We start from the raw sequence: 121,405 nt of genomic DNA on the forward strand, positions 1-121,405 counted from the left end.
TCCACGCACCTAATTAACCTTACTTCTGAAAGGATCATAAACAGCTAGAACTGGCAGCAGCCTTCAAGAATGCAAGCCTGAGCCATGTTACAAATGAGGAAACCAAGGCTGAGAGAGGAACCTTAATGTGCCCAAGGTCGCGGCTAATCCCATTTACTCCCAGGCCAGTACTGCTTTCCAGGCTCTGTCCTGAGAACCCTGGAGTATCTTCCCCCAACTTTTGGCTATTTGCAAAACTTCAAGACAAGAAGACTTGTGTTTCCCCAAGGGGAAAAAAAATTTTTTTTAATGTATAGGTGACATTGGGAGCCTTTTGAAAAGAGAGGGAACAAATATATTTTTTTAATGTTTATTTTTGAGAGAGAGAGAGAGGCAGAGTATGAGCAGAGGAGGGGCAGAGAGAGAGAGAGAGGGAGACAGAATCCGAAGCAGGCTCCAGGCTCTGAGCTGTCAGCATAGAGCCCGATGCGGGGCTCGAACTCACGAACCCTGAGGTCACAACCTGAACTGAAGTCGGATGCTTAACTGAGTGAGCCACCCAGGTGCCCCTATGTGTGTGTGTGTGTGTGTGTGTGTTTTTTCAATATTTATTTTTGAGAGAGACAGAGTGTGAGCAGGGGAGGGGCAGAGAGCTAGGGAGACACAGAATCCGAAGCAGGCTCCAGGCTCTGAGCTGTCAGCGCAGAGCCCAACGCGGGGCTGGAACCTACAAACTGCGAGATCATGACCTGAGCCGAAGTCAGACGCTTAACCCACTGAGCCATCCAGGCGCCCCTAAGTGTGTTTGTTTAAAACAAAAATTGTCCTAGTACTTTGTGATCAAATACATCCCATGTGATGAGGGCTAGTTTCAGAAATCTCAAAATACAGAAATTCAAACTCGCCTAACAGAAAAATGAGAGGATTGGGACATTGTCCTGATTATCCTTTACCTGTATCTCCCCCTTCAGAGCCCTTCTGCCTGCCCTCTGCCTCCCGGAGGTTCTGTGCCTCCAGGAGGCTGACCCCTTCACCTGCAACACCTAGACTCACTTACCCTCCAGGGAGAGGCACCATAAGGAGGAAAGGTCATCTTCCTGTTGCCCATGACCAGCACTTTCCAGCAAATGCTATGTCCTTTGTGACTACAGCTCCTGCCGGTGGACCCTCCTCTACCTCCAGCTCACGCTGGGTTCCAAGGAACACCATGTCTTCCCCAAGCCCCTCCAGGCCCCTGGGCGATACCAGCTTCCTGCTGTCCGTGTTCCCGTCACCCCCTGTTGGCTCCTCTGTTCCTGCCCACTATTCCTCGAACAGTCCCTTTCTCTAATCCTCTATGATTGAACTAATCTTCAAGTGGAATTTTGTTTCCTGTAGGGACCCTGACAGATTGAGAAATGAGTTTGCGTGAAAGCAAAACATTTACTGCCATTTGTGAGCACGTGGTGCATTTCCAAGTCATTCTACTTTTGAAATGTCCCCTTGGCCAGTCTTTCCACCCACTGTCACACTGCCTAAAGCAAGGTACGAGGTGAGGCTGTGGTCCGCGGGGCGCTCGGTGCATCTCTGAGCAAGGACCTTGGGGAGACCAGCCCGGCCCCTCCCCGGTCTCCTGATGCCACCAACCTCCTCCCCCCCTTCTGAGTGTAAGACCTCCCGAAGGACCGTGCAGGACTTTGGGGGACTCCGTGAAGCATCCTCATCAGGGACTGAGAGAGGGCAGGGGTGAGTGGCAATGAAGGTGTCCAGCAGAAGAGAGGGAGAGTGGGAAATGAGAGGGGCTGGCGGGCGGGCAAAGCCAAGCCAGCTGAGATGGGTCCCCGACATGTACCTCCAGCCCCCAGCACCTCCTCCACGCTGCCCCTTCTACGGTAACTGTCACCACAGGAGGGAGGGCTCCTGTTCCGAGGCCACCGCCTCCAGCCTGGGTCTGCCGTCAAAGAGGGCGGCTCAGAGGTTTCTCACGTTTCTTTTAAATGTCTTATTTATTCTGGGGGGTGCCTGGGCGGCTCAGTCGGTTGAGCATCCGACTTCCAACTCAGGTCATGATCTCGAGGTTCCTGGGTTCGAGCCCCGCGTCGGGCTCTGGGCCGACAGCTTGGAGCCGGCAGCCTGTTTCGGATTCTGTGTCTCCCTCTCGCTCTCCCCCTCCCCTGCTCGTGCTCTGTCCCTCTCTCGTCTCTCAAAAATCAACACATTTAAAAAGACAAAAAAATAAAAAATAAAGAAAGAGATGGCAGGCCTGTAACTCAGAGCCAGAGAGAGCCCTTTCTACCACTCCAGTAGGTCTTATTTTCCATTCCCATTGGTATCTTCTTACCCATTCAGAACCATTTCTAAATCGTGTATTCGTATCTGAGGATGGAAAGCGGGTGGGTGGGTCCTGGAGCCCGGGCGGCCAACGTGCCAAGCCTCTCTTGATTACTCGCAGCCAGCCTCACCCGGAGAACCAGGCAACGAAGACTTCCCTCATTAGCCACTGATGAGACGAGCTAGTCCGCTGGATGGACTGAGTCTGAACTATCAGGGCTGGGTGTGCAGACTTCATACTCCCGACACAGAATGCAAAGGCACAAGGCATCAGGGTTAATAAACAGCTTTATTTGCCTTCGACAGCATCCATTTCCTTACATTCTCCATTAATTTGCCATTAAAGTGCGGGACATTTTCTTAATCACGATAACTTTTATTAAAAGAAATCAGAACTCGTTTCAGGAATGTGGCGGTCATGAAGATAAACATCTCTCCTACGATACACAGAATGGAAGCCCCTCGCGTGGAGCTGGTGGGTTGGCCAATCTGCAAACAGATTGTAATTCCCTCTCACCATGAGCACCAAACTGGCTGGGACCGCCACCCATGGGGGGGGGGGGGGAGAGTGGGGGGGGAGAAGTGATGCTACAGAGGTCGAGAAACACCCACACGCCCTGCCCTGCCCTGCCCTGCCCGCCGGCTCCTCTCGGCCCTCACTGGGTGTCTGCTGTTTGAATAGATCCAATCTTAGGAGAAATGGAGGTCTGACCCTCCCTACTGCCTTCCACCCCACCCCACCCTTACTAACAAAAGCCCCAAAAGTCATTACAATGAAAAAGTGGGTTTCCATTGCCCCAACGCTAACAATGTTCAGTAAAAATGAGGATAATAAACACAGAAGCTTGCTTAGTAAACAGGAGCTCTCAGCGTTCAATGCAAAAAAAAAAAAAAAAAAAAAAACTGAAATCTTAAGGCAAATACTGTTGACTCTGCACATGGGCTGGACGAACTTGGAACTCTTTACCTATCTGTAAAGCGCCGGCCGTGAGCTTAAGGGCGGTTGGCTTTTCAGCGCTTGCTACTGGCAGAGGCCAGAACTTTGCATTATGCTGAGGCTGTCTTTCGGCGTGTTTCTCTTTGCAGTTTATATACAAACACACCCAAGGCTGATGTATTTTTATACATATATGTACACCCACACAGAGACCTGCTACTCCTTCTTGGAAACCACTAGCTCCACCTCGGGAAGCTGGATGCCAACCTTAGTCCCGCTGTCATTGCTAGAAGAAGAGGACAGTCGGGACTTCTTAGAGGCCAGGGACACGCCACTGCCCTGTAACTTGCCTGCCTCGTCATCGCTCCCAGTCACCTCATAATGGCCTTTGCTCTTTGACCCCAATCCACCGAAGGTACCAAATTTCAGCTTTCCGTGTTTCCCTTTGACTTTCCCGCCTTCCAGTGACACTTCCCCACCTTCAAACTCCAAAGTCCCCGTCGGGGTGGAAGGCGCAGACAGCTCCCTTTCGTCACTGAAGGAATTTGAGCGGTGGCGCGGCTTCTTGCTTTTAAACAAAGAGAATTTGCCTTTGGGCGACGATGTTTCCGCCTCTGCTTCTCCTTCCAGAGAACCGAGGCTGGCCTTGGAGCTCTTCAGGTCGCCTTTGGACCCTGAAATGGATGCTTCTGGTGAGCCAGTGACACCACCTTTCCCTTTAGGTTTGGAAAAATTGAACTTGGGCATTTTGATTTTGGACTTTTTAAGTTTTACATCGGACTCTTCCCACTCGCCCTCTCCGGCACCAGCCTGGACAGTGGCCTCCACTTTCGGGAAGTTAATATCCACCCCCACTTCTCTGCCAACCAGCTCCCGGCCAGAGAAGGTGAATTTGGGGATCTTCATTTTGGGGAATGTTACTTTTCCAGATCTGCTTTCCAAGTGGCCTGGAGACCCAGACGCACTCAGCCCAGGACCCTGGAGTCCTTCTACCTTTGGTCCTGAGAAATGAAGTCCCCCGGCAAGCTTAGGCACATCCACGTTGAGAGCGGAGGAGGCCTGGGGTCCTTTCCACTCACCCCCAGAACCTTTGACACTCACATGCCCTTCTCCCAGACTGACAGCCGGGGCGCTGACAGCCCCTGATGCATCCACACCTCCTTTGATTTTCGGGCCCTTCAAGCTGACACCGAAATCTGCCTCAGGAGATGCCATATTAAATGAAGGCCCCTTCACGCTAATGTCAGGAACAGCACCCTGGAAACCTATTCCCGAACCTTTCAGATCGCCTTTGATTTCGGGACCAGAAATGTGCCCCGTTGGCAGTTTCACATTCACACCTGACTGCTCCACATCACATCCAGAGGCCTTAACCCCAGGCATCTGGAGGTTTCCTTCGAGGCCCTGCACGCTGATGCCCGGAAGGCCTCCTCCAACAGCGGGGCCTTTCACCTCGCCAGCGGCCCCGAGGCTCCCTTTTATTTTTGGTCCTTCCAAGTTCAAGGCCATGTCTGGTGCTGAGATTTGAGGGCCAGAGATCTGAGGCCCTTTCAGGTTCAGGCCTCCGAGGTTCACATCCGCACCTGGCCCCTTTAGTTCTCCGGTCACTTGTGGCCCCTTGACGCTGACGTCCAAGTCGGACCCTGGTGTGGAGATGCCAAACTGGGGCAGCTTCATTTTGGGAAGTTTAATGCCACTTTCAGGTGCCTCCAAGCTGAGATCAGGGGCACCTACTGATACCTTAGGGCATTTGATGTCACCAGAGACAGCCACGTCTCCCTGCAGGCTTGGTCCCTTCAGGGTCACGTCTGGCGCGCCAAGGCCAAGGTTTAGCGCTGTGGCATCAATCCCCGGCATTTTCACACCATCTCCTTCCATCCTCACCTTTCCGCCGACACCTCTGAGGTCAAGCCCCGGGGCATGCACCTTCACGCTGGGAACAGAGGCATCCAGGTCTCCCTTCAAACTTGGTCCTTTCAAATTCAGGTCAAGGTCAGGTCCAGAGACTTTGGGCATAGAGAGGTTCACTGAAGGCAAGTCTACCCTTGGCCCCTTCAGAGACACATCAGTTCCTTCAAGATTAACATCCGGTGCACTCAAGCCTCCTTCAAGAGAAGGCAGCTGGGCGTGGACCTCAGCTCCTCCGCCTTCCATTTTCATACCAGGGACGCCGATCTTGGGCATTGAAAACTTGGGGAACTTGATTTTTGATTCTGGACCTTGCAGATCTATGTCTGGTCCTTCCAGTCCCGCACTGGAGACATCACCCTTTAACTTTGGTCCTTTCAAGTTAACGTTCACATCGGGGGTGGAGACCTGAGGGGCAGAAATGCCGAACGATGGTGCTTTGACTTTAGCATCTGGGCCTTCGATGTTGATGTCGGGTGCATCCAAGTTTGCCTGCACCCTGGGGCCTTTGAAGTCGCCCTCTATTTTGGGGCCGGAAACATCCACACCTGGCACCTTCAACTTCGGAGCCTTCAGCTTGAGGTCAGGACCTTCCACATTAATCCCTGAAGAAATATCCAGATCAGGTGCCTGGATTTCACCCTCTAGTTTGGGGCTAGGGAGGGGGGCCTCTGCTTTAAATTTAGGTGATTTAATGTCAAATTCTACATCGGGAAAGTACATCTTTCCAAACATAGGTTTCTTGGTTTTGGGGGATTTCACATCAACTTTCAGTGTGGCATCTGGCCCCACAACGTTGACATCTACGTCAGGAGTCTTGAGACTGGCGTCAACTTCACCCCCAGGAGCATTCAAATCAAATCCCTGTTTTTTGGCCTTCATTTTAGGACCACTCATGTGAATCTTAGGCATTTTAAACTTGCTTTTCTTGCCCTTGCCACCAACACTGATGTCAGGAGTCTCGACGTTCAGTTCTGCCTCGGGAACAGCCACATCCAAGGAAGCTGGCTTGAGGTCAGCTTTGGGACTTTTTGCCCCAAATCCAAACTTGGGTTTCTTAAATTTGGGAATTTTAATATCTGGCCCCTCAACATTGATATCTGGGCTCTCCATGTGTACATCCAAGCTTGGAGCTTCTAAATCAACTTTGGGCCCTTTGAGGTCCAGTTCACCACCTAACGTGGGACCAGAAACCCCAATTTTGGGTGTCTTGAGATGCAAATCAACATCAGGAACAGTTACTTTAGGGGCAGATATATCCAGCGATGGCATCTTTAAATTTGGGCCGCTAAGCTTGACATCAGGGCCTTCAATATCCACACCTGGACCTTTAAGGTCTACTTCTGGGCCTTTGAAAGTACCTTCAATCTTAGGGACAGACACATCAAAATCTCCTTTGACTTTGGGTCCTTTCAAATCCAAGTCAACATCAGGCATGGAGATTTTGGGAGCTTTGATATTTATCTCTGGCATCTTGAACTTAGGGCCCTTCAGTTTTGCATCTGGACCTTCAACATTCACATCTGGAACATCAATGTCCACCTTGGGTCCAGATATGTCAATGTCAGCCTTGGGCAGGTTCACATCCACTTCTGGGCCCTCGCCTTTGAAGCCTGGCATGCTGAACTTGGGCATTTTCACCTTGGGCATCTTCAGGTGCCAGTCTGGCCCATGCACATCCACATCTGGGACGTCAATGTCCACGTTGGGCCCTTTGATGTCAACTTCCGGGCCCTTGAGGTCACCTTCCACTTTAGGCAAAGACACATCCACATCACCCTTTACCTTGGGACCTTTCAGGTGTAAGTCAATATCAGGCATGGAGATCTTGGGAGCTTTGATGTTCATCTCTGGCATCTTGAACTTAGGGCCCTTCAGTTTTGCATCTGGACCTTCAATATGCACATCTGGAACTTCCACATCCACCTTGGGTCCAGAGACATCAATGTCAGCCTTGGGCAGGTTCACATCCACTTCTGGGCCCTCTCCTTTGAAGCCTGGCATGCTGAACTTGGGCATTTTCACCTTGGGCATCTTCAGGTGCCAGTCTGGCCCGTGAACATCCACATCTGGGACATCAATGTCCACTTTCGGGCCCTTGATGTCAACTTCCGGGCCCTTGAGGTCACCTTCCACTTTGGGCAGAGACACATCCACATCACCCTTTACCTTGGGACCCTTCAGGTTCAGGTCCACTTCAGGCATGGAGATCTTGGGGGCCTTGAGGTGCAGGTCAGGCATTTTAAACTTGGGGCCCTTCAGTTTCCCTTCTGGGCCATGAATGTCAACATCAGGAGTGTCTATGTCTAGATTAGGGCCTTTAACATCCACTTTGGGGCCTTTCAGATCTCCTTCCAGTTTAGGAATGGAAATGTCCAAATCTCCCTTTATCTTCAGTCCTTTCAAGTTCAAATCGATGTCACTCATGGAGATTTGTGGGGTTTTGAAATGGACATCAGGCATCTTAAATTTGGGACCTTTGAGTTTCCCTTCAGGACCTTCAATGTCCACCTCTGGCCCTTTTAGATCACCTTCCACCTTAGGTAATGAAAGATCCACATCCCCCTTTACCTTTGGGCCTTTCAAATTTAAGTCAAAGTCAGGCATGGAGAGCTTGGGGGCTTTAATATGCATATCTGGCATCTTAAATTTGGGCCCCTTCAATTTTCCTTCTGGGCCTTCAATGTTGACATCAGGAGTGTCAATGTCCAATTTGGGGCCCTTTAGGTCTATTTCAGGGCCCTTGAGGTCACCTTCCACTTTGGGCAGAGACACATCTACATCACCCTTCATTTTGGGGCCCTTCAGATTAAAGTCAAGGTCAGGCATGGAGATTTTGGGAGCTTTGATGTTCATCTCTGGCATCTTGAACTTAGGGCCCTTCAGTTTTGCATCTGGACCTTCAATATTCACATCTGGAACATCAATGTCCACCTTGGGTCCAGATATGTCAATGTCAGCCTTGGGCAGGTTCACATCCACTTCTGGGCCCTCGCCTTTGAAGCCTGGCATGCTGAACTTGGGCATTTTCACCTTGGGCATCTTCAGGTGCCAGTCTGGCCCATGCACATCCACATCTGGGACGTCAATGTCCACGTTGGGCCCTTTGATGTCAACTTCCGGGCCCTTGAGGTCACCTTCCACTTTAGGCAAAGACACATCCACATCACCCTTTACCTTGGGGCCTTTCAGGTGTAAGTCAATATCAGGCATGGAGATCTTGGGAGCTTTGATGTTCATCTCTGGCATCTTGAACTTAGGGCCCTTCAGTTTTGCATCTGGACCTTCAATATGCACATCTGGAACTTCCACATCCACCTTGGGTCCAGAGACATCAATGTCCGCCTTGGGCAGGTTCACATCCACTTCTGGGCCCTCTCCTTTGAAGCCTGGCATGCTGAACTTGGGCATTTTCACCTTGGGCATCTTCAGGTGCCAGTCTGGCCCGTGAACATCCACATCTGGGACGTCAATGTCCACTTTCGGGCCCTTGATGTCAACTTCCGGGCCCTTGAGGTCACCTTCCACTTTGGGCAGAGACACATCCACATCACCTTTTACTTTGGGACCCTTCAGGTTCAGGTCCACTTCAGGCATGGAGATCTTGGGGGCCTTGAGGTGCAGGTCAGGCATTTTAAACTTGGGGCCCTTCAGTTTCCCTTCTGGGCCCTCGAGGCTCACATCTGGGGCTTCAATGTCCACCTTGGGGCCAGAGACATCAATGTCAGCCTTGGGCAGGTTCACATCCACTTCTGGGCCTTCGCCTTTGAAGCCTGGCATGCTGAACTTGGGCATTTTCACCTTGGGCATCTTCAGGTGCCAGTCTGGCCCATGAACATCCACATCTGGAACATCAACGTCCACCTTGGGCCCTTTGATGTCAACTTCAGGGCCTTTTAGGTCACCTTCTACCTTAGGCAGGGAAACATCCACATCTCCCTTTACCTTGGGACCTTTCAGGTGCAAATCAAAGTCAGGCATGGAGATCTTGGGGGCTTTGATGTTCATCTCAGGCATCTTGAACTTAGGACCTTTCAACTTTCCCTCTGGTCCCTCAATGTTAACATCAGGGCCTTCAATGTCCACCTTGGGTGCTGATACATCAATGTCAGCCTTGGGCAGGTTCACATCCACTTCTGGGCCCTCGCCTTTGAAGCCTGGCATGCTGATCTTGGGCATTTTTATCTTGGGCATCTTCAGGTGCCAGTCTGGCCCATGAACATCCACATCTGGGACATCAACGTCCACCTTGGGCCCTTTGATGTCAACTTCAGGGCCTTTTAGGTCACCTTCCACCTTAGGCAGGGAAACATCCACATCTCCTTTGACCTTAGGACCTTTCAGGTGCAAATCAAAGTCAGGCATGGAGATCTTGGGGGCTTTGATGTTCATCTCAGGCATCTTGAACTTCGGACCTTTCAACTTTCCCTCTGGTCCCTCAATGTTAACATCAGGGCCTTCGATGTCCACCTTGGGTGCTGATACATCAATGTCGGCCTTGGGCAGGTTCACGTCCACATCTGGGCCCTCTCCTTTGAAGCCTGGCATGCTGATCTTGGGCATTTTTATCTTGGGCATCTTCAGGTGCCAGTCTGGTCCATGAACATCCACATCAGGGGCATCAATGTCCACCTTGGGACCTTTGAGGTCCACTTCAGGGCCTTTCAGATCCCCTTCAAGCTTGGGAAGGGAAACGTCCACATCACCCTTCACCTTGGGGCCCTTCAGGTTTAAATCAATGTCAGGCATGGAAATCTTTGGAGTCTTTAGGTGCATCTCTGGCATCTTGAATTTGGGCCCCTTCAATTTTCCCTCTGGGCCTTCAATGTTAATATCAGGAGTGTCAATGTCCAATTTGGGGCCCTTGATGTCCATCTCAGGGCCCTTTAAGTCACCTTCTACTTTTGGCAAAGACATATCCACATCACCTTTCATTTTGGGGCCCTTTAAGTTCAGATCAAAGTCAGGCATGGAGATTTTGGGAGCTTTGATGTTCATCTCTGGCATCTTGAACTTGGGGCCCTTCAGTTTTGCATCTGGACCTTCAATATTCACATCTGGGGCATCAATGTCCACTTTGGGGCCAGAAATATCAATGTCAGCCTTAGGGAGAGTAACATCCACGTCTGGGCCCTCACCTTTGAAACCTGGCATGCTAAACTTGGGCATTTTCACCTTGGGCATTTTCAGGTGCCAGTCTGGGCCATGCACATCCACGTCAGGGACATCAACGTCCACTTTAGGGCCTCTGATATCGACCTCTGGCCCTTTCAGATCCCCTTCAACTTTGGGCAGAGAAACATCAATATCACCTTTCACCTTGGGGCCCTTCAGGTTTAAATCAATGTCAGGCATGGAGATCTTGGGAGTTTTGATATTCATGTCTGGCATCTTGAGCTTGGGACCTTTTAAGCCTCCTTCTACACCTTCCACATTGATTTCTGGGCCCTCAATGTCCATTCTGGGACCCTCTATGTTGATATCTCCTTTGGGCAGATCCACAGCCATTTCTGGCCCTTCTGCTTTTAAGCCAGGCACACCAAACTTGGGCATTTTCATTTTGGGCATTTTCAAGTTCCAATCTGGACCATGCACATCCACATCGGGTGCATCAAGATGAACTTCTGGGGCCTTAATATCCACTTTGGGTCCTTTCAAGTCACCTTCTAAATTAGGAGCTGTAACATCCAAGTCTCCTTTGACTTTAGGGCCTTTCAGATTTAACTCCACATCAGGCATAGAAACTTTAGGAGATGAAATACTCAGGAAAGGCATTTTGAACTTGGATCCTTTCGCTTTTCCTTGGACCTCAACATCAGGAGCATTAATATCAACTTTTGGACCTGTCACATCAATATCCGGCTTTTTAACTTTGGCATCCACCTCAGGTGTCTGAACTTTGGAGCCCGAAAAATTAAATTTAGGAAGCTTAAAACGTGATTTCTTTGACTTGCCTTCAAGACTGAGCTTAGGACCAGAAATGTCTACTTCTGGACCCTTTACATCCAACTTGGGAGCTTTAATGTCACCTTCTAATTTGGGCCCAGAAACATCAACATCTCCCTTAAGCTTTGGGCCTTTCAAATTCAGGTCAATTTCAGGCATGGAGATCTTAGGCATGTTCACATGCATGTCTGGCATCTTCAGTTTGGGACCTTTTAATTTGCCTTCAGGGCCATGGATGTCAATATCTGGAGCATCTACATCTATCTTTGGGCCCTTGATGTCAAGAGTAGGTCCTTTCAAATCACCTTCTACGTTTGGAAGGGAAACATCCGCCTCTCCTTTCATTTTAGGGCCTTTGAGATTAATGTCCAAATCAGGCATGGAGATCTTGGGAGCTTTGATGTTCATCTCTGGCATCTTGAATTTGGGGCCCTTCAGTTTTGCATCTGGACCTTCAATATTGACATCTGGAACATCAATATCCACCTTGGGTCCAGAGACATCAATGTCCGCCTTGGGCAGGTTCACATCCACTTCTGGGCCCTCGCCTTTGAAGCCTGGCATGCTGATCTTGGGCATTTTTATCTTGGGCATCTTCAGGTGCCAGTCTGGGCCATGCACATCCACATCTGGGACATCAACGTCGACTTTAGGGCCTTTAATATCTACTTCAGGAACTTTAATCTCACCTTCCACTTTTGGTAAAGACACATCCACATCACCCTTCACTTTAGGGCCCTTCAGGTTAAGATCAATGTCAGGCATGGAGATCTTGGGGGCTTTGATGTTCATCTCAGGCATCTTGAACTTGGGACCTTTCAACTTTCCCTCTGGTCCCTCAATGTTAACATCAGGGCCTACAATGTCCACCTTGGGTCCAGCCACATCAACATCAGCCTTGGGCAGGTTCACATCCACTTCTGGGCCCTCGCCTTTGAAGCCTGGCATGCTGAACTTGGGCATTTTCACCTTGGGCATCTTCAGGTGCCAGTCTGGCCCATGAACATCCACATCTGGGACATCAACGTCCACCTTGGGCCCTTTGATGTCAACTTCAGGGCCTTTTAGGTCACCTTCCACCTTAGGCAGGGAAACATCCACATCTCCTTTGACCTTAGGACCTTTCAGGTGCAAATCAAAGTCAGGCATGGAGATCTTGGGGGCTTTGATGTTCATCTCAGGCATCTTGAACTTCGGACCTTTCAACTTTCCCTCTGGTCCCTCAATGTTAACATCAGGGCCTTCGATGTCCACCTTGGGTGCTGATACATCAATGTCGGCCTTGGGCAGGTTCACATCCACATCGGGGCCTTCTCCTTTGAAGCCTGGCATGCTGAACTTGGGCATTTTCACTTTGGGCATCTTCAGGTGCCAGTCTGGTCCATGTACATCCACATCTGGGACATCAACGTCCACCTTGGGGCCTTTGATGTCAACCTCAGGGGCCTTCAGGTCACCTTCCACCTTAGGCAGAGACACATCCACATCTCCCTTTACTTTGGGACCTTTCAGGTGCAAATCAAAGTCAGGCATGGAGATCTTGGGAGCTTTGATGTTCATCTCTGGCATCTTGAACTTGGAGCCCTTCAATTTTGCATCTGGACCTTCGATACTGACATCTGGAACATCAATGTCCACCTTGGGTCCAGAGACATCAATGTCAGCCTTGGGCAGGTTCACATCCACTTCTGGGCCCTCGCCTTTGAAGCCTGGCATGCTGAACTTGGGCATTTTCATCTTGGGCATCTTCAGGTGCCAGTCTGGGCCATGAACATCCACATCTGGGACATCAATGTCCACTTTAGGGCCTTTGAGGTCAACTTCAGGGCCTTTCAGGTCTCCCTCTAACTTAGGACCTGTGACATCCACATCTCCTTTTATTTTCGGACCTGACAGATTAAGGTCAATATCTGGCATAGATATCTTAGGAGTCTTAAAATGCATTTCAGGCATCTTAAACTTTGGACTTTTCCACTTTCCTTCAGGTCCTTCAATATTCACATCAGGGCATTCAACATCCACTTTGGGTCCTGAGACATCAATGTCAGCCTTGGGCAGGTTCACATCCACTTCTGGGCCCTCGCCTTTGAAGCCTGGCATGCTGATCTTGGGCATTTTTATCTTGGGCATCTTCAGGTGCCAGTCTGGCCCGTGAACATCCACATCTGGGACATCAACGTCCACCTTGGGCCCTTTGATGTCAACTTCAGGGCCTTTTAGGTCACCTTCCACCTTAGGCAGGGAAACATCCACATCTCCTTTGACCTTAGGACCTTTCAGGTGCAAATCAAAGTCAGGCATGGAGATCTTGGGGGCTTTGATGTTCATCTCAGGCATCTTGAACTTCGGACCTTTCAACTTTCCCTCTGGTCCCTCAATGTTAACATCAGGGCCTTCGATGTCCACCTTGGGTGCTGACACATCAATGTCGGCCTTGGGCAGGTTCACGTCCACATCTGGGCCCTCTCCTTTGAAGCCTGGCATGCTGAACTTGGGCATTTTCATCTTGGGCATCTTCAGGTGCCAGTCTGGGCTTTGAATATCCACATCTGGGGCATCAATGTCCACTTTGGGGCCCTTTAGGTCACCTTCCACCTTAGGCAGGGAAACATCCACATCTCCTTTGACCTTAGGACCTTTCAAGTGTAAATCTACGTCTGGCATCGAGATCTTGGGAGCTTTGATGTTCATTTCTGGCATTTTAAATTTAGGCCCTTTGATCTTTCCCTCTGGACTCTCAATGCTCATATCTGGGACTTCAATGTCAACCTTGGGTCCTGAGACATCAATGTCAGCCTTGGGAAGATTCACATCTACTTCTGGGCCCTCTGTTTTAAAACCAGGCATGCTGAACTTGGGCATTTTCATTTTGGGCATCTTCAGGTGCCAGTCTGGGCCATGAACATCAGGAGCATTTATGTCTACTTTGGGGCCCTTGATGTTCACATCCGGTACTTTAATTTTACCTTCTACCTCAGGCACAGACACATCAACATCCCCCTTGACTTTGGGTCCTTTCAAATTTAAGTCCACATCAGGCATAGAAATATTTGGGGCTTTGAAATGCATGTCAGGCATCTTGAACTTGGGACCTTTCAATTTGCCCTCTGGTCCTTCAATGTCAATATCTGGTCCACTGATGTCACCTTTGAGATCTGGCCCTTTGAGGTCACCTTCCAATTTCGGAACATCAACATCCACGTCTCCCTTTATCTTGGGACTTTTTAAGTGTAAATCGACGTCTGGCATGGAGATTTTGGGAGCTTTAAAGTGCATGTCTGGCATCTTAAATTTAGGACTTTTCCATTTTCCATCTGGACCTTCCACAGCTACGTCTGGCATGTCAACATCCAATTTGGGGCCCTTCACATCCAGTTCTGGACCCTTTAACTCTCCCTCCAGCTTTGGGGCCGAAACATCAAAGTCTCCTTTGACTTTAGGCCCTTTTAAGTTGAAATCAACATCAGGCATGGAGATCTTAGGGGCATGAAAGTGCATTTCAGGCATCTTGAACTTAGGGCCTTTCAGCTTCCCTTCTGGACCTTCAAGGCTCACATCCGGGGCTTCAATGTCCACCTTGGGTCCAGAGACATCAATGTCAGCCTTGGGCAGGTTCACATCCACTTCTGGGCCCTCGCCTTTGAAGCCAGGCATGCTGAACTTGGGCATTTTCATCTTGGGCATCTTCAGGTGCCACTCCGGGCCATGAACATCCACATCTGGGGCATCAATGTCCACTTTGGGGCCTTTGATGTCCACATCTGGCACTTTCATTTCACCTTCTATCTTGGGCACAGACACATCCACATCCCCTTTCACTTTGGGGCCTTTTAAGTGTAAATCCACATCAGGCATGGAGAGCTTGGGGGTCTTGAAGTGCATGTCTGGCATCTTAAACTTAGGGCCTTTCAACTTTGCATCAGGACATTCCAGGTCAACATCAGGCATCTCCACATCCACAGTGGGGCCTTTCAAATCTCCTTCCAATTTTGGCACAGATACATCCACATCGCCCTTCAGTTTTGGCCCCTTAAGATTCAAGTTCACATCAGGCATGGAGATCTTGGGAGCCTTGAAGTGCATCTCAGGCATCTTAAACTTGGGGCCCTTCAGCTTCCCTTCTGGGCCCTCAAGGCTCACATCTGGGGCTTCAATGTCCACCTTGGGGCCAGAGACGTCAATGTCAGCCTTAGGCAGGTTCACATCCACTTCTGGGCCCTCGCCTTTGAAGCCAGGCACGCTAAATTTGGGCATTTTCATCTTGGGCATTTTCAAGTTCCAGTCTGGGCCATGAACATCCACATCTGGGACATCAATGTCCACTTTGGGGCCTTTGATGTCCACATCTGGCACTTTCATTTCACCTTCTATCTTGGGCACAGATACATCCACATCCCCTTTCACTTTGGGACCTTTCAAGTGTAAGTCCACATCAGGCATGGAGAGCTTGGGAGCCTTGAAGTGCATCTCGGGCATCTTAAACTTAAGGCCTTTCAACTTTGCATCAGGACATTCCAGGTCAACATCGGGCATCTCCACATCCACACCAGGACCTTTGATATCAACTTGTGGACCTCTGAGATCACCTTCTAGTTCAGGCACGGAAGCATCTATTTCTCCTTTCACTTTGGGTCCCTTCAAATTCAAGTCCACATCTGGCATGGATATCTTAGGAGCTTTGATATTCAACTTAGGCATCTTAAATTTAGAGCCCTTTAATTTTCCTTCTGGTCCTTCAATATCCAAATCAGGAGCATCAATGTCCACTTTGGGGCCAGACACATTAATGTCAGCCTTGGGCAGGTTCACATCCACTTCTGGGCCCTCACCCTTGAAGCCAGGCATGCTGAACTTGGGCATTTTCACCTTGGGCATCTTCAGGTGCCAGTCTGGGCCATGAACATCCACATCTGGGACATCGACGTCCACTTTGGGGCCTTTGATGTCCACATCTGGCACTTTCATTTCACCTTCTATCTTGGGCACAGACACATCCACATCCCCTTTCACTTTGGGACCTTTCAAGTGTAAGTCCACATCAGGCATGGAGAGCTTGGGGGTCTTGAAGTGCATCTCAGGCATCTTAAACTTAGGGCCCTTCAGCTTTCCTTCTGGACCTTCAATGTCAATATCACCAACATCCACATCCATCTTCGGGGCCTTCATGTCAACTTCAGGACCTTTCAAGTCTCCTTCCACTTTGGGAAGGGAAACATCGACATCCGTTTTCAGTTTAGGGGCTTTCAGATTAAGTCCAACATCAGGCATAGAGATTTTGTGTGTCTGTATATTCATGCTTGGCATCTTAAACTTGGGACCCTTTAGTTTCCCCTCTGGACCTTCAATATTCACATCTGGAACATCAATGTCCACCTTGGGTCCAGAGACATCAATGTCAGCCTTGGGCAGGTTCACATCCACTTCTGGGCCCTCGCCTTTGAAGCCTGGCATGCTGAACTTGGGCATTTTCACCTTGGGCATCTTCAGGTGCCAGTCTGGGCCATGAACCCCCACATCTGGTGCATTAATGTCCACTTTGGGCCCTTTGATGTCAACATCAGGAGCTCTTATCTCTCCTTCTACCTTTGGAGTTGTAACATCATAATCTCCTTTCATTTTAGGACCTTTCAAATGCAAACCAACATCTGGCATGGATATCTTCTGAGGCTTTATATTCATTTCTGGCATCTTAAATTTAAGACCTTTTACTTTTGCATCTGGACCATCAATATTCACATCTGGAACTTCAACATCCACTTTGGGTCCTGAGACATCAATGTCAGCCTTGGGCAGGTTCACATCCACTTCTGGGCCCTCTCCTTTGAAACCTGGCATGCTGATCTTGGGCATTTTTATCTTGGGCATCTTCAGGTGCCAGTCTGGCCCATGAACATCCACATCTGGAGCACTGATGTCAACTTTGGGCCCTTTAATGTCAACATCTGGCACTTTTATTTCACCTTCTACATCAGGCACAGACACGTCCACATCTCCCTTCAGTTTTGGCCCCTTAAGATTCAAGTTCACATCAGGCATGGACATCTTGGGAGCCTTGAAGTGCATCTCAGGCATCTTAAACTTGGGGCCCTTCAGTTTCCCTTCTGGGCCCTCAAGGCTCACATCTGGGGCTTCAATGTCCACCTTGGGGCCAGAGACATCAATGTCAGCCTTGGGCAGGTTCACATCCACTTCTGGGCCCTCGCCTTTGAAGCCAGGCACGCTAAATTTGGGCATTTTCATCTTGGGCATTTTCAAGTTCCAGTCTGGGCCATGAACATCCACATCTGGGACATCAATGTCCACTTTGGGGCCTTTGATGTCCACATCTGGCACTTTCATTTCACCTTCTATCTTGGGCACAGACACATCCACATCCCCTTTCACTTTGGGACCTTTCAGGTGTAAGTCCACATCAGGCATGGAGAGCTTGGGAGCCTTGAAGTGCATCTCAGGCATCTTAAACTTAGGGCCTTTCAGCTTCCCTTCTGGACCTTCAAGGCTCACGTCCGGGGCTTCAATGTCCACCTTGGGTCCAGAGATGTCAATGTCAGCCTTGGGCAGGTTCACATCCACTTCTGGGCCCTCCCCTTTGAGGCTGGGCATGCTGAACTTGGGCATTTTCATCTTGGGCATTTTCAGGCTCCAGTCTGCACCCTGGACTTCCACATCTGGTGCTTTAATGTCTACCTTAGGTCCTTTGATGTCCACATCTGGAACTTTCATTTCACCTTCTATTTTTGGTGCAGACATATCTAGATTTCCTTTCATTTTGGGTCCTTTAAGATCCAAGTCAACATCTGGCAGAGTCATCTTAGGAGCTTTGAAGTGCATCTCAGGCATCTTAAACTTTGGACCTTTCAACTTTCCTTCTGGTCCTTCAAGGCTCAAGTCTGGAGCACTAATATCTATCTTGGGTGCCGAAATGTCCACATCAGCCTTTGGCAGGTTCACATCCACTTCTGGGCCCTCCCCTTTGAGGCTGGGCATGGTAAATTTGGGCATTTTCATCTTGGGCATCTTTAGGTTCCATTCAGGACTATGAACGTCAACATCGGGGGCACTGACGTCTACTTTTGGCCCTTTGAGTTCCCCTTCCAGCTTTGGCACTGTAACATCATATTCTCCTTTTACCCTGGGACCTTTCATATGCAAATCTACATCAGGCATAGAGATCTTTGGGGCCTTAATATTCATTTCAGGCATCTTAAACTTGGGACCCTTCAGCTTTCCTTCGGGTCCTTCAATATTCACATCTGGAACTTCAATGTCCACTGTGGGTCCTGAGATGTCAACGTCTGTCTTGGGCAGGTTCACGTCCACTTCTGGGCCCTCTGCTTTGAAGCCAGGCATGCTGAACTTGGGCATTTTCATTTTGGGCATCTTCAGGTGCCAGTCTGGGCCGTGAGCATCAACATCTGGAGCATCAATATCCACTTTGGCACTTTTAAGTTCAACATCAGGAACTTTGATCTCACCTTCAACTTTTGGCACTGTGACATCGTATTCTCCTTTTACCTTAGGGCCTTTCAGATGTAAGTCCACATCTGGCATGGAGATCTTCGGGGCTTTGATATTCATCTCGGGCATCTTGAACTTAGGTCCCTTCAATTTCCCGTCTGGTCCCTCAATGCTCACATCTGGACCACTAACATCCACCTTGTGCCCAGAAATGTCCACATCAGCCTTGGGAAGATTCACATCCACTTCTGGGCCCTCCGCTTTGAGCCCTGGAACACTGAATTTGGGCATTTTCATCTTGGGCATCTTCACATGCCAGTCTGGGCCATGAACATCCACATCCGGGGCATCAATGTCCATTTTGGGGCCTTTCAGTTCTCCTTCAAGTTTTGGGGATGTTACATCATATTCTCCTTTTGCCTTTGGGCCTTTAACATGTAAATCTACATCAGGCATGGAGATCTTTGGTGTCTTGACACTGACTTCAGGCAGCTTAATATCAGGGCCTTTAAGTTTGCCTCCCGGGCCCCCTACGTTGACATTTGGGGCCTCCACGTTGACCTTGGGCCCTGAAATACTGACATCTCCTTTGGGTAGTTTCACATCTACATCTGGGCCTTCCCCTCCAACTCCTGGAGCGTTGAACTTGGGCACTTTCAGGTTCCATTCTGGGCCATGCACTTCCACATCTGGGGCCCTGACGTCCACTTTGGGTCCTTTGATGTCAACTTGAGGGACTTTGACTTTCCCTTCTACTCTTGGGAGTACAACATCCACACCCCCTTTCACTTTAGGGGCAGTCACATTTAAGTCTACGTCTGCCATAGAGATCCCATAGGTGCCTGTTTTCCCAGAAGGACTACTAAGCTTGGGTCCTGTCAAAGTCCCCTCAAGGCTAGGTGTCTCTATGTCCACTTTGGCGCCTTTCACTGCCACTTGAGGGCCCTTAACATCACCGTGCACCCCAGGCGCAGAAACCTTAATATCTCCTTTCAGTTTAGGAGACCCAAGGCTCAGATCCACATCCTGCATGGAGATTTTAGGTTTTTGAATAATCATTTCAGGAGTCTTGACTTTCGTACCCTTCACCTTCCCTTCCAGCCCCCCGGCAGCAACTTCAGGCAGACTGACGTTCCCAGAGACCCCAGGAAGAGTCACTGCACCTGTCACATCAATGCCAGCTCCCTCTCCCTTAGAACCTAATACAGAGAATTTGGGAACTTTCATCTTGGGCATATTCAGTTTGCCCCCAGGCCCGTGAAGATCAACGTCAGGGGCTTGAACTTCCACATTGGAGCCAGTGATGGTGCCCTCAATCTTGGGCACAGAGACATCCACCCCGATGCTCCCCTGTGACTTGGCACCTTTCAGGCCTAGACCAGTCTCAAGTGATGGCCCAGTGATTTGGGGGCCTTTCAGCTTCCCCTCAAGCCCCTCAATACTGGCAGAAGGAGCACTGACATCGAGCTGAGGGGTCTGGATGCTCCCACCAATGGTCAGGCCTGGCTTGCCTCCCTTGTGCCCCGCAGAGAATTCAGGTGCAGAAACACTCAACTCTGCCACTGGCACCTGGCCCTCAGGCCCCGTTGGGACACCAAATTTTGGCACTTTCAGAGTGGGAATTTTAATTTTCCCATTACTGCCACTCGCAAGAGATGGGTCCTGCACCTCTACTGCCCCACCCCCAAGAGAAGACGAAATGTCCACTCCTGGAACTTGGGCCCCTCCTTTGCCACCCAAGTCCAAGCCCTTCGCACTGACGCTGACGCCTGGGCTTCCCACCTTTATCCCAGGCATGGTGACCTGGAGCTTTGAGGGGCCAGCACCTTGGAGCTCTGGTACCGAAGCGGAAACGGACCCCGCTCGGATGTCCGCGACGGAGCCTGTGGTCGGAGACACTGCCCCCGAGCCCGAGGGCAGTCTGATCACTGTCTTGCCAGGGTGGGTGTCCACATCCACAGTGGAGATTTCAGTCAGTTCGTGCCGTGGAATCTTGATCTTGAACTCAGGGCTGCTGATGTCGATGTCCTTGGCACCTTCACGGCCTGTCACGTCGACAGTGTAGGCCGTGACCCTTCTAGTCACTGTGATGGTGCGGCTCTGGGTCTCCCCGGGATCCCCTTCTACGCCATCCTCCGACTTCAGCCGAGGCTTGATCTTCGTGGTGTAGATGCGCCGGTACTCCTCATCATCCCCGCTCTGCAGAAAGACACGCCCGGCAGAGGTTGAAGCAGGGTCTGCCCGAGTCACAGACGCCCGGCCACAGCCCAGCCGACAACATGGCTGCCTGTTTCCCAAAGAAGCTGGGACCAGAACGGAGACCCACGGAGCCTCCTGGGGCAGAGCAAAGGGGGCTGAAGAAAGGGGCTGACGGCCACCTCACAGGAGGAAAACAAATTATTCGGGGAAACTCCGGGAAGCAAAAGCCACGGGGAGAGGAGCGGGGTAGACGGCTGCGTTGTGTGGATGGAGGACTTACAATCCATTCTAGATTCAGATGGGTCTGTCAAGGGCCGGGGATGCCTCCTGGGTGACCATCTCCGTGTGGACTTCACCCTTTAGGCTCCCGACTCTCGACTCACTCTGGCTTACTTAATCCTCTCGACTCACTGGCTTACTTAATCAGCAGGGGGAATTCTCTCAGGGACCTCTCAAGAAAGCGTTTGTTGAGACTCAGTGTGCTGGGGTTAACACTGTCACTTCGAGGACCCATTACGTGTTAAATAAAGAAGCCGGCAGAAGGAGCAAAGAAACGTCCCTCAGGCACTTTGCCGCCCAGCCTCTGACTCACAGACGAGTCCAGGCCTCTGGAAGTTGAAAACTGCTGCCTGTGAGGCACCTGTGAGGCTATTTCGAAGATTCTTACAGAACAGCTGACCTTCCTCCTGGCATCTGGGACCAGACAGCGTGAGTGGGTTCCCACGCTGTGGGGCTCTGAAGAGTCTGACGGGAGACTTTCGGGGCAACATCAGCCACACACCAGACACAAACAGGAACACACAGACTGGCTCATCAGAGAACGCACAAGAGAGAAAGTAGGGGAAGTCACCACAAGAGAGGTCTGGCAGGCAGGCACAAGGCTCAGGAAGTGGCCAGCAGGTCGGCATGGCCAGGGGGAACTCGGGGCGCAGAAAAGCCGCCGAGGCACTCACCAGAACCACCTCGGAGCTTCGGGAGCTGAAGACTTCGTGGGTCCAGGTCTGGCCAGGCTCAGGGGAGCGGTCGCCCTTGCGGTGAAGCTTCAGGCCCACGGTGTGGTGCCCCATGGTGTTCAGCAGCTGGGTCACCTCGCCTGATTGCAGGTTGTCAAAGTAGATGGTGGCACCCACAATCTGGTCCCCTGAGCAGGGAGGAGCGAGAAGCTGGTGAGACCCCCACCCAGGGTCTCAGGGAAACAGCACACAACCACCACGCCCTGGGCCCTCGAACTGACTTAATTTAACGCATGTCCGACCACCATAATACACGTTGCACAGATGAAGAAACTGAGGCTTAGGGAGGCCAACTGATTTGTCCGAAGTGAGAGAGCTCGTGAGCAGTGGGGTGAGGACCAGGGACTACGTCTCCACCGCCCTACGTCACCGCCTGCCCCAGTGGGGGCAGAGGAGGGCAGGGCTCGGGTACCGACCACCCTGATGCCACCGGGACGGTGCCCTTCCGTCCGCCACCCTCCTCCACCCCACTCCAGCACCCAGCCCGCACCCTGAGGTGACTCACCCTCCTTGACCACCCCAGTGCGGGCCGCAGGGGAGTTCTGCATCACCTCCTGCACAAAGACGCCGTCGTCCCTCTGGGCAATGGTCAGCCCATGGGAGCCGCTGCCCTGCCAGTTGGGCAGCAACAGCTCCCGGGTCGTCTCCTCCTCCTTCTCCATCTGGGGTGAGGTAAGGAAACGGGGCTCAGGACAAGTGGGGGCTCAGGGGGTATGAGGAGATGAGAAAGCCAAAGATCTCTGGTGCTGGGAGCTCCCAGGGAGTGAAGCAGCGTCTCCGAGGGGCCCGTGTCCACTGTGGAATGTTCCCAAGGCACCGCAGAGGATACGGAAAGTGCACACTGGTGGCAACCGACTTCGGAGGTAGCCAGCCCCTCATCCCTTCCACCCAGGGCCCTGCCTCCCATGCCACACAGGGTCCCTCCCCTCCCCTGCCCATCCCCTCCATCACACCCTCCCTCCCACGGACCTTTTGCAGGACTCAGTTCAGGAGCGGATGCCTTGCCAGGAGCCCGCCCCTCCTTCCTGTCTTCTCAGTCTCTCGTCGTCGGGAATCTCGGTCACAGGGCCTAGGGAAAAGCGGACAAGGACACTCGCCCTCAACAACTGGCTTGCTCGGCACCCCGACCGTAAGAGATGGTGGAGTGTTCTGCTCTCTGGGCCAGACCAAAACCTTAACCTTCCCCACTGTCATCATTCCATTCCTACGTGGCTCTCCAGCCTGGGATCACAGAGAGGGGGATTAGGGGAGGCCAGACTTAGCTATCAACCCTGGCTCTGCATCCCTGTGTGTGTGACCCTGGCCAAGTCACTCAACTTCCCTGAACATCCATTTCCTCATCTGTGAAAATGGAGACGATATAGGATCTCCCGGAGGGCTGGAGGAGAGAGAGCGCGTGTGTGAAAAGTTCTGGTGCACACGAGCTCCACGATACACACCGTCCTCGGTGGGTTCTTTAGAACAGCTCCAGGAGGGAAATGTTACCGTCCCCATTTTATAGACGGAGAGACTGAGATTGCGGGGGGGAGGGGGGAGGGCAGCGCGCCCGGAGTCCACAGCGAGAGCACCACTCTGCTCGGGCTCTGAGTCCGCAGCTCTCTCCCCCGACACCGCATCGGGTCTGCAGCGGTCACCCCTTCTCGGGGCCTCCAGCACTGGGGGCCAGTTGCGGCCCTGAAAACAGGAACAGTGGTGCCCTCCTTCCCCTGTGACAGTGACACTGGCTCACCCGGTCTAACCCAGTCCTTAGGACCAGGGGAACCCTCACCAGCTGGGAGTTCCAGGCACAGCAGCTGAGAAAAAAGAAGCCCCAAACCCCCCTGGAGCCAGCCCACGCCCGAGAGGCCTGAATACAGCTAAGCCACCTCGGGGACACGGTGAGTCAGGGCTCAACTGGTTGCCCACACCGGGCGCTGAGCCAGGGCCCCATAGATGCGGGCACTCAGGAGCAAAGATGCCCTCTGGCCACAGGATGAGCTGTCAGCTGCAGAGGTGCCCTGGGAAGACACGAGGCAGGCCTCTGGATACAGCCATGGCCCACAGCCACCCACACAGAATGGTGGTGGCAGCGTCACCCCGAAGCATGGTCTGTGAAACCAAGTTGGGGATGCTAAAAACCACTCAGAGCCTCACCCAAAGCCCCACCCTGAAGCTGTTTACATTCAGGAATTAGTCAACCAGCCGATAAATACACGCATACTGATAGCGTCTTGTAAGTGGAACACTGTACCAGACACGGCAGAGAAGACCAGCAAGGGACGGACAGCAGAGCCCCGCGCTCCACGCCGCATTAGATGGTTACCCAACTTCCCTCGCAGCTCCTCGTCACGTTCACTGAATGCGCTCCGTGTGCCAGATGGGGAGATTTAAAAGACTCAGTTCCTGTCCCGGATATAAATTATGAGCAAGGTGCTCTGGGTGTGACCCATTTAGCCTCAGAACGTTCCAGAAGGTTTATGAGCCTTCTCGGGGATTGGGGGATGAAATATAAAAGGAAAGAAAGGGGCAAAGCGAACCTCTAATTTGCCAGCTTTCTTTTTTTTTTAATATTTATTTTTGAGAGAGAGAGAGACAGAGACAGAGACAGAGCGTGAGTGGGGGAGGCGCAGAGAGAGAGGAAGAGACAGAATCGGAAGCAGGCTCCAGGCTCCGAGCTGTCAGCACAGAGCCCGACGCGGGGCTCAAACTCACGAACCGTGAGATCATGACCTGAGCCGAAGTCGGATGCCCGGCCGACTGAGCCACCCAGGCGCCCCTTTACCAGCTTTCTTGAAAGTGTTAAGAGTTTGCCTCTGAGGACGGGATTGTGTCTCTTGGAAACTCCTGGGCACTTAGCAGTTGTGGTGTCAGGCAGATCACAGCACGGGGGGGGGGGGGGGGTAGACAACCACAGAGACCCCAGTCCTCCACCCCCTGAACTCATACAGGCAGTATTTACGACACGGGTGCCGCCTAGGAGGCGAGCAGAGCCACTGACAGTGAGTGGCCTGTGGGCACAGGTGTGAGCTGGGGAATCACCATCCCTCCGGAGGAGCAGAAATGCCAAACAGAGGAGCCACCACAGGAAGTCACGCGGAACAGCGAAGCTGCGACTTAAAGGTGCCTTTGCCCAGCGGCCAGCCCCAGGAAGCCAGCCCTGCAGACAGGGAGCCAGGCAGGGCAGGGATGGGAAAGGCTTCCAGCCTGAGGGCTTCTCTGACCTCTGAAGCCACCAACCACCTTAGCACCCCGTTCTTCCTCCTCGAGCAGGGCCCCTTTTCTCTGCCCAGCATCCTGATCCTGAGCCAGCAGCCAGCGAAGGGGGGGGGGGGGGGGAACACCAGCCAGCTCACCCTCGCCCACAGCTCAGCCCCACCCTCCCTCCTTCCCCAGTGAGTCACTGGGGCCGAAACAGCTCCAGACATGCAAAGGGTCACGCCTAAAACCAGATAGACAAAGTGCTCCGTTGGCCAGACCCCTGGGTGACAGAGGGGCCGGGGCTCCAGTGGAGACAGGCCAGGTGTCCCCAGAAGCACAGCTCAGAGGCTCAGGAGGGACCGGCTAATGCACCTCAGGCCTGGCGGCTAATGAGGGGAGAGAGCCATCTCGAAGGTGAAGCCTCCACAGCCCGTGAGAACAGGAGCCGCTTGGACCCAGGGCTGTAGGCTGGCCCTGGCAGGGCACCCACTGACTACCCAGGCTCAGGGCTCTCCTTCTGGCACAGCCAGGACCAGCACCCTCCCCTCCCACCTGCCCTGGCCCATTCAGGTGGCTGGACATAGGGATGCTAGTGTGGGATTCGAGACCACGGTGGCAAGGGTCTGTTTTTTGCATTTGAGTCCCTGCTCCCAGTCTCTCCCACACCCCTGGAGCTTGTACCAAGCCCAGATAGATGGTCCCTTCTTTTCCCACACAAGTCAGGCAACGCCAGGCTTCCCCTGGGGCGCTGAGGGCCCTGCCCTGCGGTTACCCAAAGGAGGGTCTTTGGAACTTTGGGAAAGTCTGCACATTCAGCAGAGATTCCTAAGTCTTTGGAGCTGGAAGACATCTGAAAGCCATGCTATCAATATGGTAGCTGCCTTAATTTAAATTATATTTAAATTAATTTAAATTAAGGGGCGCCTGGGTGGCCCAGTCAGTTAAGTGTCCAACTCTCACGGTTTGTGAGATCGAGCATCAGACTCTGTGCTCACAGCTTGGGATTCTCTCTCTCTCTCTCTCTGCTCCTACCCCACACTCTCTCTCCCTCTCTCTCTCCCTCAAAAATAAAAAAATAAACGTTGAAAAAATTAATTTGGGTGCCCGGGTGGCTCCGTCGGTTAAGAGTGCGACTTCGGCTCGGGTCATGATCCCGAGGTTTGTGGGTTCGAGCCCCGCATTGGGCTCTGTGCTGACAGCTCGGAGCCTGGAGCCTGCTTTCAGATTCTATGTCTCCCTCTCTCTCTGTCCCTCCCCTGCTCGTGCTCTGTCTCTCTCTCTCTCTCTCTCAAAATAAATTAACATTAAAAACGTATTTTAACACTATATGCTAATTAATTTCGATGTAAATTTAAAAAGTAACATAAAAATATTTTAATAAAATAAAATAATTAAACTAAATTAAAATTTTAGCTCATTGCTTGCAATAGTCACATTTCAAGAGCTCAACAACCACACAAGGGTCACCACGTTAGACAGGGCAGATGTGGAACACTTCCGGCACCGCCGGAAGTCCTGTGGGACAGCACCGGCTGGTATTTACAGATGGGGAAGGCGAGGTCCAGAGAGGTGAGAACGGGAGAGTGTTGGGGCCCCAGGACCCCCCATCTGCCAGCTCCCTACCCCGAGGCCCACCTGACACTGGCTTACAGTATCCTTCGTGATGGGAGGGACTGGAGTGGAGACCCGCTAAGGCAGTGGACTGCTTGGAAGTCAGAGAGAGATAAGTCTGCTCCATCCGTAAGGCTGCGAGATCAAGGCTGCAGGGACACACACACCATGACGCGGGCCAGAAGCAGCGAGAGAAGAACGAGACTGTCCTGTCAATTCAAAACTGCAAAGAGGATGTGGAGCACCTCTGTGGATTGGGGACAAGACCCTGGCGGATCCAGGTAGCGGACTCCATGCCCAGGGCAGAGGGTCTCTGCAGGGGTGACATCCAGAGGAGCGTCCTTCCCCCACTGCCTTTAGGGAACAGAGCCTCTTCCTCCCAAGAGCCAGCATGAAGTCAGCCGTGGAGGCGGGGGGGGGGGGGGGGGGGGGGGGGGGGGGGGGGGGGGGGGGGGGGAGTCCAGCCTAATCGCTGCTACAGCCAAAAACAGCCTTGCCACCGGCGTCAATGTCAAGATGACAGGAACCATAAGACACACACTCCCCAAGATAGGTCCATGGGCCCCGATGCCTCCATGCACCAAACCTGAAGACAAGTTGCACACCGGAAGGAGCGCAAGTTTGAGTATCTGTCCCCCAAAGGATGGACACCGGCGGTGGCACTCCCGCCCACTGTGGGGAGGACGCTAAGAGCAGTGGACCTTCTAGCCAGCCCAGCGGCATGCGCATTAGCGATCAGATGCACCATACACACAAGGCAGGGAGAGCCATTCCCCAAGCTACGAAGAACAGAACGAAATGACTCACACCCAAGGTAGAGACCTCTACCAGAGGGAAAGTCCCAAACACTGAAAATAGGATGAGGGGGTAGGATATGCGACAAAAAAAGAGACACACCCGGTGGGGGGGGGGGGGGGATCTACGCTCCTAAACACTAAGCAGCCAAGAGGAAGAAAAAGCTCCGCGTAGAGCGAAAACCCCCAACAGAGCAGGGGAAAGAGAATTCTGCAGAGCTCCTGGGGTGTGCCAGGTTCCGTGCTGTGGTTCCACGCCTGGGGTCTCATTCGATCCCAGTCACGGCCCTGTGTGATTAATAATTAATTGTCCTGGTTTTAGAGACGCAGCAACAGGTCCCCAGAGGTAAGATGACTGCCCCAAGGATAAGCTAGAGTTGAGATGCAAGCCTGGGTTTCTAGAACTCTGTGACTCCAAAGCAAACGGTCTTTAGCGAGGCGGAGGGATGGAGGGCACAAAAAAATACACACACAGGATGAGAAACCACAGAGAAAGATGCACGACAGAGATACACAGAAAACAGAGACCTGGGCTGGAGGAGGAGGGCCAGAGAGACGCCCCCAGGAAGATGGAGAGGCCTCTATGCACATCTAGAGGGACATGAGGTGCGAGGGGCATTACCCCCAAGAGAGGGAGGGACTGAGATTACCGGAGGGGACCCAGAGACCCAGGGAGCAGCGGGAGATTCGCCCAGACAGCAGTGACACCTTTCAGGTGGCTTTCAAGGGCCAGAAGCATAGGAGGGAGGGCGAGAGGCCACCAGCCTCCTTTGCCCACACACCGGCCACCTCCTGGCCAACAGCTTGGGGACAGCAAACTCAGATGGGCAGAGACCCAGGCATCCTACAGCCCAGGATCTGAGGGGCCTTTGGGTTCCGGGGCTCGTTGAGGCCATGTCCCCACAAGTCAGCAATCCTGAGCTACACAGATCCAGCCCACCTGTAAACTCTCCCGGGCCCCAGCAAGCAAAGGCCAAGAGAATCGTCCCCTCTGGGGCTTGGGCAGCCTAAGACCCACTCTAGAGAAAGGCACCAGTAAGGCAAGGCAAATATTTCCACTCACTGGGAACAGACACCACAGGCAGACCCTCATCCCAGAGGCACAAGGACAAACAGGGGTGGCATCTCTCCCAGGGCCCAAGCCTCCAAATGAGCCTCCGTGTATGCAGTTGCCACGTATGGAGACACATTCCGAGGAAAACGAGGGCACGCACACAGCGCGTGTGCACACAGACGCTCATCAGCCCTGTTCTCCACCCTTCGCAGCCCTGAGCGGGGCCACAACCCCTGCCTTCACCCTCTCCCAGCAGACACCTGGCCTGGGAAGCCCCAGGCCCTGCCCATCACGGAGGGCACCTACACCTGTTACCCCGGTGCCCGGGAGTCTGTGTCTCCCTCTGCGTGTGTGCCCCTGCCCATCTCCTTGCTCCCTTGCTCTCTGGGCCACTAGCCCAGCCCACGACTCCCACCAAGGAGGAAGTTCCTCCAACCTCATCACTCGAGCCCTCTCCTCCCTGTCAGCCCCTCACCACCATGGGGAGTTTTCTGCACCTCCACGTCCAGGGCATCCCCACTCCTACCCCACCAGCCAGCTGCCCACTGGCTTCTCCCATGACACCTTTCTCCACTTCTCTCCCGGCCATCGGCCATCGGTGCGCTGCTTCCTCCCACCCACCCCCCCAACTCCCCATCGAGCTCCAAGTTCTCACGTTCAGCGGGGAGGGAGATTCCCTCTTCCTCCCCTGACCCAGAGGGACTCTCCTCCTTGTGACGGGCCTGGGGCCAGGAGCACATTATCCAGCCCAAGTGCCCGCACCTGGCCACACAGCCAGGGAAGAGAGAGCCTTTACCCAGGACTGCTGGGACGAAGACACCAACTCCAAGGGTGGCACCCTCCGCGGGGCAGGGGTGGTGAAGAACAGTCCGTCTCCCCCTGGGGGAAGGTTATAGCCGGGAGGGCGCAGAAACTCCCCGACCACAGGCGAGCTCTCCACCCAGCGGTCAGGCCACGCTAGTGCAGGGGCGCAGGGCCAGGCCGGTCGGTTGGCTCTGCAGCCAAAGAGCCGCCCCCCATCCCAGCCAGGACACAAGCCGGGATCAGCTCCAGGCACTTCCCCTTCCCCTAGAACCTCCGCTCTGGCCCCCAGGGACAGGGCAGGATGCCCCTCCCTGACCAGCCATGTGCAGTGCCTCGTCCGGCATCACTCAGCCTTACTCCCAGAGCTATCCTCACTCTCCCGAGGGCCTCTGGATGCAAACTCCAGGGCCCAGAACCTGTCCAGGATGGAGAAACTGACTCCAGTGCTTATCTGCAGCCCCTCCAGCCCCTATGAAACCTCCACTACCCGGGCAGAGTCCCACTGCTGTCCCCTGCCCTAAAAGTCCCACAGGCAAGCAAAGTGACACATCCAGGGCCACCATGCATAGCCAGAGGGCCATCTGCTCACAGTTAGTAACACACACCTCCCCACTATGACATTAGTGGTCACTGGGACTCAAGGCCACAGTGAAACCTCCATGCTTGGGACGCAAGACCTCCAGCTACAACAGCCCAGCAGTCCCACAGGCGGGAAGTGAGGCCAGGGTGAGGAAGAGGGGCTCTCTCAAAACTCCTGTGTGCATACTCATTCCTGCTAAGCCCCACTGTGGCCCATCCACGCAGCCCCCACGCCAGGCATGGAAGAAAGCGACCTTGCTCCGGAAGGCCTGGGAGCCCAGCAGGGATGGGCAGAGACCAGGGACATGCCAGCTCCCCAGGGGGCCTGGATGAAGCCCATGGGGGACAAAGAAACACCAAAAGGCCCTAGACATTGGCCCCCACCCGACTGAAACCAGCACATTCTAAACCCTCCCCAGCAGCCGCCTGCCTTCCTCTCCTCGCGTGCACAGGGCATGCACAGGCTTACCACCTCCAGGGAGAGAAACCTGGGGGCGCTGGGGCGGGGGGGGGGGGGGGGGGGGTGGTAGGGAGAGCCAGCAGTGGGAGGGTTCCCATGAAGAGTAGGATTAGCTCTCCTGGTATGCCTGTCTGTCCCCAGGCGGTTCCCAAGTTCTGAGGAAGGTTAGTGACCACACCCCAGAGCCCCACACACCCCTCCACCCCCACAGCTTTGCCCCAACCTCTCAAACCAGCTGCTCAGGCTCTGGGTAGCATGCTCCACCAGGGCCTGCCAGCCAATTCCGAGCTGAGCCAAGGAATCCAGCCTGGCAATGCCTGGGCACCTCCACCCAGGGCCTCCCTGTTCAGGTGATCCCGGAGACCCCCATACCATTCCCTGCCCTTGTCTGCTGCTGGCCTTCCCCCACCCCCTCCCGTCTCCACGAGTCTCCCATGGTTTACTCTCTCTTGTCCCACCCTGGGCCCTGAACCTGTAGCCTCAGGACCCTGAACCAAGTCCGGCTGGTACGAGTCCTCAGCTCTGTGGGGTTAGCTCTTCAAGGAACTGCCCAGACCAGGACCCTGAGCCATTGCTAAGGGTCTCCATGTCAGCAGCACTAAGCCCCGCACGACTTACGTGGCTCCCTATGTGTCCTTGTTCAACGACCAGTGTCTCTGCATATAATCTCCTAACGACAAGACTTTACAGAGGGGCTGAGAACACCCCCTGATGCCCATTTCGAACCCTGCAGACCCTGTGTCCTCTGCTAGCCCAGTTTTCAAGATCCCAAGTCCTCTCCTACCCCGCCCCACCCCCACCTCCTTCCAACCACAGCTCACAGCTCAGAGCAAGGAAGTGCCCCCTAAGCCTGGGGTGCCCTTCTGCTCCCCACTCTGCACACTCTGCCTACCAAGGGCTGGCCCAACCCATCAATCCCTTTGGGCCAAGTAGAAGGAAGCTTCCCCATTCAGCTTCGGAAAGGAAGTGAGGGCCACACCCAGCTCCAGGGATTTCCCTCCTGGGGGGCAGCGGAGAGAGGAAAATGAAAGCGGACCCTGCTCCCCCGGTTTTGGGGCAGCATAGGTGTGGAGGCCTGAAAATGCCTTCCAAGGCATCTTCAATCTCCTCCTCTTTCCCGCCGCCCCCCCCCTCCCGTGCCTTCACCTGTCACTACAGCCCCACACTGTCACTATGCCTCACAACATCAACCCAGCCCCTACCAGTGCTGGGCAGCGCAAGGAAGGGCAGGTGAACCCTGTCATCGGAGGCTGGATTCTAAAGAAGGAACTGTTTCAAAACCAATTATTGGGAGCCCAGCGCTGTGCTGCGGACACAGAGGTAAATATCTAGTCCTTCTTCCTCCAAAACGCCAGGTCATTCTCCAAGGACCCCACTGCCATGGGATGATCCCACCCTGCCTTTCCACAAATCCACTACACAGAGCAGGGCTCTCAGCGGCCACCGCGCAAACTCCCTCGGGGCACCTCACCACCACCCCTCTGCAGCCACACCCAGTGAAAGGCGAGAGCACACACACCACGCACACAATTCTCCGTGGCCACGTTGTGGGTGCAGGCGCCCAACTAGAGCCCTGAGTTGCCCCCTCTGCCCACTCGGCTCCCCTCCCACGCAAGGGGGGCACAGCCAGGCCTGCTCAGACCCCACGTGTCCCTCGCGGCCAGCTCCGCCCAGGGCTGCGCCCCCACATCCCCGGCCCTGGCACTGCAGGGGGCGCCCAGCCCAGCCAGGGGAGGGCCAGGCCCTCACACACTGCACACCCTCTCCCTGCCTGGGAAAGCCTTACATAACACCGCTCTCCGAACACACCCTAAGCGCTCAGCCTTTCCAACTCCGTGGCAGGACCTCGTCCCCCAACCCTCTCTCCAAGAGCGCACCGCTGGAGTGGAGGGTCCAGAGAGCGCAGCGACGCCCTCCTCCTTACGCGGGGCCCCGCTCCTGCCCCCATCTCCCACACACAGCCCCTTCCCCTCCTCCCCTTTGCCCCTCACCACTCCTCCCCGAGTTCTGGTTTGAATTAGTCAGCGGCTCCAACCACCACATTCCTCAGGCTGCTGGCGCCGAGCCAGGCGCTGGGGCGGGGGCCATCCCGCCCCGACGAGTTTGGGAGTGGGGTGGGGGAGAGCGCACCGCCCCCGAAGGGGAAGGGGCGGGCCCGAGGGCCGGGCCGCCTCCCCGCCCCCCCCCCTCCCCGCCCACCCCAGTGCTGGAATCTCCCTAATTACGCCCCCCACCCCCACTCCCACCCTTCCCGCCGGGGGGCGCGCTGCAAACGTCCAGGCAGCGCCGCCCCGGAGGAGGCAGGGAGTCTTCTGGAGCCGGGAACGCGGAGCGGCCAGACTAGGGCGGGGCAGCTGGAGGGGGGCTGAGAAAGGGAGAGGCCGGTGGTACAGAACTGGGTGGGGCCGGGAGGACTCCGGACGCGAAGTTAGAGGCGGAGGTGTGGGGAGCGGGGAGGGACAGCGGAGGGGGCGCGGGAGCGCGGGGGCTCCGGGAGGGGCCAAGGGGCCGCGGCGGCGACCTCGGAAACTTCTCCAGTAAACACGGAATAGGAGCTACAGCAGTGCGCTGAGCCACCGCCCCAAAGAGAAGGAGGGGATGGGACAGGGGCCCCCGGACCAGGAACAGGGCTCCCTGCCGGGCAGTAGAACTAACAATCAGCCCTCGAGAGAAATAAGGACTGGAGCAAAGCGCGCTTCGGGGCGATTTTCCAACTTTGCCCAACTTGCGCCCCACCTCCGGAGGCGCAGTTCGGCTCCCAGGGCGCGACGCGACGCGACGCGTCGCCTGCCCGCGCGACCCGGGGTTGTCTAGCTTGCTCCACGCCGTTTGAATCCTCGCAGCGCGCCTGGCCCAAGAGGAAGCGCCCCAAACCCTGCAGCCCACCTCCCCTCGCGCGTTCGCGGAGTCCTGTTCCCGCGGCGCCGCGGTGCGCCCCGTGCCCCTACCTGCGCGCTCAGCCCCAGGGCACAGCCATAGCCCGCGCGGGGCCCCAGGTCGCGGTGCTGCGGCTGCTGCAGGCGGCGAGCCCCGGTCGGGGCGGGTCCGGCAGGGCGGGCGGTGCAGTCCCCGCGGCGGAGCTGCTCCGAGTGGCCGGGCCCCCGCGCGCGGAGGCGGCTCTTGTAACTCCGGCTCCGGCGGGCGGGTCTGCCCCGAGCAGTGGGGAGAGGGCGGGGCCGGGCGGGGCCGGACTGGGGCTGGGACTGGCGAGCGGGGGCCGACCCTACAAGGACCCGGGAGCGGGCTGCCGGGGTGGGGGTGGGGGGGCCACTGGGGGTCGCAGGGACGTGGGGGCGCCGCACGTCCGAGGGGCTGCCTTACCCTGCCCCCATCTAGTGCCCCCGGCCCTGGCGCGTGCCTGGATCTACCCCCAACGTATGCAGTGTGTGGTCTCTTCGGCCAGAAACTCCTCGAAGCTCCCCAAGGCTCATCCTCCCAGCTAGAACCGCGAATCAGCTCATTTTGCGGGAGCGGCTGGGGGGCTTGAGTGATTCGGCCGCGACCTCCAGCCTGGCGCGGACCTTTTGAGTTTTCTCTCAGCCCAGGAACCTACACTTCAAATTCCAGGCCCCTGTCTCCTCCTCACTCAGTTCCTGAGCTCCAGGCAGCCGCGCCCATTTCTCGCCTCGCCCCTTTCGGAGGGCCCCCAGCCCCTCCCCCCACAAAGCCGGTCTGAAGACGCTGGCCCCACCCCTGGAGTTAGGGTGCCCACGTGGAGTCACCAGGGCCTCACGCACCACGGTGCTGCTCCGGCCTCTGCAGCGACATGGGAGTCAGGCCGGCAGCCTCCCCCCCCCCCCCCCCCAACGTCTGCAGACTCCTTGCAGGCCGGAGCGCCCGCCTTTCCTCTACCTACCATTTCTTATCCGAGTCCCTCCCCCACCTCCCCACTTGGAAGGACGCTGTTTCCAGATTTACTGCGATTTCCCACAGCCACTTCTAACTCCATGAGATTTTATTAACCGCTTAATGATGGGGTGCAGGGGGGCCTTCTGGCGCTACGCAGTCCCCTTCCACCTCCCATTCTCTTCTCCCCCGACGACTCCTCTTATCCTTCCTCCTAGGCGGCCACCCACTACCCGCATCGAGGAAGCTTTCCTTCCTTCCCGAATGCTGAGGAAGGGAGACCCCAGGCTGGGGGGTCCAGGAGAAGACCTGGCTCCAGGCAGGAGCTCCCTCCCTCCTCGCTGCAAGATCATGAGTGGGCTAGGGCTGAGACCTGCGGTCCTGTCCTCTGAAATGGCAAACATGTTTACAGGCTAAAAATACCCAGCAGCCAACTCTGCTGCCAGCCCTGGGGGCTGTGTCCCAGGTCCAGTTACCAGCACAGGGTACAGGCGGTGGGGGAGGGAAGACATAGCAAAGGAGCCATAGCCGTGCAGACTCATACAATGGACACGGAAAGGTGGAGACACATGTGTAGACATTCAGACAGGCATCGACATGCAAAGACAGACAAAGCAGAGACTTGGGCACTAGCATTCTATGTCTGTGTCTATGTCTACTGTCTCTAACTTGCTCCTGTGTGCAAGAATGTTCTCTCTCTCTCTCTCTCTCTCTCTCTCTCACTCACACACACACACATACACACACGTAGATAGGGACTCAAACCCATGGCAGAGGCAGTCCCACCACACACATCACAAACACAGCCATAGACCCAGGATTTCTAAAGAAGCACCCTCTCCATTTTGTTCTGTACACCTTCCCTAGAACCTGCCTTATTTAAATGTTTGTTTATTCTTGAGAGAGTGTGAGCGGGGGAGGGGCAGAGAGAGGGGGCAGAGGATCAGAATTCAGCTCTGCGCTGACAGCCCGGAGCCCTATGAATGGGGCTGTCGAACTCACAAACCCTGAGATCATGACCTGAGCCAGAGGGAGGCTCAACCGACTGAGCCACCCAGGCGCCCCCCCCCAACCTGCCTTATTAAAAAAGAAAAGGGGGGGTGCCTGCGTGGCTCAGTTGGTAAGCGTCGGACTTCAGCTCAGATCACGATGTCACGGTTTGTGAGTTTGAGCCCCGAATCCTGCATCGGGCTCTGTGCTGACAGCTCAGAGCCTGGAACCTGCTTTGGATTCTGTGTCTCCCTCTCTCTCTGCCCCATCCCTATTCATGCTCTGTCTCTCTGTGTCTTAAAAAATAAATAAAACATTAAAAAAATTTTTTTTAAGTTTATATATATATATGTACACACACACATACATATGTATATATGTATACAAACTTTTCAACTTTGGGATGCTTTTAAAACACAAAAACCAAGAGCTACTATATTTCCTTTACCAATGGCTTTTAATTCATATTTCATTTTCAGAAACATTTATTCGGCTTTTCAAAAATGGACCAAGAATACAGATAAAGTGGCCCGTAAAGCTCCAAGTCAGATAATCCTTGTTGACATTTTTTAAATAAAATCAATGCCTCCATCTGGTGAAGAATGTAAACAATACAGAAAGGTAGGACAATAAAAAGTAAACATCTCCTTCCTCCCCTACTCAGGCCCTCTCCCCAAAAGTAACCTAACAGTGTACCAAAGGATATCTAACTTTATGAAATGAATCATCTGATTCCTTGAAAGTGCAAGTTTTCCCAGGACATATTTTTTTTTTAAATCTGTAATGTTTATTTTTGAGAGAGAGAGACAGAGCGTGAGTGGGGGAGGGGCAGAGAGAGAGGGAGACACAGAATCAGAAACAGGCTCCAGGCTCTGAGCTGTCAGCACAGAGCCCATCGCCGGGCTCAACCTCACAGACTGTGAGATCATGACCGAGTCGAAGTCGGACGTCCAACCGGCCAACCGACTGAGCCATCCAAGCGCCCCTACCCAGGACATATTTAAATGGGAGTGGGTTTACCTAGGTTTTCAGAAGGATAGCTCGGATGATTTGCCACAAAGACACAGGCGATCTGCAGAAGGGCTCTGGGAGTTTGGAGGGAGGGGCTGGAGCAGGAAAGGAACAGTGGGGGAAGGGTGCGGGTGTTGTGCCCTCACTGCAGCCTGGGCTCCGTCAGCCCCCCAGGAGTGAAAGAGCAGAGGCTAGTGTCCTGGGCTCCAGGCCAACTTATCTGCTGCATTGTTTGTTCTGGCCACCCTCTTGGTCAACAGAGAAGAAGCCAAGGAGGGGCTGGGTTTGGAGCAGCTATAGAGCAGGGGTTACTGTCCAGGTACTTCATTCAGAGGTAAGAGTGTCAAGATCCCTGGTGGGGGATGGTCCTGGGGACTGGCCGTTGCCCCGCTCCAAGCAGGAGTGTAGAGAATGGGGTAACCCAGACCCTTGCCCCGTACAAAGCCACGATCGTGCCTGCTGGAGCTGGGATTTCCTAGGCCAGCTTCCACAGCGCAGGGGAAGGGAAATATATTCAACAATTTTCAGTGATGTGATTGGAGACACACACACTCTTCTGGAAATTTCTGCCAACCCTTCTCCTTCTGCTCACGGCTGTGGCTCTCCCCCCGCCCCCCAAAGCTACTCTAATGGTGATTGTGTCTAATGCCACAGCAGGCACTATCATGTGTTAGCTCATTTAATCCTCACATGCTCTGGGAGGAATGGTCTGAGAGGGTTAGTGATTTACCTAAAGGCACAAAACCCTCAGAAGCAGGAGTCAAAACTCCCGCTGGCATCTAAGCTCCATGAGGGCAGGGAATTTTTTGTTCTTTGCTGTCTGTCCTGCGCCTAGAGCAGAGGCTGGCATATAACAGTCAATGAAGAACACTGTGTGGAATGAATGAGTGAAGGAAGGAATGAATGAATGAACCAACTGCAGGTACAACTGGCCCCACAGCCCTTGTTCTTTTCACAACAGCATCCTGAACCCCACACTTCCCTTCAAGGTCAACCTCAAGGGAGCAATCACTCCACTTACAGACCTCACGTGCAGCTACACAAACAGTTACTGTGTGTCCAACACAAGGCCAGGGGCCCACGGTGGGGGGGGGGGCGGTGCAGGGAATGGAGAACTTGACAGGATGCAATCCCTGCCCTCAAGGTGCTCTGTCCGGAAGGAAGTGTATTCTGAGTCCCCTGCAGATCCTATGCTTTGGGAAAATCGGACATTATCTTTTCGGCCAGGTCTTTTACACGGATACCTCACCCCCCCCCCCCCCCCCGGCACACAGATACACACACTATTTCTTTAGTTATAAGGATTCCTGCGGTGTCAACTTTGCAAAGAAAACCTGTATCTTCGGGGAGGCTTCAGATTCGTCTGTCAAATTAAGGGCTACTCAGGGATCTGGGAGGACTTGAGCCCTCCTGCTGGCACTCCCATCATCTTTCAGAGGCATCCCACACCACAGTCCTGCAGATTCACTGGCAGAGCTAGGTGAGTTCTAGGACTCGTCATCACTGGGATACCCCAGCTTCCCCAGAAGTTTTGCTCCCTCCCCGCAGGGGGTTCCCTGATGTGTACACACAGTGTGTGTGATGAACCTTGGGCTCCTCGGTTGCCAGGCGACGTGCCTCTGTTTGGTTCCTATTATGCCCATTTCCATAGCAACCACAAAGGGAGCTCTGTGGGCAGGCCCCTGGCCAGGGGATTCCCCTTCCCCTCCCTCCTCACCACAGTCCCCTTCTCTAAAATCAGTGTATTACAGGGAAGACAAGACGCCGACTGCTCAAAAAGTAATCATGGCTTTTAAACTGTGATCCCAGAAAGGAAGTGAAGTGTGCAATCTGTTTGCAGTCTCTTTGAAAGCAGACTCCCTGCCCCTCCCATGAGGGCCCTCTGGCGTGTCAGCCTTAGAAGCAGAGAAATGACTGTTACCCCTCCTTTGAGCCATCTGGGATCTCCCAGACCCCACCTCCACCCCATACACACACACCCGGAGCTTAGCATCTCTGCCAAACATCAGGCCCTTCCCTGTTCCCTTTTCACTGCTTCCCAATCTGTCTTCCCCAGAGAACAACAGACCTAGTGGGTGATTCTGGGATCCACACATTAGGTGCTCAGCAATCGTCAAACCCCAAACTCCTCACCCGCACTCAAAATCTGAAGTCAAGTATTCCGGCTCCGTTCAAATCCCAGCCTGTATTTAAACCCCGGACTTCAAATAAGGAGTTCCTGAATCACTCAGAGCAGACAGCGGGATACCGGAAACCCGCCCATTCCACTCGGTCCTAATTGAAATCTTCAGGCCAAAGCAGAACCCAAGTTAAAGCTGATTAGAGAACAAGAGACGGCAGGCAGGGCTCTGAGTGCAGACTCTGGGAGGAAAGAAGGCACAGAAAGACCTTCCAGGCAAGAGAAAGGGGACGAAGCGAGCAGGGAGAGAGGGACAGGTGGACATACCTGTCACTGCCTGATTCCAAGCACAGTCAGAGACAGCCTAGAGGGCCGGGGGACGTGTGGGTGTGCAGATGCGGGGAGAGCAAGAAGATATAGGAAATGTGGAGCCGAGATTAACGAAAACAGTGGCAAAGTATGATTGAATAGGCTGCAGAGGAGGGAGGTGGGGGGGGGGGGAGGAAAGGGGAGCTCAGAACTGAGCTGGGGACCCGGCAGTCTGACTGTAAGTAAACAGGAGCCCAGGGAGGGAGCTGGAATGAGCAGCCGACGCCCCAGCCAGCTCCCCTCCCCAGCAGGGAGCGGGGAGCAGGGAGGGAGGGGAACACCAGCCTCCTCTCCCCTTTTATGGAATCTGCCTTTCCGCCACCCTTTCCAACTTCCTCTGCCTTTCCCCCAGTTTGGGGGGTTGTGGGGGGGGGGGGGAAGAGACCAGCCGGGTTTCCCTCCCTCTTCTACTTAACACTTCCCAAGTCCAGTTGAAGGAGATCAGGCTGAGCCGTGAAGGAAAGGCCTAGGCTGCCCAGAGCCTGAGTCACCACATAGTTGAGGTTCCTGTCACTCGAAGTCCCGCCTCTGCTACACCCTGTGCCCTCTGCCCGCCCCAGGACTTGGAGCACCGGGGTTGACCTGCCCTGGGACTTGCTCCACTTCTATGCTTCTCGCTCAGCCAGGGCTGCTGGCGGCTTCGGATACCACCTTCTCTCTGCCTCCCAAACCGAGCGTGCATCCTTCTCTCCCTGCAGCTTTGGGGGGAAGCGCCCTCCTGCTCTTAGGAGCAAAAGTGACTCAGTGAGTGGCTTCGAGAACTGTGGAAAGGCTAGCATGCCCCCTTGATAAGTCACTTCCCCTCCCTGGGCTCATTTCCTCCTGGGTGAAATAAAGGGACGACTTGATGTGGTCTCCCCGGAAATCCCAATCCCGAATAAGGTACATTCTGGACGTCTGAGTCAAAGAGATAGAGTGTAAGCATTGAGGACGATGGGAGAAAGGCGTGTGTTTGCTAACCCCGTCCGTCCTAACCGGAGTGGGTGGCATGAGGCACAGGCACCACCACCACCATAGGGCAGCCAACACCCTAGGTGACTGGGTGATTCAGGCCCCACATAGAGGCGGACTGGCAGGAAAGCACCCCGTGGCTTCCCTGTGACTCAGGGGAAATGCAGAGCTCCCTGAAGAATGACTGCCCGGGGTCCGCTATAACCAACTCATCTCCCTTACACCTAGAAAGTTTCCGGTTGCATTGAAGGTCCCACTGCCTTTGATGGGCGCCCTAAGCTCATCATAATGCCTCCCTGGCCTACTCTACCCCTCCTACCTGGCCTTGGCAACCCCTCTTCCCTCGGCCTTCAACCCCATAGCCCTCCCGGCCCTGCCAGGTCCCCTCATTTACCCTTTGGCTCTGCCCATCCTCACTATCCACCCCCATCCCAGTGGAGCCAGCCAGATGATTGCAAAAGGGCTGAGCCAGCGGGAGAGGCCCTCACATGACAGCTGTTCCTGCTGCGGAGGGGAGGGGGCAGCTGGAAGTAGAGGGAAGCACATTCCATGGGAGATCCGATCAGAAATAGCCCCAAACCCTGACCATCCAGCCCCTGTTCTGCACATGGCCAGCCCATTGTGTAAACAAGGTAAGGTCAGTAGGCTTTCTTTGTAATCCTGAGGATATCAGGGAAACAGGGGGCAGGGGGAGGTTCCCAAAGGGGAGGGGGCCACAAGAATGAAAAGAGCCAAGGAACATCTAGAGATCCAGGGTCACCAAGGGCACTTTGGCCATTTCAGCAGGTCCCACCTGCCCATGGCGTTCTCTCTCTTATGAGACGTTCAGTGCTGGGGTCCGGCAGCGGCCATTACCACCATTCCACCCATCCCTTGGGCGCTGAAGCACTGGGACACCCCAGTAATTCCACTGGAGTAAAACAACAGCCTCCTCCGGGAGCCATGCCAGCCTGATTAGAGCAAACAGACAGGAGCAGGTGGGAGTTTCTCTAACCTTTCAGGAGTGCCTATATTTCAGCTCCCCGGCATTAGGGGAGGCAGAGAGGAGAGGGTGAGGACCCCAGAATTGCGCTCAAACACACAGAGGACCAGGCCAAGCTGGGGAAATTACCCTGCACTGTAGGTACAGCTTGGTGGGGAGAGGCAGGGAAGCCAGAGTCACCCAGGAAGACCCATTTGATTGTGTGGAGGGAAAGTTCTGGGTTCTGGGGACAAAGAGTGCTGGTTGCCATGAAAACCGACAGTATTAATTTCAGAAATGACTGGGTGGAGCCTCCGAAACACTTTATTCCTCTCCCTTCAACACTCTAGACCCTTCCCCCCACCTTTCAAAAGGGGAAGTGGCACATTGGGGCATGTGGGCAGCTGGTGGGATGGGCCTGACCCAGTGTGCCGAGCAGCTGTCCAGCTCCAGCTCAAACAGGACATGAAAAAAAAGAAGACAATCTAGGTCTTTCTTGGAAGAACTTTAAAGGCTTTCGACTTTTTAATAAGTGACTTGAGCAGAAGCGCCAACAAAGCTAAAATAAATAGCTGCTTATGACCAGTATCTACCAGTTACCAATGGGAACTACCTGAATACATACAGGCGTTCCCATTCACACTCGGGGCTCCGGCAAGATTTCATCTGCAGCAAGGGCGGGGATAGTATCATGCTGAGCGAAATAAGCCAGTCAGAGACAGACACATAGCATACGATTTCACTCCTATGTGGCCTTTAAGAAACAAAACAAACGAGCAAACAGAGAAGAGCGATAAACCAAGAAACAGACTTTGCTACGGAGAACCAACGGATGGTCACCAGAGGAGTGGAAGGTGGGGGGTTGGGTTGACACGGGGTTTGGGGACTAAGGAGCGCCCTGGTCTGATGAGCACCCCGCGATGATGTATGGAAGTGGTGAATCACTATACTGTGCACCTGAAACGAATGGGACACTGTAGGTCAACGAGACTGGAATTCAAGTGAAAGAAAAGATTTCGTCTGCGGTCAACTGCACCCTTGAGCCCCGACGACCCCTCTCTAGTTTCTCCACCTCCCTTTAGGGATGCTCTAAGGTTTTGCCCAGTAGGTGGATAAAACAGCTTCCTCGGTCCATCTTACCCTAGTTCTCCAGGAACACGCCCTGTTCTCAGCCCCGACCCACTGGCAACACCCCCTTCCCTTTCCTGCCCGGGACCTCGGCCCCCGCCGGCAGGCGCCGCACGGTGGGCGCCGGGATGCCAGTTCTAGGTGGTGCGCGGGTGGCGCGGGCCTGCTGCCCCGCGTGTCAGGAAGAGGGCCCGGCAGAGACGTCCCCCCTGGCGCGCAGGCGCTCAGGGGGCCGCCTCGGGCGAGCCGGGCGGGGCCGGGAAGAGCGGAGGAGCCGGGCCGAGCTCCAGCCAGCGCGGGGCCCTGGCCTGGATCGGGGAGGGAGGGCGAGAGTCCCGAGCCCGGGGAGCCCGGGGCGGTGCGGTGACTCAGGCCTCCCCGGGGCAGGGCGGGACCCGACCAACTCCAGATGGACCTCCCCTCTTTCCCGCCCCACATCTGCCGCTAGAAACTCCTGCCGTTAACCTCTTTCTTGCCCACCCCGGCGGGAAGGGGCCCTTCAGTTTCATCCCACTTTGGAGGCCAACAGCGAGAGCCACCCGAGGCCTCGACACCCTCCCTTCGAGCTGCCCACCCCACCTCCGCTTGTGGGTACTGGCCCTCCCCCAAGCGCAGGCCCGGCCTCATCCAACAACCTGGCCGCCCTTCTCTGCACCAAACCGCCAGAGTTTGGGGCACAGGAGGCAGGACGTGAGGATGAGTCACGCTTCCTGCAGTCGGAGAGAGGCTGGGTCCACCAGACCCACCCAGTCCACATGGGGTGCCAGGCCTGCGGCAGCCTGCGCTCTAACCCACCCTGCAGAACCCCCCCCTTTTCCACAGCGAGGCCCCGCTCCTGGGCCTCTTCTAAGTATTCAGCTCCTGGGAAGACAGGATACCGAGGCCCCACTCCGGGGCCTCTTCTGAGTAAATCTTCAGCTCCCGGGAAGACTGGGGGTACCGGGAAGCAGGGGAAGATGACACAAGTGAAGGCCCAGGAAGGTGTGGCGCGGAGGGAGTCTGACAGGTTCGGCAAGGCCCCAGCACCCAGCGCAGGGCCCAGCCCCACCAGCAACTAGCACTTGTAGATCCTAACCAAGAGCAGCCCGGGAATGCTCGGAAGCAAGACAGGTGGCAAGTTTGGATCCGACTCAAGAGGATCTGCCAGGGAGCAAACTGGAGCAAGAACCGACCCATCCTCACCCAGCTGGATTCCAGACCACAGCCCTGCTTGGCCCATTCTTCCCAGAACCCCCACTGGAGTCCAGGTCCCCAGCTAGATTACAGCCTTACCCTCTCCCAAGCTCCCAGACCCTGTCTGTACCTGGAAAGATCACCTTCTTCCTCTCCCGACCTAAGCCCTTCTTTCTCCCACTAAGGAGGTGGCAGAAAAAAAACAACAAAAAAACATAAAACCATAAACTAGAGACCAAAGGTTGAGTGGCGACTGTTTCTTCATATGCCTCAAAACACGAATCCAACTAGAGCTTTCCAGCTTCCCCTGAGCTGTTAACACACAGGGAGACCCTCAAAGCTCTTCAAAAAGAGAGTAGGAACAAGAACCTCTGAAAAGGGTGGAATAAAAATTAAGCTCAAAGGAGATAAAACAGTAACCACAGGTCTGAGCAGGGTTTTCAGATGGCAATCATGACTACTCTACATTCCAGGAAGCAGCAGGGCACATTAAGAGCACGGGCGTCAATGACACCCACTGCGTTCAAAATCCTGTCTCCACGGGCAAGTCACTTAAATCTCCGAAGCCCACTTCCTTGTTAGAGAGTAGAAATACCCCAGGGGTGCCTGCGTGGCTCAGTCGGTTAAGCGTCCGACTTCCTTCGGCTCAGGTGGTATCTCACGGTTCATGGGTTCGAGCCCCGCGTCAGACTGTGCCGACAGCCCAGAGGCGGGGGCCTGCTTCAGATTCTGTGTCTCCTTCTCTCTCTGCCCCTCCCCGACTTGTGCGTGCACCTGCACGTGTGCAGCCTCTCGCTCTCAAAAATAAACCAAAAAAAAAAAAAAAACAAAAACAAAACCACCCCATAGATGATCCACAGCCAGGTTAGGGCCAAGAGGGCCAGTGCCTGTTGTTGAGTACTCTGTGCCTGTATTCCCACTTGTCTGAAGAATTTAAACTATGACCCTTGGATGCCACCACCTACCTACCTTCCAGGGCATCTGTGAGAAATAACGCGAAGTTCCTTGACACTGTGCACTACTGTAGGTTAGTTCTTAGCACCATTTGCAGGCACTCTCTCCCTTCACTGGGGAAGGTCTGCAATCTGGTCCTCAAGAATTAGGTAGCTACTTGGGGCGCCTGGGTGGCTCAGTTACGAGTCCCACTTCGGCTCAGGTCATGATCCCCCAGTTTGGGAGTTCGAGCCCCAAGGTGAGGCTCTGTGATGATAGCATGGAGCCCGGAGCCTGCGTCAGATTCTGTCTCCCCCTCTCTGCCCCTCCCCTGCTCACACTCTCTTAAAAATAATAATAATAATGATAATAATAATAATAATAATAATCAATAAGGTGGCTACAAAACTCCATGTCCCTACCCACCCTAACTATACCCAGTCTTTCCCAGCTAGGCTAGCAGTCGGTCATCATGGTAGAGGCAGCGTGAATGAAGTCAAAACTGAGCAGAGGCCTCTCTTTCTGCTCTTCCGAAGACTTCTCTCCTGCAAAGGGAGGTACCGCAGGCCCATAAAATACCCTGCTTTAACGTATACTAGTCCCCTTGGAAGAAGCCATCACTCACAAAGGAGGCAGGACAGGTAAGGGTTCAATGTTCAGTTTCCTTTAATGACCCCCATCTCCCTGAAGGGCAGGTGCAGGCAGCTAGGTGACGGCAAGAGATGTTCACTTGAAGATCTTGCCCTGATTGAAGGCTTTGCCCACGTGCTGGAAGGCCCCCTCCCAGGAAAAGTACTCTCGAACCAGCGTCTGGGCCTCCTCACTGCCAGGATCCAGTTTCCGCCACGTATAGGACTCGTAGTCCACCTGCCAATCTGGACTCAGCTGGGGAAAAAAAGGCCAGGTTGAGAAGCATGTGGTCAGGTTATCAGATACTGTCCCACACCTGTTCCAGCTCATGTGTTCCAGCTCAGACACATGTCATCAGCTCCTAAAACTCCTGTGACTGTGACGGCTCCTTCCTGTACATGTTCCTTGAACTCTCCTGAATGCCTAAAAGGCACAGGAATAAAAGTGTGTCTCCCATACCCTTGCCCCACCCTCAAGAGACAGACTCCTCCCCTACAACTTTCCTCACCGGAAAGGCAAGCTCCTGGCCTCGGAAGACCCAGACTCCAGAAATGGAGCTGCTATTGTTGGTTCCAAAGAGGATGACACTGGCAAAGGCATTCTTCCTCAGCTTGTCCAACCGCTGGAACATTCCTGAAGGGGTGAGAGAGAACACGCTGCCTTTAGGATCACATCACCCACTACCTTGTCCTCCCTTCTTCCTAGACCCACCCTCTGCTCACCGGTGATGAGGTTGCAGCTCATGAAGGTCTGGGTGAGCTCTTCGGGGAAGCGGTACTCGGAGTACCACAGAGACCAGCCATCCTTATCAAAATGCTCCCAAAAGTACGGCAGCGCCACAGAGAGGGTGTCCTCGTTGGAGTATTTGCGCTTGAATTCGTCCAACACGAAGGTACTGAGTGGAGGGAAAAAGCAAGGTCAATGTGGAGGTCCTACTGAGGCAACCAAGGGCGGTCAGGCTAAAAAAGAAGCTAAGGGCAATTTTCACTTAAAATGTACTGGTTTAAAGAGGTCACTGGACTGGCAAACGGGTACAGCCTTACGAGGGAAGAGAGCTAAAGGGGTACGAACAAGGGGTCTAGGGCACTCCTTTGCTCCCTGCCTAAATCGGCTGGGATTGAGGAGGGCGGGACCTGCTGGGGGGCGGGGCGCGCCGGAAGGAGGCAGCCCCAAGAAAGGCACAGGGAACTGCTGCCCCTGGCGGAGACCTAGAATGAACACTCCCTTTTCTTCCTGGCAGGCCCCTGGGGGAGGGGGGGTGCTTTCCCATTGAGTCACACTTAAAAACTGACTCACCCAACTTTCTTCCCCCACCGTTGGCCTCTTCAGGTTACATACACTACAATGTGACAGCAATGTAAGCAGTGAACATCTTCAAAGGGACTCCACCCCAGACCTTACACCCGTGGCCTTAGTCACTCTGCCCAGGAACAAGTCCGGATGCTGAAAAGCCCTTAGGTTCAGATTATTTTTGAAGCGATCTGGCTCAGATCTGGCACACTGAGCAGAGAAGGCTCTGCCGCTACAGAGAGGTCCCTCTTCTCACGGTAGCAGTTCTACTTCTTTTCTTTGCAGTTATAAAACCCACGATGCCAGCAAACAAGACAACTAATATTTTTATACACTTGCCACTGGTGACTTTCCAAAGATGACGTATGTAGTTTTGTGCCTTCTACAATTTATTAATTTGATACTATATCACTCTATATCTGTATCTTTTTACAAATGTTTTAATGGCTGGAGCGCCTGGGTGGCTCAGATGGTTAAGCATCTGACTTGGTTTCGACTGAGGTCATGATCTCACAGTTCGTAGGTTCGAGCCCCGCGTTAGAGTCCCGCTATCAGCACAGAGCCTCCTTGGGCTTGTCTCCCTCTCTCTGCCCCTCTTCCCGCTCGTGCTCTATCACTATCTTTCAAAATAAATACACAAAAAAATTATTTAAAAAAAAAAGCCCTTACTAAATGTTTCATTGGTCCAATTATTCACTAACATAAATAACAGTAACAAACCCTGGAGTTAGAAACCATTAAGTGGTACGGATCTGCCCACTGTTGCATTGCAGCAAAGTAGAGGCTGGACTTCAACCCTGGGTCCTATGTTCCTTCCCAAATACCCATCAGAGGCCTCCTCTGAGGAGCTTCCATCTCAACCACCCAAAAAAGGGACTGGGGATTTTTTTCTTCACACCTTCCCAAACTGTTGGAACCTTCTAATTTGTGACCACGTTGCATCCATTTCTCAACCAAATGACCACAGGCTCTCAACAGCTCCTGGAACAAGTTGAGCTGGAAGGCCTTAAAAGGACTAGAACTAACTCGAGACAAATAGTATTCATCTTTGAAGACATAACCTTGGTGATCTTAAAAATCCAGGGGAGGGGCACCTGGGTAGCTCAGTTAAGCGTCCAACTCTCGATTTCGGCTCAGGTCACCATCTCACTGTTTGGGAGATCGAACTCTGGGGGTCCGTGGGGCTGCTTGGGATTCTCGCTCTGTCTCCACCCCTACCCCGCTCGAGCTCATGCTCACGTGTGTGCACACACACGTGGACATGTTCCCGCGCTCTCTCAACAAAAAAAAAAAAAAAAAAAAAAAAAAAATCCGGGGGAAAAATCATCTAGGTAGGCAGCCCAGTAGAGCGTCATGGCAATACAACAAATTGGTATTAACCAACATTCCCCAAAAGAAGAAATGCAAAGTTTAAAGATTTTCAGTTTATTGATTTGTTTTCTGCCCAGAGTATACAGACCTAATATATGTGAAAATCTCTAAAAATTAACGGTGTCTATGTTATAACAGCATATGTAATTCGGGTTAGTTATCAGCGCATACTCACACACGCCCAGCCAAAAAGCCTATTCAACTCTTGACCTGCCCCTGTGCTAAGTTCAAAGTACGTCACTTCGGTTCAAAAAGAGATACATCTGTGAAGAACAGCTGCACCCGAAACCTTCCTTGGTCTTGTATGAGCTGCTAAGCCTAAGAGCTACACTCCAAGTTTCTCCCCAAACGGGGAAACAGCAGCTCCTAACGGTGACCACCCAGCACTAGGATGCTCGTCATTTAGAAGTCTCCACGCTCCTATCGTACCCTCCAGCAGCGTGCACCTTCATGCTGGGTTAACCCATAAAAAACCATTACAGGGCGCCTGAGTGGCTCAGTCGCTTAAGTGTCCGACTCTTGATTTCGGCTCAGGTCATGATCTCACAGTCTGTGGGTTCGAGCCCCACACTGGGCTCTGCGCTGCCAGCACGGGCTGCTTGGCATTGAGTCTCTCGCTCTCCCTCTGTCCCGTCCCTCCCCCGCTAGCACTCCCTCTCTCAAAATAAGTAAACATAAAAATAATAAAAGAAAGAAAAGAAAACCAGTACAAAATAAGGGAGGCTGAACCCTGTTAAACACTAACAGAACTACTGAAAGGCCAGACAGCTTCGGGAAAGGCAGAGTGAGCAGGTGAGAAAAGCAGGGAAAAACAAGAACTACATATGTGAAGTGGCTACGGACAAGACCAGTATCATAACGCTTGCAATTTTTTTGAGAGAGAGAGAGAGAGAGAGAGAGAACGCGCGAGCAGCATGCGTGCAAGGGGCAGGGAGCAGAGGGAGATAGAGAATCCCAAGCAGGCTCCGTGCTCAGCGAGGAGCCCAACATGGGGCTCGATCCCACGACCCTGGGATCATGACCTGAGGTGAAATCAAGAGTCAGATGCTCAGCCAACTGAGCCACCCAGGCACCTCATAAGGCCTGCAATTCTAATGAATGACCTAGGGCAGTGACTGAGAACTTGAGTTTGGAGAAGCGGGCAAGTAGTAGATGTCCACCATTTTCACCCGAAAGTTTCCTCTGACTGCGTTTTCTTCCAAGAACCCCAACCTTTACTGAAACGGTTGGAAGTGGGTGGGGTGACGACCATCCCATCTATTTCTTTCTCCTTGAGGGGTTTAACTCCTCCCCAAAAATGAACCAGACAGGCACTATGGAGCCATGGTCACCTTCCTTTTTCTCAGTAAGAATTTTTACATTGTCTGTTCATCCAAACAGTAAAAATAACAATCAAACGACACTGACCTGGTGTCACGGCTTCAGAGCCAGCCCAGCAGGGCAGACGTGAGGCTCTCTGTATCCTCTCCCTGTTAGCTCTGGGGGCTCTCAAATCTGACTGAGCATGTTCAAGACCACTTTACCTCCACACCCAATGCTGTGCCCCGTCTATTTGCTAGAGAGGGAGTTCTTATCTTTTTCCCAAACGTAAGAAACGTACTTAGAATCTGCCTTCCACTTTTAAAATGGACCCAGTTCTTGGGGCGCCTGGGTGGCTCAGTCAGTTAAGCGTCTGACTTTGGCTCAGGTCATGATCTCGTGGTTCTTGAGTTCGGGCCCCGCGTCAGGCTCTGTGCTGACAGCTCAGTCTGGAACCTGCTTCGGATTCTGTCTCCCTCTCCCCTCCCTCGCTCCCTAAGATAACGTTAAAAAAAATTTATAAAATTCACCCAATTCTTGAGAATAAACTCAGAAGTTGCTTTACTTGCAAACAAACATCCTTCACTCCTGCACGGACACCCTAAAACTCTGGGCCCTTGCTGTGTAAGGGGAACACGCACAGGGACACACTGGCCTTCCTGGGTCCCTAACTCTCCAGTATCCTTACCTCTTGGGCAAGTGAGCAAAGGGGTCCTTGGCCTTCGGCTCCGCAGCCAGCGCCTGCTCACATTCATCCATCTCCTCCTCGGGAGCAGGAGCAGCGGCCTTTTTCTCCTCTTTCCGCTCAGCCTGGGGCTTCTGCTTCTCTTCCCGAGAACCTTTCTCTTTCCTTGGGGTGTCCTTTTTAGGCTGGCTCTCTGCAAACTTTTTAGCTGGTACAGAGGAAGGGAGAGAATTCAATGTCCTGCCTCTTTCCATGTGCCTCTAAAGCCAGGCAGTGAGCAGGGTAACAGAGGAAAACTGCTGGGTGGGACTACGAAGGGGCCCAGGCCCTGCGCTGCCATCAGTTCCCCATACGTCCCCAAGCCAAGAACACGACCCTCGGCAACAAACACGCACCACTGTTGCTAGACGTGAATACGAACAAGGGAGGGTACGTATGCTTATGAAACAAGTTTCCTGAAATATCGGTCACTATGTGGGATACCCTACATTCTGTGGGTCCACATAACCCAAAAGCCTGATGGAACATCAAAGGGTTGAGACTGAATGAACCAGCCCCTGCGTCAGGTCGCACGGCTCTTCCCCCTGCTCCGACCTACCGTCAAACTGGGCCATCTTCTCACAGAGTTTCACCTCCCCCAAGACAGCTCGGAACTGGGGCTGGTTGATGCAGGTGAGGAACCAGCGGTTGGTATTAGGGAAGGCCTGGCGGAAAGACGGCTCCAGGACCTGTCAGAACAGAAGGGTGGAAACCGAGTCAGTGGAGAGAAAGGTCCCGAAGAGTGTCAAGCCAGAGACCCTTGTTTCTTTCTAGATCAAAGCTCCACCTTCCTCTCAAGCCCCCAGATGGCAGCTCCCTAGAGTCCCCTCTTACCTGGGGGGCTACTTCCTGCTCACCTTCCTCTTTTTCACAGTACAGTCCAATTTAACGGGTGCTTGATCCCACCCCTCATTTACTACAAATCTACCTAGCACAAATGTTTACACGGCACATGACTCCTTTTTTTTTTTTTTTTTTTTTTATTAAAGCTTATTTATTTTGAGAGGGAGCAAGAGAGAGGAACTAGCAAGGGAGGGGCAGAGAAAGAGGGAGTGAGAGAATCCTAAGCAGGCTCTGCACTGAGAGCAGGAGGGCTGGAACTCACAAACCAAACTCATGAACCAAGAGATCATGACCTGAGCAAAAACTAAGAGTCAAGATAATAATAACAACAACAACAACAACAACAAAGAAACCTAAGAGTCAGACACTTAACAAAAACTGAGCCACCCAGGCGCCCCCGGCACCTTACTTCTTTTACAAAGCCAATTCACACCAACATATTCCAATCTTCAATAAATTTTTTTAAAAAAAGGAAAGGAAGAAAGGGAAAGAAGGGAAGGAAGGTAGGTAGGTGGAGGGGGGGAGGGGAAGATGCCTGGGTGGCTCAAATGGGTGAGCAACTGACTTTGGCTGAGGTCATGATCTTCTGGTTTGTGGGTTCAAGCCCCGCATAGTTCTTGCTGACAGCTCAGAGCCTGGAGCCTGCTTCGGATCCTGTGTCTCTGTCTCTCTGCTCCTCCCCCACTCATGCCGTGTGTGTGTGTGTGTGTGTGTGTGTGTGTGTGTGTGTGTGTCTCTCTCTCTCTCTCTCTCAAAAATAAACAAAAAAAAGGTGGGGCGCCTGGGTGGCTCAATCAGTTGGGAATTGAGCTTCCCAGCTTCGGCTCAGGTCATGATCTCACAGTGTGTGAGTTCGAGCCCCGCGTCGGGCTCTGTGCTGACAGCTCAGAGCCTGGAGCCTGCTTCAGATCCTGTGTCTCCCTCCCTATCTCTAAGTAAAAAACATTTAAAAAATTTAAAAAAAAAAAAAAAAAAAAAAAAAAAAAAAAAAAGCGCAGACACACAGAGCTATCAATTACTCGTTTTGCCAAATAAATAAGATTAACAAATACCATCTATGTTAACCACACGATCCAAACTTCAGAAACTAAAGAATGTTCAGTAACAAAAATAAGTAAATAAAAATTCAAAAGCAAAAAAGTATTTCAATACATTACACGGTCCCTTAAACTAAACTCAGCTTCATAAACCAACTCATTTACCATCTTGTAGCTTGCTAAGACCAGAGGGAAAGTGACCTTGGCACAGAGACAGAGCACAGCAGCCAGCAGTGTTGGTTCTGCAGTGCTGGGTTCAAATCCTTCACCATTTATCAGCTACGTGCCCTTGGACCAGGTGCGAATTTCTCCTCACCCGCACAGCAGAGCAAGACTAAGATGATGCCTGCGAGGCCCCTGGCACCATGTCTGACACAAAGTAGGTGCTTTTTTTCTTTACAGTTACCACACTACTGCTCTGGACCAGCGTCAGTCCGAGAGCTGCTGCTCGGGACCCAGCAACATGTCATTTTCTTTGACCTGATAACCTCAGAGTAATTACTACCACCCTGGTTTTATAGCTTACAGAGAAAAAAGGACTAAATGAATTCTCAGTCGCTCTCACTCACCTCTACCTACAACTTGTAAGTAACGAAGCCAAGAACCGAACCTAATTCTGCCTCCACAAGATCTTCTTGATGAAGCGACCAGCTCTGTCTTTACAACCAAGCACAGCTGGCTTTCCCAAGAAATATGGAAACAAAACGAAACATCTTAGCTGCCACAGAGAAATCAGGACAACAGAACATCACCAGACTTCTCAGAAAGGGGAAAAGCAGCATGGTACTCAAATCTGGAATTCCTAGAGTCGAGCTGTTACCTGAAATGACTCATCAGACTCATCCCTTAATTTCTAACCCCACCTACCCTCTGCCGACCCAGATTCTTTATAAACGTCACCTGTTTATAGAGCCACAACAGAGTGCAGACAACTGTGATGTCAGCCAGTGTCACACGTTCGCCCACCAGGAAAGTCCTCGTCTTCAGGTGAGCATCCAGCAGCCCCAGAATTCGCCTCACCTCCTCCTTTGCATTCTCTGTGGCCTATTGATTTCAAACGACCAAACTTAATAGTGGGTAACCCCCCCCTTCCCTGCTCCCCTCCCCCAACGATCGAACTAAGATAACTATTTCACTTACTAAGTTCTGGCTCATCCCCAACCCTTTTGCAATGGAGTCAGACTCTAGGATCACTCCAAATGTTATCAGACATTGAAGCTCTCGATGTCAAATTTCTTCACGGTGCAGTCTGGCTTAATTTCCCACTACACTGACCACAGTCCTGTATTTTTGGATTTGAGAAGGAACCTCAGAGGTCACCCGGTTTAACCACCCTCCTGCCACTGGGTATAGCTTTTCTACAGCAGGAATCTCACTCATGACAGGCACCACCTCCACTGGGTCTATGTGACAAAACAACCCGGATACCATCAACAGCCCAGTGCTCCAAACTCACGCCCAAGAGATTAGGTCTTTTATCATCCGTATGTTCTCAGCGTCTCCTCTCCTCAATCTATTTAATTCCTTACTCCCGACACTCAGGAGCTGATGCCAGCCCTGCCCCCGGCTTCTCCCCCAGTTCCAAGGCTTACCTGCTTGTTGTGGTGCATGATGCCCAAGGTCGGGAACACCCAGGTGCTGGCTGGGGGCACTATGTCGCTATCAGCAAAGCTCACCCACTGCACCACCTGGGCTGCGGCCTCAGGAGTACTTCCCCGCAGCTCCTCATTGCTCACTGCAGAGGCAGAGCACAAAGGTCAGAACTTTGGGGTCATGCCAACACCAATCCAAGCCCATGAACATGCCTCTCCTGTCACTCCAGCTCACCCTTATCCTCTCCTACCTCCTTCATTCCAGATCTTCCCATTCCCACTCCCACCGCAAATTACCATAGTAGGCAATGGCGTTGCTCTCGAACACACAGAATCCATCGTCACCCTCAAATGCTGGAACCTGGGATAAAACAGTCAAGGAGGGGTGGGATGAAAAATAAAAAGTAAGTAAAGTACACAGTAATTTCTCACTAGCCAATCCCAGGCCCTAGAGTCGTTTGGGATGAAAGTTCTTTTCTAAGGCTGATGATCCTTACTAAGCAACTACTGACACGAACTACTGATATTATTGGAAACCCCGGCACCAAAAATATTTAAGTTACCTGGTATCCCTGGTATCTGAACTCACATGGAAAACCCAAAGATTTAGATATTATCAAACACTTCTGTAAAATCCCTCAATCAAATAGGCAAAAGACCAGAAACTAAATGTTGTCTCTTTTCTCCATATTCTTGAAAGCAGGGCGGTACTCCCCACACTACACGGATCTCTTCTCTGTTTAGTATGGTTAGTTACCCATCTCTAAAAGCCCCTCGGTCAGCTCATGGCAGATACCGGATACATTTGCACTAAAAACAGTCAAAACTCATTCTCTCTCCCACGAATAAAGAAACCTGTGAATTTTACAACAGGTCACTGAACAGGCTCTGCGTTATTCCCAACTATGTGCAAATACACACTTGTCTCAAAATGAAAAATTTTTTAAGTCAATGCAATGTGAAAAAAACAAATAAATTGTAATATGGAAAGCGCCCTTTTAAAGATGGAGGCCATCTTCAGGCCTCCTTGGGTTCTCAGGACCGGAGACCCCTCTCCACCGTCCTACTCACCTTGCCGGCAGGAAATTTACGGAGAAATTCAGGTGTGCGGTTGGTCTGGCCAAAGTGGAAGTGGGGTGGTGCGGAGAGCACGCGGACCTGAGCCCCGCTGTACTGAGCAGCAATGAGAGCCTTGAAGGCCCTCCAGTTTTCAGGATATGTGTACAGGGTCTGTGGGGGGAGGGGAAGATGGAGACTATTAACGACAGAAGGGTCTCAGTTCTAAATGTCACCTCCAGGGATAAATTCCCTGAGTTATTCCCAACCCGTTCAACTCCCTCTGGTAAACCAAATTCTCTTCTATGTGTCATGTGTAATCAGAGTCCTCTGAAATACCGGGGACAGAACTACACACCAACTGCTAAATAAAGCTTGTTGACAGGGTTGACCTTCCCTAAGGACAGCTCTAGAAGCACTCTCATCCCCTCAAATGTATCTTCAAGAAACCCAGAACTTCCAGCACCGCAGACTCCACCTGCCGACAAACAGACACTCCTCCTTTCCCTGGTTTCATTCATTGATGGTTGGCGAGTACCTGCCTACTCCACCGCTGAGCCGCTCATCCCTTTAAAGCACCATCACTGTTTATCACACACACCGACCGTTTCCAAGTTCCCTTCAGAACAGCCAGGCGAAACCGAATGGCATCCTCTCCTCCCAAATCAACTCGGTCTCCCCAAAAGCCCGTTCCCTCTTGTCACGCTAACGTCCCCCCCACCCCCGCCCGTCCCGTCCCGCAGTGAGTTCCCTGGCAGTAGCTTCTCCTTCTCTTAGTCCTTCTCTTAACGGTCCAGCTGGGCTGACTCCACCGTCCGGGGATTCCTCTCACTCTCCAACCTCCCCGATGATGAACCCTTAACCGGAGACAGCCGTACCTGCCCACAAAGACCCTCGTCTTAACCCAGTCCCTGCTGGTGCCCCACAAAACGGTCACAAAAGTTGTCAACCTGCCCGGATACCATGTCTCGAAGCGGCAGTGAACCCAAACCCTCTTCTCAGGCCCCAGACGGCCAGGATCTGACATCTCTTTTCTCCACTACCCCAAACCCTTCCACCTCTCTGGCCTCCGAGAGCCCCAGCCTCAGTTCCCCTCCGGGGCCTGGAAGCCTTGCTCTCCCAACAGTACGATCTCTAGACCCCCCACCAGTTCCCCACTCGGCTCCAGAACTCCTCTGACCCCGGAGGGCCCCACTCGGGCAGAGGATGGCGTCGGATACCGTGACCTGGATCGCCAGAGCCGGCAAACTTACCCCAGCCGCCATGGTGATTCCGCAGAGAAAGGGGGTGGGGCTCTCGGCGCTGCCGCAAAGTAAGCCGTCCGGGAGAGAAGGGGGGGGAAGGGGAGAGCCGTGGAGAAACAGCAGCCGCAAAGCGAGGACGGCATAGAAGGCATACGCACGACAGTTCGGTATCCCGCGGCGCCGAATTGGGAAAAGAGAGGGGTGGGGCCTGCCGGCCTGCGCGGAAAAGCCCGCGCCTGCGCAGTGGGACTCTCGACTGGCCCGCCCCTCAGGCACCGCCAATCCGAGTCCCGACGTGGAGGTAGAAGGCGCGGAGGGTAAGCTGTGAGAATGAGCCGCAATCCAGGGCCTCCTCTGGGCGGCGACGTGGCACCGCTGCCAACTCCGCGCCGCGCGGGGTCCCAGAAGCGTTCCCCTCCAGCTCGGGAACCCGCGGTGACTTGACGGGGATCCTGCCAGCCCCCTGACATCAGGATTGTGGGACACTCACTGGAGCGGAAACAACTCCTGCGTGGATAATTCCATTTGTTCCCGCTCTGGTTTTCTAGAGAGGATGAATGTCTATCCGGAGCCCAGGTCAGAAACCCTCTGCAGAAGTGAGGTTTCCTCGCATTAAATCACCATGCGGCTCCGGGATGCAGTTACTGCAGGAACGGCTCTGGTACTGGTCCTGCAGCAGGGGAGGGCCAAGAGAGAACACAGCGGATCCCTTCCGCTCGTCACCCTTAGGGGCAGTTTACCCACGATGGGCTGCCCTTTACCCACGCTCAGGTCGGAGAATGTTTTACCCATTTTAATAAGAGCAAGATGAATTCTGTCAAGTGAGAGAACGGTTGTAGGACCCTGAACCCCAATTTCAGGCCGTCACCATATAAATCTGGGCAGCAGGTAAACGTGGAGCCAAACTCGGTTCTTCTCACAGCTACTGCCCCAGCCCCCCAGCCAGCACTCCAGCTGAGTGGGCCCCAGGTGCAGGAACACACCATCATCACGGGCACTCGCAAGTTGTGACAAACGGTATGATGGAACAGGCTGACACACGTTTTGGGGTGGCCAAAGGCACCTCTGAGAAGAGGCGGTAAGGTCTGGGGAGGGGAAGTACTGGGTGGAAATTAGAGGACACTGTAGTGCTTATTAACTAGCAGCTTTATTGCCCCTTAGGGTCCCTGTCTTCACTTGAGGAGGTTTCGAAGTGCTTGAGGGAGGAAAACCTGTAAGAAATGATGGAGGTCAGGGAACAGGCCTTGAGAATCCTGCAGTGGGGTCACAGTGAGAGTCTGGCCGGCCTGGGAGGCCGACGCCACGAAGGTCAGGAGCGGCTCAGCCGCCGGCTTCTGTGCAGCACTGCCGGGTCCTCTCAGCTCCCGGGTTACCTGAGCCTCCGTTGCCAGCCACTCTGCAGCGCCGGCACCGCCTCCGTCTCTGTCCTTGGTTTGCTGCTGCAAGCGTCGCCGGGCACGCCGCCGCCCCTGCCACACTCGGTGCCACAAGGCACAGCGCCAGCTCACTAAGGAGAGGGACATCCCCTTCCCTGCCTCACCCCGAGCCCCTTCTCCTGCTGCCTCAGGTCCTTTGGGCCCCTGCTCTGCCAGTGCCGCATGGCCTGACCGCCCCTCTTCTCCAGGGGCTAGATGCTGCCCGGTCACGTGGGGTGGCTCCCCTGGCCGCCCAGGGCTATGCACGGCCCAGTCCTGCACCGTCTCTCCAACCTCTATAACCATTTCCTCCACCCCATCTTCGCTGGGGTCTCCCGTGCATCCCTGCTGCTCCTCCCGTCCCTCCTCCCAGCTTTTTTCCTGTCCATCTCGTTTCAATCTTTTGCTGGTCCCTCCCTGGGGAGACTCCTCAGGCCCACCTCCCTCTGACCGCAGTCTCTTGGTTCCCTGTTCCATATGGCATCCCAGTGCTTCCCTGAACACCTGGGCCAGGGCAGAAGTGAGCTGGGTGAAGGGAGCAGGGGGTAAGGGGATGGGCGTTGCGGACAGCAAAGCACTGGGGGAGCTGGGCTGCAGAAGAGGGAGCAGCCCCCAGTCCCGACCCCGGGAGGAACGGCGCTGGTACTGCAGGCTTCGGCAGTAACTGGCTGCCGCTCGGGAACAGTTCTGTAGCCTCCCGGCCACCCGGCTGGTCACATTGGCTGCCACATTGTGACTCAGGTCAAAGGGGTCCTGGAGATTCATGGGGCCAAGGCGCAGACCCTCCCAGCGATTAGAGGGCAGGCCCCCTGCCACAGGCAGTGCCTGACCCTCCCGCAGGGACAGCAGTGAGCCACGAAGATCCCAACACGAGACGCAGGAGAAGAACTGGGCTAGCAGAGAACCTGGAAGAGGAGGAAGACCAGGCAGAAAGGGTTACTTAGAGGCCAGAACCGAGACAGGCCTGCACTAGAGGCATTCTCTTAGAAGGACTTTCTTTTCCCTTCCAAGTAGCTCAGAAGAGTGTCAGAAGCCGGGCTCCTCTAGTCTCCATAGACAAGAGGTCCAGCCTCTCTCCCCGTGCCCCCACCAACATCCTTCCCCAGATGCTGCTCCCTCCCCTTGCTAGCAGTGTAACCTTGAGCAGGCCACTTCATTGCTCCAATGCATGGTTTCTTCATCTGTAAAATGGCAGTAATACTAGCTGTCCCACGAGGTGGTTGTGAGAACCGTGCCTGGCAAACAGCAACTGAGCTATGTCACATCTACGTTTGTGACTAACATCATTTATTAATCCTTTACCGGGCTCCCCAAACTCACTGAGGGGCTCCTTATTGGTGCTGGGCTCCAGTCTTGAGGCATCCCTGGGGAAACTACAGTCCCAGCCATCAACCTCCACCTGTTCGCCCTCACCTGTGAAAGTGAAAAAGGTGAGGGTCAGCCTGGAAGCAGGAAGATTTGGGGGTGGTAAGCAGAGATCTCATTCCTGGGGTAACTTTAGTGCACCTAAACGAGATAAGAGGAAAGCTGATGCTACCAACATAAAGAAGGTGGAGGCCAGGCTGCCGTACCTGCTTTCTGGGTGAGCTGGGATACAGTGGGCAACACAGGAGGGTCCCTGGTCTGAAGGAAATAGATCACGAGCAAGGTCAGGGCGTAGTTACTGAGAAGGGGGCCACTCCCTGGGTAAATAATAATTCCAGTTAGATTGGGGATGCCATCTGACACCCTCCCTGGTTTTCTCAACCCTGGTTCCTGTACCTGCCTCCCCTTCCCTCCCTTTGCCCCAACAGCAGCTTTACCCCAAGTCTGTCCTGATTCATCCTCACCTGACAGCCCTCGACCCTGAGCCCAGCAGCGGAGGGTGTACACGAGGGGCCGTACTCGCCCATCCAGCTCAGAGCAGAGACTCAGGAAACGAGAGTTATGCAGGGCCAGCCTGGAACAAAGACCAGGGTGTCAGTGCTGGGGAACCCTGCTCTCATTCCCGGCTTGCGGAACGGGGGCCAGCTGGAAGAAAGCCAAAAGAGGGTTTCCCAAGTGTCCGCTAACACACTGGTCATGCGAAAGGGTATACGAAAAGCCATCAATGTGTCTGGGGAAACACTACATCCTCTATGCCCCTCCTGGATAGGATATTCCAGAAGCGTGTAGTTACAAGACTGCTCAGAGCCTTTCATATGCAAAGAAATGAAGGGAGGGAGAAAGAGAGGCAAGGAGAAAGAGAAGGAAAGAGGAAGTGGAGGAGAGGGAGGAAAGGGAGACCTATTTGCATTTAACTTAGCATTTCCCAAACTTATTCAACCCTGGAACTCTTTTCTGAATCCCCTAAAAACAGTATTTCAAGGAACACCCTTTACATTCGTGAAAACGGATGCCAGACAGGTTACAAATGGCAGAAGGAGGGGATGGAACCCAACAAGGATAACCTCAATGCTCAGCAAGGCAGGAGCTTTCTGCACAGGGGTTCCCTCTCCACCACCCCAGAGTGCTCAGCTGCCCTTCCCCAACCACCCCACCCCCACGACAAAGGTACCGGTTACTGAGGGAGACGTCACCGTGGAGACCTGAAGGCCGATGGCAAAACTTGACCACAGGGCGTCGGGCAGAGGGCACAGTTTGGACTCGGTACACTCCAGGGACACAGCCCCGAAGAATGGATCCCACCAACTCCAGCATGGCCACCCCGTCTGTCTTCTCCCCCTCTTTCAGGGCCTCTGCTAGTTCCAGGGCCTTCCCCAGGTCCCCCTCTCCCCGGTCCTCCTGCAGTGGGGAGGCTGGAGGCAGGGACTGGGGAGAGGCAAGGGTCTCAGAGGCCAAAGCAGAGTCCGGAGTCTGGGGTGCCAGGGAAGAGGAAGGAGTTTCAAAGTCCAGGGCTTCCGAGTCTTGGGGAGAAGGAGGCTGTGAGTCTGGAGGGGAAGCTGGGGTACAGGCCAGGGCTTGAGGATCCAGTGGGGACGCAAGGGCTGAATCCAAAGATGGAGACTCTGGAGCCTTTGGGGCTGGCTGTAGATAGAAATGAGTTGAATGAATAGTCGCCTCTCTTGCTGTTCCCCATGTGGGCAACATTCCTCAAAATCTATCTATTACTGCTTATGAGTTAGGCCCCACTCCAAGGGTTTTATATAAATTAACTCATTTAATCCTCACAATCCCTTTTCAAAATTAAAAATAACCTGGGGCGCCTGGGTGGCTCAGTCAGTTAAGCATCCGACTCTTGATTTCGGCTCAGGTCATGATCTCATGGTTCATGAGATCAAGCCCCGCATCGGGCTCGGTGCTGACAGTGCAGAGCCTGCTTGGGATTCTCTCTCTCCCTCTCTCTCTGCCCTCCTCTGCTTGTGCACTCTCTTTCTCAAAATGCATAAACTCAAAAATAAATCAATTTAACTACATTAAAAATAACTTTTAATGCCACATAATAAATGGTCTGTAGTCTACCAAAATGTCACGGTCATGAAAGACAAAAGAAGGCAGAGGAACGGTAAAGGAGACTGAGTAAACAACGCTAGCCTGCTGGTGGGCAACTGATGAAGGTAGAGGACAGGCTGTAGACTAAAGTCTCATAACATTTTACACCTGCACCAGGTTAACATGTCCCTACTTGCTAACTGTCCTGCCGCTACACACTAGGACGCCTTTGTGCTTCCCTGATACACACTGGACTATTATAGGATTCAATGTATGCAACTTGCTCTCAAGAGATTTTTATGGGGCGTCTGGGTGGCTTAGTCGTTAAACATCCGACTTTGGCTCAGGTCATAATCTCACAGTTTGTGAGTTCGAGCCCCACGTCAGGCTCTGTGCTCACAGCTCAGAGCTTGGAGCCTGCTTTGGATTCTGTCTCCTCCTCACTCTCTCTCTGCCGCTCCACTGCCTATGCTCTCTCTCTCTCAAATAGACTTAAAAAAAAAAAAAAAAACTAGTTTAAAATAACCCTTTTTGTAAAGTAGGAAGTATATGAAAACTCTGTACTTTCTGCTAAGTTTTCCTGTGAACCCAAAACTGCTCTAAAAAACAAAATCTTTTACAAAAATACTAACAACCTTTCCTATTCCAAACGCAGAAACTGTACATTAGAGATTAGAAAATATAGATAAGCAAAAACATAACCCCAAAATTACTTTATTATATGTCCTTTTATATATTTTTTCCCCAAATAGGGTATTATATACACTGTTTTGAAATCTGATTTTTTCATGTTACAAATGCCATGTATCCTATGTCAACTCCTATTCATTCTACCTAATACCCATCCACATTCACGTTTCTCCAATTACAATAACCCTTTCAGGTAGCTTCTGTTATCCCCATTTCACAGGTGAGGAACTAAACATGAGAGAGAGAGGACCGTCGCTGCTGACTCTTCCTAGCTACCTCCCTGGTCACTCACCTGGGAGTCTTCCAAGTCACCCAGATCCAGAAAGAGGTCAAGATCACAGCCATGGACATCAAAGCTGTTTATGGAAGACCCAAAAGGATGGACCACACAGCCTGGGTGCCGGGCAGAAAATAAAGGCGGGACAACATTAGAGAGGAGTATGGGGTGGAAGGACACGGGGGCACAAAGAAGGAAGAGCAGCCGGATAAATGCCTCTAGCTGAGGGAGAACTGGGGGTGTGGACTTGAGGGAGGGAAGAACAGGGAGACACGGGAAGGGAGAGGACTCACCAGGGAAGAACTCTGTGAAGACCTCCTGCATCAGGGCCACGACGAGGCTCCGAAGCTGCCGCTCAGCCTCGGACAACTCCCTCAGCCCCACGAGCTTCACCATTTGTGCCCCGACGTCGGGGGCCTCGGCTAGTGCTTTGGCCAGCTGGTGACTGTCAGGGGCCGCTCCTTTGGGGGATTTGAAGGCAGGGCTCTGGAACTCTTTCTGCTCCCGTGGCCGGACCCGCAGGCGGTGTCCTCCCAGGCTGTGCTGGGGCTGTGACAAGACAGCTTCTCGGGTCCCTATGTCCCCCATCTCCACAATAGCAAAAACTCCCTGGCAAATCACAACAGGGGCAGTGATCATGGTTTTGGAACCAAGAATCCAAACACGTGATTTGACAGTGGGTGACACTCTTTGAAACTGGGACCACCCTATAAATCAGGAATATCTGCTTAATGTTTCTGAACAGGGAATATACTCAGATAAACAATTCTCAGGGCACCTGCGTGGCCCAGTCGGTTAAGCATCCGACTTCAGCTCAGGTCATGATCTCATGGTTTCATGTAGGGCTCAGCACTGACAGTGCAGAGCCTGCTTGGGATTCTCTGTCTCCCTCTCTTTCTGCCCCTCCCCCACTCACGCACGTGCTCTCTCTCTCTCTCTCTCTCTCTCTCAAAATAAATAAACTTCAAAAAGAAAAAGATGAAGGGAATGGAACGGACACTCCAGAAATTAAACCCATACCTCTATGGTCAACTGATTATTTTTTTAATTTTTTTTTTAATGTTTATTTATTTTTGAGAGAGACAGAGATAGAATGCGAGTGGGTTAGGGGCAGAGAGAGAGGGAGACACAGAATCAGAGCAGGCTCCAGACTCGGAGCTGTCAGCACAGAGCCCGACGCAGGGCTCGAACTCACGAGCTGTGAGATCATAACCTGAGCTGAAGTTGGATGTTCAACTGACTGAGTCACCCAGGCGCCCCATAGGATCAACAGATTTTTCACAAAGTTGTCAATACCATTCAATGAGGAAAGATTAGTCTTCTCGACGTGGGGCTGGGACAACTGGATAGCCAAATGCAAAAGAATGATATTGGACCTCACACCACATACACAAATTAAAATTAATGAAGCAGTGGGACAGGGGGAGCAGCCTCACCAGCACACGGGCCTGAATCAGAGGCGAGGGGTGATGAAAACATTCTGGAAGGATGGGTGAAGAACCTTGTAAATATACTAGCAACCACTGAATTGTGTACTTCAAAAGTGTGAATTTTATCACTCATCTCACTTCTGCCCTCTGCCAAACACAGCAAAAATGTGAAACAAGGAAGAAACGCAGCCACTTGGACCGGGCCAGGCCAATCTTCCAACTCTGAGGAATCACACTACTCACCAGACTGCAGTTCAACACCAAGTTTGCGATCAAAGCCCCAGCTAGGAATTAGGTGTCTCTTTGCTTGGCCTTGTCTGCACACATATTTTTCTCAAGAACTCCACTGAAGGCATCAGGGAGGACAGGATTAGCAGATTCAGAAGGCTGTCTCCTGGCTATTTTTCTCTTCTCAATACCATCACCCCAAGCTAGTGCTACCACTTACTGAGCTTATTATACTGAGGGCTTATTACAAACCAAGCAGTTCACATGAACTATCCCTAAGTCTCACAAGGCTTCTACACAGTATACATTATTATTTCCATTTTAGAAATTAAGAAACTAAAAAGTAACTTGTGACTGCCTCCAAGTAAGGGGCTTAATCCCCCAAATCTCCAACTTCCCGGTGATGATCTCCCTCAAGGAACTGTTGTGGAAATTAAATGTGATATTGTTTGTAAACTACTTAGCACATGATTGGTGCATGATAATTATTCAATAAAAACTTTAGTCATTATTCTGGTAATAATTAAAAGCCTCAGAAACTTGAGGTTTAAGTTCAGAAAAAGGTCATTCTTTACAACTGAAGCAAATATGAACAAAAATGAAGGTACTGAGTTTTCTGAGGAAGTAGTCTGGGGCAGACACTGCCAAGTGCTCACCCAATAAATACACCTTCTCCCTTTTTTTTTTTTTTTTTTTTTTTTTTGAGAGACAGAGGGTGCAAGTGAGCAAGGGGCAGAGAGAGCGCGAGAGAGAAGCAGGGCTCACCAGAAGCGGGGCTCCAGTTTCTACCCAAAGGAGGGCTGCTGTTCACCTGAAGCAGGGCTTGTGCTCACCCAATGCAGGACTCACCTGATGTGGGACTCGAACTCAGGAACTGTGAGATCATGACCTTAGCCGAAGTCAGATGCTTAACAACGGAGCCACCCAGATGCCCTCTCCATTTCTTTCTTACTAACAGAACCCTGATTCTTGTTCAAAAGGGCAAGGTGCCCAGCTAAAAAAACATTTCCCAGTCTCGCCTGTAGCTACGGGTAACCATGGGATAGAATTCAGGCCTATGAGATATACAAAGTCTAATGAAGAGGCGTGTGGAAAATTTTACCTAGAAAATAAAGAAAATCAGAGGAGGGGAGCCTGGGTGGCTCAGTTGGTTAAGCTTCCAACTCTTGATTTCGGATCAGGTCATGATCTCACAATTTGTAAGATCATGTCAGCACGGAGCCCACTTGGGATTTTCTCTCTCCTCTCTCTCTCTCTCTCTCAAGGTAAATTTGCAAGCATTAAAAAAATAAAAGAAAAGCAGGGGAATAAAGTCAGGCTCATATGCCACTAGCCTTTTTAAACTGTCCTTCAGTCTTTCATTCATTCATTCATTCATTTTGAGAGAGAGAGAGAGAGAGAGAGAATGAGAATCCTAAGCAGGCCCCATGCTCAGCTCTGAGCCCAAAGCAGAATTCAATCCCCATGACCCTAGGATCATGACTTGAACCAAAACCAAGAGTCGGATGTTGAACCACCAACTGAGCCACCCAGGCACCCCAGCCTGCCCCTTTTCCTTACCTGAAGATGTGCAAGCAGCATTATCACAACTAAGAAGTGAGAGCCACTTGCCAATTAATGACAGAGCAGGAAAACAGTACAGTCCTAGACTGCCCAGGTCTGGACTTCTTGTTACAAAGAACAATTAGATGCACCTGGGTGGCTCAGTCGGTTGAGCATCTGACTTTGGCTCAGGTCATGACCTCACAGTTCAGGAGTTCGAGCCCAGCATCAGGCTGTCTGTTGTCTGCTGTTGGCACAGAGCCCGCCGTGGATCCTCTATCCCCCTCTCTCTCTGCCCCTCCCCTGCTTGCACTGTCTCTCTCCAATAAACTTGAAGAAGAAGAAGAAAAAGAAGAAGAAGAAGAAGAAGAAGAAGAAGAAGAAGAAGAAGGAGAAGAATTATTAAACCCCTTTTGTTTAAGCCACTGTGGGTCCATTGCTGAACGCAATCGCTAAGGAAAACACACCCCAGCCCGTCCTAAGAGAAGACATGGGCAGTCAAAGCCATGCCTGCATAACGAGAGCACAACCTCAGAACTATAATATGATGACACAACACAGCAGTACAATACTGAACTTTTTTCAAAGGACTAACGAGAAACTGACAAAAGGTCTGCCTGGAAGACAAAAAGGACCACAAAGAACAAGCCTGTTTGTCTAGCACTGTCCAGAGAACAGGGTATTTTGGCCAGCTAACATTAGTATCTCTCACTGGAAGTTAATAAAACTGCTAGCTGTTTTATCAACCAGTCTCTTGTGGGGTTAGGACAGATCTCCCAATGGTGTGGCCTCAAAGCACCTGCTTCGTTGTAATTACGTTATTCACAAAACTGTAAGCTCTGTGCCTGCAGAGATCAGATCTATCCTATTCATGACTGAAAATGCAGCTCTACGCATGGTGCCCAGTACAAAGTCAGCAGTTAATATTTGGCAAGTCAAATGAAGATTGACTGAATAAATAAATGACCAGTAAGTCCCCCAGTGACTAACTCTGGTGAACTGATAAAACCCAAGCAGGGGCTGGGGCGGGGAAGCTCACAAAGCTGGACTGGCCCAAGTACTGTGGTATCCACGAAGGACAAGCCCACCAAAGATGAGGCACCAGCTGAAACAGGGCTGCTGGTTTCTCCCTCATTTCTTTTTGTATGTGGCACACCTGACTCGTTCTTTACACCAATAGCCATTCACTCTACCTTGTCCTTGTCCATGACGACACTAGCCACAGGTCCGAATGCCTGGAAGTACTCAGAAAGCTGCGCAGAATCCACATCCCGGGGAAAGCCACTGACAAACACACTCCGAAGACCCTGGGCCTTTCGGGCAGCTCGTAGTTCTACCAGGTGCCGGTGCTTCCGGCCTCCCAAATGGGCATCTAGGCTGGGTCCTGCAAAGATAAACATGAAACAAAAACATCCAAATCACTCTTCGGTGGACTTAAATGCATACCTAAATCCTACTAATCCTTCCAAGCCATAGGAAGTGTGATCTTTGAATAAACAAAGTCCTAGCTCTTTTCACCTTCCTGTCTTGTCCATTTGTCTATATAATGCATTCTAAGTGGTTCCCCAGAGAGCTAGCTACCACTTTTTCTTAAACCATCTCTAAGTGCTAGAGCAACACCTGCAAATTGTAAAGAAATTAACGGGAAGCTTATCCAGGTCATATACAGAGGAACTAAATAAAACAGGACCCTAGACTATTCCCTCATGAATCATCCCTAGGTATGGTATAGAGATTGAAAGTGCAAGATCTGAAGTCACACTGCCCAAGTTTAATTCTCAGCTCTAGCAAGCTGTGTGAGATCTTGGGCAAGTTACTTAACCTCTCTGTGCATCTCTGTGCACACACAAAATTAAGATATTAACAGTACCACACAGGTATTATGCCTCTAAGAGTACTTGGCAGAGTCTGGTACATGTGGACCACGGGAAAAGTTTAGCTGCTATTATTATTATTATTTTTTTTTTTTTATTAAATTTTGGGTCAGCTGCTTATTGTCACCAATGTATATGTGGGGCCAGGGAAGACTATCTTGGATTTCTGGCTTGCCCTAGGGGACAAAGAGTGGTAATGTCATTCACAAAGAAAAAGAATGGAAGATCTGTTTAAGGAAGATCATGATTCCAGTTTAGGAAAGATCGCGATTCCAGACTTCAAAAGTGGAATTTGAGGTTTCATGGAGTCCCCTGCGCTGTCATACAAGAATCCTGTCGATTCTGCCAAATCCACTTTCTCATCACGCATGCCCTGCTACCCTGCTACCTCACCCATCTCTGCCTTTGCCTAGCTCCTCCGTAGGGGCTACCCTGAGTTAAGTGCTACTTTCTCAGTGATCCTACAGCTGTCTAAACGTATCTCTAGAGCTCTGGAATTGTCTGCATCTCTAGATGGTGAGCTCCTTCACCTCTAAATCCCCTCACCCCACCCGAGAGCCCAGCCGAGTAACAGGCACAAAGGGGGCGTCCAACAGATGACGGTGATAGAGGGAATAAGATCATGACACTTTAGTTGTAGAGATTTCGGATACTAGGGATGAGGGGGCAAAGTGGTGGGGCTTTCCCCACTCTCCAATCCCTTCGTACAGGCGGAGTGAAAACCGAGGTGAGTGACCCTACCAACCGACTTGACAAAAACCAGGACCCGAAGACGAAAACTCACGACCACCCCCTCACAAGCCACCGCTTACGGTTGGCTGTAGTAACGTGGCAGAGGCAGCAGCGGAAACCCCCACGAGGCAGCGATTGGACATCCGAATCCACTGCCGCCATCGCGACTCTCCAGTACGGACAACACACAACCACTTCTGCCACCACCGGAACTCACGCCTACAAATCGCAGCGCGCTTGGAAGCAACTTCCGCCAGTCCAATAGGAAATGACGTAGCAAGGCCAATCGCGCAGGCACACTCCTCCGGAAACTGAGTCCCTAAGGCTCCGGGTTCCGTTTCCACCCGCCTTTAAGTCTTCACCCGCTTCTGGAAAAGCCGCCCATCTTTGATACTTATCTGCATGCGGTAAGCCGATTGGTGTGCTCTGAGCCACTTAGGCGTTGATTGGCCCAAGGCTTCATGAATATTCATAGAGTGGCCACAAAAACCGGCGCCGGCGGGGGCTTGAAGCCTGAGTGCTCTATCCTTGCTGGGAGTTCGGGAGTGTGCTGCTTGTACCTTCTTTCAAGAGGCGGTTAGAGACCCGCGGCGCTGCATCATCCTCTCTCCTTTTTCACCTGGCGAATAAAGGCGGAGGATGAGCCGACTTCACAAAACTCAAGGCTGCCCCTGGACTCCCAAGTTCCTTAGGGCTGTTACTCTCTCCTTCTGCCCTCTGTCCTTCCCTAAAATGGGCGTTCAGGGACCACTTCCTAGCCCTGGTTGGGGAGCTCTGCCCCTGTGGGCACCCTCTAGACTCCACTCAGCCACAGCCAGATCGCTGCGGTCCCGGTGAGTCAGGCTTTCCTTCCGCAATAGTGGGCTGCGTGAAGTGTACTCACGAGGCGCCAGAGCCACCGGCCCCCTTCAAGGCAGGCGATGGAACCTACCATGTGACAGCTGAGTGGAGACATTGGAGGGAAAAAATGCTTCTTTCCCCAGACTGGTAGAGTGCTCAGTTCCTCCCGATACTGCCGGGGTGTAAGCTCAGAATGGGGAGAGTAAAGGAGCTGGGGAGGCCCTGGGGACAGAGAACATGACATGGAGAAGACTCTCAGACGGGCTAAGCAGTTCCTGCTGCGGCTGTCAGCGCACAGCTTCGGACTGCGGAAAGCGCCCTGGACCTGAAGCAGACATCTCAAGATCCGAAACCTTAAGCAAAGTCTCAACTGCTGAGTCTGTTCCCCTATCTATCTCTAAAGTGTGGAAGGAACACGTACAACAGGCTTAACCTCTTATTCACTCTCCGAAGGTGCTCCTCCTGTTGGGCCCTGCTAAGGCTTGTTTCCCAAACCCAAAAAGGCAGGAGACAGCACTAGAGTGGAGCTCAGGCCAAGGCAGTTACTGAGGCTGGTCTTGGGAATCCTTGAAGTGGCAACTTGTGCAAATAAACCACAGAGCTGGGTGGTAAGATACTGCAGTACCCCCCCCCCCCAAGGTAGGCTACATCTTGCCCTGGCTTCCAGCAACTCCCAGAATTTCCTGAGAGCTAAGGGTTGGGAAATAGAAGAAAAAGCACCTTCACGCCTCCCTTCCTGTGGAAGCCACCAACCAGAGTCAGCTGATTCTGTTTTGAGTGAATCTGTACCAAGATGGAGCTCGAGTTCCAGCACCACAGGGAGCTGGGGAGCAGTTTGGGTCCCCCAAGAAAGCTAGCAGGAACAGTCTGCCTGTCCATGCTGCCTATCTCAGAAAGCTGCCCCCAGGGCAAGCACCATCTGTATCTTCTTTCTTATCCCTTTGTCCTTTATTCCAACTGAAGACACCACCCTCCCCCCACCCCCCCACCCCCCACCCATGGCAGAGAACAGCTGAGCCGGGAGAAGCTGAAGAAAACAGCTTTTTATTTGTTACTATAAGAACCAATTACAGAATCCGAGGTTAAAAAAACGGACAAAAGATCTTTATTTCTGAGAATTGGCGTACAAAAGGCAGAGGGGACAAGGCGAGGGAAGGAAAAGAGAGAGCATGGGCTGGGGCTGATGCCAGCTTAGGGGCCTCAAACTCCAAATAGGAAAGTCCGGACACCGGACAGGAAGAGAAACCCCCATTAGAAAAAAAAAAAAAGATATAGTCATGGCAGTGCACGCCCCCCTCCCCCAACCAGGTACCACCACCTCCTATCAATTTACTCTTCCCCTCCCCCATCCCCTTTCAAAAAGGGAGGCAAAATTTTTAAAAAATTAAAAAACCCTCCCCCCCAAAACTGTCCAAGACAACTGTGGGTCCTACCCCCCAAAACAGGCTAGGTTCCCACAATGGACCAAGTTCCTGCAGTGTGTCCTCCACCACCAGGCATGGAGAAGCATGGGAAGGGGACGAGCCTTGCAAGTGGTAACACCAGAGGGCGCCCGACCCCTCCAAGGACACACACTTGCTCCCTCCCTCCCTCACTCCTCATTCCCTTTGATACTAGAGGGAAGGGAGGGCGGGTGCCCTGGGCACCCACCCTCTAGCTTTCAGCCCACCTCCCTCCCTCCCCGCAGACGCTCAATCCTCCAGGACAATAGGCTCATTGGTGCTGGCAGGATGTGACGGTGCAGACAGTGGGACCGGGGGCCGCACTGCAATCAGCGGTGGCTTCACCTTCAGGGGCAAATTGGGCCGGCGAGCAGCTCGCCGCATTTCCAGATGGGTCAGAGCCTTCCGCAGGGCCCTGGCCAGGAAAAGAAGAGTGGAATGAAGGCCAGGACCCTCAAGGTAAACCCCCTTCCCCATTCCATGCCATAGTGTGCCTTCCGGCCCATTCTTTCCTGGCACCCCCACCCCGTACCCAGTCTTCTGGAGCTGGTCTTGTTCGGAATTCCTATTATCCTTACCCACCAACCTGGGTTATCAACCTCTCAGCCCCTCCTACGGTGGGTGGGCTCCCTACCTGGTATCCTTTGTGGCCACAAACACCACAGGATTGGGAGCATCAGCCGGGTTTAGTTTCTGACGCTTGGCTGCTGGCTGTGAGCTTGAACGAATCCCTGAGGCCAGAGGCCTTCCATTGGCAGAGAAGGGGACCCCGGCTCCTGACATCTGGAGAGGAGGGGTGGGTGCAGGCAGCACAATGAGAGAGGGCTCACAGATCCCTATCAGAAATAAAAGCCCGCCCAATCGGCCTGGCCCACTCCAGCTGTCAACTCACAGTCTCATAGGCCCGTTTCACCATAATGCCCCCCAGACCCCGGTTCTGGGTCAGCTGGTTTCTGTTGATCGGTGTCTTGGTACCCCGAGGTGTTTTTGGTTTCAGAGGTGCCTGGGCCACTGCCAAGAAAAAAACAGGAAAAAACTTGGAGAAATTTCATGTTTTCTCTTCTGTATGTAGTTTCCCTGGGCATCCCCAAAAGCAGTCTGGCAACTACCACAGGAATGTGGCCTTAGCTCACTATGGTAATATTGGACACTCTATGAAAATCGTTATTAACCTACAGGAGTACAGTTTGTTAAACTAAATCTCTTTGGACTATGATAGTAAAAGGATGACGGAGACCCTGAAACCATCTAACTGGTTCCCCATCCCATACCCACAGTCTGGTTTCCCCATCCCATACCCAAATCTTTGACAATAGTTGCCAGGGGCAGCCGCACCAGAGGGTGAATCTTCAGTGGAGTTTTCGCAGCCTTAGGAAGTCGAATGGAGCCTGGAGAGCAAAGATGACAGCTTTTGAAGGGGCTTCGCTACTCAGGCCTCTCCTACGGCCAGGAGCCACATCTAACCTCCTATCAAACCGCTGTGGCTTGCTGTCCCTGTGGTCATTAAACCTCCAGAGAAACACTGGTCTCTGCTCTGCTTTCTGGCCAGAGCACCCAGGCCTGCCACTAGCCCCACCGCTCCTGCCCTTACACTCTGCCTTGATGGCATTGGCATTGATAGGGGCATAGGGTCGTCGGGCAGCCCTCCTCGGCTGTAACAGGTCCCTGCACATGCGTCTGGCAAGACGGGTCAGCTTTGTGGTCTGAAGCAGGAATGTTTGCCTGTTCTTAGCCAGTAGCTTGGCCCGGTTGGCGCTGGTCGTATAGGGGGAGAGACTCTGGGCTTCAGGTCGAGACAAATGACCCCTCGAGTGTGGCTCCTGGAAGAAAGACATAGGAAAAAGAGAGAACACGGATGGGCACTGAGGCTCCCTTGTTTCCTTCATTCTCTGCAAAAAGCAGTTTATTCCCGCCTGATCTTTTTACTACCATCCCACCCACCCGTCTCCCCAACCACCACTAAGCACCACCTCCCCAGCCCCACACACATCAAACCACCTTTTAAGGTTCTGGCCTTCACCTGAAGCTCACATCACTATGCTTACTGCTCTCCCCTGCCTATTCCCCATCAGTCCTTACTGTTGTGCCCCGGGCAGCCCCCTCAAGCTGGGTCGGGGTCTTCAGTCCCCCATACTTCTTCCAGTAGATCCAGCAGGAAGCACAGAGGCGGCACTGCATGTTGGGTGGGCCCCAGGCGTACCACTGGGCAGACTGTGTGGCTGTAGGAACACGGAGAAAAGGGGGAGTTTGGGACAAATATGCCACCTGAGCCCCTTAGGTCCTTGGCCCAGAGAAGACCTCACCCCCCTCAACATCCCTGCCCCTCCCTGAAACTCACTGTGGCAGCTCTCGCAAGTCAGGCCCTTCTGGAATCCAGCCCCATTCATGCCAGGTTTCGAGCCCACAGAGATGATCTGGTTAGGATTTGGCTTAGTACTGACAGGAACAGTGTGGGGAGAAAGCAGGAACCGGTCAAGAAAGAGAATCCACGTCCACCTCCTCCCGATCATTTGACCCTCTGACCCTGACTCCTGCCGTGGTCACCACCAATCACTGAGAAAAGCATTGCTGGGGGGGGGGGGGGGGGGTGCGGGGGCAGGGAGGGTGGGGAGGGAGAAAAAGAAAACATGCCAGCCTCCCCCACCTACCACACTTACTAGGTGGGGATATAGACTTGTTTCAGTTTGCTGTCTGCTTCAGCAGCTTTCAATCTTTTCTGCAAGAAGGGAAAAAAGGAAGAAAGAGAAGGATCAGAGCACCTCCACAGGACGATGTCATCAACTTCGAAGCCAGGGGTGAGCAGGAGGCCCCTGGTCCAGCCTTCCCAGCCCAGCCCATACCTGCTGAATATAGCGGTCTGTGGTTTTCCACATGTAATAAAACTGGACTATGCTGGCGAGTGACTTCCAAGGCAGCTAAGGAGGCAGAGGGAAGGAAGCTGAGCTGGCATCTGGCTCCGGGTCCCCGTTCCCTCACCTGTCGTCTCTTCCACCTCTCCTGCCAGCCCCGTCCACTTACAAAATCCTGGCGAATATCATTGAAATCCTTGCCGTACTTCTCCAGGGCCTCCTCAAACAGCATGGCCTCCGAGGCCGACCACTCCTCCATCTCGTCCCGACACAGCACTGGGCCTCCCTGGGGCACCAGGGTCGACATGGCCTTAGCCAAGTCGTAGCCGTTCCTCTGCAACGTATCCATGGCATGAAACTACCGGGAAGGTGGGAAACAATGCGGATGCCCTGAGACCCTCCACACCGGGCTTCTCAGAGACCCTTCCTCTGTCCCCAGGCTCTGCAGGTCCCCACAGAGCCCAGCCTGCCCGACTTCCCAGCAACCTCTGCTCACCAGCGTGATATCTCGGGAGGCAGCAGCTGCACTCATGTGCAGGCTTGGCTGCCGAATGGAGCTGCTGCAATCTAGGGCTCTTGCGAAGGTCCCCACGGCCCTAAGGGAGATATTAAGAAGTCAAGAGAGAGAGAAGAAAGCATGAGTGAGCTGAGGAACTAAGCCAGATAAGGAAAACCACGCAGGCCAAAACAACCAGTCTAGTCCAGCTCTGAGAATTCGATGCAGAGCGTCCACACCGCCCCCAGCCCGTCTTGCCCGTCCACCCACCCCTCACCGGGCCACCACGAGAAACTGATCAATCTGCCGGTCTGTGAGAGGGTTGTCCGGGTCCCAGACCTTCATCTCCATCTTCTGTTGGTTCCGATTATCAGATTCTCCTGGGGAACAGGGCAATGGCAACATCAGGGAGAGGGAAAGGAGAACAACAGGTGCCTTGACACAACAGCACCTCGCTCCCCCCGTGCCTCTGGCGTGGATTCTATCAGCCACCTCAACTCTCGGCCTTTTCTTCCCGACTGTGCCCACTGGCCCCTTGCAGGTTCCCAAGGTCCCAGCTTGTCAGGGCGATGGCACAGAGCCGTGAAGGCCGTGGAGCCTATGACTCCGCAGCACGCCATTCACAGCGACTACGACGTTACATGACTCAGGGGCCGCACGCTCCGTCCTGTTGCTTACCCTCTGCCAGGCGATCTGGGATCTCAGCTTGGTATTTGCAACCAACTCGGATCTCCCCCTGATCGGCTAAAAGCGTCTTCTGCACGGGGTCGAACACCAGTGAGTAAAAAAAGCAGTCCTGGAGCCAGGAAGAAAAAGTAAGCGGGCGGTGGGGAGCATCCAGCGTTCCCATGACAGGCGGTCTGTGGACCTGAACCTCATTCCAGTCCTACTCTCCTCTTGCCTTCTGGGCACACCCACTCCCCTCCTTCTTTCCCCCCACACCTCTTTCTCACCTCCTTTTCCAAGTATTGGCTCAAGATGTCGGTCTCATTCAAGAGGGTCACGCTGCATTTCCCCTACAGAAGAGAGGTCCGAAAACCCTAGGTGAGCTCCTCATTCCTTCTCCACAGCACTTCCATTATGCCACCACGCCCCTCCTCTCCATCTTCTAAAGAAGTGCACACCGGCCACAGTGGCCCCCCCGATTGTCCTATACCTTATGTGGGTGGCTGGTAACGATTCAAATTGCCGAGAAAGAAAAAGCTCCCGGTGCTTCAGTTGATGTCGCTGCTGCTCTGACACCCCTGGCTGCTTTGATTCCTCCTCAAACTCCCCTGGGAGATTAAGGAGGAAGAAGTCAAGTCAGAAACTAATTCAGAAAGAAGCCACCTTGGAAACTTTGACCCGGGGAAAACACTTCCTATCCCAGCTGGCTTTTTTTCACATTCCCCAGGCATCTGCCGTTTATACCTACAGCCACCAGCTTTCCCACTGAGCCCTCTCCCCCTAGCCCTCTCCGCTGTTCCGGGCCTCCCAGCTCCCCATCACCAGTGCCTTGGGAACAGCTGCTGAGAGTACAAAGAATGCCACAGAAACCCATCCCAAACCCAGGTACCAACGCTCAGATGCCACTCATAAAGCACAAATCTGCCCACACTAGGCCCAGCAGGAACATCACACTCGTCTCTCCTGCGAAACCAGCCTGAGGTTCAGAAACCCAATATGGTGAACAACTGTCACATAAGGTTGTGTTTACTAGTTTTTCTTTTCAGAGTTCAGGAGACTCTTTGCTCTTAAACATCAGGCAACCGTAACAATCCTTCGCTGTCCACTTGACTACTAAGTTTGTGGGGCTTCCAAGGACAGTATTTCCCAAGCCAGTGCCAACACCTTCCTTCCCAGGAGCTGCGACTTGCCCTGAAACCCTGGTGAGAAGGGTTAACTTGGCTGAGTGCCACCCAAAGTGGGAGGGGGCAGGAGAGCCACAGGCCCAGGCTCATTGGTGCATTGTTCCCAACCTCAGGGAGAAGGGGGGTGGGGGTGCAGCGGGCTCCACCCCTCGCCTGTGTGCTCCGGAAACCCTGTGCGAAACCCTGTGCTAAGGCAAGGGGGGACCACACCCCCCACCCCTTCTGATTGGACAAGGCCAAGGTCAGCCCCTGCCAGATGGGGCTGGAAACCCCAGAGGGCCAGGGAACTTGGTAGGCCTAGCTCCTTGTTAACCCCTTCGTGCTCAAAGCAGCCTGAAATAAGGCAAATAATTTAAGAAGGAGGAACAAGAGAAAGAGGAAAGAAAGCCAAAGCAGGAAAGGGAAAATCAACTAAGGAAAACAGGAGGTAATTTTTTTTAAAAAAGATAAAATCATAAAGAGAAGGAAGAGAAGGCAAAAGGCAAAGATATAAAATGGATTGGAGAAGGACGGAAGAGGTGGGAAAGAGCAAAAAGGGCAAAGATAACTTTCCGAGCTTCCTATTCTGCCCTTTCAATGTATTCTCACTACCTTGCGACCACAAAATTAGGCTGCTTCCCTGTCCTGCAAGCTTCTCAGTACAACCTCTTCCTCTTCACCTTGACCTTTACAATCACCACCCATTGTCCCAATGTACCCAAAACCGTCCCTCAAGGGTCCTGCTTCTCTACAGCTCTTCTTCCTCCCTTATTTAAATACTATCATCTCTTTTCCACCTATCGTTCAGATACACACACTCCCACACAAGTCATATTCTGGCTTTCCTTATCATCGTCTCTCCACCCTGCTTCCAACCCCAACGTGTAAAAACAGGCCTCCCTCTGGAGACCAGGCATTTCCCACCCCCAAACTCACACCCGGGCTTTGGGCATGCTACCAGGGGAAACACCTGCAGGGACATGCCCAGACCTCAGATCATGGGAAGGGGGAGGCAGGGAGGGTGGGGGTGGGGTGGGGGTACGAAGACACTCACTGGCATTGCTATCAGCCAGGCTGTTGAGGCTACTAGAAATGTCCCTTCGCCGGAAAAGGCACACAACCTTTGCCTCCACGTTTCCATTTGCTGTCTAAGGGGGGGGAGGAAAACTGCAGTTAAAATGGGTTGTTTTAAAGTGGAAACACATGAAGAAGAAACTAAGCATGAAGTAGTTTCTAAGGGGTGTAAATAGAAAAACCCAAGAAACTATGAGGGTTTTTTTTTTGTTTTTTTTTTTTTATAATTTTCTTTTTTTAAGAGACAGAGAGCATGAGCTGGGGAGAGGGGAGGTGGGGAGAGAGAGAGAGAGAGAGAGAGAATGAGAATCTCAAGCAGACTCCACGCTCAGCATGGAGCCCAACTCAAGTCTCCATCCCACAACCCTGGAATCGTGACCTGAGCCAAAACTGAGTCGGACCCTCAACCCACTGAGCCACCCAGACACCCAAAGAAATTACAAATAAAGAGACTCGCATTTAAGGACAACTTCCAAACTTTTTTCCCCTAGACTTTCCCTTTCCTTAGCCCCCAAGAGAAGGAATAGGAAAGCTCCCACCTAGCTCTCAAAAGCCTTTCCTGAATACACTGAATGAATAAATGAATGAATGAATGAATATGAATGGGCACTTAGGATTAGGGCTGGTTTTTCTCTGGATCTCTCTCTCTTCCACCTGAAGTTAGTGACCTCAGAAAAAAAAAAAAAGACCCCCTGGAGGGAGGGAGGTACCCGAAGGGGCAGGGGTGGGACTCTGCTCCACTCACCTTGTTGAGCTCCTCAATCCGTCTAACCAGGTAAGGATTGCTGGAAGAGTTCTCAAAATAGACGTAATCTGTAGGAGGGGGTGGGGAAGCACCGGGAAGATCAGAGGAGGAGATGGGAAAGCCAGAGCACCAGGGTCTGAGAGAAAAGAGGCCTGAGGGGACCAAAAGAATAAGGGTCCAGGTAGAGAGAACGCTGAAATGTGGAAGTAGAGAGACTACGAGAAAATGAGGGATTTCCCCCCCCCCCCCCGCCACCACCACCCCTGACCACCGAGTTCTAATATCAGATCTTTCTCTCCAAAGTGAGCCTCAACGAAGAGACAAGAAGCAGGGGGTCCCCCTGCAGTCCCCACAATTCAGCGATGGAGTTGCACCCCGGCATCGGCAATTGTTCGCTCCAGTGCCCTCGCCTTTTCGAACCCAGGCGCACAATAACGCCCCGGGGGAGAGGAAACCTCCCGGCGGTCTCGCTCAGGCGGCAGAGCGGACGCCTCGGCCCTTGGTGCCCCCTGCCTGCCCTGTCAGCTCCTTCCGCACCACTTTCCCAGGCCCCACTCCCGACCCGGGGCCCCAGACGCAGCCCCGAGAGTGCCGTCGGGGCAGCCCGCAGGCTCTCCGGGGGGCCTCGGCGCCCGGCCGCGTCGCCGTCCCCGCACCCTCGCTCCCCGTGCTCCCGGTTCCGGTTCCGGTCCGCGCTCGGGACCACGCCGCCCCGGACGCGGCTCCCCGCGCTGCCGGGTGCCGAGCCTCTCCAGCCCCGGTCCCCGACTTCTCCCGCCCCGGGCCCCGCAGCCCCTTCCCCGGTACTCACCCCCCACCCGGTACATGTTGGCCGCCATGGCCGTTCCCGCCGCCGCCTCCGGCCGCACAAAGGGGTCCGGGAGGCTCGCGGGGGCAGGGCTCGGCTCGAGGCGAAGCCCCGAGCGCGGGGCTGGCGCTTCGCGGAAGTCTCGGTCGGGCCCGCGTAGCCGGCACCTCCGCTGCCTCAGCCGTCGCGGTTCATCCCGGCCCGCGCTGTCGCCGCCGCAGCTACCGCCTCACGCCCGGGACGCCGAGGCCAGCGCCGGTCCGCTCGGCCTCTTCCGGAACAAGCTCGGCTCCCGCCGGACCGGAGCCAGGTTCTGACTCTCCCCGCCCTCGCCGAGCCCCACCAGACGTTGGGATCTGCCGGCCGCCGGGAAGGCTTGCCCTGCCCGCCTCGGGTTTCGCCTCCTTCCGGAACACCTTCGGCCGATCCGGAGAACAAGGCCCGGCGCTCGGCTCAGGTCGGAGAGCGAGACCCCAGAGATCGGCTACTTCCGGAAAAGGTTCGGCTCCCTCCGGCCAACCGCGGCCCGGCGCTCGGTTATTTCCGTTGCAGCTCGGCCCCTCCTCCGAGGGCGGGAGAGGTGTTGGGCTTAACTCTCTCCTCGCCGGAGCCCCTCAACTCCGCCTGCGGCCGCGAAAAGACTCGCGCGCCTTTGCGCTCCGCCGGGTTATTTGCAAGCGGCTTTGCCTGTTATTTGCATGAGTGGCCTACGCTCCCCTACTCCTTCCAAACTCCTCTTTTCCTTCATCGCCACCCCCACAGGGCCCCGGAGGCGCCCAGCCGCGCCCCACAAAAGGACTGGGAGGCGACTTTGCTTTTGGTTTATTGCCCCTCAGCAGGCGGCAGGAGTCAGGGCCCAGGCTGGGGCTGCCCGGCTCAGCCAGCGGGTCTCTACAGTGTGTGCGGGGGTGCCGTTCGCCCCCTCCAGGGAAACGCGCGATCGGGAATGTCTCGAAGTCGAGGAAAAGTCGGCCCCTGGTCCTGGGGGTTTCGGGTGGGCGGGGCCGCGCCGCAGGGCCGGTGGCTCCCCTCCGGCAGCGGTCAGACATCGAGAGAGGAGGCGGGGGACAGGGAGGGGGTTCGAGAGGGCGTGGCGGGCGCCGGCCCCGCGCCCCCAGCGCCCAGGACTCGCCACTGGAAGATGCTGGCGTCCTTGCCGCCCAGCGAGATGAGGTGCGAGTCGTCGTGCGTGAACCGGACGCTGGTCACGTGGCTGCCGTGACCGCCGTACACGAGGCTCGGAGCCTGGGCGGGAAAGAAGACCGAGCTGCGGCGGCCGGGGAGCCCTGGACCCGGCGGCCCCCGCCCGCCCGGCCCCAGAGGCCCCTGGAGGCCTCACCTTGGCGCGCGCGCACGGGTACTGGAACAGGTGCACTTTGCAGAAGTCGTCGGCCACAGCCACCACTCGCTCGTTGTGGGAGCGGCACAGGGAGTTGATGTCGGTGCCATCCGAGCCGTCTGGCCACACGCCTAGCACAGCAGCCGGCCTCAGTATGGCCTCCTCCCCGCGGCCACCCACCGCCCAGGCTCCGCACCGTTTCCGGCGGTCAGGCAGCCGAGGCCGCCCACCGGCCGCGTTCCAGGCAATCCTTCCCGGTCCCGGCAGCCACCGAGGGCCAGAGGGGCCTCCTGGGCTGGATCTGCCGGTTTCTTGACACCCACCCCTCTGACACATGCCCAGCATTCCGAGCCCAGTGCGGGCTCCACCTTACCCCGCACACCCCACCCCACCCCACCCCGCAAGGTTCGGAGGCCCTGCTCACCATAGACATGGAAGCCCAGCACGCAGGTGTAGGTGGCCCACTCCCGGTCTCGGCTCTCATAGCGATTCCTCAGCAGCTTGCAGCCTCCAGCCACGTCCCCTGGGGGGAGGGAGCCCACCCAACTCAGCTCTCCCCCTGCCCTCGGGTTGGCAAGACACCCACCCACCGACCCACCCACCGGGAAGGGTAGGTTGGAAAGACTAGCTTGAGGTAATGGCATGTGATCTGGTCACCTTGGTAGCCCTCAGCCCAGGGCAAAACCCAGCCCCATGCACTTCCTGAATCCTGAAGTTCTGAAGTTCCCCTAACAGCTTCTCATCAGTTCTTCCTCCCTGGCTAAGTCAATTCCTCCACACCTGCTGAGAAACTTGTCCTAAACAATCTTTTCCTAGTACGTTCCTCAACTCCCTCAAGTCCTCGTGGGGAAAGGCATGGTGTAAAACCGTGTAGGGCTTTTCAATTCACAATATTTCTCCTACCTGAACAATTCCAACTCCACTTCAGCCCCATCTCTACCTGGAGCTGCCTACATACTCTTCGTCCCCTCCCAACCAGGAGCCTCCCACCCCGAAACAAAACCCAGCCGATTACCCATTCCCCATGCTCTCCCCTACAGCCACTCACAGTAAAGGATCTCATAGTCCCCAGAATTGGACATGATGAAATTCCCATCTTTGGACCAGTCAAGGTGAGTGATGAAGCTGGAGTGACCCTGGGAGCAAGGGTCAAGAGACTAAACATGTAGCTACCATTTCCCATCCCCAGGTCCCCCTTAGTGCATGAGAGCCCTTCCAGTTTACCTGCTATGGCAATGCCCCACCCTCCACCCCGGCTTCCTCACCACACAGCGGCCAAAGCGGCTGGACTTGGCACCCTCACTGGAAACGCTATAGATGTAGATCATGTTGTCATGGGAACCGATGGCCAGGTACAACCCATCTATAAAGACAGTCACTCAGAGAGGGAAGGGCCAGGGACAGGTCTGGGTCCAGGGTGGGGGCGGCTCCCACCTGGGCTGTACCGGACCACTGAGAGCTGCTCATTGCCATCAGTGACATCAGACACGATCTCCCTGGTCTCTGTGTCCAAAACCAGCCACCTGGAAGGGAGGGGGTGGAAAGCAGGCGTGAGGTTACCCATCCTGGGCAACGTGGGGGTTGGCAAGTTGGAGAGCGTCAGAGACGCCAACAGAAAGGCTGTGATGTAGACAGGTTGCCGCTGCATTCTTATGCCAGGAAATCGGAAGACGCTAAGGAGAGAGAAAGAGTGAGGGGCTTCTGATGCCTCTAAGAAAAGAATACAGGAACCTTATGGAGTCTGTAAGCCTGTCACTTCCCTGTGTCAGTCTCTCCCATGTCCCTCCTATCCCCCACAGCTTTTCTATCCTAAGCTGCCACTCCCAGGCTCAGAGGGGAGAGTGGTTGGGTGTGATGACAGTTGCCACAAGCAGAGCAGGGGAGGCCCGGGCTGCAGAGAAAAGCACTGAGGAACGAGAAGGTGCGGTTGGGGCTCCTGAGCCACACTCCTCCCCTGCCACCCCATTACCAGGGGCCCTTCCCAAAGCTCCTGCTTTCCCCTCCCAGGAATCCTGGCTCCTCTCACCTCCCTGTGTTCAGTCCTACGGCCACAACTGCCCCGCTGGGGTGGAAGTCAGCACAGAGACCAGTCTCCTGGGAGGGGGGAGAAGGTGAATTCAAGAAGATGCCTTTCTAGTGAAGGTTCCCGGACAGACACCTCGTCATGTTGGTAACACCAAAGCCTTCTCCTCCCAAGGATGAGACAGGGAGGAGAGGGACAGTAGACCTGGGGTGGAGGCAGGGTGTCACTGGAGCCTAAACTAGGCGATACTCAACATATTTAACAACCAGAACTGAGCTAGGAGGCTGTGCCAGAGATTAACCATTTGTTGCTGGATCAAAGGGAGGTCTGGGGGTTTGGGGGTAAGGGGGAGGGGACAGTGCCTAGGGGACACTGGAGGCATCTGCACAGAAGAATGCAGATTTTGGTAGCCAACACAGCCATACCAGTACAAAGTGGCTGCCCCTGGGGAGAAGGAAGAGGGATGCTGGGGAAGGAGTGGTGTCCACAGAAGCCATGGTGGGTGTGGCACTGGGGATCCAGGGACACGGGGCTCTACCTTGAGGTCAATGCTCCAGGCCAGCGCATGGCCCTCCCCATCCCACAGGCAGAGTTGTCGGTCATGGCCACAGGTGAGAAAACGGTTCTGGAAGGGATGTGTGCAGAGCCCCCAGAGCTCATCCGTGTGACCCTGTAGCAGATCACGGGCTGTTACCTCTGCCCCTCCTCAGTAGCACTTCCCACCCTCCTCCCTGGAGCCCTTGGCCCTCCAACCTGGATTACAGGGGAGAAGCCCTGCGCCAGATCTCCCCTCAGCAATGCATTCTTCGTGGTTCCCACCAGCAGCTCGGAGCCCAGCCCCTCAGCAATGGCCCGCACAGCCCCAAAGTGTTCAGGGATCTGCAGAACGGTGGCATGAAGTCAGGGGCCCCCTGGCCATTCCTCTCCCCACTCCCTCCTTCGACCCCAGGCTAGCCCTCACCTCAGCCTCCTGGAGAGCCACCAATCCCGGCCCCCACTGGACCAGCCGGCGGTCCCGTCCGCCACCACTCAGTACAGTCCCATCCCGCCGGAGACACAGGGCAAAGATGGAACCTTCGTGAGCATGGGCCTGGGCCACAATCCCATAGGTCTCTGTTGGCAAAGTCACGAGTGGGTCATGCTGTGGGGGTACAGGGAAGTGGGGAACAGAGGCAGCCTTGGCCGTCACAACACAATAATAACTCCTAGCCGCTGAGCACCTACTGAATGTGATCTCTGATCCTCAGCTATTATTTTACCCACTTTACAGACTGAACAACCGAGGCTCAAAGAAGTGAGGTAACTTCCTAAAGGCCACGCAACTAGTGGCAAAACTGGAATCTGAACCCAGGATCTGGCAGACGCCAAAGCCCCAGCCGTGTCGCCCCTACCCTTCCAGCCGGCCTTTCTAGAGGGTCCACAGAGATCTATCAATTCTCATGGTTAAAAAAAAAAAAAAAAAAAGGAAAAGGAAAATCCTCTGTTTCCCACAGACACCCTCTGGGGTACTAGACTTCCCAGGTGCCACCCCCAACCACATACCTTTGGCCCCACCCCTGCCTGGGGTCCTGGCATCTGAGAGGCTCCGTCCCCAGGTGAGAATGTTCCCCTCTGAGTCCCCAGTAAGAATGTCCCCATCCGGGAGGAACACAAAGCAAGGGACAAACTTGGGTTTCTTGTATTTCTAGGGGAGAGAGCAGAGATCAAAGGGAAGGCCAAAGACTGAAAGTCACAGACCCTTGCCAGCTGGGTGGTATCAGGGTCTAAGGTATTCAGACCAATGCTTCCATCCCCACTCTGTCCTCCCCCCCCCCCCCACCCCACACCCATCCACGCCTCACCCCAAAGACACCCTGTTTCCGGGTGAGAGTCCCGTTCCCAGGAACCCCTGCTCCTCCACTCCAGTTCCAGAAGTGGACGTGCGATTTCCCACTGGTGACAATGCAGCTGCTGTCGCGAGGGCTGAAGCCAACGGCCAAGACTGAGTCATTTGTACTCTGAGGGGAAGATACCAGATTCAGCCACCCCAAGCCCTGAGCACCTTCACTTGACTTGACTCTTCAGTTTGCAGCCTGACAGCCGGTCTGCTGATATCCTGAAACCCGAGGACAAGCCTTCCTTCTGGACCCAGACCCTGGTCCCCTCAGGGCACCCCTCCCTGTCACTCACGATGCCAGAACCACCCTAATGCCTAAGACATTATCCCTCGGGAAGCCAGAACTTCTGAAATCCCCGTTTACAGCCTCAGAGAGGCTAGGGGGCTTCCTCCAGGTGACCCAGCCAGAAAGGAAGTCAACGTATGGGTAAGTCTGCAGCTCTCTATACTTCACTGCCCCCAGGCCCCTAACCACGGTGCCCCGCCAGGCCGCCTGGACTCCTCACCTTGATCTCAGCCAGCTTTGTGCCCCGGCTGCAGTCCCACACGGACAGCATGTGCTCATTGGAATCATCCACCACACAAAGAAAAGCACCCTGATCCTGAGAATGGGGGACACATCGGAGGGGCCGAGTGAGGGCTAGAAGTCTGTGGGTTCATGGTCATTAGGCAAGGGCTGCCATCACAAGTTGAGCGGGCAGGAGAAGGGGACACCTGCTCCTTTCTCAGGAGAACCGGCGGAGTCAGGTTCAGGAAGGCCAGAACTTCTGAGGCTTCCCGGTGAAGTGCAAGAATGAGGTTCCTGGGCAAGGAAGATGGGGGTCTAGAGGCTTTGGGGTCAGCTCACCGCAACTGAAAAGGCCAGGGCTCCCACGCCCCGCTCGAAGGCCCCCAGTCCAATCTCCTGCAGCTTCAGCAGTGTCTCTGAGTCCCAGACGTGAACCACAGGCTGCAGGGGCTGGGAGAGGAGAAGGGGTCAGGGGTATGAAGGAAAGCCAGGCTGGAATTTCATCCTGTCTGCCTGGTGTTGGGCTTTGGTCTTACCTTCCCATCTTTATCCACTCCAGCTGTCTGTCCTGAGGCTACACGAACACCATCGGGGTGGACGGCCAGACTAAGTGGGGGGAGGAGACACTCTAGGGAAGGGGGTCGGTCTCTCAAGACCCTTCAGGACACCTTCTCCATGCTTGCAGAGCAGCAAGGCGACTCTACTCTCCTGCTCCTCCACACCGACCCAGACCCTGCTCCTGCCAAGCCCACCATCCCCACGCCTAGAGCCGCCCACCCACTCCCAGGTCCCAGGCCCCTCACCATCGAACACAGTCCGTGTGGCCCCGGTAATGTCGCTGGCCGCCACCTCCAGGACCCCCTGGGCCTCCCTCGGGCCGGTACAGCACCACCACACAGGCGATAAAGTAGACCACCTCCCCAGAGCGCAGCACAAACAGATTAGAGCGGGAGTCACGACCCCTGTACCCGTAACTGGAGTGGGGATCACAGTCAAGGAAAGGGTCAGATCAAGGGCAGAATGAGGAAGAGGGGGCAACGGAAGCCCTTCTGGCTGGCAGCACCATCGGCAGAGGGTGGTAGGGGAGGATTCAGAGGGCTCCCTGATCCCGCAGGTCCAGGGGGAAACCATAAAGAAGGGGGGGTTCCCAAGATGGTTAAGGTGGCTCCTGGGGGATTGGAGGGGGCAGGATACACCCAGTCAAGGCTGAGGGTCTCCGGGGGTGGGCCGCTGGGCAGCTCCTCAAGGCTGCGGATGCCAGACGGGATGTACATGGTAATGGGGCGGCCGCGAAGGAACATCTTCACTGAGATGCCTTCTACAGAGAAAAGGGGGGTGTCAACCACCACCCTGCAGCCTCCCTTCCAGGAAAGCCAGAGCAGAACTCTACCCACCACACCTCACAGGTCCCCCAAAATAGCTCTCAGGGCTGTCGCCCAAACCCTAACACTGTCATCCAAGTTATTCACTCCTCTGTACGTACCCAAATTGTAGTTGCTTCTCCGAGACCCAGGGCCCCCGGGGCTGGAGAGGGGGTCTTTCCCCCCACGGCTGTTGGGAAGAGAGAAAAGCATAGGGATGGGGTCAGGGCCCAAGACCTAAGTGGGGAAGGGCAGGACACAAGAAAGGAGGTTACTCCAGAGACCTGCAGAGTCATCTCTGCAGGCTTTTAGTTTGCATTCGGAGCCCCAGAGTAGATGGGGACTCTCAGCTCCATGTAAGAGATGAGAAGATTCAGGCCATAAAGCTTGTAAGAGCCAGTGCGGCCGCATGACAGGGGGGAGCCCTTTCCTCTAGACTACCAGGCTTCTGGTTGACCTTTTCATTTCCCCATCGGTAAAATGGGACCAAAGTGAATCCAGAATGTACACCAGCCCTGCCTTTCAGGGATCTGGGAGGTCAGCAAGAAAGTCTTTATCTCTCAAGGGGAAAGTAACAGGTGAATTCCACAAATAGCTGTCATTAGATCAAAAACGTAGTGACTTCTCTTCTGAGAATACAGGGGAAACCGAGGACATGGCTAGAATGAACACTCAGGTGTCCTGGGGCCTGTACAGACTCTGAGACAACTGTGTTCAGCCACTAGAATTTCCCCCTTGCTCTGTAGAAATAAAGCGTGGTTGGGGGTGGGGGGGGGGCGGTGAGGGGCAGTGGGGGTAAAACTCCAAAAACGGTCATCCAGGAAAATCGCGAGAGCTTTTTGGGACCTCTCGGAATCCTGGAAGGTATGTGGTGATATGATGGAACTGAAGTCAGGGAGAGGAGGGTTCAGATCCTAGTTCTGGCTGTGTGACCCGAGACAAATGACTTACCCTCTCTGAGCCTGCTTCCTCGCCTGGACAATGAACACCATGAGACCACCTACCCCCCCAAGGATGTCGTGGGAACTGAATGAGATGGAGGAGGTCGAGGGTTTAGCACAGTGCCGGGTACACAGCAGGCGCCCCTGGGGGGCTTGTTCCTTCCTTCGTGTTGGGCGATGAGGTCCCCCCACCCCACCCAGGGAAGTGAGGTGAGGGATGTGGAAAGTCAAGAGCCTGAGCGTGGGGTGGGGCGGGTTGGGGGTGGCGGGAGCCTCGCCCACCTCTCCGTGCTCCCTGACCGCAATAACAGGTTGGCCGAGGAAGCTGCCTTCCGGGAGAGTTTCTGCCGAGGCCGCTCTGAGGGGGATGAGGAGGAGGAAGAATTTCTCCGTGGCCTGGTAGGAGCATAGTGAGCTGGTAAAGATCGTTCCCGCTCCTCGCGCTTCCCAGTCCCTCCGCCGGCCCTCCTGGCCCCTGCCACGGGACACTTACGTGTCAACGCGCTGTGGGGGCTGCACAAGCCTGAGGATCCCTGGGGGGCCAGGGGAACCACTGCTGCTGCTGCCCCCTCCTTCAGACTGGGTCCCACTAGGCTCTTCACTGCCCCCCTGTGGGGCTGGGGGCCCATTGCTCAGGCCGGGGGGTCCAGGGGACGGCTGCATCTCAACCTCTGTCTCCGTCTGGGTGCCCCGGCTCACCAAGGAGGGGCTGCACGTGGGTGGCAGTCCTGGGGGGGCTGCAGGGCTGCTGGGGAGACAGTGAGTCAACCTGATGCCCCCAGAGGCCCTCGGAAGAAGAGGGCGTGACAACCTGCCTACCTGTCCCTTGTAGGAGCTGGGGCGCCAGGGTCCTGCAGGGAGTTCGGGGGCGCCTGCAGCCGCAGCAGGCGGAGGGCTTCTGCCAGGGCCGCCTTAACCAGCTCCATCTCCTTCTCCTGCACCTGAAGCCGCCGGCTCAAGGACTGCAGGGCCTCCTGAGCAGGGCCCTCACCTGGGAAAAGGGCAAGAAGCACTCAGAATGTACCCACCACCTGAAGAAAAGGGTTGAGGGGATTCTGACTTCCCTCCGACCTTGCATTCGTCCGATAGGACTACCCCCTTCAAGCAGCCCCGGGCTTGGAGGCTGGCCCGGAGGGGAGGAGGCGGGTGGTAGAGAATCAAGGGCCTCCTTCTGGCAGGGCAGGCGAGGAGCCTGGCAAGGCTCCCTTCCTGCTGCTGTCTCAACCTCCGCAAAGACAGGGAGTACCATGGAGTACCAGGGGGAAAATATGGAGTACTGCCCAGGAACGTGGGAACCACAGAGGGAGGCGCAGCGCCGGCGCGGGATGACGGCCCACCCCAGAGCAAAGCTCAGGTCTCCAAGGCAGGCAGAGAAACTGAGAAGGGGGTGCGAAAAGCAGAGGGCGCCCCGAAGAGTACAGTCATCTGAGGGCTCACAGGACCAGGAGGAGAGATCGAGAATGACAGGAGAGGGTATCGGTGGAGACGGAGTCACAGTGAAGGTCCCAGGGTAACGGGTCAGAAGTAAAACGACCCGAAATACCATGAGAAGAGGCCCGGAATAACATAGGGGGCAGAGAAACATCGAGGGGCCCAGAATAACATGGGGAATAGGATGACGTTGAGGAAGTTCGAAATGACAGTAGGAGATCCAAATAACTAGGGAGAGCGACCTGAGGAACAGTGGAGGATGCTCAGAACCCCTGAGGCCGAGGAGCACGCGGGGACGCCGCCAGACAGCCGTCGGGCACAGGCAGCGGCCGACCGGCCGGCGCTCCGGGAAGGGGCACGCCGCCCGCCCCGCCCCGTACTCACCGGGCCCCCCGGCCCCGTCCATCCGGCCCCCGGCTTGCTCCGAGCGGCGGCGGCGGAGGAGGCTTCTAAGCCGCCGGGGCCATGGCCAGGGAGAGGGGAAGGGGAAGCACCCCGGGGCGCGCGCGCAAGGGTGCCGTGCCACCCCCCGGGGGCGCTGTCGGGCGCGGGGAAAGGGCCTGGAGGGGGCGCTGTGGAGCGGGGGCGGCAGGCTCCAGGACCCGCCGGGGCCTCGGACTCTCCCGGGGCCGCTCTCGGCTCCCGGGGGTGGGGTGGCGGGGCCGTCCGGGGCCCCAGCGCCGCGGCACAAACAGGCGCCGGACGCGGAGCCGCCAGGAAGCGCGGGAGGGGGGGCGGGACGAGATGGGGGGGGGGCCGGGCCGCCTGGTAACCCCTCCCTGTCCGGGCCTCGCGGCTCAGTCCCCGGGCAGGGCTAACCCGCTGACCCCCCGACCCCCTCTGGGCCTCCGCCCTCCAGGCCCTTCCGGGATCCCCGCCCCCTGAATCCCTGGGGTCCTCTCTGGTCCCGGAGTCCCTGCCCCTAGCCCCTAGGGGCAGAGCCGACCGGCCCCTCCCCACTTCCGCGAGGGGGCAGGGGCGGGGTCATGAAATGGGCCCTTAGCCCGGGGGCGGGGCTTTTCCTAAGGGGCAAGGCCAAGGCATCTCGAATTGGGGCTGGCAGGGGCCAGGGCAGCGGGTTATTAAGGATGGGGGTGGGAGGATTCCCAGGGTATTGGGGTCAGGATGGCATTAGCCCAGCTCAAGCCGGGCTGGGCTGACTCAGCACCCTGCGCCGGCCAACCCTAGTCCCTGAGAGCTCTGCTTTCCCTTGGGCAGAGATGGGAGATGGCGCCGGTGTTGCCCCTGGTGCTGCCCCTCCAGCCCCGCATCCGTCTGGCACAGGGGCTCTGGCTCCTCTCCTGGCTGCTGGCGCTGGCCGGTGGCCTCACCCTCCTCTATAGCGGGCACCTCCAGGTCCAGCTGTGGCACCTCAGCACCTTCTTGGCTCCCTCCTGCCCATTTGCTGCCCTGCCCCGGGTTGCCCTGGCAGCTGGTGCGGTGGCTTTGGGCACAGGACTGGTGGGTGCAGGGACCAGCAGGGCCAGTCTGGACGCAGCTCAATACCCTCCCTGGCGGAAGGTCCTAGGCCCGCTGCTGGTGGTTGGCACTGCTGGGGGCGGGGGTCTTCTGGTCCTGGCCCTGGGACTGGCCCTGGCTTTACCTGGGAGTCTGGACACAGGGCTGGAGGAGGGCCTGGGGACTGCCTTGGTTCACTACAAAGACACAGAGGTGCCCGGACACTGTCATGCCAAACGGCTGTTGGATGAGCTGCAGCTGAGGCACCACTGCTGCGGGCGCCACGGGTACAAGGATTGGTTTGGGGTCCAGTGGGTCAGCAGCCGTTACTTGGATCCCAATGACCAGGACGTGGTGGAGTGAGTGTCTTATTCCCCCGCCCCCCTCCTCCTGACCTCCTTCCCCTCCTCTTCCTCCTCCCCATCCCTTGAAACCCACCTTACCCAGATAGGAAGTAAATAGAGCCTAGTGATCGAGAGACTGGGTTACAGATCTGCTATCTATCAGGTGTGTGACCCAGGGCATGTTACCAAACAGCTCTGGGCCCATTTCCTCATCTGTAGAATGGAGCTAATGGGACCGATCTTACAGACTTATTGTGAGGATAAATGAATTATGCACGCCTGGCACACAGCAAACCAGTCAGTGAAGGTCTTTTTCCTGTTTCCCTTCTCCATTCCTGTGCCCGGCAGCCTTTCCTCCAGGCCTCGACTTCCAGACGCCCTAACTCCCCTGCCCCCTCCCTTTGCAGCCGCATCCAGAGCAACGTGGAGGGCCTGTATCTGATCGACGGTGTCCCTTTCTCCTGCTGCAACCCCCACTCACCCAGACCTTGCCTGCAAAACCGGCTCTCAGACCCCCATGCCCACCCGCTCTTTGATCCCCGTCAGCCCAACCTAAACCTCTGGGCGCAAGGATGCCACGGGGTGCTGCTGGGGCACCTGCAGGGTTTGGCGAGCACGCTGGGCAGCATGCTGGCTGTCACCTTCCTGCTGCAGGTGAGTCAGCAAAGTGTCTGAGGGCTGCCTCCACCTGGGCCTCCTCGCTGCCTCCAGCTCTGGCCCCTGGGGCGGTGGACCCTCACTGACCTCTTTCCCTTTGCTTTTCCCCCACAGACTCTGGTGCTCCTGGGCCTGCGGTACCTGCAGACAGCACTGGAGGGGCTCAGAGGAGTCATCGATGGGGAGGGAGAGACCCAGGGCTACCTCTTTCCCAGCGGGCTGAAGGACATGTTGCAAACAGCGTGGCGACAGGGAGGGGTTGCTCACAGGCCGGCACCTGAGGAGACCCCACCGGAAGAGGCACCTCCTAAGGAGGGTCCACCTGAGGCCTAGTGGCCTGATGGGGAATGGGAGGGGGGAAGGGGAGGGATGGACAAACACTGAAAACCTCACAACTCCATACCAAGGCTCCAGGTGGGGGAGGGGGGGGTCCCTGGGATTAGAGGGGTTAAGGATAGTCACCGAGCTGGACTGGGGGCGGCAGGAAAACTAGGTGGCCGGGGCTTAGCCCCTGCGGCTGGAACCAGTGGGGAACAGAGAAAACACAGGGTGATGGGAAAGCGACACGGGAAGGGCTGGCGACTGCTCCTGGCACAGAGACTCAATAAAGCTTTTTGCACTGAAGCCACCGATCTTCCTTTCAAGGGGGTTGGGGGGCCCTGGGAGAATTGATTTCTGTCTGATAGAGAAGCCAGGACTCCTGGGTTTCGACTCTGGGAAGGATCTTAAATGCAAGAGCCAGAATGTGTGGAATGAAGGAAACCACAGGCCCCTCCAGCTTGAGATCTTTTATTCTGGAGGTAGGAGAGGGGGTCAGCATGCTCAGGTGGGGAGGGTCCAGCCCAGCTCCTCCAGCCCCCCAGGGCATGCCCAGCCCCAGTGAGTCGCCCGGTTGCTCAGCAGCCCTCCCTCCTGAGTGCCTGTCCTTCTGCTCCGCCCCAGACAGGGCTGACCTGGCTCAATACAAGGGCTGCTTGTCCCCAGCCTGTGGGCAGTGCCACATGGCAGGCTGGGGGAGGGGCGAAGCAGCTGGGCCATGCCCTGGGGCTGAGGGGGCAGAGGGGCCACCGCCCCGGCTCTGAGGGGTCAGGACTAGGAAAACCGGATCCTGGGCAGGCCAGGGGCCCAGTCCGCCAGGTCTGTGCCTGAGGAGGTGGTAGTCAGGGTGGGGCCTGCCATCACACCTCGACAGCTGGGTCTGAGCCTCGGCCCTGCCGCTGCAACTGCTCCTCCTGCTTCATCTTGGGCTTCTCCGTCCGCGTATGCCACACCAGAACCTGTGCCAGGAGGCTTTCGGTTAGAACTGGGCCCTCTGGGTAGAGTGGACCCACTCACCCCCTCTACACACACAGCGTTGGCTCCAAAGCGTGAATGGCAGGAGGCTTTAGTGCCTCTAAAATAGAGGCCCCTCACCGGCTCTGTGCTACATGGGTGCCCAGGGGACCACTTTCCTTCCCTGGCTCCCAGCTTCCCCTGCAGTAGTGCTGGCGGCAAGGTTGAGTCCGGGCCCTGGAAGGTCCCCCGTGGTTCAAACACCCACCCTGTGATCCTCCTCCCCAAGGCCTTACTCCACTTTCCCCCCATCACCTTGCCGTATCCCAAAGCCAGAGTTCTGCCCGCCTTCACCCCTTACCCGAGTGCAGTTAGCAGCTCGCGGCTCCAGGTCCTTGGGATCCACGAGGTGGCTCAGGAGACTGCTCTCCAGGTGGCCCCGGGGAGCAGTAGCATCAAACTGGGCGTTGGGCTTTGCCAACAGCAAGGGCAGGGCAACAGCGAATCCTGCCATATCCACTGGAAAGGGCCTGTTGGGCTCCCATGCCGTGTGGAAGCCCACAACCCGGCCATCCTGTACCCGAGGGCCCTCAAATCGCAGGCCGCCTACCAGCCCCACAGGCCACACTGAGACACCACGGGTCCAGCGCATCTATGAGAGGTCAGAAGAGACGAAACAGACACGGGGTGGCCCCGGGACAAGGGAGCAGCAGGAAGGACCGCTGGGGTCACTCCGGCCCACTGCTCCCCCTCCTCACACAGCGGCCTAGAGCAACACTGGTAACCAGGGCAACAGGCAAAGCTGGCCCCGCCTGGCCTCCCTCCCGATCCCCCCCCCCCCCCACCTCCGGTGCTCACCTCTTCAAAGAGCTCCCGGCTGTAGGTGTTGTCATCATCAGCAAAGTATACGACTCCCCGGGTGCCGGCTGGGGGGGGATCCTTCTCTCCCCCGACGGCGCCCCCTCCTCTCCGGAGCCAGTCCAGGGCCCTGTTCCGTTGTTCTACACCACGGGGCCGAACCCAGCCTGGCTCACCCTCCCTGAGCCGCTGGGCCTTGGGGGTGAGGACTGCCAGGTGTGTGAAGAGGAGGCCGGAGGCCGCCAGCAGCCCAGAGACCAATGGGGTGGGGCCTTCAGCATCCTCCACCAGCAGCCAGTGCAGCCGGGGCACCAGGCTCAGCGTCTGGGACAGCCGCACCAGCTCTGCTTTTTGCACCAGCCTGCAGGGGGAGAGATGAAGAGGAGGGCGAGGGGTGGGCACCGTTTACTCACTCCAGCCAGTATACATAGCTTCTCCTGAGCCCCTTCTAGTATCCCCCGTGGTCTTTCCCCAGCCAATATCCAAACTCCTTTTCTCGCTTGTCAATTTCACACTGCATTCATTCACCTCCCCTGTTCGTACAGCCCGTGTCTGTCACTCGCCTCAACCCAAGGGCTCTGGCTGTGGGAGACTACACGTTAAGGGGCACAGGCTTTGGAATCAGACAGCTCTGGGTTTGAATGCCAGGTCTGTTACTTATTAGGTAAGACACTGGGGGGAAATGGGTCAGATCTCCCCAAACCTGTTTCCTCTGCTATCAAATGGGATGAACAGTACTTTACAACAATGTCATCTTGAAGATTAAATTATAATGACTTTCTAAAATACCCTTAGGACCAGGTCCTCTTCCTCCTGTGCTTGGGTTTCCAGATAGAGGTATTTAGAGGAGTCCTTTGCCTCCTTCCTCTCCAGGGAATTTTCCAGAGTTTAGACAAGAAACTGGGAAGGTGTGGCCCAGGTTATTCTTCTAGGCTTCTTGATCCTTCAGAACAGTCTGTCCGTCCCAGGGTTGGTGTTGCATGTGTGTAAGGGGACGGGGTTGACAGCTGGCTGTGCCTAGACGGGTCAGCCATCTGATTCCAGGGAGGAGTTAGTAGGCTCTTTAGCGACAGACCCAAAACCATGTTCCCCAGTTGGTTTGTATCAATAATAAAGCTATATTTAATTTAAAAAAAATTTAAAAAGTAGGAGTGCCTGGGTGGCTCAGTCGGTTGAGCGACTGACTTCGGCTCAGGTCATGATCTCACGGTTTGTGAGTTCGAGCCCCGCGTTGGGCTCTGCGCTCACAGCTCAGAGCCTGGAGCCTGCTTCGGATTCTGTGTCTCCCTCTCTCTCTCTCTGCCCTTCCCCCACTCATGCTCTGTCTCTCTCTGTCTCAGAAATAAATAAACATTAAAAATTAAAAAAAAAAGAAAGGAGAGCCCTTAGCACAGTGCCTGGTAGAGAGTAAACACACTGTAAATCACAGCTGGCGTAACTGGCATGACATAAGGCCAAGGCCTTTTCTATTTCAATTGAGTCAGGGGTGCTCAAGCTTTCTCCCCAAAGGATCCCTGAGAGAGAGTGAACTCGGGCAAGCTCAACGTTTCTTTGAAACTATATGGCTCTATCTCAAACTTTGGCAGGAGCTGTGTATTCTATTTCCCAGTGTACCCCTGTCCATTTCAATGGAAAAACAACCATTTTCTCACACATCTTTGAGGAAAGATGTGGCTCATTTATCCTGTCACTTGGCGTGCCCTAGTTTGAGAAACACCCCCTGGCCCGGTGACTCCCCAGACTCCTCCCCAACCCCCACCTCCTGGCCAGTGCCAGGCCTCCTGGGCGTACCAGAGCCCGTACCTGGCGTAGGTGGGGGTAACAACATAGATAGTAGGCAGGGCCTCAGGTTCAGGGGGCTGGGCAGGGGCAGGGGGTGGGCGACGGAGATCAGCCTGCAGCTGGGAAATCCTCAGATCCTTCTGCCGAAGCTGTTCTGCTGCTGCCCGCAGGGGAGGGAGGCAGTCACATGGCTGGCCTGGTCCCAGGAAGCAGGGATGGGGGCAGAGAACCACACACAGCACGTTGAGCATCCCAGAGGGGCATAACCTTCTCGTTCAACTCCTAGCCAGTGCAGTCATCTCCTGACAACTTCCCCAACAGCCTCTTCTACATCCCTGGTGGTCTCAATCAGCAGCCCTCTCCAACTTCAATACATTCCATCTGTTGCAGCTTTCATTCCGATATCGAGCTGATCATCTGCCTCCATCCCTTCTACCTGCTGGTCCTTAATGTTGCCTTCTGGAGCCATAAAGAAGTCAATCTCCTGAAACAGGGCGGTCTTTTAAATACCTGAGGATCAAGCCTGGTCCCTAAATCTCCGAGTAAGAGGCAACATTCAATCTGTTCCCTTGGCTCTATAACCAAAGACTCATAAAATTCATTGATTCCGTTATTGGATAAATATTTATTGAATGCTCCTCGTAGAAGGCACAGCCTTAGGTGCTGGGGATACAGCAGGGAGTAAAACAGACATGGTCCCTGCCTTCACGGAGCTTTCAGTTTAGTGGAGGAGGCAGACACTGAGCAAAGAAACACATTAGTAAAATCATTACAAATTGTGATAAGGGCCACGAAGGAAACATTTAAGATAGAGAATAAAAGAGAATCCAGAAAAAGAAGAGTTAATCTAGCTAAGGTGGTCAGGGAAGGCCTCTCTGAGGCGGTGACATTTGAGCTGAGACCTGAAGGATGAGAAAGAGGCGGCCAGGAAAGAGCTGGGAGAAAAGCACTGCAGCCAGAAGGAACAGGTTAAGAGCTTGAGACAGCAATGAGCGTGGGCTTTTCGAGAAACTGTCATGCAGCTTGTGTTGGCCGGAGCAGAGCGAGCGAGTGGGGAAGGAAATGGGGTTGGAAAGGAGGACGGCAACAGATCATGCGGGGCCTTGCGGACTCTGGGAAGGAGTCTGCATCTCATCCGAGGTGCGGTGGGAAGCCGCGGTGCGTTCTAGAGAGGGGAGTGCGCCCGGCGGCCGCAGAGGGCTGTCGGAGGGCCGAGCCGGCTGAATGGTGTCTGCGCGGGGGCTCATCCCCAGGGCGGGATGCAAGGCGGCTGGCGCCCTCGGACGGGCCCGCCGCACCCCCCCCCCGCCCCGCTCACCGAGCTGCACCAGCGCGTAGAGGAGGCCGGCGATCGACACCAGGAAGTAGGCGAGAAACACGTTCTTCAGCTTCAGCTTCATGGCCGTGCCGCCGCCGGCGCCCGGGCAGGCGGGGTCCCGGGGACACGAGGGGTCCCCGCCCCCCACCCGCCAGCCTGCAGACCCCGCCCCTGCAGCGGCCCCGCCCCGCGTCCCGCCTTCCTCACGCTCCTCTCCACCGGCTCCCGGGAGCTGGGGCCGACAGCGCCCGCCCGTGCCCACTTCCGGTCAGTCTGCACACCGCCCCCCGGGTTAATTTCCGGTCCCACAGCCTAGTTCTGGGAACCACGGGAGTGGGTGACGTCATATCCGGCGTGTCGCGCTCGCGTGGCGGGCAGTCAGAAGCCTGGTGGGAGCGACGTTGAAACCTTCCCCTTGAACGCCAGTCCCTGTGTCTAGATTTTCTTATTTTCATTCATTCATTTATCAGTCACAGCACCCAGTAACAGTTCAACAAACACTCGTCACACGAATGAATGAAATCTGGGACTTCTCACGTGCCAGGCCTGGGCTCTGGGTGTCTGTCATGCATTCCTCACTAGAATCCTGACATAGGTGGTATTGTCCCCATTTTACAGACAAGTAACCAAAGTTGACAAAAACTGCGAAATTGCCATGATGCAGTTTGCTGCCCCTTCTAGATCTGTACTGTTTCCTCTGACCATTTCTTAAACAGGTGACAATAGGGGGCAGGGTAGGGGGGAGTAGGGAGTGGGGTGCAAGGCAGTGGGCCACCTCCCAAAAAATTGGAAATAGTTCTTGATGGTTAAGCGTCCAACTTTGGCTCAAGTCGTGATCTCACAGTTGGTGGTTTGAGCCCTGCCATGGGCTCTGGGCTGACAGTGTGGCCTGCTTGGGATTCTCTCCCTCTCTCTGCCCGTCCCACTTGTGCTCTCTCTCAAAATACATAAAAACATGTATTTCTTGAGCTGAGCATTCCAAGGACACATACCCTAACTATTGATAGGCACAAGCCTTCCTGAGGAGTCATTTTCCCTGAAAAAAAAAAAAAAAAAAACAACCAAAAAAACAAAAAAACCCTCTAGTTTCTTATAAAATAATCTGAGACTGGTCGTCCGTCTACAAAATGGAGAGAACTATTTCCCATCACTGAAACAATGGGGAATTCATGAGAGCATCAGACTAAATAGCTGTTTCTATTCAAGAGGGACCCCATCAGCTCTGGTCACCACTATTTTTTTTTTTTTTTATTATTTATTATTTATTTTTGAGAGAGTGCGAGCAAGGGAGGGGCAGAGAGAGAGGGAGATCTCAAAGAGGCTCTGTAGTGCCAGAGCTGAGCCCGACGCGGGGCTCGAATTCACAAACCAGATAATGACCTGAGCCAAAATCAAGTCGGACCCTCAACCGAGCCACCCAGACGCCATTAAAAAAATATTTTTAATGTTTATTTTGAGTGAAAGAGTGTGAGTGGGGGAGGGGCAGAGAGAGGGAGACAGACTCTGAAGCGGGCTCCAGTCTGAGCTGTCAGCACAAGAGCCTGACACGGGGCTCAAACCCATGAACCGCAAGATCACGACCTGAGAGGAAGTCAGATGCTTAACCGAAGAAGCCACCCAGGCGCCCCTCTGGTCACCACTATTAACTAGGCCCACTAAAATCTGATGACCTTGCCGGACTCCTCTGTGAAAATACTGGCCTCTGGCAAGTTGAAGACCACTTGCACTTGCTCATTTGGCTGAACCGATGAGGCTTATGCTGAAGCTAGATGAAAATCTCAGCCCCTCGGGCTTCTTCTAAGGGTCTGTGGCTCAGGCCAGAACTAGAATCCAGACACCAACAGTTATTTATGGTTTATCTCTTTATTGTTTCTCCTTTTATCAAAACCTGTCACAGCTGGGGGCCAAGAGGAAGTAAAAAAAATTGCCACAAATATTCCCCCTTGTCCCCAGTTAGTCCTGTCCCACCCCCCGCCCAGCGCTTCGGGCCAACCCTGGGCACACATGATCATCTCCCCCCACCCTCAGCCTTCTCGGAACAATAAATACAGGTGACCGTGATTCAATGAAACCACAACTGATTTCTCCATCTTGAATGCCCCTCAAGGGGACAAAAAGGGGGCCAAAGAAGTTTAATGCCCATCCCCTCTTAAAGGAGAGTGGACACTTCTTTCCCCTAAGGGACAGGGGAGACAGAACTGCCCCTGTCAGAACTGCAGCAGCTCTAGAAGCAATCAGGGAGAGGAAAGGTTGGGGTGACAGGGAAGAGGATGTTCTCCAGCAACCTCACTCCTTTGATCCATTCATCCCTTATCAGGTAAGGGGTGGTCCCAGTGTATCAGTGGGGCATAAAAAGGGGAGCGCTGACAGAGAAGAATCAGGAGGAAGAAATAAAAGGAGGGAGAGCAGTTTGGTGGGGAGAGGAGGGGAAGGAGAAAAGGAGCCCTAAAGCTCACTGCCCTCATCTTCTTCCAAGAAACGGCATCAACACACAAGAGGTATGAATGAAGAGGGTCTGGAGGGGATTCAGGGCCCCCAAAAGAAAGGAAGAAAAGAGAAAGCAAGGGCCTCGTGGTCCCCAGGTCTTCACAGGTGAATGTGCTCCAGTTAGAGCAACAGAGTGCTGGGGGAGTGGAGGGAGACGGTGTCAGTGGGGTGGGAGACGTCGGGAGATCACAAGAGGAAGTTAGAGCCCAGGGACAGCTTCTCCTCCTGCCCAGATGTTGGCAGAATCTGGGTCTTCAGATAAGAAAGGTGAAGTGTGGGGAGGGTCACACTCCAAGGCAGAAGGAAGAGGAACTCTTATCACCGCCGCACCCCTCCCACCCCCCGGCATCCCTTGGGTTATCGCAGGTGAATACTCCAGTCAGATGCCACACTGATGCCAGGCTTGCGCAGGATCAACACAGAGGTCTCAGGGTCATGCTGGAAGGACAGGCGGCTTTCGGGAGATCCTGGTGGAAAAAAAAGAAAGTTCCACACCTACAGCAACAGGTTATGGCACAGCAACTACTTTCCTATGGGCAAGGTGTCCCCGGCCCCGCCCCTACATCCCCTCTGTCCCCACCCCAGGGGCCAGCCTTGCTCTTCACCTTTTGTCTGGAGTACCACGGCTGCTGGCTTTCCGGCCCCTATTATCACCACCCGCTCAATCCAGATGGGTGTCTCAAAGTGGCCTCTGGGGTCTGCTGAGCTAGAGGGAGCAAAAGCAAATGCCCATCAGGGAGAAAGATGTCAGAGCAGAAGGAAGGACGAGACCTTAAACAAGGTCATACGCAAGGTCATAACACAAGAGAAGAGCACAATGTGCGGTGAGCACCCCCGAGGCTACCAAGGAAGAATGGGCACTTCGTTACCTGGAGACCAGGGTGTTGCCAGAGAATGAGAACCGACGTAGCAGGAACTCATGGCGAGTCTGATAGTTGAACGTGTGCCCATCATCTAGAAACAGCTCTCCTTGGGCGGTACCCTGGGCAGGAGGTAGGATGGATGAGAGCCTGGGCCCAAGAGGGAGTGAGGGGCACTCCGCGGGGGACTGAAGCCCAGTAAGGGAGCAGAGGGCTGAGGGGGCTCCCTGTCCATGTGCTCACCTGGGGACTGAGAGCAACGAAAAGAGTGATGGGGTCATCCTTCATGCAGTCGGAAGAGCGCCGCACCCGCATCCATCGGGGGATAATGGTCCCTCCACGCTGGAACACGGGGATCTAGGGCGAGAGCAGCGCTGGGATAAAGTTGCCCCACTGTCCAATCTTGGGCCCTGCAGTGTCTCTTGCTCTTCCCCATCTGTGCCCACTTAAGTCCTGGACCCTGAAGCACACACTCTCTCCTTCTGGAAACTTACAGACAGATGGAGCTGGCAGTTGGGCTGGGCATACTCACACTGCTTAGAGTGACAGGCAGGTACAGGGTCTGGGGACCATAGTGCTTCTGGTAGCTCTGAGTGTCATACCACACCTGTGGGTGGCAGGAGAGATACTTGGTCACTCACCACACAGGGCCCCCATCCCATTTACCCTCTTTGGCCTCTACCACCTTTCCCCACCGCGCCCTTTCTTCCTTAACTCACCTCCCCTTGGCCAGGCAGATAGACCTGCACGCCATGAGCCCCGGAGTCTGATACGGGGTGAACCAGTAACGCATCCCCTAAGACACACCAGAATCAACTGTGAACTGAGGGGGTCGGTTCCCAGACAGGGAGCACCAGAACGCCTGCCCAGCCTCACTCACTCCTCCCTCCCTGGGCGTCTACAGCCACCCCCACCCCCCCAAACCACCACAGGTGCTCACTGCTCAGCCCTATCCCAACCCACCATCATCTGCCCTCCCCGTTTCTTACCAAGCAGGAACTGATCATCTATACTGAAAGTGGTCACATCCTGAGGATAATGCACCCACAGGGGCCTAGGGAGGAAGCAAGACAAGAAAGGAAGACACCTGCTGTCTTGGCAGATGTCAAAGATGCTGCCCCAGGAACTGGAGGAAAGAACAGCACGGCCCAGGAGCTTGCAACCAGACAGCCCAACTGACCTGAAGGCCTCGGCTATGCACCCTACCCTGGGGCTGGTCATTGAACTTGCTAACCCATCTCCTTGCCTCCTCCTCCCCTGTCCCATCTTGAAACATTCTCCCCGCAACTCTCCAGTGGCCATTTTGTCGTCCTGGGTCAGGTGAAATTTTCCTCTCCCACCTCATCTTCTACCTCTCCCTCTGGTTCCTTACCCTGAGACACACAAGGCTTTCTATTCCTGGAACACAACAAACTCATTGCCACTGTACAATTTCTGCACTTGCAGCCTCCTCTGTGGGAACACTCTTCCTTGAGGTCACAGGCCATCTTCTTCATTAGTCAGGCCACCTCTCACATGCCCTTCTTCTTAAGAAGGCCATTTGTAGAAATTAATTCCATATCCCTGCTCTATTTTTTCAAAGAGCACTGTTGGCAATTTTCTTATTTGTATATTTGCATACGTCCGTCTGTCTTGCTCCCAAGGACAGAAGGACTCGTCTGCCTTGGTTCAGCCTCTGGGGATAGCGATGAACAACGCCTGGCAGTAATGTTTACTGCTACTCATCCCCTTTATTCTTTTCTTACTCTTGACCTTGAAACCAGAGTCTCCCTCTTTTATAAGGCCCTGGTGGGTGACAAGAGAGGTCCAGAGATGGAACCCAGTCCCCACTGTCCCTCAGCCACCTCGACCCACTCTACACACACCCAGCTGAATGCCTTACCTCATGACAGGAATGCCTTCACGATGAGCCTGATAGAAGAGAGTGTACCAGAAGGGCAGCAAGGAATACCGCTGGCCCAAGGCATCTCGGATTATGTCATGGTACTGAGTAGGTAAGAGCCAGGGCTCTCGCCGCCCAGTGTCCAAGTGTGCGTGTGCCCGGAAGAATGGCTGGTAGGCACCCATCTGGTACCAGCGCACAAGGAGCTCTGGCTCTGGATTTTTGAAGAAACCGCCCACATCCGCTAAGAAAGGGGAGGGAGGAAGCAGGTTGGAAAAGTGGGTGAAGGAGGGCTGCTGCCTAAGGAGCTCCCCCAGGCCCCACCCTGGACCCTCAGCTTGCTCTGTTCACGCCTGGGTCCCGCGCCCTCTACTTGCTCCTCTCCCACCAGACCAAGACCCCCAATTCCTCCCCCTCTCACCTCCGCAGAAGGAAAGTCCCACCAGCCCCAAGCTGAGACACATAGGGATAGAGATCTTCAAATGGTCCCATTCAGCAGTGTTGTCCCCTGTCCACACAGCTCCTAAGGAAGACAGGGAGATGGAGTTTGCAGACAGTGAAGGGCTCCGCTTTTCATACAGCTGACTCCTCCGACCTGCCACGTCCGCTCTAGGGCCCCCAGGGTCCTGTTGACGAAGGCACGGCAAAATGCACAAAAGCACTTGAAAGGGGACAGGACCCCCGATCCCTGGTTCCCTTTGAGTACCAGGGACAGCGGGGTGGGGGATGCGGTGCGCTGTTCTCAGAGGACAGCTGTGTGGACGGACTGCTCGGAAAAGCAGGCCTTGGCGCGTCACTCTTCCAATCTGGCCTTCACACCCTCTGCCACAGCTCTGTTCTCCAAGTCTTACCGAAACGCTGGGAGCCGGCGAAGAAAGCCCTGCTCAGGACAAAGGGGCGCTCTAGGCCCCCAGAGCGCAGCACAAGCCCCTCCGCAGTCGCCATGTGCTGGGTGGAGACAGAAGAGGACGGGTGGTGAGGAGCAAAAAGCCTGCCGTCATCTGGTGCGAGTTCCCCGACCCTCAGGCCCTCCTCACTCAGCCTCTTACCACATAGAAGCCATAGATGTTATGCACGTCTCGGTGCTCCCAGCCCCCATAATGTTGCGCATCCTTGAGCATGGTAACCTCAGGACCATTGAACACAGATGGTTCGTTCATATCATTCCAGACATAGAGGTTGGGAGCTGAGCCCTAAGTACACAAGGCAGAAATAGGATCAGAAAGACAAAGGAGAGAAAGATGACAAACTATGAAAGAACTCCTAGGAATGCAAAAAGAAGCCCTTCTCAGGTCCTCCCAGGATTAAGCCTCGGGATAGATACAGGCAGCCAACCACAGCAGGGCTGGCCAGCAGAGAATGACAAGACTCACGGAGGCAGGGTGGGAAGGACAGACGCAGGGAGGGGAGGGGCTGGCGTACCTCATAATTGTCAAAGCTGAACATGTTAGCCCACCAGGCCCTCATCGTGGGATTGGTAAAGTCAGGGTACCCAGCTGCGCCTAGGACAAGTTAAGGGTGGCTGTCAACCTCCAAGGGGCCAAAGGGCTACCATCCTAACTCCTGGTTTCGCGACAGCCTCTCCCTCAACTCTAGGCCCACCTACCTGGCCAGCACCAGCCCTCGTAGTCAGAGCCATCCCGGGTTTTGACATACAGACCCCGGTTCTGCAACTCCTCGTGTACGCGGTAGCCGGAGTCCACCTTGATGTGGGGGTCCACGATGGTCACCAGCTGCGGGCAAGGAACATGGGCGCTCAGAGCTCTCCAGGGCTGCTGTGCCTGAGAAGACTAAGCATGGCCACAGTCCTCTCACCTTCCGCCTCTTGGAGGCCAAGTGTTCGAGCATGGTAAGGGGCTGGGGGAAACGGCTGGGATCCCAGGTGAAGTACCGCTTGCCATCAGCATGCTCGATGTCCAGCCAAATGACATCACAGGGCAGGTTGTGATCATCGAAGCCCTGATCGACTTCCAGCACATCGGCCTCATCCCGATAGTTCCAGCGGCTCTGGTGGTAGCCGAGGGAGAAGAGCGGGGGCAATGCCTGGGTCCCTGCAGGCACGGGGGTCACAGTGGGGTCAGGCCCAACCCGGGGCCAATGGGAACACCCAGAAATCGAGGGAAGTTTGTCAACTAGACAGAAAGCGAAGGGTGTGGAGCCAGGAAGTAGGCTGAGGCACAGGATTTTTGAAAATGCAGTCATCCCTTTCAAGAAGACAAGGGCCAGCAAAGGAGGCTGCTGGCTGGCAGAGAGGGGACGCGCGTACCTGTGAGGCTGGCATACTGCCGGAACACATCAGACACGGAGGGCCCAAGCAGCAGGAAGACATCAATGATGCCACTCTCTGACATCCAGCGGACATCTGTCTGCGGGGTCTCCCCAGAGCCCTGCAGGTAGTCTAGCATCTTCCCAAACAGGGTCTACAGAGGGAACCACAGACACAGGTCTAACACCTACCCTCTTCTTCCCTGACCCAGCGACAAAGCCAGTGTTCTCAGAATCCTCACACAGCTGGCTCCTAACAAGTCACTCTGGGCTGAGGAGGTGAAGGGTCACCTCCTCAGTAAGGCTTTCCCGAACCACACCATAAAAGCAGCTCTGTCCCCATCCCCAGCACATGACCACTGCATTTCTTTCCCAGCACTTACCACCACTGAACTCCCCTGCCTTGTTACATGTCTAACGTCTGTCTTCCACCCTGACAGCGAGGATCTTTCCTACCTCAATGAGCAATACATTCCCAGCACCTAGAAAAGTATCTAGTACGTGATGTGGAGTCAGTAAGAAATGTACCAACAATAAGTGCAGAAAGGGCAATACCTTCCCCATTAGTGTGTGTTTTCTGGAAATTACTGGGGAATTCACATGCTGCTCCCAAGGCCAAGGGCCTCTTCTCCGTTGCAGTCCCCAAACAGGTACCCCTGTGGGCCTCCCGCCAGCCTCTTTAAAGCAAATGCCCTAGCACATTCCTTTGTCTCAGGCCTGATGATGCACTCATTGCTCCCCGCCTGCACGCTCACCTTCCCTGCAGTGTTAGAAGATATGTCAACCCAGGTCTCTGCGGCATTGAGCCAGAAGATGCCCAAGTCTCGGTGAGGGCTGTGTGCCAGGAGCACAGGCACAGACCCATACAAGGCCATGGGGTTGTAGAGCTCATACTGGAATACATCCAAATTGTAGAGGCGATACGGCTCCCCACCCCTGAAGGCAGACAGACAGACTGGCCTTAGGCTGTGGCACCCACAACCTCCACCCCACAGATATAGGTGAGTAATAAGAACTCGTTCCTCTACCCTTACTTGAAGAATTTTCTGATCACCAAGGAGATCTGGCCTCAGGAAGTGGTTCATGCTTGTCTGGAGTATCCAAACTGCATGGACACCACCCCACAGCCTCAACTCCCGACCTCTCTCTCCCCTCCCCTCCATGTCCTGGTGTCACCATGGGACTCACTCAGTGACCTTCAGCCGCAGGTTTTCAGCATGCTCAGGGATCCCATACACATGCTCCATGCCTGGCAGAGAGAAGTCCAAACCCACAGACGTGGGGCCTGGAAGGAAAGCAAAAACTGGGCTCCAGAGCTCCCGTTTGACAAGGAGTCCCTGCATCCCTGTCCAAGGCTCTTGCGGTCCCTCACCATATGGCTTGCTGTCAGAGTGGGTTTTGAATGTCTCCTCCCAGGCTCCTGGCTCATCTTTCTCTGCCTTCCCCTGGGTCTCCTCTGGCTGTGAGGAGGAAAGCAGACCACCTCCAATCACACATAGCTCTCTCTTCCCCCACCCTTTTCTAAATTCCGTCTCCGATGAGGAGACTGAGCTCAAATTTCCTGTGGGCCTTTCCCCTCCAGCCTCCCGGCCAGCCCTGTGCCCCAACCACCTGGCCCACCGACTTGCCTTGTCACCGTCCCCAGGCGTTTCCTCGGGCTGGTCCCCACCACCCTCAGCTGGGTCTTTTGATCCTTGCCTGGAAGGTAGGAGAGCTGTCTGCTCCAATCCAGAGGGGGCAGGGACGAGGGGCTAGTGGAAGGAGGGGTAAGGGAATAGAGAGCCAAGGGTCCAAAGGAACGAAGGCATTGGAGGAAGGGACTGAATGTTAAAGCTTGGTGAGGGACCCCAGCGAGCAGATAAATGTGCCAAGGACGGGGAGAGAAATGAGGAAGGGAGATGAGTAAATGCCACCAGGAGGGGCCTTCCACACACAGGACCAAATCCCCAGCCTCTGCCCGCTTCCAGAAGAGACAGGCAGGATGGCTCCAGTGCCTGCATTGGGAATGCCAGTGCTGGCTATGCTGCCTCCGAGACTCTGGCCCCAACTACTGTCACCGGGCCTCTTGGCCTGACACCAGGGTTTTACAAAGGCAAGTGGGTCATACCATGGTCAAGCCTCTACGGATATATGCAGGGACTCAAACAAGAGGTTCTGCCAAAGAATGCTTTCAAGGGCAGCTGGCAAGCAGCTCTACCTAGAGCCTCAGTGCGCCCCAGCTGAGAGCTAGAAACCCCAGCAACAGGCAGTATCTCTCCACCCCTTGGCAAAGCAAGAAGCTGCCTACATTCCTCAAGGACTTCCAGCATTTCATCTTCCTTCTCCCAGGGGGCTCCCAGCCAAGGGAACAGGGAAGAGTGACCAGATACCCACATACCTGGGGAAAGAAGGGTGAGGGCAGGGTGGGGCATGGGAAGGTCTGGGGCACCTTCCCTTGGGGGCCAGAGTAAAGGGCAGGTAAGGGCAGAGGAACAGATACAGTACCAGTGGCCATGGATTTACCTAGAGAAAAGGTTCTTGATCTTATCCCAAATGCTACCGAGCGTGACACTAACTTTATCCGAGAAACTGGGGCAGGAGGAGATGGGTAGGGAAGGGGGAAAGGAGGCACAAAACCAACACAAAAACAGAAACATAAAAGTGAGTTTCAGTCGACAAACTTCCAGAGATGGGGGGGTGGGGGGAAAAGAAACAAAACAAAACAAAACAAAACAAAACAAAAAAAACAAAAACAAAAAAAACAAAAAAAAGGAAGAAAATAAATCTGGGAAATGTGATGGTGTGAGAGGGGAAGGAGGAAAAGGCAGACCCAGGCAGGCCTCCCAGAGGAGGTGCCCAGGGTACAGCTCAGGGACAAAACTGACTTGCCTCCTGGTCTGTACAGGAAACGGAGAAAACTGTGACCCGGGTCTGCTTCCTACCCTCCCTGAGAGTCAGCTTCTCCCAGCCCCCGCCCCCTACCTGGTGGTCCTGCCACCCTGTCCCCTCCCAGGGAACCAGTGCCAAACCCACCACACCCCTAGGCTCTTTTACACCAGGTCCCTTCCGGTCCCAGGCCCCGTACTCACGGGACCCTGGGGGCCCTCTGGTGCTCAAAATCCAAGAGTCCTCGGGCATTGACACTGAGCAGAAGGCTGCGGTCCTCTAGCAGGTCAAGGCGGAACGGCCGCGCCGTCAAGATGATTTTATAGGGTCCCTCAGCCACAGTGAGCTCCACGCTGTTGTCGTCACGGCCAGAGACAGAAAGCCTGGGAAGAGATCAGAAGGGATACAAGGAAGTGCAAAGGATCAAAAGTAGTCACGACACTTCAGGAGAGAGGGGACCTGCGAAGGGCTATAGGCGTGTGGGGACAGTGCCAAGGATGGACAAATCAAAGGAATCAAGTAAGCGCTGGGCAACGGACCCAAGCATACGTAGAAGTTCCAAATGTAACAGAGGTAGCATGGCAGTTCGGTGAGGAAAGGACTATCCGATAGTGAAGGAGGAAAAACATTTCGGGAATAGGAAGAAAATGGTACTATCTATATTCCTACCTCATACTAGATACTAATATCAACTCCAGACAGGTTATGATTCTTTAACTTTTTTTTTAAAGTAATCCCTACACCCAACGTGGGGCTTGATCTCATGACTCTGAGATCAAGAGTCACATGCTCTACTGACTGAGCTCGCCAGGCACCCCTGAGGTAAGATTTTTAGAAGATGTAAACTTGAAAAAAAAATTTTTTTTTCTGACTTTGAAATAGAGAATTATTTAAACATACCTTAGGGGCACCTGGGTGGCTCAGTTGGTTAAGCATCTAACCTTGGCTCAGGTCATGATCTCACAGTTCATGAGCGTGAGCACCTCACTAGGTGAGCTTGAGCCCCGCTTCAGGTGAGGTCGAGCCCTGCATTGGGCAAGCTCAAGCCCCGCTTTGGGTGAGCCCCACTTCCCTCTCCCTCCTTCTCTCTCTGCCCCTCACTCGAGCCCTCTCTCGCTCAAAAAAATAAACAAATAAAAAATAAACACAACTTAGAGGGCACCTGGGTGGCTCAATCAGTTATGCGTCCGACTTCGGCTCAGGTCATGATCTCACAGAGCCCACTTCAGATCCTCTGTCCCCCTCTCTCTCTGCCCCTCCCCTGCTTGCACACGCTCTCTCTCAAAAATAAACATTAAAACACAGAAAACACAACTTAGAAAGTGCTAACACCAGAAAGTAAAGATTGATATTCATGACAACATTTCAAATCCAGAATTCCTGCTTAGCAAATCCAAATTTTCTCATTCAGATGTCATCAAACCAAGAAAAGTTTGAAAAACTGTCCCAGTCTAGAGAAGCCTAAGGAGACTTGACAACTAAATACGTTATCCTAGGGGGGATCCTGGAAAAAGGATAAAAACTATTAGATAAACTTTTATTAGATAAAAACTAGGGAAACCTGAATAAAACATGGACTTTAGTTAGTAACAATGATACCAAGCCATCAGGGATGACAAATGTACTGCATTAATACTAACAACAGGGGAAGAGGAGTGCAGGGTATACAAGAACTCTCGTAAGATCCTTGCACTACAGATCTAAAACTATCCTAAAATAAAAAATTTTTTTCAAGACACCTTTAGGAGAGTAAAAAGATAAGCTACAAACTGGAAAAGGATAGAGCTACAATACAGGTAAGTGAGAAAGGATCAAGACTAATGAATGGGGCGCCTGGGTGACTTAGTCAGTTAAGCATCCAATTCTTGATTTCGGCTCAGGGGATGATCTCATGGCTCATGGGATCGAGCCCCGCATCAAGCTCTATGCTGACATCGTAGAGCCTGCTTAAGATTGTCCCTCTCCCTCTCTCTGTTCTCCTTCCCCACTTCCGTGCGCATACACACACACTCTCTCTCTCTCTCTCAAAATAAATAAATGAGTATAAAAAGAAAAAAAAAAACGACTAATGAATTTCTGGGGCACCCAGCTGGCTCAGTCGGTGGAGGATGCGACTCTTGATCTTGGGGTTATGAGTTTGAGCCCACCTTGGGTGCAGAGATTACTTTAAAAAAAAAAAAGAAAAAAAAAACAAACTAATGAATTTCTACAAATCAGTGAGGATGAACAACAGGAGAATGAGCAGAACTATGAACTAGCGTTTCACAGAATTATAAACCAGAACAGACAGACATGTGCAGAGGTGCTCAGTCTCACTAAAAAACTGGGAAAGACAACGAAGCCAAGAAAACCACACAGCATCATTCTACAGCCATTCTATCAACCAAAATTCAGTCCGATAGTATTAAGGGTTGCAGAAGATGTGGGTCAAAGAGGCCTTTTCTATACTGCTTGTGGAAGTGTAAATTGTCAGTTGCTCCGGCTCTACCTTGGAAAACAGTGTTTCCATATTCTACAACTCTGTGGCTCCTTTCCTAGCTCTGCCCCAAAGAGAAACTCGTGCACACGGACACAGGAGACATGGACAAGAGTGCTCACGCCAACACTCTAAATAGCAGAAATACTGGGAACCCACCCAAGTGCCCCTGAATGTAGAAAGGGATCAATGGGGGGGGATATATTCATACGTTAATAGTCTACAGCAGTAAACGTGAATTTCTAAAGCTACATGCAACAGAGCTATATAAAGTTATGCAAAAAATGGAAATTCCAGGGGCAGCTGGGTGGATCAGTCAGTTGAGCACCCGACTCTTGATTTTGGCTCAGGTCGTGATCTCACAGTTTGTAAGATCAAGCCCCAAGCCAGGCTCCGTACTGGCAGCACGGAGCCTGCTTGGGATTCTCTCTCTCCCTTTCTTTCTGCCCCTTCTCCTGCACATGTGCGCTTGCTCCTTCTCTCCCCCAAAATAAATACATAGATGTTAAAAAAAAATAAAATAAAATAAAGGAAATTCTAGAAGCCCACATTCACTAAGTTACTTGCCCTGTAACACTCAAAACCAAACACAACTACATAATTTATGGCTTAGGCACGTAAATACAAATATGTTTGTGTACATATGTTCTTACACATACACGATACAACTGTAAGAACAAAAAAACAAGGGAATGATAAACTTGAGAATAACAATCACCTGTGGGGGTGATCAGGGGCACAGGACAGGGAGAAGTATATGGTTGGGTTGGGTAAAGGGTATACAACGTGGAGGGTTCATCATATCGAATTGTAAATTAAGTACTTAATAGAAAGCCATGCACGGGGTGCCTGGCTGGCTCCGTCAGAAAAGCGTGGGACTCTTGATCTTGGGGTCATGGTTTTGAGCCCCACATTGGGCACAGAGATTACTGAAAAAAATAAATAAGCAAACTTAAAAAAAAAGAGAGAGCCATACACGGAATACTCATAATGACAGCGTGGCATGACTCAAGAATTTGAGTAATCCTATCCCGAGTATTTGAGGAGAAAGAAAGAAAAAAAGAAAAGTGATCGGAAGGAGAGGTAAGGGAGGAACCAACCACACAGACATAATGCTGGAGGGCAAGACCTGGGGCCTTGTTTATTTCCTCTCCCCTCGTCAGCACCTAGCCCGGGCCTGGCACAGAAACGGAGGCAATAGCTGTTTGCAGAATGAAAGAAGACAGAAAGCGAAAGAGAAAATACATAAAGCAGAGGGAGAAATGGAGCAAGGTTGAGGAGAGTGGCAAGATGCTAGTGAGCTGTTACCCAAAAGCAGAAAAGAAAGTCAGTCAAATAAAGGTGCATCAAGAAGGAGAAAGAGGCTGCGGAAATGGATAGGTTTCTCAGGAAAAATTTACCGAGCTGTAGGGGGATCAGCCACCAACACATCTGACACCCGGTATCGGGGCCGCCGGGGCTCCAGTTCATCAATCCTGATCCGAGTCATGTTCTTTTGAAGCCCTTGGAGCTCCAGCACCAGCAACACCTGTGGGGGCAGAGGTCTGGATGTGGCGAAGGGAGAGGGCTACACCACAGAATGCCCTCTGAACTCACTCCCTCCTGAGGGGTCTCCTCCTTATTCCTCCTAAAATCCCCAGACAGTTGGGAAAGGATGTTGGCTGGCTACAGGTTCACCCCTTAGCCATTTCTCCACCCCCACCAGACTCCTCCTTTTCTCCCCTGACCTTGGTGACCTCGTTGATCAGATGGACTGTGAGGGCATCAGGACCAAGTTGCAGAGAATCCAGCAAGGCTCGGTACGGAGAGAGGCCTGGCCGTATGCTCCGTTGCCTCCTGCCAAGCGAAAGGGGAAGGTGGCAGGGTTCCCCGATGTTCCTAGGTCCCTCTACCACCTCAAGTGTCCCCAGGCTACCCAATCTGCCACAGCACCTCCCACGTTACCCCAGTTTCCATCCCACTCTCCAAGAAATATCATACTTGCAGAAGGAGCTCTCTTCACAGGTCTTAAAGTTGCTTCTATCCACAGCAAGGGTAACTCCCAGACAGACACCTAAACAAGCGAGTACCAAACCTGTCCAAGACCTGAGGAGAAAGAAGACAAAGAGGCAACGATCAGCACAGAGGTCAGAAAGGGCTCCACCTCCTGAGGTAAAGGCCCCTTCCCACCACAACCCTAAAAGGGGAGAAAGACAGAGTCTGGTTAAATAGAAAAGAAGGCAGAGTGGACATGGGGTGAAGCGTCAGGCGTGACGAGCTGGCTCGCTCACACCTTCCCTTCAAAAGGCACAGGAAGTGGACAAAGGATCTTTGGCCTTCACAGGCCCTGGTGTTGACTCTGGTTACATCAGCCTCTCAGAGGAAAGGAGCAGTAACAGCCAGTCCCGGGGGAAGTGGTGGTACCGTGTGAGGAAAAGAGAAACAAAGCGAGCCAGGCCTTCCCACGGGCAAGGCCTCAGGGGGAGCTAGGGTGAAAATGTTAAGGATGTACCCTCAGCTAGCCTGCTATCACGATAGAGTCCTAACATCCCCAGCACCCTAGGCATACTGGTCCTCTGATGTCTACTCCTGTATCTTCAAAATAAGTCACCACTACCACTACCTAAGCCTGAAAAACAAAAAATAACCGCTACGTGTACGGAGCCCTAATGTTCCTCCAGGGGCCTGGCTAACTGCCTATATCCCTAGTTTTCAATTTTCCCTGCAGTTTTTAAAAGTGCCAACACCTGGGTCTCGCTCCCAGCGATTCTGACCGAAGTGGCACGAAGCCGGGCGTCAGTTTTTTTAAATTTCCCAAAACAACTCTAATGGGCAACCACCATTCAAAACCACTTCTTTATACACACTACCTCTTTTTCATTTTTTTCGTTATTGTCTTTGTGAATGTAGGGTTGGGGTTTTTCCCAGATGGGAAAATTGAGGCATAATAGGTTCGATGATCCATCCAAAACTGAAAAGCTAATAAGGGGTGACATTGAGACTGAACTCAGCTCTGCCTGACTCCGGGGCCCACATACTTCACGATACACAATACAGCACACAACTTATGAAAAGTGCCTGCGTCATTAAGGACCATTACCCCAAGGTTACCACAAATTGTCACTTCCCCAATGTGCTCTCAAATGACAGAAAAGGGACTAATAGGCTTATTTGAACAAGTTAGTTTGAAAGATATGTTCGCCCATTCTGAGTAAACCGTAAACAGAGGTTCTCAAACTTTATTGTCTGTTAAGAATTACCTGCAGGACTTATTAAGTGCATATCCCGGGAGTTCGGGAATCTGCATTTTAAACATCCTTTCCAGTGACTGATGCAGGTGTTCCAAATAGGGGAGAAAACACAACACATGATTCCTTTCTTCTCAGCCTTAAAAGTTTGCAACCTACTAGCTAACAAGGTAGCTAAAGGGTAGGGCTTACTATGTACATTGTATCCAGCATTAGCCTCAATATTGGCTTGAAACCTAAACTAAGGAAAATCACCAGAAAGGAAATCACCCAACACAGTAAGCCCTCCAGTTCCAGAAGAATATGCAAAGGAAGTCAGGCCACACAGAAAAGTGAGGAAAACACCAGGCACTGTGGTTTGATAGGCCAACCAGGAATAATCAGTAGCAAAACCAGCAGAAGAAATGCTACCAGAAAATTCAATAGCAAGGTTTGGGACCCAAGTCTTGAGGAGTGACTGCGGCAGGCACACTACACCACTGACCCCAGGTCTACCTGTCCAGAGCAGCAGTAATCAGACTTAAATACCCTCTGGAGTACTATCTGCACAATCTATAAAATGGGCTTGGAGAAATGCCAATGAGGATAGGATTTCTAAAAGATCTTTCAAATGTGACCTGTTGGAAGGCTCTATGTACTCAGGGATGCCTTGAACGCCCCAGAGCAAGAGGCGGTCACAAGCCAAAGTCAGGAATGAGCCACAGGGTAAGATGCACCCGTTTATTGTTTCAGATCACAGGCTTCCAGAGAGTTGAGTTTACAGTCCAATCTTTTTTTCACTGCTGGTTGACAGTACATGCCTCTCCCACCCCGGTATATCCGTTAGGTCCGGGTAAACGCTTTGTGGCGCTGGTGATTGTTTTGAACCGTTTTTGTTTTTTGCTTTTTTTGTAATATAAACTCGAGAGCGCAGACCAAACCATTCGATTGCATGTTGTGTTTGAGCACCATCATCCAGGCAGGCCGTGAAGTTAACGTGCCCAGAGACCGTGAATACCGAACAAGCCAGGGTTGGTGTCCACGTGAAGACAAGGGCAGGGCAGGGTCCGGGACTCTGGGGGGGTAGGGCAAGAAAGGTAGTGCAAGCCGGACAGCAAGCCGCGGTGCTTCCCGGCTGAGGGGCCCGCGGGGCAGCAGGCTGCGTTCCCGGAGGCCGGGCCGCGTCTCGTCCCCCGCCCCGATGGCCCCGCGCACTGCAGGAAGGAGGCGGCAGCGTTAACCGCCGCGAGCCGCCAAGCGAGGGGGGACGGCTGCGAGCGGCCAAAGCCAAGAAGAGCAAACGGCTGCAGCCCTCTTGAGCCGCCGGGCTGGAGCGGGAAGCCCCAGAAGCAAGGGCCCCCAACGCCGCGCGGATCTACCGCGAGGAAACTGAGGGCGCCTGAGGCCGCCTCCAGAGAGACAAAGGGTGCTCACGAGGCCGTGAGTGACAGAGTTTTAGGAGGACATACAGGAAAGAGAGATATGGGGCTTGGGGGGCCTGGGGGCGTCCCGGGCGTGCCCCGGGATTCCGGGCTCCTCACCGCCTCCTACGCGCCGCCACTGCCGCTACCGCCGCCATCTTGTGCCGGGTTTGCTCCTTGACCCCGAGCCTCCCCTCCCCCCGCGCGCGTTGAGCCACGTATCTTAGCGCCCGCCCCTTCCGGCCTCCTGATTGGCCCGGCCAGACAACGGCCGGGCGGCTACCCCATTGGCAGACCGCACACAATAAATGCCCGCGGAAGGCGGGGCCGGGGGCGTGGCCTGGTGGCGGGGGCGGGATTGTTCAGAGCCAGGCGCTGTCCGACTTTGCCAGCTCTTAAGCATCAGACAGAGGCACTGGACTCTGCTTTTCTCAACTCGGTAAATTTTATTTAGAAAAAAAGGCGGGGGAGGAAAAAAGTGACACCGCTCTTTAGGCCAAGGTTTAGAAGAGAAGCCTCCACCTTTCTGCAGCACCTTAGCCCCCCCTCTCTCTCACTGCTTAACGTCCCTTGGCTTCCGAATCATGAAAAAGGCTATGTCCCCTGCCGAAGGAGAGTGGACGGTGAAGGTGCCTGGAAACGGCCAGAGAAAAGCCCCAAGCGGTCAATGTTGCGGTGGAGGACACTGTGCAGAACCGCGAGATGGGGTCCACCCTCACCCCCACCCTCCCTGGAGAAGTCCCGGATGAAGCGACCACGCTCTGACTGGAAGATGAATTTCTGGGGCAATGGCCCATGCTCCCGGAGAAAGCCCCAGACACTGAGCAGCAGCAGACGCACTTCGAAAGGTGCCAGTTGGCTAAATACCTCGTGCATATTCCCCAGGGCTGGTGGCAGGAGGCTTCCCTCAGCCATGACTGCTACCAGGGTGCAGGATGCCTCCAGGTGCCAAGGGGAGTGAGCTGTATCAGGGTGGCGAGAGGCTTCCCAATGACCCAAGAGGGCGGCCAGTAGCCCCCGCAGGAGCACGGAGCAGTAGCACAGGGCTGGGGGAGCAGCTGCTACCAGCTTTAACAGCTCAAAGAGCAGAGGCTGTTCCCGGAAGCGCCGGCCAATGCGGAGATCCCGCTCCACGGTGGCCCGGGCATGCTCCTCAGGGGGCCAGGCTAGCTCAGCACCAGCTGCATCAGGACACACACTCTCCACTAACGTCACTGCCACTGCTTTGGCTGCCTCCGGGCTCAGGGTGGGAGTCCCCCAGCAGCCCCCACATTCAGTCCCCCCGGGGGCACTGCAGCAGTGCACCAGGAGGCTGAGGAGGCTCTGGGTGTTATAGATCACTTCCTGCTGATCTCGCGACTGCACAAACTTGGGTGGCTTTAGGCCACGGCCGATGACTCCAGCGTGGAAAACTGACCAAATCCCTCCAGGACCTGGCACCGCTGCAGTGTGCCGCCGGTTTGTGTCCAACAGGGAGGCAGAAGCCAAAGGAGCGGAGACAACTGAAAGAGTCTCGTTGTCCCCATCCACTTCCCCTCCAAACAGTTCCGTGTTGCCCCGATGTAAGGCTCCCTCGACTAGCAGCTGCAAGACAGCCTTGAGCCCAGCTGGAGAGGTCTGAGAGAGGCGGGTAAGAAGCTGAGAGGCCGAAGCCACACCTGGGGGGCCATGCAGCCTCAGAGAGGCAAAGAAGCGATGCACTCCAGCTCTCACCAGTCCCAGGAGTTGGGAGGGGGACAGCGCTTCTTGAGGAAAGGGACAAATGGCCAGGAGGGAGGCAGCAGCTTCAGCTACTTCCTCCTCAGGATGTAGCAGGAGAGGAGCCAGGTCAGACAAATGGGCTGACGCAGACTCCCCAAACCGGGCCCCTAGGGCTGCAGGGCCCTCACCACCCTGCTGTTCCCACCCGACTAGCAGTGCCAAGTTGCGCAGGAACCGGGCAGTGAAGGGAGGCTGCAAAGTCCCCGCATGCACCCGAGCCAGGCAGCTTCGGAAAGCCAGAGGCAGGAGGCCAGACAGACTGACCACCAGCCCCGCATATAATTGGGTGGCCAGACTCAATTCTTCAGGGCTTCGGGCCCGGCTCAGGAGATGGCCTAAGGCCTCAGGTCCACAGCTAGGCCGAGTATAGACAGAGAGCAGGCCCAGGAGCTGGTGTTGCCAGAGGAAGCGCTTCCGTTCCAATCGTAATGTCTCTCCACACAGCTCTCCAACGTGGTTTCTTAGCGCATCTAGAAAGGGCACAGGGCGGGGGGGTGGGGGCGGACCCAGCACCCCTTCCCCAGGAGACCCTCCCCGGTGATGAACGAGTTTTTGCAAGTGCAGAAGCAGCAGCTGGATCAGCCGGTCACAGGCCTCACGCACAGTGTCTGGCACAGCCAGGCCTTGGGTGGTAATGACTGAGGCAGGCATGGCTGTGTCCACCAGGAACTGCAACAGGCGGTAGGCACCTGCCCCAGAGGCCTGGCTCACCAGGTGCACGGCCAGGTTCAGCATGTTGTCCAGCTCCTCCCGGGGGAATCCCTGCAGGTGCTGCTGCAGCTGGCTCAGCACGGCTGGGGGCTTAAGGCAGTCCACCAGCTCTCCAGAGACTGTGCCCAGCAAAGCTGGTGACATGACCGCCAGCTGCAGTAGGAAGGGAACTGTGGCCTGAAGGGAGGGGTCCCCACTCCGGCCCCCAGTGCCCCCTGCCAGGCTATCATGGAACATTCGCAGAAGCTCCCGTCGGATGCTGTCTCCGTGGCGGGAGGCCAGGTGCCCTAGGATGCCTACAACTGAGGCAATCTTGGGCACCCGTTTCTCCCCAGGGATAGCAGGAGATCCAGGAAAGGGGTCTATAGAGGGGGTTTGAGAAGAGCTTCCACCACTGCCACCAGCTCCACCTCCAGCCCCACCGTGAACACAGAAATCCTTAAGGCCACAGGAGAGAACTCGGGAGATGATGGTGCCAGGAAAAGAGGAGCCAATGTGGGCCACAACCCAGTCGAAGTGTGGGGAATGCTGGACAGAGGTATCCAGCAAGGCATCCACGCAGGCGTCTGGGCAACTACCAATGAGAGCTGAGAGACACTGAACATAGATGTCCATTAATGTGCGGGTGGCCCGGCAGCCCATCCACAGCTGCAGCAATTCGTTGAGGGAGCCAGTGGCATGGGGCACACGCTGGTGCTGGCCCGAGTATGTGCTGCTCAGCTGCCCCATGAGGTCAATGGACCACGCGCTAATCACAGGTGCCCAGGCCTTCGGGTTGGCCCGGATAAACTCAGACAGCACCTGCTGCACTTCCTGCACCACATCTTCTAGACCAGGTCCCCCAGCAGGGACGTGGGAGGGTGGGGGTGGACGGAGGTGAGGGGGGCCAGCCACAGGGCTTTCGTCCAAGGCAGCCAGGTGGGCGCGGACGCTCTCATCAAAGACGCCTCGCAAGTGGTCAAGCACGGCGGCCCGAGCCGGTGGCAAAGAGCGGAGCAGGAGAAGGCCACAGCGAGCATGTTCCCGGGCCGAGAGTTGGTGGCCCAGGATAGGGTCCACACCAGTCAGAAAAGCCTTGATTTCCTGGGACAGCTCTTGAGCACTGAAAAGAAAGCAAGAGAAGCAGACTTAGAGTGTTGGGAGATGGTGGGCACATTACATTCCGGGTTTTTTCCACATAAAACAGGGATAACTGTGCTTCAAAAGATAATGTAAGTGAAGCACTGATGCACCATATCAAGTTTCCACTAATCAATCACCCAATAAATGCTACCTATTTTTCTTTCAATAATAACAATAATGTCTATGTTAGATAACTCATCTCAGGTACTCTTGAAGTACTTTATATGTATTATTTCAATCCAGACAACAGCCCGATAAGGTAGGTACTATTATGTTCCCATTTTACAGATAAAGACACCAAGGTTAAGTAATCAGACTATAAGCTCCAAGAGGGCAGTAAACATTTCTGTGCTCTTCAACACCGAATACCCTTCTACTGAGGTGCCTGGTATATGGAAAGCACACCATTAAGTATTCGTTGAATCGAGTAAGTATACCTTGTGTGGCTACAACATCTGCTTTAAAAACACCTTTCCAACTTTACTGCCCTTCCCCCAAAACACAAGCACCCTCGTTAAGGCCTCCTAGTACCCGTTTCCTCCCATATTCTGCAAGCATCCTAAGCACACACCACTTGGACCCCACATCAACAACCACCACCTTCCCAGCATTCTCAGTGTGCCTTGGAACCACGGTATCCCTAGAGTTCATACAAGGTAATAATGTCTGCCTTTCAGCCCCTTCCCCTCCCAAAACGTATGGCTTCAGTCGTAGAGGTTCGGAAACCAGTGTTACGGGAGGAGGCAAAGTCCCCTTCCTCTTACTGCCTTTTCTGCCAAAGACCGCATCCTCTAGGGCTCCGACTGTGCCTTGATTTCTTAAATAAATAAATAAACCACCCTAAGGTAAGGGGGAGTATCTTAGTTGCAGGACAAGGGAAAGGCTAGAGGGAAGCATTTTGTGGGCCTGGGTTCTCAGGGAGACTCCATGAAGCCAGGGGACCCTGGGTTCTCTCGGCTCTAAAAGGGGCAGGACAGCTGGGTTCCCAAGAGTTCTGATATCCCCAACTCCTGTGAGAACAAGGCCGGGATCTGGGGTAACGGGGCGCTGCGGGTTAGGGGGAGGCACGACCGAGATCTTAGAAGGGCGGGCACTGGAGCCCAGAGTTTTGGCGCGGCAGCCCCTTGAGTTCTGGGAAGACCCGACCAGGAATCTCTGAGAACCCTGACGCGAGTTCTCGAGGTAGGATCCGGGTTTCTGCCGAGAAGGCTGGGGATCGGCGCAGGGCCGCGCGGTGGGGGAAGATGCCAGGGGCTCTGACTACCTGAGCGGCGCGGGACCGTGGGTGGCCGGGGCAGGCCCGGGAGGCCCTGGGGCCCCGGGAGGGTCGCACAACGCGGACATCCCGGAGCCCTAGCCCGAGCCCGAGGCGGGAGCGGCGAAGCGCAGGTAGCGCATGCGCGCTGACGGGAACCCTGAAAGGAACCAGCGACTAGGCTTCGCAGGAAAACCAGTCCGGCGACGTCCGCGACCCTCGTATGTTGGTTCCGGACCTGAGTCGGGCTCCCCGGAGCAGGACTGCGACTGTGACAGCAAGAAGCCGACCCGCCCGCAACAAAACCATTTCCCACCCAAAGGGCCTTTGACACACAAACTAAAGCAGGCTGCGGCTATTCACACTGGATTTAATTATTTTTGTCTAAAGCCAAAAATACAAAATATTCAACTCGCGAGGTTTTTAAAAAAGGAAGCACTGGGGCGCCTGGGTGGCTCAGTCGGTTGAGCGTCCGACTTCAGCTCAGGTCACGATCTCGCGGTCCGTGAGTTCGAGCCCCATGTCGGGCTCTGGGCTGATGGCTCGGAGCCTGCAGCCTGCTTCCGATTCTGTGTCTCCCTCTCTCTCTGCCCCTCCCCCGTTCATGCTCTGTCTCTCTCTGTCTCAAAAATAAATAAACGTAAAAAAAAAATTAAAAAAAAAAAAAAAGGAAGCACTGGGAAATATTTTAATCAACAAACAGTGACAATATTAAACGAATAAACAAGTAGATAAGTAAATAGACCGTGACAATGGAGAAAGCAGTTAAAGGAGAGAAGGGAAGGGAAAAGCGAGGCGGGGGGTGGGGGTGGAGAACGAAAGATGGGAGAGAAAATTCCCGAGAGGAAAAGGAAAGAGAGGGAGGAAGAGGAAGTCCGAAATAAATTGGGTTGTAGGTGTTCTTCCAGTCACAGGCTGGCTCTACAGTCACGTTAGTCTCCGTTCTTTAGGCTTTGCTCTCTCTCCCCAACCTGCCAACTCAGGGCCCTTCCTCTCCCTTGCGGAGAGGGAGCCTGGAAACTGTATGACGAACTCCTATGCATTCATCAATAGCCCCCAAAATGGCCAGTCTGTCTAGCTTAAGCTTCAGCTCTTCCACTTACTGGCTGTGTACTCTTCTTATCCTCCCTATGCCTGCTTCCTCCTCGGGAAATGAGAATGGTAACAGTACAACTACCTCCTAGGGTGTTGGGAAAATTGAAACCAGGGAATATGTTCACTGATCCTAAATGTTGGGATTCACGAGTGAACAGTCAAGAAAGAATTCTTGAGACGTCTTCGGTGCTAAAAAGGGAACAGGACCTGTGGGCAAAAAGAGCTACTATTGGTTTGTAAGGAGGCGCTGATTATAAACTTTCAGGTTGGGGAGGGGGTTAGGAAGAGCATTAGGTCTCTAAGGAATTTGGAAGAGAGGTTTCTAGGATCTTGAGGGGCTAGCTGTTGTTAGAAAAAGATCATTTACTACAACCTAGTAAACTCTTAGTGTGAGCCCCCTTCAATGTGTATCAGTGGGTCATATGTTTAGGCGATGATTGCTAACATGTATCTTGGGCAGGTAGAGATAAAGGAAGTTTCCAAAGGAATTTATTACAGGATCCTGGAGGTCCCACTAATGTCACGCTAAGGTTGTCTTTTGCCTCTTGCAACATATTAACATTGAGGCAGCTAAGCTTCCAGAGGAAGGCCACTCTGCTTGTCTCAAGTACTTGTCAATAGGCTATAAGTTGTAAGGAAGTTTATTTTTTTTCCTTTTGCCTTTGTTCTCCCCATCATATACTACCTACTAGCAAGATCTGTTCTAGAACAATAAATATTTCTGCTCCTAACACTGTCTCCAACTGGGACCCAATACTTACCATCTGAGAGCCTCAACTTATGATCTGTAAAAGGAGATTTTTGGGGTGCCTGGGTGGCTCAGTCCATTGAGCGTCCAACATCGGCTCAGGTCATGATCTCACGCTTTGTGGGTTCAAGCCCTGCCTTGGGCTCTGTGCTGGCAGCTTGCTCAGAGCCTAGAGCCTGCTTCGGATTCTGTGTCTCCTTCTCTCTCTGCCCCACCCCTGCTCGCACCCTGTCTCACTTTCTCTCAAAAATAACTAAATGTAAAAAAAAAAATTTTAAGGAGACTTTTGAAACATGTAAGTTCTCCAGGAATAAGACTATTATGTGGTCCTTGCTCTTAAGGATTTCATAATCCACAGGTGCCTGTTTTGGTGTTGGACAGATCTAGATTCATGTCTGCAATTTATCAGCAGTGTAACCCTGAGCAATTGACCCAACTGTTTGAAGCCCATTTCCTTATCTGTAAAATGCGTGTGTCTCCTATCTGACAGATTTTTGCAAACATCACTTAAGATCACTTATTAAAGGGCGCCTGGGTGGCTCAGCCAGTTAAGTGTCTGACTTCGGCTCAGGTCACGATCTCACAGCTCCTGAGTTAGAGACCTGCTTCCAGCTCTGTGCTGACGGTTCAGAGCCTGGAGCCTGCTTCAGATTCCGTGTCTCCCTCTCTCTCTGCCCCTCCCCTGCTCATACTCTGACTCTGTCAAAAATAAAAAAAGATTTAAAATAATTTTTTTTAATTAAAAAAAGAAGATGGGGCACCTGGGTGGCTCAGTCAGTTAAGCGTCCGACTTCAGCTCAGGTCATGATCTTGTGGTTCACGAGTTTGAGCCCCACGTGAAGCTCTGTCAGCTCAGAGCCTGGAGTCTGCTTCAGATTCTGTGTCTCCCTCCCTCTCTGCCCTTCCCCCACTCATGCTCTGTCTCCCTCTCTCTCTCTGTGTGTCTCAAAATATTAAAAATGTCTTTCCTGAGGCACCTGGCTGGCTCAGTCAGTAGAGTGTGTAACACTTAGTCTCAGGGTCATGAGTTCAAGCCCCATATCGGATGTAGAGCCTACTTCAAAAAAACATAAATTAAAAAAAAATGTCTTTCCTTCTCCTTCCTATTGCCTCCCCTCCTCTCTTTACTGCATCTGAATACATTTTCAAACAACCGCTTTTCCTTTCTGTGTTCAAAACTGGACATAATTCTGTTTCCCTGGAAAATTGGCTGATCCCAGTCTTAGGCCAGGGGAAGTAGCAGGTGAAATTGGAGCAGATCATCGTGTCAGAAAACAAGGAAGTGCTCAAATACGGATGGTGTTGTGTCAAAAGGACACAGAGACCGCCTTGAAAAGGCTCCTGTTGGCCAAATGTTGGCCATGACTTCAAGCCTGTAAAAGCAATAGTCCTGGATTATGACACACTGAGAAACAATCAGAATCCATAGTGATATTTTTACAGAGGAAGGGGTTTTCTTTACGGAATATATCACATGAATAATATCAGTGAATGAAGGATAAAATTAGAAAATTACCATTTTGTGCAGTAACTTACTAGGTAAAGATTATCATGGGTGCTACAATCACGGGGTGAAAGGATTTGGGGGAATAGGGTATTCATACAATCTCAGAGTAGCAGCCCCAAAGGTTACTTATGAATTACAAAGGGAAAGTATACTTTAACAATGGAGAAATCTGACAGACACCCACTTAACCAAGTTTCTACACTTAGAAGCACTAATCGTGAGACAAATTGATGTAAGCAATGGGAAATGGATTATTCCTAAATAAATAAATAAAATTACACTGGGCTCTTCAAAAATGTCAAGTTACCTAAAATAGGTAGAAATGCTGTGGAATGAGGGGCACCCGGGTGGCTCAATTGGTTGAGCGACCAACTTCTGCTCAGGTCACGATCTTGTGGTTCATGAGTTCAAGCCCCACATCGGGCTTGCTACTGTCAGTGAAGAGCCTGCTTCTGATCCTCTGTCCCCTTCTCTATGCCCACCCCCACTTGCGCTCTCTCAAAAATAAACATTTAAAAAAAAAGCACTGTTGAAGGAGACAAAAGAGATAGGACAATTAAATGAAGTACATGATCCTTGATTAACTCCTGGATTGAGGGGGAAAACAGCTATAAAAAATATTATTGGAGGGGCTCCTAGTTGGCTCAGTAGGCTGAGGTCCCACTCTTCATTTCCACTCAGGTTGCAGTCACAGGGTTGTGGGATTGGGCTGTGTTGGGCCTCACTGAGTGTGGCGCCCTAGATTCTCTCTCTCTCCCTCTGCCCCTCTCCCCTGCTCACGCTCTCTCTCTCAACAACAACAACAAAAGGATATTATTGGAACAATTAAGGAAATTCAAATATGAAAAAGTCAGTATTAGCTAATGTTAAATGTCTTAGGTGTGATAAGAGTATTTTGGCTATATAAAATAATGTTCTGGGCCACCTGGGTGGCTCAGTCAGTTAAGCGGCCAATTCTTCATCTTGATTTCCTCTCAGGTCACCATCTCACAGTTGGTGAGTTTGAGTCCCAAGTGGGACTCCTTACTGACAGTGCAACACCTGCTTGGGATTCACTCTCTCCTCTCTGCTTCTTCCCCTGCTGGCTCTCTCTCAAAAAAAAACCACAAAACACAACACTAACACAACACAACACAACAAAGAAACCTTAAAAAAAAAAAGAAGGAATGTTCTCTGGGGTAAAAATCTCATCTGCAATTGACTTTCCAATGTCAACAAAGACACATGCGTACATATTTGCAAGTGCATACAGATAGAACAACTGTTGGAAAATGCCAAAAATTGGCAAATTTAAGTAGAGTGCATTTATAAAGGTTCATTGTACAGATTCTTTACTGAATTTGAAATTCAAAATATGTAGTTGGCAGAGGGGTGAGGTGGGATGGGCTGTGGCAGGGAGAAAGGAGGTGCAACGCTGGACCCAAACCCTCCCTCTTCCAAAGAAGCTTACACAGATTAAACAGGGCAGAGAGATGTTTTTTCCCCCCTGTTGAACACACCTCCACACAGGCAGCTTTTCACTTTAATTAAACACCCCCAGTCCTGTCATCCAACAGAAGTTCTGAATGTTAAATGGGAAAAATAATGCTCGGTCTTCACTTTATTAAAAATATAATCCTCGGCGACTGGCTGGCTGAGTCGGTAGATCGTCCGAGTCTTGATCTCAAGGTCATGAGTTCAAGCCCTGCGTAGAACTTACTTTAAAACAAGAATTTCTTTTTTATTTACTTCAAGCAAATTTTTTTTAATGTTAATTTATTTTTGAGAGGGAGAGAGAGAGGGAGAGACAGAGAGAGAGAGAGAGAACAGGGGAGGGGCCAAGAGAGGTAGACACGGAATCTGAAGCAGGCTCCGGGCTCCGAGATGTCCGCACAGAGCCCACGGGGCTTGAACTCACAAACTGTGAGTCCGATGCTTAACCGACTGAGCCACCCAAGCGTCCCCCCCAAAATTTTTTTAAATAACAGTGGATTTTTTTTTTTTAAGTTTACTTATTTATTTTGAAAGAGAAAGCACAAGTGATGGAGACAGAGAGAGGGAGAGAGAATTCCAAGCAGGCTCCACACTGTCAGTACAAAGCCCGATGTGGGGCTCAAAC

At 53.7% G+C, this 121,405-nt stretch overlaps 9 protein-coding genes across 19 annotated transcripts; 1 reads left to right on the forward strand and 8 right to left on the reverse strand.

The window, feature by feature from the left end:
* Nucleotides 1-2,559: 2,559 nt before the first annotated feature.
* Nucleotides 2,560-33,332, reverse strand: AHNAK (AHNAK nucleoprotein). 4 transcript variants are annotated; one of them, XM_042907090.1, is made up of 6 exons: nt 33,178-33,332; nt 22,720-22,819; nt 22,256-22,412; nt 21,691-21,878; nt 8,419-20,737; nt 2,560-8,034 (listed from the first exon to the last, which is right to left on the reverse strand). In XM_042907090.1, the coding sequence occupies exons 3-6, from the start codon at nt 22,410-22,412 to the stop codon at nt 3,443-3,445; spliced, it is 17,256 nt and encodes a 5,751-aa protein (XP_042763024.1). In that variant the 5' UTR covers nt 22,720-22,819; nt 33,178-33,332; the 3' UTR covers nt 2,560-3,442. The 4 variants fall into 4 exon arrangements, with proteins under 4 accessions (XP_042763024.1, XP_042763025.1, XP_042763022.1 ...); XM_042907091.1 differs by having other exon boundaries at nt 2,560-7,303; nt 8,312-20,737; XM_042907088.1 differs by having other exon boundaries at nt 2,560-20,737.
* An 11,026-nt stretch (nt 33,333-44,358) lies between these two features.
* EEF1G (eukaryotic translation elongation factor 1 gamma) lies at nt 44,359-54,913 on the reverse strand. Its single transcript, XM_042904983.1, has 10 exons — nt 54,806-54,913; nt 53,568-53,726; nt 52,794-52,857; nt 52,497-52,639; nt 51,805-51,948; nt 49,584-49,713; nt 48,989-49,193; nt 45,063-45,235; nt 44,849-44,973; nt 44,359-44,595 (listed from the first exon to the last, which is right to left on the reverse strand). The coding sequence occupies exons 1-10, from the start codon at nt 54,815-54,817 to the stop codon at nt 44,437-44,439; spliced, it is 1,314 nt and encodes a 437-aa protein (XP_042760917.1). The 5' UTR covers nt 54,818-54,913; the 3' UTR covers nt 44,359-44,436.
* Nucleotides 54,914-55,924: 1,011 nt separating this feature from the next.
* On the reverse strand, nt 55,925-67,233 carry TUT1 (terminal uridylyl transferase 1, U6 snRNA-specific). 2 transcript variants are annotated; one of them, XM_042904982.1, is made up of 10 exons: nt 66,476-67,233; nt 64,983-65,173; nt 60,883-61,198; nt 60,605-60,705; nt 58,748-59,217; nt 58,041-58,150; nt 57,783-57,893; nt 57,532-57,624; nt 56,170-57,116; nt 55,925-56,007 (listed from the first exon to the last, which is right to left on the reverse strand). In XM_042904982.1, exons 1-10 carry the CDS (start codon nt 66,555-66,557, stop codon nt 55,969-55,971), a joined length of 2,460 nt encoding a protein of 819 aa, XP_042760916.1. In that variant the 5' UTR covers nt 66,558-67,233; the 3' UTR covers nt 55,925-55,968. The 2 variants fall into 2 exon arrangements, with proteins under 2 accessions (XP_042760916.1, XP_042760915.1); XM_042904981.1 differs by having other exon boundaries at nt 55,925-57,116; nt 66,476-67,232.
* A 1,030-nt stretch (nt 67,234-68,263) lies between these two features.
* Nucleotides 68,264-76,930, reverse strand: MTA2 (metastasis associated 1 family member 2). The gene is made up of 18 exons (XM_042904234.1): nt 76,482-76,930; nt 75,671-75,738; nt 74,906-74,999; nt 73,178-73,296; nt 72,976-73,038; nt 72,701-72,818; nt 72,300-72,402; nt 72,023-72,122; nt 71,696-71,884; nt 71,518-71,592; nt 71,335-71,393; nt 71,016-71,113; nt 70,757-70,896; nt 70,269-70,497; nt 69,976-70,065; nt 69,570-69,688; nt 69,312-69,460; nt 68,264-69,092 (listed from the first exon to the last, which is right to left on the reverse strand). The coding sequence occupies exons 1-18, from the start codon at nt 76,507-76,509 to the stop codon at nt 68,927-68,929; spliced, it is 2,007 nt and encodes a 668-aa protein (XP_042760168.1). The 5' UTR covers nt 76,510-76,930; the 3' UTR covers nt 68,264-68,926.
* Nucleotides 76,931-77,285: 355 nt separating this feature from the next.
* EML3 (EMAP like 3) lies at nt 77,286-86,605 on the reverse strand. Of its 6 annotated transcripts, none has more exons than XM_042904233.1 (22): nt 86,342-86,605; nt 85,346-85,517; nt 85,020-85,271; nt 84,809-84,922; nt 83,708-83,775; nt 83,419-83,542; nt 83,028-83,198; nt 82,761-82,830; nt 82,564-82,674; nt 82,223-82,318; nt 81,682-81,837; nt 81,383-81,524; nt 80,802-80,953; nt 80,594-80,719; nt 80,379-80,510; nt 79,844-79,911; nt 79,252-79,340; nt 79,083-79,180; nt 78,866-78,953; nt 78,242-78,340; nt 77,818-77,838; nt 77,286-77,723 (listed from the first exon to the last, which is right to left on the reverse strand). In XM_042904233.1, the coding sequence occupies exons 1-22, from the start codon at nt 86,361-86,363 to the stop codon at nt 77,311-77,313; spliced, it is 2,784 nt and encodes a 927-aa protein (XP_042760167.1). In that variant the 5' UTR covers nt 86,364-86,605; the 3' UTR covers nt 77,286-77,310. The 6 variants fall into 6 exon arrangements, 5 of the variants coding, with proteins under 5 accessions (XP_042760167.1, XP_042760166.1, XP_042760164.1 ...); XM_042904232.1 differs by having other exon boundaries at nt 85,020-85,274; XM_042904230.1 differs by having other exon boundaries at nt 77,430-77,723; nt 77,818-77,948.
* A 104-nt stretch (nt 86,606-86,709) lies between these two features.
* On the forward strand, nt 86,710-89,040 carry ROM1 (retinal outer segment membrane protein 1). The gene is made up of 3 exons (XM_042904235.1): nt 86,710-87,774; nt 88,167-88,413; nt 88,531-89,040. Exons 1-3 carry the CDS (start codon nt 87,185-87,187, stop codon nt 88,747-88,749), a joined length of 1,056 nt encoding a protein of 351 aa, XP_042760169.1. The 5' UTR covers nt 86,710-87,184; the 3' UTR covers nt 88,750-89,040.
* A 149-nt stretch (nt 89,041-89,189) lies between these two features.
* B3GAT3 (beta-1,3-glucuronyltransferase 3) lies at nt 89,190-93,902 on the reverse strand. The gene is made up of 5 exons (XM_042904236.1): nt 93,647-93,902; nt 92,350-92,524; nt 90,547-90,907; nt 90,050-90,340; nt 89,190-89,693 (listed from the first exon to the last, which is right to left on the reverse strand). Exons 1-5 carry the CDS (start codon nt 93,726-93,728, stop codon nt 89,595-89,597), a joined length of 1,008 nt encoding a protein of 335 aa, XP_042760170.1. The 5' UTR covers nt 93,729-93,902; the 3' UTR covers nt 89,190-89,594.
* Nucleotides 93,903-95,908: 2,006 nt separating this feature from the next.
* GANAB (glucosidase II alpha subunit) lies at nt 95,909-111,326 on the reverse strand. 2 transcript variants are annotated; one of them, XM_042904840.1, is made up of 25 exons: nt 111,229-111,326; nt 108,462-108,566; nt 108,209-108,317; nt 107,882-108,009; nt 104,209-104,388; nt 103,643-103,708; nt 102,769-102,838; nt 102,513-102,600; nt 102,329-102,425; nt 101,896-102,076; nt 101,142-101,295; nt 100,691-100,926; nt 100,482-100,608; nt 100,298-100,377; nt 99,925-100,068; nt 99,727-99,823; nt 99,297-99,398; nt 98,876-99,119; nt 97,983-98,047; nt 97,713-97,789; nt 97,526-97,600; nt 97,237-97,350; nt 97,003-97,115; nt 96,739-96,839; nt 95,909-96,600 (listed from the first exon to the last, which is right to left on the reverse strand). In XM_042904840.1, exons 1-25 carry the CDS (start codon nt 111,264-111,266, stop codon nt 96,491-96,493), a joined length of 2,901 nt encoding a protein of 966 aa, XP_042760774.1. In that variant the 5' UTR covers nt 111,267-111,326; the 3' UTR covers nt 95,909-96,490. The 2 variants fall into 2 exon arrangements, with proteins under 2 accessions (XP_042760774.1, XP_042760775.1); XM_042904841.1 differs by lacking the exon at nt 103,643-103,708.
* Nucleotides 111,327-111,520: 194 nt separating this feature from the next.
* On the reverse strand, nt 111,521-116,158 carry INTS5 (integrator complex subunit 5). Its single transcript, XM_042904839.1, has 2 exons — nt 115,967-116,158; nt 111,521-114,682 (listed from the first exon to the last, which is right to left on the reverse strand). The coding sequence occupies exons 1-2, from the start codon at nt 116,044-116,046 to the stop codon at nt 111,703-111,705; spliced, it is 3,060 nt and encodes a 1,019-aa protein (XP_042760773.1). The 5' UTR covers nt 116,047-116,158; the 3' UTR covers nt 111,521-111,702.
* Nucleotides 116,159-121,405: the final 5,247 nt, after the last annotated feature.

This window comes from Panthera leo, chromosome D1 (genome assembly GCF_018350215.1).
Source record: "Panthera leo isolate Ple1 chromosome D1, P.leo_Ple1_pat1.1, whole genome shotgun sequence".
Lineage (NCBI taxonomy): Eukaryota > Metazoa > Chordata > Mammalia > Carnivora > Felidae > Panthera > Panthera leo.

What these genes read in the sequence shown, in the direction of transcription:
- EML3 (XM_042904232.1), bottom strand. Translation starts at nt 86,363, where the DNA reads ATGGACGGGGCCGGGGGGCCCG. An exon ending in CACACGGACTGTGTTCGATG is followed by an intron (nt 82,831 to 83,027) that starts GTGAGGGGCCTG and finishes CCCCCCACTTAG; the next exon opens with TCTGGCCGTCCACCCCGATG. An exon ending in GCTGGGCTTCCATGTCTATG is followed by an intron (nt 77,839 to 78,241) that starts GTGAGCAGGGCC and finishes CACCTGTTCCAG; the next exon opens with TACCCGTGCGCGCGCGCCAA.
- TUT1 (XM_042904981.1), bottom strand. Translation starts at nt 66,557, where the DNA reads ATGGCGGCAGTGGATTCGGATGTCCAATCGCTGCCTCGTGGGGGTTTC. An exon ending in TCGTCATGGACAAGGACAAG is followed by an intron (nt 61,199 to 64,982) that starts GTAGAGTGAATG and finishes GTGATTTGCCAG; the next exon opens with GGAGTTTTTGCTATTGTGGA. An exon ending in CTTCACAGAGTTCTTCCCTG is followed by an intron (nt 60,706 to 60,882) that starts GTGAGTCCTCTC and finishes CCCGGCACCCAG; the next exon opens with GCTGTGTGGTCCATCCTTTT.
- ROM1 (XM_042904235.1), top strand. Translation starts at nt 87,185, where the DNA reads ATGGCGCCGGTGTTGCCCCTGGTGCTGCCCCTCCAGCCCCGCATCCGT. An exon ending in AATGACCAGGACGTGGTGGA is followed by an intron (nt 87,775 to 88,166) that starts GTGAGTGTCTTA and finishes CTCCCTTTGCAG; the next exon opens with CCGCATCCAGAGCAACGTGG. An exon ending in CTGTCACCTTCCTGCTGCAG is followed by an intron (nt 88,414 to 88,530) that starts GTGAGTCAGCAA and finishes TTTCCCCCACAG; the next exon opens with ACTCTGGTGCTCCTGGGCCT.
- B3GAT3 (XM_042904236.1), bottom strand. Translation starts at nt 93,728, where the DNA reads ATGAAGCTGAAGCTGAAGAACGTGTTTCTCGCCTACTTCCTGGTGTCG. An exon ending in GTTACCCCCACCTACGCCAG is followed by an intron (nt 90,908 to 92,349) that starts GTACGGGCTCTG and finishes CTCCCCCTGCAG; the next exon opens with GCTGGTGCAAAAAGCAGAGC. An exon ending in GCCGGGAGCTCTTTGAAGAG is followed by an intron (nt 90,341 to 90,546) that starts GTGAGCACCGGA and finishes GACCTCTCATAG; the next exon opens with ATGCGCTGGACCCGTGGTGT.
- GANAB (XM_042904840.1), bottom strand. Translation starts at nt 111,266, where the DNA reads ATGGCGGCGGTAGCGGCAGTGGCGGCGCGTAGGAGGCG. An exon ending in GAAGAGAGCTCCTTCTGCAA is followed by an intron (nt 108,318 to 108,461) that starts GTATGATATTTC and finishes TTCGCTTGGCAG; the next exon opens with GAGGCAACGGAGCATACGGC. An exon ending in AGATGATCAGTTCCTGCTTG is followed by an intron (nt 97,790 to 97,982) that starts GTAAGAAACGGG and finishes GGTGTGTCTTAG; the next exon opens with GGGATGCGTTACTGGTTCAC.
- INTS5 (XM_042904839.1), bottom strand. Translation starts at nt 116,046, where the DNA reads ATGTCCGCGTTGTGCGACCCTCCCGGGGCCCCAGGGCCTCCCGGGCCT. An exon ending in CACGGTCCCGCGCCGCTCAG is followed by an intron (nt 114,683 to 115,966) that starts GTAGTCAGAGCC and finishes CTTTCTTTTCAG; the next exon opens with TGCTCAAGAGCTGTCCCAGG.
- EEF1G (XM_042904983.1), bottom strand. An exon ending in TGTTGTGGCTCTATAAACAG is followed by an intron (nt 49,714 to 51,804) that starts GTGACGTTTATA and finishes CTGTTCTGACAG; the next exon opens with GTCCTGGAGCCGTCTTTCCG. An exon ending in GAAGATGGCCCAGTTTGACG is followed by an intron (nt 49,194 to 49,583) that starts GTAGGTCGGAGC and finishes CCTCTGTACCAG; the next exon opens with CTAAAAAGTTTGCAGAGAGC.
- MTA2 (XM_042904234.1), bottom strand. Translation starts at nt 76,509, where the DNA reads ATGGCGGCCAACATGTACCGGGTGGGGG. An exon ending in TGAAACGGGCCTATGAGACT is followed by an intron (nt 69,461 to 69,569) that starts GTGAGTTGACAG and finishes CCTCCTCTCCAG; the next exon opens with ATGTCAGGAGCCGGGGTCCC. An exon ending in GTGGCCACAAAGGATACCAG is followed by an intron (nt 69,093 to 69,311) that starts GTAGGGAGCCCA and finishes TTTCCTGGCCAG; the next exon opens with GGCCCTGCGGAAGGCTCTGA.
- AHNAK (XM_042907088.1), bottom strand. Translation starts at nt 22,412, where the DNA reads ATGGAGAAGGAGGAGGAGACGACCCGGGAGCTGTTGCTGCCCAACTGG. An exon ending in CACTGGGGTGGTCAAGGAGG is followed by an intron (nt 21,879 to 22,255) that starts GTGAGTCACCTC and finishes CTCCCTGCTCAG; the next exon opens with GGGACCAGATTGTGGGTGCC. An exon ending in GAAGCTCCGAGGTGGTTCTG is followed by an intron (nt 20,738 to 21,690) that starts GTGAGTGCCTCG and finishes GTCTTTCTGCAG; the next exon opens with AGCGGGGATGATGAGGAGTA.